This window comes from Plectropomus leopardus, chromosome 3 (assembly GCF_008729295.1).
Source record: "Plectropomus leopardus isolate mb chromosome 3, YSFRI_Pleo_2.0, whole genome shotgun sequence".
Lineage (NCBI taxonomy): Eukaryota > Metazoa > Chordata > Actinopteri > Perciformes > Serranidae > Plectropomus > Plectropomus leopardus.
Window position 1 is genome coordinate 12,999,661 of NC_056465.1, and position 121,008 is coordinate 13,120,668.

The 121,008-nt window shown below is 39.4% G+C and overlaps 1 protein-coding gene across 1 annotated transcript; it reads left to right on the forward strand.

Annotated features, from left to right (window-relative positions):
* The first annotated feature begins 2,681 nt into the window (after nucleotides 1-2,681).
* raver2 (ribonucleoprotein, PTB-binding 2) lies at nucleotides 2,682-111,087 on the forward strand. Its single transcript, XM_042482901.1, has 17 exons — nucleotides 2,682-2,735; nucleotides 12,581-12,862; nucleotides 36,496-36,562; nucleotides 65,736-66,043; nucleotides 67,890-68,054; nucleotides 82,105-82,296; nucleotides 87,783-87,903; nucleotides 92,402-92,484; nucleotides 92,570-92,668; nucleotides 93,454-93,565; nucleotides 97,213-97,562; nucleotides 100,322-100,430; nucleotides 101,760-101,941; nucleotides 102,671-102,778; nucleotides 103,228-103,329; nucleotides 105,180-105,398; nucleotides 110,340-111,087. Exons 1-17 carry the CDS (start codon nucleotides 2,730-2,732, stop codon nucleotides 110,478-110,480), a joined length of 2,646 nt encoding a protein of 881 aa, XP_042338835.1. The 5' UTR covers nucleotides 2,682-2,729; the 3' UTR covers nucleotides 110,481-111,087.
* Nucleotides 111,088-121,008: the final 9,921 nt, after the last annotated feature.

Genomic DNA, 121,008 nt, shown 5'->3' on the forward strand with positions numbered 1-121,008 from the left:
ATTTTTGATGCCTTGGATGTCTTTTTTTGTTTTATTTTTTAGAGTTATTTTTCTTTAGGTCCATATTGGATGAAAGTCAGTACTTGGAAAAAATAATACACACACTTTTTTTTTGTTACATTTTAGAGACTTTTAGTTTTCAAAGTTTTTATCATGTGTCTTCAAAATGTTAAAGAAAACTCATCTCTCCGTGAGCTCATTTAGATTTGAAAAACCACAACGGTACTACATCTTCTCACTGAGTCATGACCAGAACGACACATTGTAGTACTTTGGTTCTGTTGCTACTTAAGACTGTCAGCCATGTTTATTTACGGTTATTTTAGTGTTTCACTTTAGCAAAATATTTACAACTCGTAGCAGCAAGAGTGCAAAATAATCTGACGCCTCTGGTAGAGCAGAGACATTAAAACAAAGTTATATTTCCATTCATGTCAATGTAGCCGTCTGCTGTTCTCATTAGATGAATAGTGGCTTTAATGTTTCTCTCCAGATTTGTATTACAGAAAGGTTAATCATCACAGTTATGCCATTCAGACCATAAACAGTTTTTTTTACCTGCAGTCATTTGTAACAAAAAAAAAATCTAAATTGTCCAGTTTTGACCACTTCACATTGCACACAATTTTGCTTCAGTCCGTCATCGAAGCAGTCTCGTAGCATTTCAGGGCAATTTTTGGATCAAACTTAGTCTTGCAAGTATATTTCGATGTATATGTGTCGGGGCAAATTCCTTTTTTTCAAACTGAGTTGTCAAAAGTGTTTCTTCTCTGGAGAACTTTAAACAGTATTTACCAGCTGTTGTAAACAAATATATGTGTGTATGTGTGTGTGTGTGTGTGTGTGTGTGTGTGCCTGCGTGTGTGTGTGTGCGTGCAGAACACTCTGAATCGCATTGATAAATGTACTGAAGGAACATGTGTACATCACTCCCCCTCATGTATCATATAAAGTTATCAAATTGAGATTTATTGCAATGTGAATGTGATAAAAGTCCATTTTACACTTAAATCATCTGTCTTTGTTTTTTTTCTTTATCCTTACTCAGTTTTAAAGATCCGGTGTCGAGGCTTTGGGGGGATGTTTTGGCAGAAATTAAAGATTATATAAGTAATATGTTTTCTTTAGTGTTTAATCACCTGAAAATAAGAATTTTGTGTTTTTGTTTCCTTAGAATGAGTCGTTATTGTCTACATAGAGATCGCAATGTTGCTACAGTAGCCCAGAATGGACAAACCAAACACTGGCTCTAGATAGGGCCAGTCATGTTTTTTTTTGCGCTGGCCACTACGGTTAAAATCCCCTCCATTATTTGGAAAAACTAATTTTCTTAAAAACATGCAACTGCTTTGTTCAATGATTTTACTCATTTAAACTGCTGTCTCTGTTTGTTTTGGAGAGGAGGAGAGCTCTGCAGCTCCCTGTAAAAACCTGCTGAACAACTGACACTGCAGACATTTGAACTGGAAGAAGTTTCAGCCAGTTGCAATCTGCAATCCTCACCACTAGATGTCACTCTAACACACTGTTGGGTTCATCTAAACTGAGGCAAATACTGTAGTTTGGCTTCTTCAAAAGTGGCTTAACTTATTTAGGCTATCATACTCTTATCAGGCTAAAATAAAAAAAATACTGTTTATCCCCTCCAGCTAATTCTTTTCTTTAAAAGTAGTATGATGATTGATTTCTTAATCCTGGATGAAGATATCTTGACTAACAGTGCACTCTTATTTTGAAATAAAAAACAAAATAAGTAGAGTGTTATTTCCAGACTTTAATTACAGTCAAACAATTAGATGTAACCATTGGATTTGGACAGTCTTCAGTGATATTGGGTGAAGAGACTTGTAAGATGCAATCTTCTTATGAAATGACACCTTTTTGAAATCTCTTTATCGCATGGATCATTTCCAGCAGAATGAGTTCTGCAGTTGATAATTTAATTGGCTTTAGCTTTCAAATGGGAAATTCCCATTTTGGTGGAAAATTAAATGTCATATTCTGGCTTCACTTGATTTTTAACAAAGTTTTAGTTGACTTTGTTTCTTTTTGCTCACAGTATCTCCAAATATATTTTGTAATATGTATGTGTAAATATGTGTATATAGAGTATATATGTAGGTAACTCTTGCTAGCCAGCCAGCAGTCAAAACAACTGCACTTTTGCATGCCTGGGTTTAATGTCTTGCTCTGTCAACAATTCCAGGTGCATTTTTAACCATCTTAAAAGAAATGCACAAAAACAAAAAACAAACCAAGATCCTTTTCACAGCAGACATTCTGACATATATTAGGAGTGTGAGCTAATATACTACAGGCAGGATGAGGACGTGATTTTTTCCCTCTTTTATAGCTTTTACGCTCCGACACAGCAGGGGGCGGTATGCACCCCCACGAGTTTGTTTGCACTCCGCCAATAAACACAAAAGAAGAAGAAGCAGCGGGAGCCGTTACACCTGTGTTTGAATCTGCCAGCGACGAAAAGTCAAAACAAACCGCCATGAAATTGATGTAGCCAACCCAATGCAGGTTCAAAATGATTCACGTTTAGCTACTTTTTTTTAAAAGTGTGAACTTAACAACAGCCCCGGAGACTAGCTTGCTTTTAACACATTAGTTTAGGCCGTCGTTTATGAAGTTGCTACGACTCGCAAACATGTTAGCTAACATTGCCGATTTGCACATCCAGGAGACACGACTATCACCGGCGGCGCGTTTCTGCCCACTTAATGATTGTAAGTACAACATTCACTCTCACTTTAACTTTTTCTACGTCAGCTCATGCCTCCTTCGCTTCCTCTGTGCACAAATTACGCGCTAAAGTGTGCATACTTGCAGAGCAGCCAGTGTCGTGCCAAAAAGTGATCAGTCATAGCATGTAAATACACATAAGTTGATGTGCGCGGTAAGAGCATAGGTATGTCTCTGTGGAACTTTAGTGTTTCTTCAGACCCAATTTTCACGTGTTTGCGATTTATAGTTTGACCAGACATGACATTAACGCGATTATAGACAATATTGTCTTTCCCGTTGTTTGTATGTGTTTACGATGTCTAAAACCTTTTTTTATTAACCTCCTTTTACCTGTTGAAATACCTTTTGAAGAGCCAATACAACACATAAAAACCTGCCAAAAAGTGATTGCAGCTCCTATCTTGTCACTAAAAGGTTGCTGGTACTCAAGCCTGCTTCTCAGTATTTGTGGCATGCTGTCTTTAATACACTGACCATGGAAAAGTACCCCATACAACCCCTTTTTAAAAAAAGAACCATCCCTTTAAATCAGTAGGTAATGTAAAATATAAACGTTTTTGAATTAAAATGTAACAACATGCAGCAGGGGTCACTATTTATATTATATCTGACTACACAGTGAAACATTTCCAACATACATTTAAGCTTAAAATGTTGAATTATGCTGACCTGTAACAAAGTTGACGGAAACCGACACAGATTCAGTCCTACAAGCAGAAGTCTTCTCAGAAGTTGTTGCTGTGATTTAGCTTTTCTTGCAACTTATCTCACTTCATACCAGCATTAAAGTCAAAACAGAATTCGCTTTGTAGTTATTAAGGGCTCAAATGTTGCTAATTGTGTTTTTGTAATGGCAGTAGGGGGTATTTTGTTCTTAGCATAGGAGGTCATGGGACAGGTCATCCACAAACTGCACACAGTAAGCCAGGAGGATTATCTGCAGGGGCTTTTGTGTGTGTTGTTTCAAAACCTGTCCCAGTATTCACACTCACAGACAGCAGAATAATGTTGTAGGATGCCCCTCCAGCCTGTATTCACTCTCTAGTTCAGGCAGGGACATTTAGGACACCTACACTGGAAAAACGCTGCTCTTCAGAGGCTTTTTGGCCTTGTTTGGAAGGGTGTATTTTTAATGACGTAGAACTGGGATATCTGTCTGACCCAGTAGTTGGAGAGACAGTTTTTCAGCACTAAAATCCATTGGAAGTGTATTTGACGATATTGGTTTTTCAGAGCTGATGCCGATTATTAATAGTTAATGAGACCGATAACTAATATTTGGAACAGATATGCATTTACATGCATTCATTTAAAAATGAAAATCTTTCTGTCAGTAATTAGAATTATAACAAATTCCAACACAAAACTTTGTTTAAATGCCTTTAGCAACAGTTTAATCAAAACTGAAACTTTCATCATCAAATAGTAAGTTCCAAGCAACTTTATTTTTTTATTTTTATAAAATCCTGTTGAAATTTAAATAAAAATGTAACAAATATAAATAGCTCCCTGGGGTTTTACAAAAACAAAACTTTCTCCCATACTGACACTTTCTTTGTACCTTTAAAATTAATTAATTTTATCTGGGATCATTAAAATAAAGCGCCGATACGGATAATCAGCAAAACGCCATACATCAGCCCCAATAATCTGCTATGCTGCTAATCTGTCCACCCGTAGTAAAAATAAATGAAATTGTTCTTCAAATAACTTCTGATAACGGTCTCAAAAATTCTGTTTTGATATTATAGAATGTTTTATGTTTATGTTTATGTTTATGTTTTATAATTTATTTCTCATTTATTTCTTTTTTGTATTGAGTCACGAAAAAGTATGATTTTCATAAATCTAAATGTCTTTTGTTGCTACCCCACCGCCATCCGGTTCATTTTATCTCTTGACCCGTACTTCAAGAAATAGGGCATTTCAGTCACAATCTGCTCTTGGCTAAACAAGAGGAGTGTGTTTTCCAACGTGTTTCAAGCTGTTGGCCGTAGGTCATGCCGTTTGTGGGTGAATAGTGGTACATACTGCCTGGAAGACACCATCAGTTATTCATGAGGCCTCTCTGTACATACGGTGTTTCCTCCCAGGGGACCTGGGAGACGACCACAGATGGAGAGACAACATGGTCGCAGTAATATAATAGTGAGGGCAGAAGAGGTCCCCTTTATGAATCACAGTATATATTCACAACCTGTTTTTAAAGATTTACGCTAATAAGCAAGCTTAGGCTGAAGTGCTGAGGAAAGGTAGGGAATTAGTGGTAAAGTATTAATAGAGGGATTAACACATTATTGCTTTGTCTTTTCAGGAAATGTGTCAGCAAAGAGGAAAACATAAAACAACACTAGCCTCGTCATTTTAAAGATCATTACTTTTTTCTGTAGTATTCCAAGCAGTTATTTGCATATGTTTAATTTTGTTGTCCAATTTGAGAAAAAGAACTAATTTTGCTGCAGATTTGTGAGAGATGTGATATTAGGTTTACTCGTGGAAGTGAGGTTGTATGAGGTACTCATTCATGGTCGGTGTATTACATACAGTAGAAGCCGGTCGGCATGCCCTTAGTTTGGAGATGTAGGCTGGAGTCTGACATGCAAGCTAAGCAATGTGCTGCTGTAGACGGGGGCGCATTTTATCCACCTAAAAATAGTCCCACTTAAGAAACATTAAAATATAATTTTAAGTGTACGTTTTGAAATATTTCACCACTTTCCTTTACTTTCAGACAGTGATTTTCAGCGGGGAAATGAAGCCACTCTCTTCAAAGTCAGATTTTTACTGAGAAAATCACTGATTTATAGGGCTGTGACAGTAACTGCATTACCTCAATACTGCGGTTATGTGATGCCTACTGAGGGAATAAGCTCATTACCGTCATTACTGCTTTTTTTTTTTTGGCTGGTGAAACTTGAAGGAAAGCATATGGTGTGTGATATAAAATATAAATATAAAAATCATTGTGTCGTTATCATCATTAACTTTCTTCCGTATGTTCAATGGCATCTGAAGAAACAAAACTTTTTCCACTTTTTTCTCATTCAGCTTGTGCAAGGGGCAGCGACAGTCCATCATGGGTGATTTCTGTCTTGTGTGTCTTATTATTTCTCTTCTGTGGTATCTATAAACAAAGAGTGAAACTCCACACAATGTCCCGCTAACATATTTATTGAATGAATAAAACAATGTTTCGTTACAACAGACCTTCATCAGGTATATCAGTAAACTGCCAAACTGCGGTAATACGTTACTCTAACACCGCAGTGACAAAAAATCCATACAGTCATAGCTCTACTGATTTAACGTTGCTTAACACAGGAGCTGCTGGTCTACTGCTGCCTCAAACAGTTTGTTTGTGCTATTGTGTGACTATGGCGTTAGCTCTGATTCAGCAAAGTCACACAATAACACAAACTAACTGATCGAAGCAGCAGTAGACCGACAGCTCGCTTTTTGTCAGTGGAGTGGTGGCTTTGACGAGAGCATAGATGGGGAACTGAGGCTGTAACTGCTTTCTTGTCTGAAAGGGTGGTCTGATGGAAAGGTAGAGCACTGAAAATACTGTTTGCACTTGTAAACTGTTAGATTTTTTTTAGGTGGTGAGAATACATTTTGCCACTGTCCCCCAGTCCACAGCAGGACATTGCTTAGCTTCTGTGTCAACACAGCTGCTGCTTCTCCAAACTGGGGGCATGCTTACAGACATCCACTGACTACAGATAAATACCCAATACAATCCCACTTTAAAGAATGAAAGCTATTCCTTTAACATAGGGCACACTAACATGCTACAACTTGGTTGACTGCAGTTTTGTTTAATACTCTATTTTATTCAAAATGGTAAAAAGTTGTGGATCTCCTGCTGTCTCTGCGTCAGTATGTCGTTCAGTGTAGTTTATAAGTGTATTATTCTAATATTAAAAGAGACACTTAATTGTAAATGGAAAGGATTTAGTTTGAGAATATTTTCACGCAGAGCACCTGTGAATTTGCAAGGTCAGCCTTCTTACATACTTCTGTGTGGTCTCATCTTTTGAGATATCACATTTATTTGAATTAAGTATAGACTAGAACACGTAATGTGTCTTTGGCTTTTTCAAGATCAAGAGTGCAGCTAAGTAAATTGTTTCTCCTTGAGATGGGAAGTGAAAGTAGAGAGGGCCGTGCTGAGCTCTCAGTTTACTGAACATCAGCAGGGAAGTAGTTCAGCACTGCTGAGAGCTGAGGGAGAGAAGGAGCTCTTCCCACATGTGCCTGTCAGACCTCCTGTCGCCATGTCCCATAAACCTTATCAGTTTGTTGGCATTCATTCATACCTCCCTGACATGGCCCTGTCTTTGTCTCTTTTTTGCTGTCACTCTATCTCCTCAACTCAACCTCTTACTCCTGAGCTGTCTGCTGCTCCCTGCCAGGGAAACGCTGTGAATTAGAGCACCGAGCTCGGTGTCCAAGCGCCCTCAGGTCATTTCAGTCAGTCTTCGCTCTGCCAACTAGTACAGCAGACATGCACTAGCAGCATATTTTGTGCGGTCTAGAGTCCTAGTTTCCCAAATGCATCTTAGCAGTGTGACCATCTTAAGTCTTGCATGCAAGCAATTTAAAATCTCTTTGATGGAGAGTGCTTTCTAACGCGTCATGTAGGGTTTGCTTAAAATATGTGGAAAAGCTGTGCAAAACTTAAACCATACAGCAACACTGAAGGATTTCATGTACAGTACAACTTAACAGTGTTAATACCATGCTAACAAACCTTTAGAGAGATCAAGCCCATAAAGAAAAGTACACACTAGGCTCATACACTCACAAGATGTGAACAAAAGGTAATGTTCTTACACTCATTTCCTTATTATCTTTTAGCAAAAGTAAGACTGGATGCAAAACATCCTCAATACAGCCTCTCCAGGATGAGGTTAATAGGAAGATGAAGGTCTGTATTTTTGACAGTGTTTAATATAGCGCTGTCTGGATTTCTAAATACCAGGGTGTACCGTAATACCATGATACCACCCATGTTTAGTACACACTCGCTTTGGTTGAAAACAAGGAGCATTCACGGTAAAATACATGCAACTTTTCATTATACACTTGCTGGCCACGTAAGAGTAGCTTTCCTGAAGAGGTATGCTTATGACCACTGTAATTAGGACATGAATTGGGCAGGGACTTCTTGTGCATATTGTCCCTGTGGGTTCAGGTCAGCTGTTTTTAGTAGGTCACATGTCCCTGAATCTCTTCTATGCTATAAGAGAAAGGAAGCCCCGCCATCAGACTGCACCTATGATCGTTTATGAGAGCAGAGCTCCAGGAGGCAGAGAGAGCCCACAGTCGATTTATACATCTTGTAGAGTGAGATGTTCATAATCACACTGCATTATCATACAGAATATCCACACACGTGTATATGCTTGCCGTCAACTCCCACGTGCAATGTACCACTTTGCCAGTTAGGGTTCACCCCCCCTCCCCTCCCTTCCTCACGCCTACTAAGCTCATCCCAGGTGCCTGCTTTGCCCGTTCAGCCACTCTGCCCACCCACGCCCTCACACACTCAGTCCCAGCGAGCAGCGGCGAACGTTTTCCCCGCTTTCTTCTTCTCCTCTCTACTCCCACCCACTCCAAAAGGCTGTGAATCACTGGCTGACACGCTGAAGCACCAGCAGGGCTCTTGTGTTTTTAGATGGAGAGGGACTTACATCTCTCTTTCTCTTGGTTTGTGAAGCAAAGCCCATTATTACAGGGTTTGACTTGCACTCAGGTACAACGCTGTGCAGCTGTAGGCTTACATGGGTTAATGCATGTGCGCATATGTGTGTGTTAGAGTGTGTCTGTTAGTGTAATACGGCGTGCGTTTGTGCCAGTGGGACTGAGAGAACAAATTAATTGTTCTCTCATGGAAACGTTGTTTAGCACTTAGTGGAGTGATTCATGCATCTCCAAGATCAGCCTGTGCAAGTGACAGGCAAGTCCTTGCTGTCTTTTCAGAGAACCACTGCTCAATGATTCATGTCCCCCAATCTGTCAGCACTCACCGACTATTGTATGAGCTGCAGTTAGATCAAAAACGGACTTGTCCTGAATGCCTTTCAGATTAAAAAACAAAAAAGTCTTTGTTTAAGCTGATTTGCAATCGGACATAAAAGATATCTTGCATATTTATAGGGTGAATGTGTGTCAGGTGCATTTCTCTCCTTCTGATTGCAGGGGGACGTCGGTTTTTGATTTGTAGTGCATGTCTTTATGTGAGGACGTGATAGAGTCTTTACAGAAACAGCCTGTTGCTGACCAGAAGATGTAGCCTGATGTACCAGGAACAGGATTAAATCCTGATTTTTTTTTGTGTCTGGGTTAAACAAGTAATAGTTTTTTATAACATATCAGACAATGGTGCCCATTTAAACCTCTCAGATCCTAAGAGGATGTCCTCATGTGGCTCTTTGTTTTACCCAGATGGGCGGATTATGATAAAATAGGCCCTTGGGCACGGATATGCAGAGGGCCCCACCACCTCTCCTACAAAGGAGCAGGAAGAACAGACTTCGTGGTGGTTGTTTTGTGTTTCTGAAGCTTTTATGCATTTTTTTGTGTTTCTTAAAATCTCTTTGTGGTCATTTTGTGTCTCAATGTGGTCTTTTTGTGGTCAATTTGTGTCTCTTTTTTCACTTTTTGGTCTTTTTGTTTTTCTTTGTGGTTATGTTATGTCTCTTCGTGGTCAATATGTGTCTCTTAGTGATCATTTTTTGTCTTTTTGTGGTCATTTCGATACTCTTTGTGGTCATTATGAAAGTCTTTGTGGTCATTTTGAGTGCCATTTTGCAGGTGCCTGTGCCCAGTAGGCTTGTAATTAATCCATTCATGGTTTGACCAACAGCACAAAACTGGAAGATACAGAATTCAGTTTGACTCTGGCTTAATAAAGTTTCGAGCCCTCACTAGAGGATGTTTGGCTTGAAAATGACTGGAATGATTGACTGATTATCAGAATAGTTAAAGATATATTTTCTGTTGATTTTCTTGAGCTCAAGAAGAAGTCACTTCTGTTAGCATGGCATCCTGCAATACTCTTTCTCCTTGAAATGATAAAAGCTGATATCATTGCCTTTTGGAGGTTAAGTCATTCGTACTGTGGGTTTCATCATGGCGAGGGAGCGTTTGTCACCCTTTGATTTGCAGGAGGGAATATGTCTGTGACTTGGATTTTTAGAGCTTATGACTTAGAATCAAACTGACACATAAAGATGTGTTGAGTCTTACACGAAAAAAAATGCTGTTCTTCCTCTGTTCCTTCTGTCTAAAATGACTTTGAATGTCCTTGTCGTTGGTCTTTTGCACTCTGGAGTGAGCGTAAGCCTGATTGAAGCGTTCTTACAATCGGTGTGTGTCAGTTACACTGGTTCAGCCACTTGGCAAAGTGAGATCATTTTCACCCACTGACAACTGTGATTGTCTGGACTCCGATCTGCCAAGAAATGCTTCACACAGATGGCGAGAGAGAGAACACGGAGGTTGGATGATGGAGGTTGATTTCTCCGTCTTCTTACAGGCCTCGGCATAATCGCACCCTGAATATTTCCTTTTTGTGGGTTGATGTGTGCTTGCTGACATGTTTGTGGGCCTACACAAGTGTGAATGCATCTTTTGGGTGTGAGTATACAGTGTGTGTGAGTGTGTGTGAGCGACTCATGCAGCCTGCGGAAGCTACATAGGCATTGTGAGGACTCGGCAGGGAGCTCTGTTCCCTTTGTGTTTGCCAGGAGCAGCTTTCCACCCACGGTGGGCAGGCAGGCAGGCTTGGTTGGCTGCTGGTTTGGCATTCACTGGATGACTTGGGTAGAAAGGAGGGAGGGCACGCAGCCATTCATGGCCACATTATGCACATGGGGAACAGGAAAGCTATGATGGTTGAGAGATATTCTCCAGTGAATACCTCTCTCTCTCTCTCTTTCTATCTTTGACCAAAAGAATAAATGTGTTAATTGGGCTTCAGAACAAAAATAAAAACTGAGTTTCTCATGTGCTTCAGTGTGAGCACATATTTACTAAACTGCTGTCTACAGTGTACTAGTTTACAGAGCATAAAACACTTGGCAGACTCAACATATAGGTGATGATATCTTCACTCACAGGATCAGAAGATTACAGTATTAAAGCAGGTAAGGGACTGTACTTTAGTTATCAGAGTAGGGGGTGGCTGGGGTGTGACTTTTTTTTAAATCTCACGACCCTCCCTGGAGCTAAGTCATTTTGGCTGAATGCCGATACTGATATATGCACCTTTGTTTTTTCACCGTATTGCAGAGAACATCAAGTCTCTCCTGCTACTGCTTTAACCTAGGTTGTGTGTAAAACATGCCATATGTATTCTTTTGTAAGACATTTTAAACAAAAAGTTCAGAATTCATCACACTTTAACAGACTCTGATAATGCTCTCCCTCAGACAATCCTAATGATAGTCAAAAAACAGGGAGAATTTGACCTTTTACAACTAATTTAAGCTGCATAATTGAAGGGCCATCTTACCGCCTGTCATACTGGCAGAAATGTTCATGTCTGGCCAAGGCTAATATTTAATTTTAAAGCTGTTATCTGCGGATATAGATAATGTGTTGATATTGTGCATCCCTTTTCCTGGCCTTTGAAAAATTGTTTTTTTTGTAGTTTTTTTTAAAGCATGCCTTTTAACCTTTTAAAACCTGGTGCCACTTTTCTTGTGCTGCTTTCAGATGCCTTTTGCAAGTATTTGAACCTTTGAACCTTGAGCAAATTGGTGTGATTTCTTTCAAAAGATGGGGAAAAAGGCAAGAGTAACTTGACAAGAAATGTCCCACAAATTGCAAGAAATTGGTAGATCAAAATTTTGTTTAACTGTATTTATATATTTATAATTAAAGTTATTTAAAAAAAAACTTATTTCAATCAGTTTTTAAGTTTTGTTTTTTTTTTTTTTAAAAAAAAAAACGTTTCCGTTTTTCATTTTTATTTATTTGCGCATTTTAAACAGGAAATCCGCTTTTTTCCCCTTTGTTTTTGACAGAAATAAAGCCAATTTGTTCAGGTTTCAAAGAGTTAAACTTACTTGCAGGTTTGAAGGTTCTGATATTTAAAACACACGCAAGAAAAAAATAATAATTTGAAGTGTAATGTCACTCTCTATGCCAAATCCAAAAACACAACTCCCTCCTCAGCGTTTAAAAAATAGCCTTTTTAAAGTGTCCCCCCCGTTTTGCACCACCCCGCTCATAAATAACGAACAGTCCCTTAAAAACATCAGGCACTCACTAAAAACTGCCTCCGTGCGCGCTACACTATATGATGGTGTTATTAGCTGATTTATTTGGCTCCTTTACATTCAGCAGACGGTTGGGGTCGCCAGGAGTCCGCGAGGTGAAGTGACCATGGAGAGACCATGCGAGCCGCAAACTGCACATTTAAACTCACAACTACTGGCTACCGCCTCCCACCAGTTTTACCCTAAAATAAGTAAATAACGCACATAATGACATAAAATCATCCATCATGTTTTCAGTTTTACTGTTTTCTTGAAGCAGCTGAATGTCTTATGACCAGCAACAAAAACAAGAATAAATACACAAGTTAAAATGTGATAAATAGGCAAATATATAGATAAAGGAAGTATATAAATAAATGTTTGATTCTAATAATAATGCATAGAAACACATCACTTGTCCAAACTGAAATAGTCTCTTTTTGGCATGACATTCGGGATATGTTTCTCTCGCTCTTTCTCTCTTTAACGCACAGACACACCTCCCACCTGCTCTCTCTCTTTCCTCTCTCTCTCTCTCCCTCACACTTTTCATTCAGCTACCCAAGATGGCGGCAGCCTCATCCATCCAGCCGCCGAGCCTTCACTCTTCTCTAGCCGGGGAGAGCGCACTTTCCCCGGAGATGGACAGTCCCGAGAGCCGACAGCAGGAGGATGAGGAGCCGGCGGCCGCGCAGCCCTCCGACTCGGAGATTAGCCTCCGCGACCTGCCGGACCTGGAGCCGGAGGAGATCGAGAGGAGGCTGGCCAAAACTCGCCAGGAGCTGAGCAACAGGAGGAAAATCCTCATCAAGAACCTGCCGCCCGACACCACCAACCAGGTACGCGTTAGAAAAACTAAAGCAAAAGTAGCGCGGCTCACTTAGTTTCCAGTTTTTACGCACAGTGATGCTTATTGTGCGTCCGTGGCGCTAGTTAATGTAGTTTGCACTGACCATCGCACTTTTAAAATGCACCTTATTGTGCGGTGATAATACAGACCTCGCATCTGATGCTCTATAGTGACCTTAATGTACCCCATGATCTGCTATTATTTAAAACTCATACCACTCAAAAGCCACGTCTTTATAAGGAACTTTTGTTTTAAAGTTTATTTGAGTAGATCCCAAATTTACTATTGCATCTGTCTAACAGGCTGTTGGATTTTTCTCTTGTGTAGTTAAAACAAGTCTGCCTGTCATATGTGTAAGTCTGCATACTGTCCAATGTATGTGAGGAAAGAAATCCCCAACTGATGACAATATTGCAAAACTTGCACTAAATATTGATTTACTTTTATATTTACATTTGTGACGTAGACAGACCTTAAGTCATTTTATAGATGTTTTGCACTCATTTGACTCGACCTATAAATGTCCCTTTGAACTCTGAAACAGTGATGGTTAATGAGTGTTTTTTAAGTTGCTTCTTTGAAAAGCTGTATGGGGCTTTGAAGATTTGCTGCTTTTTCTTGCAACATGAGTAGATACTGTGGATGAAGTCCCCCGCCTCTTTCATTCAGGTTTACCTATCACTGTAATTTTCCACCAATATTAAAAACTAGCCAGTTATATGGGATTGGTCAAGTCAGAAAAGCAGGAATGGTTTTGTTGACGTGGGTGGTGGTGTTCTTGCGAGCAGCTTGGCATTACAGATTGACACCACTACTTTGCTGGATTTTTTTTAAATTTATGAAGCAGTGCATTGATACAAACATAAGTTTTTGCCACTGACAGGTAGCATCTGTTGTGATTCGACTTTTTCCTCGTAACATTTTGCAGCATAAATTTTTACATGTACAATGATAATCAACAGTGCAGTCAGCTCCCCTCTACAGGCGATATTGCACGGTTAAAATCCTCACCTGTGCCACTTGTAATACATAAATACTGTTTTGAGCAATGTAAACAAGAGTTACATCTACTTCAGCTTGCTCTGATTATGTTTTTGAAGACATGATTGATAAAATCCACAATTTCTAACTTAACATATTTACACAGTTTGCTGAGATCAGATTTCGGTAAAGCAGAGGAGTCAGTTTATTGTGTTCGTTTAATTTACATGGAAGAACTTTGCATGCGTGCCTCTCGTCAAAGACCACAGTGACATCACTGTTTATAATTTAAAGACCTTTTTGGCTTCTTCTGCTCCGAAGTGCCATTCATCACTTGTGTCAGCATACAAAGCCTCCATAAGGGGCTGATGGTGTGTTCCTTCAAGCACCAAACATTCTTAGAGAGAGGCACACTGCCAAGGAGAGCCAGCACTCTCCCTGGTGTTTGTGTGTTTGGAGTGTGTGTTTAAGGAGAAAGGGAGAGAGAGGGAGTGTGAAAGAGTGCGGCTGCATGGTGTTTGTGAGAAATGAGAAACAGGGGAGAGAGGGGAAAAGACATTTGGAACAGGTGAAGCTACAGAAGTGGAATTTCTCTCTCTCGCTCTCGCTGTATTTTCCACATTATTCATGTGTCAGAACGAGGGTGATATGTTTAGTGAGCCTGAGCAGAGCAGTCGGGAGAGCAGAGCTGCGTGAAGCGTGCCCTGCTGAACGTGCCACATGAATTTATCTGTTTAAAGGAGTAGTTCTAGACTCTTTCTCTCGGGGTCTAAGTTGCTGACTGGTGGTGATACTGTTGAAGTTCAGGCCGCGTGTCTGCATGTGTGGAGATTTCTCTGCGATCCAGCAGCTTGTCAGAAATGTTAACGAAAACGTCTTAAACCACATAGCAGCATACACTCCCAACACAATCAATTTAATGGTGTGTTTAAAATGCTCAAGTTGCTGCATTCATTTTCTTTGAAAGGCTGTGATGTTCCATCACAGAATCTGTAGCCTGAGTTAATGTCCGTTTATTAGCAATAGTGTTTCACTAATTTGTTGATTAATGGGATTGCAAGCGAAATACAAAAAAAATTATAATAAATTATCTTATCACCCAACAATAAGAAACATTTTCTAATTCCAGCTTCTCAAATTGAGTAATTTGCTGATTTTCTCTGTTTTATGTAATATGAATAATTTGAATGAATATTCTTGGTGTTTAAACTGTTTGTTTGATGAGAAAAAGCTGTGAAAATATCTCCTGGGGCTTCTGGGAAGTTGCTCGGTCCCGTACAGTAATCCAGTCATATTGAGCTGAAGAGCTTGTGTTGACATTACAGTATCTTCCATAAGGTTATAGATTTATGGCGAAGGAAAGACGTCGGCAGTCTTACATGACCTGTCTGATGGACTCAACAACGCCTTGCAGACTCCATCTCCCATTCCACTCATAGCCGTTGCCCCATTAGAGAACACTATATCGTAGATTGGATACACTGTATGTGTGTGAGTGTGAGGAGCCCATGGTGCACTGTGTCAAATATATGGCCCTGCTGACAGTCCGCGTTGCAAAGAGAAGTGGGGGGATGGGAACAACGGAGAGAAGAGTGCAGTGAGAAAGGAGAGATGCGGAGACGGGAGAGTTGGCTGAGAGGAGAGGAAAGGAATTAGGGGTGAAAGAAGAATGTAAAGGAAGGAGAGTAGAAAGAGGTGGTTGAGGGACAAGCAGGTCCTAGCATTTTACTGATTAAAAATCCACTATTAAATCAAATTCCTTTTTGAATCAGTTATTGGGTATAATTAGGTGTGAGTTTAACATTTTAAAGGTATAGATAACTAAAAACTCAAAGATTCAACTCATTTGAAATCAGCTTTTCTTGAGAGAAGCAGTTATTATTATTAAAGGAAGCACAGTTACAATAAAGTTACAAAAAGTAGTTACTTACATAATGATAATAAATACACTACTTATATAATAATATTTAATAAAATATGGTTATCAGGAAGTTAAATAAAGTACATCTATAATGAAATTTTAAAGATTATTGTTATAATTAAACAAATCAGAGCAGGACCCATGGTGCTTTAATTTTGAAGGACCTGGTTTGTTCTTCTGGAAGTGTCGATGTTTTTGTTGTGGAGATCTGGTCAGCAATTGCATGTTTGTGTTAGCAGACAGTTAAAGCGTGAGCAGGCAACAAACAAACCTTTCTGCAGGTCAAATATTACTAATATTTGCCAGTCGCACTGGTGCTCCACGGTCACAAAACGTGACTAAATAGTCATGAACGGAGCTCTGCAAATACAAACACATGCCTCTGCTGCTCACACTACGGCCACTATCAATCACTAGGTTAGACTGTTACTGCAGCACCTTTAAACATGATGATCAATTCACTGTAAGCTGGAAACACACTCACAGCTCTCCAGTTCATACATTAATAGTATTTGCAAGTCTTTGTGGTGCTTCATGGTCGCAAAATGTGACTAAATAGTCACCGTCTGGTGCCCTGCAAAAGCCCTGCTTTGTGTGTGTGTGTCTGTGAGAGGCAGACAGCCATAGAAGAAAGCGAGAGAACCAAAATACTGGTGGCTTATAAAAACAATGTGACAATTAATACTCGATGTTCACAATATAGTAATTTTATATACTGCATATGGAACGAGTAAACCAGCTGTAACCTGTAAATGAGATGAACAGCCGAAAATATGAAACTGTGGTGACCCACATTATAGAGACGTTATAGACATTCACCAGAGACTGCTGCTCTTTTAAGAAGCAGAGTTCAGAGTTGAGAGAAGGGAGTTCTGGGAAATGCAGTTTCAGGGTTGTTATTGACGCGGCTTAGCCTTACAGGCTTGTTTACTGTGAGTTTGTCATGAGCTTGTGTTGTTGCAGTTTTGAAGTGAGAGTAAACGGACTGGACTGGACTCAGTGTCTTCGTTTTGTAATTCCTGCACTCCCACAAAACGTTAATATGTATCTGAAATATTATTTACCTTATTCCTGACGGCGCTACTGTAGAAATGATTATGGGTTCAACTTCCGGTGGAATAGTGGAAGTTACAGCAAGCTAGTTCATCGCATTGACTTCTATGAATGCTAATCTTGGTGGCTAACCACTAACGGCAGTTCTTTAATAAAGTAACAGCAAATGCAGCTTTAGTATATATTTTGATATCGATTCATCCAAATGTGTGGTTAAGGACGAAATTTATTATTATTTTTTTAAAGATTATTTTTTTGGGCTTTTATTGCCTTTAATCAACAGGACAGTGTGAGTGTGAAAGGGATAGAGAGAGAGGGGGAGACATGCAGCAAAGGGCCAAGGCCGGACTCGAATCTGCGGCTGCTGCGGCGAGGACACTGCCTCTGCACATGGGGCGCCGCACTATCCACTGAGCCACCAGCGCCCTAAGGGCGAATTTTAAAATTGAAAATTGAGATTTTCGCCTCCACTATTAGTTCCCAAAAAAGACAGTCTTGTCATTCATTTGGAACTAGTTTCATTTTTGAGGCGTCAGATCTCAAACAAACCACAGTCCTGCAAAGTTTATTTAAAGGCTGTTGCAACTAAAGGACCACTTTGTTTCAACATCTCAAACAGAGGCAGCAGCTGAAGGGGAAATGCGTCTCACTCTGACATGCACGAGACCGCGTTAGCCCACAAACAGCTGGTAAAAAGCAGCCGACATTAGTGGAAGCATTTTCCCCCTGTGTCCTGTAAGGCAGGACAGTGACCCGCAGCATATCTGCAGTGTTTCCCTACAATGTTAACAAGACTAGAGACCCCTCGCCATGCCGAAACGTTAGCAGGGTTTTGAGTAGGACTGCAAAGTACACTGTATCTTTTCCCTCAGGAGGTAGAAACAAACTTGCCAAACCCTCCCGATTTTCTCTCCCAGTTTCCTCCCGACGTTCCATCTCTCCCCGTATTTCTCCCGATTTAGAGCCCGCGACCACGTGCGCAATCTCCACTCTCTTTGTCTCCATCTCTCCGTCATGTCTGCTCCTATATACGAAAGAGGGAAATTTGACGGAACACCCAACAACAGCTGGTTAGAGAGTAAATACTGAAAATGCACAAAAATAGTTATTGTTTTGTTTTTATGAAACGTGTCTGTATACAGAGGTGCACCAGGTGTGTGTGCGCATTTGGATACTAGAGCGCAGCTCGTGTGACATATTCCTGTCCGAACCAAAGTAACTAAGCCCAAGAGATTAGTTTTACTAATTTCAAATACTGACAAAAAGTGGGTCTAATAAAAACATCACACAGCTGATCAAGAGATCCATCAGAGCAGACTGAGAGCAGCGCAGTAACAGACCTCTCGTCCAGCTGCTCTCTGCTGCACTCCTTGTTATCAGGGGTGGATTTAGTGATTTGGGGGCCTGGTGCCCCAGCCCAACTGCCTTGCTTTGATTTCCCTCATTCTCTAACTCTGAGTGATGGTGGGCTGTTGGCAGCTGTAGAAGTCATGCTGCTCTCTAAACCCTCAGTGTAACTAATATAGATGAGTGCAAGTGATGTAGAAACACTGAAAGCTGTTTCTGATACAGTTGCACTGCATATTGCCAAAGATAAAATACCAATGAATTCATGTAAATATGTTTTGTGAAATAACTGCAGCCTTCAGTGTTAAAGACAAGTTTGCAGCTTGCACTTAAACCCCAAAAGGGAAATTCAGTTTACTATATTAACAGAAGCCGTTAATTTTTACTGCTAAAATCAAAAGCAAAACTTGAGAAATTTCTTGTAATTTGAAGGAAAAAAAATTGACTAAAATCATAAATTGCGTTCAGTGTGAAAAAAACAGAGATTTTACTTTTAGGCCATATCGCCCACCCCTAGTTTGGTACTGCAACTACTGGAAACGCTGACTTCCGGCTCAGCACTGGAATTCTCGCCCATATTTCCCAAGTCATCCTGGGGGCTAGGAATAAGGTGACTAGGATTACAGGTGTAGCATACCCTTTACCCTTTACATTAAAATATTGATACTGTGCACTAGGGCTAACCCAGATGCTGTTAAGCCTCAAAGCTTCAGCCACTGCCATGGTCATCAATGTCCAAATTGGTAATCGAAGCTTCGATTTCTGTTTTGTTTTTCCACTACTAAAATGGTGGAAAGGAGGTGGCAACTGTCAGACACAAATGATACCAGTGTTCACAGTGCAATCATCAATCCCCACTTGGAGCATTAAATTGGCAGTCTGCTAAGGAAAATGAACAGGTGAGATGATTTGCAGATGGTTATTGGCTATTGCAAACTTTCTTGAGGCATTTTGTGCCCCTTAATATCATTCTCTGTCCTCCTGCGTTTTTTGTAGGTTTGTAAATGCAGCGCAGACGAACTCTTCATGAGTTTTTCCCCCTTAGCTGCACTTTGTGGAGTTTGAGTCACAGGGTTTATAACTTATAAGTCGATGCCATCAGAGCAGATCAGATAGATGGATGAGAGGAGCAGCTGCTGCAGAGGCAAGTGAAAGCAGATTTTTAGAACGAGGATAATGAACAGTCAAGTTTCACTTTCACTGCACCTGACGTTCTGCTGCTCCGTCTGTGCCCAGAGTACGGTCTGTGGCTAGAGACTGTGGTCCAGTGAATAATTGAACAGTATATATATTCCAACAGTGCTCCTAATGAATAGTCCAGGTCTAAAAATAAAAAAAAAAACAATATATGGGGGCAGATGTTAATATTTTAGGGGGCTTACACAAATAAATTAATGTGTGGGACACCCTGGAAACCCTTCAACACCCTGTAAACTTGGAGAAACTGCTTGCAGTAGTCCACCTTTTCTTCCCTTTCTCTAACACTTTTCTTTCACACACATGCAGCAGCACTACATCCTACATCGGCTTGGGTGTGGATGGTTGATTCGAGTGTAGGGTAGGAATATGATTGAACGCTCTAATCTTTCTCCCCCATTTGTTCAGTAAACAAAGGTCAATGCAGCAGAACCAGAGATGTCATACTCTTCCTTGTCAAAAGCTGATGCACACATCAGCATCACGATGCAAGTCATAGCTGCTACTAAAAACTTAGGCTGCTAGCTTCAAGCAGAGATAAGAAGTGTGCTGCAGAGGTCTGGTAACCTCACTTTCTAACTCCACACCTCCAGAGTTTTCTTTTTCAAACTTATAGACTTTAGCCCCAGACAATCCTGATTCAACTGATACTTTGGGCAGTTTATCAGACTTTGCACAGCTCGGTCTGGAGCCACAGAAGACTTGTAAAACTTTTTCACATATGTAGTAGTACTTCCCAACTAATAAACAGAACTTGATGTGTCGAATCGGTGCACTGTTGGCATTTTACCAAGGGATAATAGACATTCAGCACTGGCTATAAATGAGAAGCTGCCACATGAATGTTTTGTACATTTTGTTTAAGCAAAAAGAGAGAAATGTTTCACAGATTAGAGTCAGAGTGTAGTGGATCAGGGAATTTTTGCCACCTGGAGTATCAATTGAAAATTGAATTTGCTGTCAACTAGACATTTGTTGGTATTATCCCTCACCTATTTCCCGCATGCTAAGTGAAGTTGGGCGTAGCTCTAGTGAGAGCTAAAACCAAGTATTGAGCATGAATTTTGCCCCTACCCCAACTGTGCACCCCAGACTCCACTTGAATTTCAAAAAGAATAAAAATGATATTTAATCAAATCCAAGCATGTAGTGTAAAAACATTTGCAGATTCACCGGAGGGTAAAATAAATGTGGGTTGTGTGTGTGCATGGGGAGGAGGTTAGCCTTCTAAGGACTTCTGTTAAGTTCTTGAATTATTCAGTTTTTCAGAAACACACAAAACTTCTGCAAGATGTGCATGTGAACATATTTCTGTTCTTTGAACACCAGGCTGAGAGTGTGTGTGTATGCGGTTGTGTTTGCATATGTACAGGTAAACACAAATACATGTAAATGTCACAAAGCAGCGTGCGCTTGAGCTGTTCTCTTTCCACCCACTCCCTCCTCTCGCTTAACATGCTGTGATGTGTGTGTGTGTGTGTGTGTGTGTTTGCATGTGTGTGTCAGTAGCAGATGTTCATGAAATCTGCCCCTGCGGACAGTGGGCAGCCTTCATCACCTTCATCATGTAGGAGCCAGCGTATGTAGCTGTTTACTCTGGCATTAGTCACCTCAAAGTTTTGCAGTTGTTTGTACCACAGTTTTCCTGCAGGCATTCAATAAACACCTGTTTGACTAACAACTGTTAGTAAAACCAAAACAAACCATTTTTATTTTTACTTTTATATGGAGACGTGTAGGTGAGCTTAATACAGGTGAGATGATGAATCTTCCGCCGAGCCAGTTGAAATAATTGACAGTAGTGGAGAGGGGGCAGTGTTGTGGGTGATTTGGTTAAAATCAGTGTCAGGATATTAATATGGGCAAGATTTTAGATTGAGTAAATAATATATGCACTTAGTCAGATATAAAATAAACAGACTAACATCCAGTACAATCAGCTGTTCCACTGTTGTGCATTAAATCAAATACACATTATAAAAACTTCAGGTACCAATATTGTTTTTTTTTAAATTTTTTTTTTTTTTTTTACAGTTTTGCTGAAAACAATGAACAATATAGTTAATATAGTCCGGAGTGTAAGAATTAGGGGATTTAGTGGTATCTAGTGATGAGGATTGCAGATTGCAACCAGCTGAAAACATAGAATAATGCAGTTTCACATTACAAATCAGTGATTGGCACATCAGAAATAGCGCCAGCCTAGCACCTGCCAATGTGTGTGGATTTTTTCTCTGACAACTTAATATCTAGACGTTCAGGAGGTTATTATCAGGAGCCAAATTAACCACAGAAGTCTCTTCCTCTCCAAAACAAATGGAGCTGGTGATTTAAACCACTAAATACACAGAATAAAGCTGTATTTAAAAAAAAAGTGTCTTTCCAAAGCTTTCCTCGCAGAGAGGGTGCAAACTATGGTGGCCTACATGAAAATGCAAATTGACCTATCTAGAGCCAATGTTTGCTTTTTCATTTTGGGATACTATAGAAACGTGGCGTTGCAGTTTGGTGATCTCCGTTGACAAAAATGCGTTCCATATGTAGATAGAAACATCTCATTGTAAGGAAACAATAACACTCTGATTCTTATTTTCAGGTGATTATACACTAAAGAAAACATACTTATTATATTACATTGTATTTCTGCCAATACATCCCCCTAAATCCTACACACTGAATATTTAACACGATATGTTCATATCATGATGTGATTCCAAGATCATTTTGACAATTTGATGATAATTTCATATGGGCACCTGAAAGACAGTAATTGTTACTGCATGTATTTGACAAGAAGTTCATTGCTGTGTGTTAGTGTGAGATAGAGCAGGTGGAGGGGCGTTTGACCCTGAGCCTGCTGGTTCCCCTGTTAACTAGAGTTTTGGATCCTTGACGGTTATTCAACAGCAGTTGCTCAGATGACTGGAGTTTGATGCTTTCGATACACAAATCACATGGACCTCATGATTACGCAGATGACACACATTGTAATCATCTTTTGACAATGGGACATTATTGTCAGAAGTGCAGGTTCTGTCAAATTGGAAACACCTGACCTCATCCACCACAGAGTCAACAGCATAAAATCCAGTCAGTTGCAGCTCTGTGGGGGCAAACACCTCAGTAATGAGAGAGGCCAAACCAAAATGACAAGAGGAAGTCATGCCAAGCTCCCAATTTTGTTACCCAAGAACAAAAAAGCAAATGGCAAATCCAGTAAGTGATGACTGGAGTGTAAATACTGCTCATCGCTCGGTCTGATGGATTTCAATTTCTCTTGTGAGATGCTGGTGGCAGAGTCAGAGTTATCAGCGTGAACCCATCCATCCTCTGTCGTGTCAAAGGTTTATTTTCATAAATCACTTCCAGGTTGTTGGGTTTTTTTTCCACCCACGGGAAACAATAGGATCTGTCATTCTGTCAGATAAAAAAGAAAAAAGAGACAACAATGTCAGTATTGTAAACCTTTATAGAATACGAAAAGAGAACTTTTTGCCCAAATGTCTTTTTTAATCGTCCACCTGTCGAAATGCAAAATGCCTCTATTAGTTTGCAGGATCGCCTTTAGCAGAATCAGAGATTGTCCACACATAGCAGAGTATTATTGTAATTACTGCTTTTTGAATTATTTATGTCCGATCTAGCCGTGTAAAATTCAATTTCTAGTGAAAATTGCTTAGTGTGACGTTTTGATGACATGTAATGTGTGCAAACCACCGTGCGAGTATTAAAAAGTAACTGCTAGCAGTTAGCGGATGACTCGAAGAACAGATGCTGAAAATGTTCAGATTTGAGAGCTCCTAGAGAGCAGAGGACAACGTCAGTCACCATACAACAAGCACAGTAAATGCCATGTCATGGCTTTGTAATTGTTTATTAAGTGCTGCCGACGCATTTTCTATGTGTCACTCTAGAGGCCGACGCTGTGATGTTAAACATCACACCCGTCACGCCTCTTTTGCTTCTGTGAGGCCGGCATTCTGTCCAAAATTGGTTCTGTGTAACAATGCAAAGGCAGCATAAAGAAGGGACTTCGTAGTGGCTCTATAGCAAAAAGTAGAAAACGGCAAATATTTTCAATGGATGGTTTAGCATCATTGGGTCACCAACAATGCAGCTTCAATAAGTGGCCACGTATTTACCAAGATGAATGAGAACACAGATAGAGGCTCAGACATTAAGAAAATGGTGACCGTTGGATGTTTTTATTATTTTTTGACAGTTTATTTTGTTTATTTCTGTGATTTCGACACATTTGTTATAATGCATGTCCCTTTGACTTGTCAATAGTGAGTTTATTGCGTCTACGTAGTGACATCGCTGATCACCTTAGAAATATTCTTAACAAAACTATTAGAACGGTAATATTTTCATTATATTTCAAATCTGTGTATATGCCATACCATTTTTTTCAAGCCACAACATTTGACCAAATGTTTAGGTTAAGTCCAGTCATGTGAGGTGTATTTTGTTTAAAGCCAGTGAAGAAACCAAACTGTGTGTAACGCGAGTTCAGAGGAAGACATTAACCTTTCCACATCTCCAGCCTGGTGACGTGCATTGTGCTTTCACTGGCGCCTACGAGTACAAATGACTACAAGAGGCCATTTAGCTTTTATGTCTGAGAGCTTCTCTGCCACTCTCCACATATCTCTGCAGTGGCAGAGCTGCAGTAAAGTATAGTTTTCTGACATTAATGCATAGCCACACTGTGGATAAAGTGCTGAAACATGCTGAAAATAGATGATAATGGAGAGATTTCAGCAGTGTTCAACACACAGGTACAGTAATAATCTTAGGTTGTTTTGTCTTATAATTAGTTTACCTGGAGGCTAGGATTCAGCACATATCAAGTGTGCACTGCTGATAAATGAAACTCAAATACCTCTCTGTCATTGTGTAGAGACTTGCACACATTCTAAAATGTATTATGTGGAAACTCCACACTTTGGCTATTGCAAGCAAACAAATATAACAAATATTCTCGCATGATGTTTTTACTCAATATCAGCAGGACTTTGTTGATATGTGAGGAGTGACTGCCACCTCAGTGGGGGAAATAACCTCCAATCTAAGCCCTGTGGCTTCAGGGCCAGAGCCAAGCAGAGATGGGTGGGTGTGGATCGGGGGAGGGAGGTGGGGGTCACACTGGGTGACATCAGAATCAGTCCTGTCTCAGGGCAAGCCACCTGCTTCCCCCAGCCCGCTGGTTTTGTCCTTTATAAGATTAGATTAACCAGCTTCTCTATAAAATAAGTGAATTTGAGAAATGGACAAATAGAAGCAACAGAAAGGGTTCGACCAGGCAGCAGCCGCTAAGATGCAGTCATTTAATTGCCAGTATTTCTGACAAGATGGAAGTGACATGGAAAACATCCTTCCCACATGAAATACAAAGATGGCATCTTTCCCCCATAACAAATTAAATCTTTATAGGTAATTTCACTTCCTCCAATGGGTGTTTTGAGGATATTGTTCTGTTGAGGTGTTATTAAGGCATAAACTGAAGTCTATTTTGAGACCTGTTTAGTCTGATTGAGTCAATCACACACGATGATAATAACTGCTTATAGCTTTGTGCTACCGCAGCCACCCTCCCACTTGTTTTCAGGAATTTTAGATTTTTTTTATTCTAGTATCTATCTCAGAAAGGTGGTAGCGAATGGTACACTGAGCTCTAGGCTTCAGAATATTTCACAAAAAATTCATGAATAATGGCAGAGATGCTAAGGCTCCATTGGGAAAGCATTTGACAGTCACAGAAAAGTGGAACTGCTGTCATGTATTTTATAGCAGATAAATGTTGTATATGTTGGTTGAGTATTTATATGGCCCAAGCTAGGAGCAGGTTTCTACATACCAGGACCAGTGCTTCTGCCCCGATTTATGCTATCTGAAAGGTGCTTAGATTAGCTGCCGATCACAGTCCTTATGTTATTATCCTTTAAGGAACAGTGAAGATTTAGTGGCATCAAGCGGTGAGGACTGCTGATTACAACCAGCTGAAATTATTCCTGATTAAAATTCCTTCAGCGTTTATTCTTCAAACAAACACACCCAGTAATTAAAACAGGTAAAAACCCTGAAAAGCACTTTTAATGTTACAAATCAGTCTTTGTTGGATGCATTTTGGCATGTCTGAAATGGGTGCTTGCCCTGCAACCGCATTGTATGCTCATCTTTTTTTTCTGATAACTTAAGATCCAGACATTCAGGAGGTTTTTCTACTGGGAGCCAAATTTTCCTCAAAGATCTCTTGCTCACAACAGTCATTTTTAGATGAGTATACACTTAAGAAAATATACTTATTATATTATATTTTATCTCTGCCAAAACATTCCCCTAAATTGTAAACACTAGACCTTTGAATAAGTGCATTTTCAGGTATAGCACAGCCAGGTTAAATCATTCCTAGACTTAGCATCCTTCCCCACTTACTGTACTTGAAAGGTGGACGACATTACGCAGCATTAGTGAGTAAGGAAACATGGGGCATTGCAATGGCAGTTCTTTTCTGTACATGCTAAGCTAATTGCAGGAAATCTTCATGTACAGATGATTCTTGTACAGTCAGGGAGTTCATTCAAATTAGCTGGCATTAATTTATCAAGGTTTCACAACCTTTCCATTTACCCAGTAGAAACAATATAAACAGGAAAGATGTGGCTAAGCCCGTATGTAAATGTGTAACTACTTGTATGGAATGTCGACTTTTTACACACAATGATGCACTGTGGGGGTGTGAATACTGCACAAAAATGTCAACAGGTTTCAAGGTGAGATGCATTGTGCACCATGTGACTGCTGAGGATGAGTATGAGTTTCCCTTTTCCTAGTGTGCTACTTCACCGCATTTCTACTCTGCTGGAAATGAACTAAACTTAGGAATAGAAAAAAAAGATGACTTAAGATGTAGTGATAGAGAACTTTGTGTCACTGTTTTAAGTCAGAAAAAAAGAGTGTAACAGATCTAACTGTTCTCATGTGTATTCTCTGTCCCCTTGTAGGGGGGACATGAAAATGGAACCAGACAGCCAGTGCTTAGTCGAGCAATGCAAAAGAGCAAGGGCAGGAGGAAGCAGGAGTGAGGGAGAGGAGTTTAAGGGAAGGCACAAGGACAGGCAGAGAGAAAGAGACAGAGACGGGAGAGAGCATGGACGAAGCGAAGGATGAAAAGAACAGAAGAGGAGCGGAAAACAAAACAAAGTTGTTAAAAGGAGGAATTCCATGAGTGCCAGTGCAGAGCGAGAGTGTGAAACTAACATATAAGGTGTGAAAAGAATGTGTTTGAGAGCGAAAGAAGGAGAGAAAGGGGTAAAAAAACGATGTGTGCACTTGTGCATATTTATGCTTGTCTGCTCTCAATATGTGAGTGTGCACGTTTTCGAAGAAGCTCTCCTGGCAGGTGTTTGATAGGCCAGTGATCTGTGCTGTGCATGGTTTGAGCCACCTGTCACACACAAATGCGCAAGCACACAAACACGCACACACTCAAAGCTTGGCTCAGAGGGAGTATGTAAAACAGTGTTTTGGGATCTATTAGGGATGCATTGTTGTAATTCCAATGAATAAGTAGCAAATTGTTAAACTATGTGTTATAACTGAATGCGGCTGTTAGACGATTTAGATGTTTTATGTTCGTTTGAAAGCGGGAACATTTTGCACCGCCTGACTGATTCCATTCATGCATTCATTATCAACGTTAGCTGTTTTCCAACAAAGTTGTTGCTTGATTCCTGAGGGGAAACTTGGAAATGGAATCAGAGCGAAAAAATGAAAAGAAGTAGATTTTGTTTGTTTTTGAGTATATAAAAATACAGGACCACATCACTTTAATGAGGCAGTGGAGTGCTAGAAATACTGCTTGATACATGTAAATAATATTTCGTATTTCAGTTATACACAATTGGGCTGTTTAACATGAGGTTGAGTATCAAAATAACAATATAACTTCAATTTAAAAAACAAAACAAAAAAGTACTCAGTTCTGCATTTATGCTGCTTCCAGTTTGCTGAAATACCAGAAATTGCTGGTTGAATTAAAAAAATTAAAGGACATTGTTTACAACATTCTTTTATAGGACAAATTAAATGTTTAACTGAAGACAAAGGGCACCAATAAAAACACGATGGTGACTTTTTTTTAAAGTACAATGTTTTAATGGCGCTCTCTTTCAACCAAGGCTAAAAAAATGAAGTCAATGAGGAAGTTCCAAAAACTGCATTTCATCAAAAGGCCACTTGAGGCTGACCGTCATGCCTTGAGTTTGGCATTTTGGCCATTGCCATGTTGGTTTTTTGGAGCCAGAAATGCTCGTATATTGACGGGAGGGCGGAGCTGTGGAGGACTGAGAAGCTCAGGACACTAACAGCAGACAGACTGTCACTCAAAGCCCTTAATTATGCATAACTTAATAAAACATGAACAACTGTAAAATTACTTTTTTTTTTTTTTACCAGGCTGTAAGCATGTTTATTTTTCTGTGATAAAGTTGTGCATTTGAAAATGGGGTTCTATGGGGATAAGCTGGCTACCAGAGCCAACCTTTAAGTGGCCATTAGAGGAGCTGCACTTTGTAGCACTCAAGTGTTGGCTTCATTTTTCAGTCCCAGAGGGGCCCAACTGCCCAACTTTACTTCAGAATCAAACATAGTTACAGCCTGGTACAAAAAAAACCGTTTTCATCTCTACAGCTAATTAACATTCATTACAACTGTATATTGGCTTAATTTTTATATAACTTCATTGTTTACATTTTATTAAGGCATAAAGTTCTGCATATTTAAGAGCGGGGCTGCTTGAGTGACTGGCTGTCTGCAATGCATTGCTGCAGTCTTTGAGTCAGATCCACACCTGGCTCCTCCACAGCTCCAACCTCTTATCCAAATATGGTCACTTCTGGCTCAACCAGAGATGGCAATGGCCAAATGCCAAAATGGCAGTCCACAAACCGATGGCAGATGTTGCAGTTGCTGTGTCCATTATGTATACAGTCTGTTCTTTCAACTAACTCAAAAACTTTCGTGATCTGGTAATCACGTAAGCTGACATTGAGATTATGATAAAAAGTTGTTTGTTTTTTAAATTATACATTTCACGGCTGAAGGCACAGCACTTAGTGTGGAGCAGTCATTGAAAGTGAAATTCATGTTCTCAAGCTCCCTCCGACAATGCCGATACAAAAGTTTTAGGAAAATGACAACAGAAGTAGTATGAAGGTAAATTACCAGTACAGTGTGAGTTGCATCATAGTGATGATCTCAAAAGTTCAACAGTGGAACAATAACAATGGAGCTATTGTAATGCTAATCATTTGAAACTATGCAGCGGTAGTGTGTGTGTGTGTGTGTGTGTGTGTGTGTGTGTGTGTGTGTGTGTGTGTGTGTGTGTGTGTGTGTGTGTGTGTGCAGAACGTGGGGAAGAGGATGTCCTGCAGTCAATTCATCACCAATCTGGAGGGTCTCAACGATGGAAAAGACTTCCCCAAAGATCTGCTAAAGGTAGGACTGACACACGCACACACTCGTACACACGCAGTGTGTTTTCCCCTAATCCCCCCCATACTTCCGTCTCTCCAACCCCTCTCTCTCTCACACACACACAGACACACACACTCACAGTGCTGAAATGATAGCCTACTGTTTCACTTTCCCCCAGTGGCCCTGTTTTTGTGTTTGTAAGCCACCTCATTTATGACTGCGGGACGAAAGGAGAGTATGTGTGTGTGTCTGTCTGTCTCTCTCTCTCGCTCTCTCTCTCTCTCTCTCTCTCTCTCTCTCTCTCTCTCTCTCTCTCTCTCTCTCTCTCTCTCTCTCTCTCTCTCTCTCTCTCTCTCTCTCTCTCTCTCTGTGTGTGTGTGTAATGGATGAACAGGTGTCAGAGTAAACACATTTCCTGCCCACACTTGGCTCTTTGGCTGGTGGCTTTCTCACCTTACATTACATCACCTTGTACACTTTCCACTGCAAAAAAAAAAATAACTAAAACTAGCCAAGGAAAATTCTTTCTCTGATTTGATCTCTATGGGATGCTTGGAATACTTTGTGCTGCTAAGCATTCAGCATCTTGTGTGAAGACACTAAGGCAGGGTGGTTGCTAAGTGGATGTCCTCTGTTTCAGTAGAATTCTATTTAAATCAACCAAACATCTCCAGAAAACAGCATTGTTCCGTCATCTGACACCTACAGCACCTAGCAAATGTGGAAGTTATAGAATTGCTGCATCTCAGTAGCATTGACTTGAACAAATACTGGGAAATAGAATGAAGCTGTATCTTTGTGTGTTTTTGTTGATAAGATAAAGGACAATACAAAAACAAACACACCTCCCACTCTACATTTTGACTGCATGACTGAAAAAGAATTGATTCCAAGGTAAAGTGTGTAGTGTTTTAGCTAGTAGATGCTTCTTGAGGCTGCATGTGCTTGGAGGTGTTTCATGACTATTTTCTTTTGTAGTTGAATCCTTCATCCAACAGAAAGCTGGAGTGCACTGACATTACATTTATTCATGTGGCAGATGCTTTTGTCCAAAGCGACGAACAAATGAGGCACAAAAGAATAAGTGCTTTTGCTCCATGTTCCACCTGACACTGGTGCCACAAGGCTGCATGTGATAAGTGCATTGCAAATGACAATTGTTTTTGTTTTGAGAGATGTAGAGAGAAAGTAGGATTGAGAGATGTAGAGAAAGACCAGATTATGGGAGTAAATACTCTTCAAGAGGTAGGTCTTCAAGTGATTTTTGAAAACAGAGGGGGATCTGCACTGCTGACAGAATCAAGTTCAGTAACTGAGTAATGCAGTAAATCAGTAATGCAGAGATCACACTATTTTAGTCCTAAATTTTCACATGCCAACAGTTGTTGGGGAACGCCAACAAAAGCCCCAGATCAGAGGCAAATCGGTCACAAATCACTGTATGTATATTTCCAAAGATGCAGATGCCCAAGAGATATATAGCAGGTTTAATATCTTGACCTGTCTATGAGTCCAAGTCCTGTAGTGTGATTAGTTATGACGAGCACTGACAGCTGTGATGATCGAAAGTAAACCCCTCCAAGATGTTGCAATGTTGCGGTCCCAACACTTAAAGCAAATTTTGCCAATCTCCATGAATTCTGAGATTTTTCTTTTGTGTTGTGTTTTTTTTTTTCCTGTGTTTTTTGTGATTGTATGTGTAAAGCACTTTGTAATGTTGGTTTTGATAAGTTTAATAAAAATAAAAGTATAATTATAATTCTGTGCAAGCTTGAAATTTTGACCTATTTTCACAGCTCAATGACAAATTTGACCATTTATAACGGGAGAAATCTCATTTCCTTGTAGAGCTGCATGCAACAAATTGATTTGCTCATCCCCTTCTTGCCCCACTCTCTCTAGCTCTGTTTATCATGAGACTACCGCTGCAGGAGTGTGAGCTCTGCTCCTGGTAGGCTAGAGTCACACGCGCACAGTGACAGGGCTAACTTGTTAGCGTCACACAGTTTAAGTCACCCAGTGGTTATTAACAGGATTAACAACAGAGTCAAGTCTTTTTAGTGTCAGTGTAAGATTGTGGAAGATGTAACAGTTCCGTGTCGGATGTTAACCCCTGCTGCAGGGCTTCCGCCTGAGTAGCAAAATATGACGAGTCATAAGGGTATCATTTTGTGTTTATGTTAACTTGTGCTAACTCGGCAGTGAAAGCAGTAGGAGACGGCCTTTCAGCGATACCTTAAATAATAGCAACAGCTGATTGACTGCAGTGTTGTTGTCCTTCCACAGTAACAAACAGCTTCAAACTTTGAGGGAAACACTGAATACTCATAATAGGCTCTGAATCCAAGACAGCATTGCAAAGTTTTTTACAATTTTTATCTGTCCCCAAAATTTCACTGCAACTTCTACTGTGGTTTTGCATCTCGTCTCATGTTTTTTTTCTTGTTGTTGACATTATGTAGATTGGGATTCTTCCTAGTGAAGTGTCATGTAATATGGGGACTCCTGTTGCCGATCACTCGTGTAATGTTAAAAACACAACTTCAAGGAACCTCAGTATAAAACAAGAAAGTGGTGTTATGTGAGCAGCACAGCAATTTACAACTTTGGAGGTGGTATAATGTGTAACCAGTTGCACCACACATTCATTGAGAATATGTGAGATTTGGGTAGTTTTTGCATTGGTTCCTTTAAAAGCCTCTATGGCCTGTAGTTACTTGTAGAACCCTTTCCCCCCTGATTTTATGTTTCCTTATGAACCTACACTCCAGCTCCATGGAGTGTTACCAGGTGTCAGGCAGGGCTGCTATCACATTCCTTATCAAGTTCGTTCTCTCAGGGCAGTTTGCTTTAGTACCACACCAAATGTGTGCGTGTGTGCGTGTGCACGCGCAGAAATTGGCTTAGGGCTGGTGCTGGGGTTCTGACTGGACCTGCTGGAGAGTTACTTAGAGCGTTCAAACACACAGAGAGACCATTGCAGCTCAGCATGGAAAAGAATGACATGCTTAGTTATACTATAGAGCAGCTTGACATACAGGAACATACAGGCTTGAACAGGAAACAGCTTGTCCTGCTGCTTCTGCCCACATACTGTCCAGGTTCTACATCTAATCACAGTCATGAAGACTTGCAATGGGGGCAGGAGAGGTGTCTTTTTAAATGTGTAATGGTTAAAAGTCTGTCAAGGTTTATGGTTACTATGTCCATCTCTGCAGCAGCAAGGGGGGATAAAATGCAGCTCTATTTGACTCAAAATATAAAATCGGGGTCAGTTTTATAGTGTGAATGTTTGCTCACACTGTCTCTGTACTGAGCCCAGTGGCTGTTTTGAAACACTCGTGATTGTCGCTTAGCTATTACGGCAGTGTTAATTAGGAAGCTGTTGAAATACCATAGTGAGAATCTCAATGAAACAAAGTGGAACATTGTAGAACAGCGTGAAGGGATGTTGTGAAAGTAAAAGATCATTAAAACATGGAATGTAAAAAGGAAATAGTGCGAAACAAACTGGAATATCATAAAAACGTCCAGCATGGTGTGCTCAGCTGGTAAATTGTTTGGCTGAGAAGAGAGGCAAGATTGTTTGGACTCCTAAAAATAGTCTTTAAGTGTCTGGTAATGTGCCAGTGCTGCGAGAGAAACTTTCAGCTCGATTTAAGTACAGAATAGTACAGGGATGAGGGATAAAATGCCACCAGAGAGAGAATGAACAGTGAGTGGCATAATTCAACCTTGTCTGACTGTCACTAAGTACTCTGCAATGTTATTGTTTTGGGGTTAAAAAAAAAAGATGAAAGCAGGGGCTATTTGTACAGCTTTTCTTCATTAGAATTTCTTTCATTTTTATGCCTCCTCGCTGGTGACAGCCATTGCTGGAAGGCATTATGTTTTTGGGTTGTCCATCCATCTGTCCCATTCTCGTGAACGTGATGTCTTAAAAACGCTTTGAGAGAATTTCTTCAATGTGGCACAAACATCCATTTGGACTCAACAGTGAACTGATTAGATTTTGGTGGTCAAAGGTCAAGGTCCCTGTGACCTCATTGGACTCTTTTTGTGAGCAAGAATGCCTTGAGATAATTTTTTTGAATTTGGCACAAATGTCCACTTGGACTCAACAAAGAACTGAGTAGAATGTAGTCTGGACAGACATGGATGTGAATTGTATCTGTAACTTGACAGGTTTGCAGAGGCTCACAGTTTTGCACACCACTTCAATCGATTTCTTATGTAAATTCTCATGCTTTTGCTCATCTTCTTCTCTCATTATTTCTTGCATATAGGAAATCAGGTTTTCTGTCTCTTACCTTTTAATGTCAGAATTCTAGTTAATATAAGATCCTGAGGGGGAAAAGAAAACATGAGATTTGATAAAGTAGAAACACTGTACATTAAGAGAATAGAAATATGTTAGCACTGAAACAGAAGTATGAGCAGGTATAAAAGTAGGTTTGCAATTACAGTTTAAAGCACTTTGCTTTAATCCTCACACATTTTTTACAGGCATGGTGTGATCTAAATAGATTAATCCAATATTATTCCTATTGTATTTGCCTTGTTAAATTGTGTACAGTCCTGCGTTATAATGTGTTGAGTTGACATGGTCGTGTTTGAAAAAACTTTCAAAACTTACTAATAATTCAATAATATTCAAAGTCATTTTTTACTATAATTGAGTGCTATGAATTTCCACTACAAAGGTGGTAATCACTGCCTGTGTAACGTTTTCAAAGTAAAGCAGCTTAATTTATGTGTTTTCTAAAATAAGGCTTCATTTGTTTTGTAGTGTAGAAACCTTCCTTGTTTCATCAAGTGAACTGATCTTTTTAAAAGATCGGAAATTAGTTGAAATGTTTGCAGTGCACGAGCAGCCTGTTCACTTGTTTTTAAGAGAATACGGTATGGACTCACTTACAAACAAGTAATGTTATAAAATGAAGATTTATTTTGCACTGTTTTGGTGTTGGGTGGTTTCTTTTCTCCCCTCAGATGATTGTTGATATGGAGTAAAACCAAATCCAAAACATAAAAACCCTTTTTCCTTCTCTTCTCTTCTCTTCTCTTCTCTTCTCTTCTCTTCTCTTCTCTTCTCTTCTCTTTGCTCTCCCTCCCTCCCCTCTCAGCTCTTTCAGCTCGCTCTGCTCTGATTTTAAGGGCGAGTGAGCTTGACCCTCTGCGTGGGCTGCCTTGCATGGCCCTCACTGGTATGGAACATGCCTGCTCAGTGCGTACATGAGTGGGCCAGGTGGTGGTTAGAGAGACAGGAAAAGAGAAAAAATGTTCATATTGGAAATCCTCATCACTTCAGTTGTTGTATGACCACTTTTATGTTAATGTGATAAATGGAAATGCTAATGTTTTCTGTTCATGAGACATCCCGGATATGTCAAACCTGCTTGTGTGAAAGGTGATCATTGTATCACCACTGGTTGGCACATTACAAAAATGAAGGTTATTTCTTTGTTTTCATCTTTGAATGGAAGCATAAAACATGGCCAGCGTTAAGCTGACAGTAAAGTAAAGCACAGGATTCGGGCAAAATTAGCTGACATTACAGGAAAGCCACATCAGTTTATTATTTTAAAACCTATTTATTTGCTTTAAACCCGCTCTTGAATATGCACCCAATACACATTTATTTACTCAATTTCAAAAGTTTTGATCAAATTGGATTGGATAATAATAAGAGAAAGAGTGAGGCTAAGTGCTAAAGAAGTAGTACGGAAGGGCAGAATGTCACCACATCAGACAGACATGATCATAGTGAACTCAGTGTGTCTGCTTTGGAGATAAGAGTTTGAAAGTCTTGCCGGATGTGCATCATACTGCTTCAGACTGGCCATTACGTCTCGTCTCTGCTGGCACTTAACAATAATTGCTTTATGCTGAAGTGACCTTCAGTGCCACAGAGTTTAGATGGCTGCTCGCAGGTTGCTTTAGCTCTGCGGTTGTTGATTTATTCTTGTTATGTTTTCTTTTGTTGCGCACTGCTCAGTCCTTGCACCTACACTGTGCTCCTGTGGGATCTGGAACTGTTGGACAGGTTTATGACTGTGACTGGATCCATGAGGTTGCTCATATCGCAGGAGCATTTCTTAAAAAAAAAAAAAAATGTTGCCAAGCTGTGAGCAGTTTGTGCTGTCAGTTAGTTAGTACTGTGTGCAGTAGAGTCTCTGCGTGGCTGAGTAACAGTGAAAGCCATCAGGAAGGCACCGAGGCTCACAGTTAGCAGTGGAGTTCATGACACACACAGACAGGGTGTGAGGATCTCTATTGCACCTTTCTCACTTATTAGACGTCACTGGGGACAGCATGAAACATCTCTGCAGAAAAGTGGACTACAGTCTACTTAAAAATATTTTCCAGATTTATTACTTTGATATGCAGCTGTGTGTGTCCCTCATGTGGATTGAAGTGTGGTGTTGCGGGCTGCTGTGATTATGAGCCTGACAGGAGATGAAAAGCTTTTCATCTTAAAAATACACTTTTTAAAAAAGCATAATTACCTGTTAGAGACAAATTACTGCAACAGGGGGAGTCTCCAATCAGAGTTTTTTTGTATAAGAAAAGGGGTTTTCTCAAGGGTCAAAAAGTAAGCTTTCATCAACTTGATAAGCATAAATCATTTTTTATAATATTTACCTAAACTCAGGTTGTTATAATGAATATCTGAATACTGAGATTATTATTGAAAGCAGTTTGTTAGTTACTAATCACTGTCTTGGTGTCAGAATAGCACTGGAATGAAATAGTTGTGTCTGCGGACCATACTTAATCAAACATGTTCGGTAATGGTTATGCATTATTTCTGTAGAGCTACAACATTTAATCTGTTAGTGGCCGACTATCGATTTCTTCTCCAACTAATTTAAAAATGGATTCATCCTTTTAAGTTATTTCTTAAGGAAAAAATGGCAAATTCTCCAATTCCAGCTTTTTAGATGTGAGTATTTTCTAGTTACATGGTTATTAACTGGTTTCCACTTAACTGATTATCTCTCGGTTGCTGACAAAATAAGGCATTTGAGGACTTGAGCGTGAGAAGCACTGATAGACATTTTTTTTAACAATTTCCCTACATTATATAGACCAGTCAACAAATTGATTAATCAAGATATAAATCAACAGATTTATCGGATTAACAGATTGCCTGATTCATCACCAGAAATTTACTGACAGCTTTGATAGCAATTCAGAATAATTACATAAAAATACAGATAGACACGCCACAGGCAGAATGGCAGTGCACGGTAGTACTAGAACCAGTATAATAATGTTAATTTGTTCATTTTATACATAATTATGATTCCATTTGTTCAAGATTATTTTGGACAATGGTGTGTGGTTGCCTGTCATAGAATAGCAATTAATACACACACACACACACACACACACACACACACACACACACACACAGTATGTTGTAGTAGTAGCAGTATTAAGTGTAGTATTTATTTTCATCAATGTATTGGGGTCGGACATTTTTAGCATTAAAATTAATATTGGGATGAATGTGGCCCCCTATTAATTACTTCCTTGGTTCAGACTTTGAACACGTTTTTGAACATTTGGTTGTTCTGGCACGTGAACGATCTCTTGGCTCAAGTCTTGTGTGTTTCTCTTTTTCTGCCTCTTTACAGGAAGTCCATGAGATTCTGAAAGAATATGAACTGAAGTACTGCTTTGTGGACCGCAACAAAGGCACAGGTAAAACTCACTCTTAACACAGACACAGAAACACACACACACACACACACACACACACACACACATGCATGTTCTTGTACTCCTATACTTGTGAGGATCCTCAATGGCATAATGCATTTCTCTGGATAGAGTACTTTCTTAATCCTGGTGGGATGATTCATTGTTACAGCAAAAAAAAAAAAAAATTATAAACAGTACTAACCTTAACCTTTATCCAACAGCACAAATAAATACCCATCCATAATCCTTAATTGTAACCTGAAACCAAGTCATAACCCTTAAACAGCCCTTTAAAGAATAGAGGACAGTCCAAAATGTCCTAAGGCTAAAACTCCAAATGGTCTTCACAATGATACATGTACAAGTGCACATACACACACATTTGGCTCAAATTATCCTGCACTGTAAACCAAACCCTAAATATACAGCAATGTCATATCTGTCATCACAAATTTGTATTTATAGTTGTATGGAAAGTAGTGCAGTAGTGATATCGACTGTGGAGGCATGACTGAAACACTTGTTTTACATACTGTAGAAATAGCAGAGGGGTCACGCTGGTGGATGGGACTTAAACCTGTGACTTGAGTGACGAAGGTCTGTCTCCAAACTTATTCAGGACATATACTGTAATTACGGTTTGTTTCATAGCACAGAGATGACTGAACACATGGGTTTAGGACTACAGAAGGACTTCGGACTGTCTCTTACCTCTAAAAAAAATCAAATTTCAATTTTTAATTAGTAAATCAATAAAATTGAAACTAAATTTCAATGATTAAGTAAAATTTATTGATAAAATATGCTCAGTTGTCAGTTTATTATGTATACCTAGGTAAAACTGTACTTGTCCACATAGTGGTTCTAAGGTTGGAGGGTGTTGAGGCAAATTTATAATGTTGCATAAATAAAATTGACTTGACTTGATTGATTTGATATCTACTCCGACTTTGGCATTTTCTATTTTTTTTGTGAATATTACTGCTAAAATTTCTTGTGCTGTAGCTTGCCTTTCACTGACGGGAAATCAAACTTTTTTTCTTTAACCATATCATTGAGTAGAAGTGAAGAGGGTCAATCAGGCTGGTCAGTTTCTGCAGTAATACTTGCAGTAAAAACGAAATAGCCGACCAGTAGAAGTGATTGCAGAATTGATGGGTGGTTTGAGTGTTAGCAGACTAGCATGCAGAGTTGGTGATTGCTCCGTTTCAAGTGGTTGTAAAATGAAGAGGAAATGGTTTTAAAGCTTTTGATTGGCAGATGAACACATTCAGAAGTACATGCTTCATGCACAGCACTGTCGGTCCTTACAACTTGGTGCAGGCGATGGTAGGAAACATCAGAAAGTTAGTAAATCAGTGGAATCACCTCACACAAGAGGGCTGAATTGCTACTTCTTTTTAATTAAATTTTCATTTTGAACAGCAAAATGTTCAAAATGAAGATTTTAATTAAAAAGAAGTAGTAATTCAGCCTAATTGTGTGCAGTGACTCCACTGATTTACTTTTGATTGGCAGCTTGAGTTGGAACGGATAAAATATATTTGCACAAATGGTAGGTTCATAACTTGTAATGTGTCATGTAAGCATACCTGAATTAACTCTTAAACATGTTTTAGAGACAGTTTATTTATAGTTTTAATCCTTCACCAAAATCCTGTCTGTAAATTAGCTGCATATAAAAGAGTGTGTCTCATTTTAGCAGGTCCTGCTCACTTTCTGAGTCTATTTGGTCCTCATAAGTCTGGAAATGCAAGAGCACACACACATGCATGCACGCACGCACGCACGCACACACACACGCACACACACACACACACACACACACACACACACACACACACACACACACACACACACACACACACACACACACACACACACACACACACACACACATGCAGACAGACAGAGCAGACCCCCTGCCCCTAGAGTGTGTCCCTTTCCAGGGAAATCTTACATAGTGCCTATATTTAGTCCGTGTAGTCAGCCAAGCACCTGAAACATAACACTTTTAGAAAGCAGAGGGGAGCTGTAAACAGCTGAGATATCAAAGCGCCAGCCTGTCCATAAGGTTAATGGGGTTTAGGAGCAAATGAGAGCCTGATGAAACACAGGCCCTCATCGGACCGGCAGCCACGGTGCTCTGCTAATTAGCCCACTGCGGTGGCGTTTGGTGTTGGGCTCTGATGTGCTGAGGTGGGTGGAGTGGGATGAGAATCCAGCGTCAAAAACATCACAGGCTGTTGAAGGAAATGTACAAATTTTTCCAAATTTCCTCATTCCTTCCCTCTATTCCTCTCTCGTTTAATGGTCTTTATCTCTCTCAGAGGGGGAGAGGGGCAACAGGGAGTGACTGAATAACACAGAAGCAGCTATGGAGAGAGCGTTTTCAGATCGTATTCCAAAAGCTTTGCTGTACAAGCTAAAGCGCCAGAAAGACAGGCATTCATTAAAATCTCTTCTCATCTTCCTCTTTTAGTATTGTGCAGTACCTCCAACCTCTGGTGGGAAATGAGGTTGAATAGATATGGGTTATGACAGATGAGGACATCTGGTCTTAGCAGGTGAAACCTCTGGGGAAAAAAGCTTTTTAAAAATTTGAATATGACTCACAAAATACAGCTTCTCTGTGTCCACCTCATGTTAATGCAGACACTGTTAAGATCTAATTTACATGTAGTTCCTCTCTGATGTCAGACAATTATACAAATACTGTATAACATTGGGACGCACATAGGGCTGGGCGATAAATTGATTTATCGATTAATGCGAATTTGTGGGTTTTTAAAATGAAAATCTATATATCTCTTCCTGCATCCCCAGCATAACATAATGATTTGATCCCAAGTCAGTAATGCAACCTGTCAACTGCTGCTGCTGTAATGACATGATCAGCAGTTATTTTGTGCCCATGAACTCCTGTGTTGATACAGAATGAGTGACGGAGTTGGAGGTAACTGAAAGTTTGTTTTGGAACGAGAATTATTTTTCTGAGCTTTCGCACCTCAAATTAAAGCATTAACCAATCATGGTGTGTGAAATGGATGTCACATTTCAACGGCATGACAGTGGTGCACTGGTTGTCTGTATCTCAGCCAGTGTGAATAGTTTTGATGCAAAATCTTCTCAGGACATTATTTCACATTTTCATATCTTTTTTTTCATCATACCCCTGGTATGTAAAGGCCTTTAAAAATGAGAGATATTGTTCTGTCTTTATGACAGATATATAGCTGGAGCCAGCAACCAGTTATCCTAGAAACAGGAAGGATCAGCCTAGCTCTCTCCAGAGGGAACACAATCCTTCTAATATCACCTTTAATGCTCACTAATTAACAAATTATAGCTCATTTCAGAGTTAAACGCATCAGCTTCTGGCTCCAGCCTCATATTTGCAGTACAGACATGAGAATGGTGTTGATGTACTCATCTAATACTCAACAAAAAAACAAATAAGCATGTTTCCCCAAATTGCTGGACTGTTCCTTTAATGTTGCAGCTGTGCGTTATTAGCCAACATTACCCTGTTACTGTACATCAATGGTGACCATCTATGTGCTGCAGAGAAACAACACCTCCTTCAAATAGACGGGAGGAACTTATCAGTGAAGTCACCTGCCAAGAAAATTGGTTGGATTCAAAACCGGCACACTCTGAACTCTCCATGGCACATTGTTGGCCACGCATTGTTGGTAGACAAACTCCCACTGGAACAACAGCTTTACTAAATGAATCTTCTCATCGACACTTTCACCCCTATAAAGTACAAATGGAGTGTGTAAGGTGGGGTGCTGCCTCAGCAGGCGGGATGGACACTGTTCCCTCAGCTGGTGCTGGTGCGTGTGTGTGTGTGTGTGTGCACGTGTGGTGGGAGATCCCCGGCTGCTTCAGTTAGAGGTGTGGAAGATTGATTTCAAGCCTCTGTAGCTTTTCACTTTGTGTGTATGTGCTGAAGGATTGAATATTTTCTTAATCCGGTAACCCCGTGGCTTGTCGCTTCTTCACTTACCCAAACACACACATAAACACACAAACACACACACAGGCCGTTACCCAATTTCAGCATCTAGGATTTACTCCTTATGTGTGCACATGTGTTTTCTTCTTGTGTGTGTGTGTGTGTGTGTGTGTGTGTGTGATAACTAATGTCCAACTGTGTCTCTGTGTGTAAGTAGTGTTAGTCTTGTGCATGTGTTTTTTATGTGTGTCGCGCCAGTGAGCTTGAACTTGCTGATCATCGGATCAGTTTTCATGGCAGCTGGATAACATCATCCTTACCAAGTGTTTACAGCCTGACTCACTCTCTGCTTCCACTCTCCCTCTGTCTCTTCTGTCTCCTTCACCTTTTCTGCCCCTCGAAATCTCACAGCTTTAAAAAAACAACAAGATTTTTATGTTTCTTTGGTCTCTGGTACCCTGCAACCAATGAGATATTCGAATAGAAGCACTCTGTGAATAGTTTTAAGTAAATGAGCTGAAATGTGTTGTTTCATAGATGTGTCTCTGGCACAAATGGGGGAATTAACAATAAAAATAAAATAAATGACAAAAAAACAACCCAAGCCAACAAGCCAAATTGTTATTTTAAATTGTTCTTAATTTTTATATCGGCTGAGAATTTTCAATCCGTGTTTCCCTAATTTCCACCTGAAGAAAGACAGCAAACTGCTGCAATTAATTTTTTGTGAAACAGCAAAAAAAAAAAAAAAATAAAAAAAAAAAATATATATATATATATATAATATATATATATATATATATATATATATATATATATATATATATATATATATATGGGAAATGCAAGTTGAGAGATCATATTATTTAAATTTTTTGTGTGCATGTTAAGTTCTAACATCGTAAATATGAGTCTCTTTACTTTATTCTTTTTGTTACTTTCATGTGTCAGAGGCTGCTCCTTCTATCCCTGCCTTTTTGTTTCATTGATGTTCATTTGAACAAGACCTTTTTTTGTAAGGTGCTCTCTGCTGAGGTATTTTTGAGTTGCACTTAACAGAGATCACTTGTTAATCACAGTGTGTGCACTACCCTGCTGGCATCCTTTTCATAATTTTAAGTTTCTGGTGGTGGCACTCCTTAGGGGATGGCTGTTGTTGTTGCTAATGCTAACCACTTGGTATTTTCTCTGTTTATATCATAAAGGTTTCTGTTGTCGCTGCTGCATCTGTAAAGTAGAAAATGCCTTTTGGGAATCACTGACAGGAGAGGCTCAGAAATCAGGAAGTCTGAGTTGCTTTAGTTTATATGCAGCTGTCAATAATGAGTAGCCAAACAGAACTTGAAAATGTGACGTATTGCTTCTTTAGCACTTATACACAGATGTACACAGTCTCCTCTGCTGGATAGGAAGACTATTGAGACATTTTGGGAATAAAATACCCAAACGACTACTTGCAGAAACAGGGCTGAAATGATTATTCTGTTAGCAATTAAAGATAACATAGCCCATTAGTCAAATGTTGATTCCTAATGGAAAGGGCTATTGTTTTATATCTTTTCTTTCTCCTTATTGAACTGTTTTTGCTGTTGTTTTTCCTGTACGGCAACGCCTACAGCAGAGTGCTCTGTGAAATGGAACATCTTGCTTATCCTGCTCCTTTATTTTTCAGTAAAAAAAAAAGTCACTTTTTATTGACCATTTAATTGACCAGCTTGGAATATAGACAGAAAACATTAAGTTTAATGTTTCATAAAAGAAGGAAATGATAATTACAAAGACTGACTAGAACTAAGAAATGCAATACAATGTCTTTAATATCAGAAGGAGGGGAGAGCAAGAGGCAAGGATGAACAGAAGGAGTTATATCAATTTTAGAATAAGAATTAGCCTGGAATCAGCTTTAGCCCCGTCCAGGTAATCTGTTCATCTATTTTACAGGATGTAGTAGACTTAAATGTAATTTGTTCATCTTAAACAAGGGAGGACATCAACAGGTCAGCGGGTTCACTTACATTTCCCTGCAAGGATGAATTATAAAAATGTTTAATTTTTCATGAGGTGGAATTATTTGCCTGCAAATCATGCTGCATGGTTGATAATCTTTCATCAGATTCAAACTGGGCACACTTGGAGAATTCACACTGCACACTAAATTTGTTAAACAGATTTGTTTCTTGATAGAGAAAATATTGAGTTTTGCTTCAAATTTCATATTGCAATACTTGAAAGAAGATGTGTTTTGACACTGTGAGGCAGAACTGCAGAACACAGCTGTTATCAGTCACATTAGCTTAAAATATGAAATTGCTTTTATGTTGGCTTTATATATCTTTCTGCTGTTGTTAGCCCCAGGGCTGTGTAATAAACTCAATGAAATATTAATCATATAGAGGGAGTAAAAGTTCCCCTTTTGAACTTTGTTTGAAGGATTTTCATACAAAGGTTTAAGTGTCATCAGATTAATTAATCTTCTCTAATGTCTCAAAGTTTATGACATTAATTCTGTATTTGGGAATATGTAGCTCATCATGTAAATTTAGTTTTTGGTTTTTTTTAATAGGTGATTTTTAGATAATTGAATTTTACAAACAGAGTCTAGATTACGCAGAAATATTCAATAAACTATTCATTAAATAAGCTTATTTGGGTCAAAACACTAAAAGGAATAAAATAATAAAATAAGGAATTTAAAAAAAAATGTTAACGTTCAAAACATGCCCCCACCCCCCCAAAAAAAACAAAACAATATGGCAGCAGTCACAATGCTAAACTCGAGGCTTCATAATGGGAGTCCAAAAAATCAGTGGTTGACGTCATGGTACCTACGTCCTTTATTTGATATGGTCTATGGCCTTGAGCAATACAGCTGGACTACAAACAGCTATAGATTTATTATGATGTTATGAAAAATTTGAAATTACGTTACTTAACTCATTAGATCACAAAATATTCCACAAAAGGCCCCCAAATTACTTAAAGAATATGCAACTCACAGGTATACAATTTACTACTTACTTACTGTGTACTACTGTACTGTTACATTTACCTGAAGTAGACATGCTAATGGTTACATTGCAGATTCATATTTCACACACAAAATATAACAATTAAAATATTGTGAATTATTATTCATTTATCCACACAGAATTATATTAGAATTGAAAGTCCCACCTTGAACAGAAATTAAGTAAATGTAAATATATTGTGCAAACAATGCCACTCTTTCATTCTTCACTTCCAATCAAAATCTGAATGCATAACAAAATCTGAATACATAACTAACCCCCAAATCACGAAATCCGCACCAGAGACACGGCTTATTGGGTTTAGAAACATCTGAAATATTTTTTCCCCAGCTATAAATTTCCAAATAGTCATAGTTCCTTGCTTTGACAAAACCAGCGCAGTTACAAAAAAGAGCATCGATTGAATTAGCAGAGGTTTTCTGCTGGCGGTAACATTATTAGTTTCATTATTAGGCAAAGAAAAAAGCAGTGCTGGAGAGAGCCATAGAGCGTTCTTTTCTTGTTGATTCAAAGTTAATCAATATTGAATGTGTCTTGTTTACAACCTGCATTAAATTTGACATTACACGTCCTTTGGTCTCCAACAATACACCCACCAAATTTGAAGCAGACCAGATGAACGGATATGCTCAGGACAGAGAGATTGTTGCTTTATAGGTAGATGAGCTCATATAAATTAGCTGGTATTTAAACATCCCATATAGGTCAGACTCTGCTGTCAAGATCAAAAATGGCATCATGCTCAGAAAACAGAAAACGGCTACGTGGTTGTGTTGTGTGCAAAGAGGTTTTTATAATTGGTGTGAAATACACACAAATCCCCCTGAGCTGAGTGTATCACATATGCAGACACAAAAACGCAGTCAAGCATGCAGAGAACTCAAACATTTTCTGAATGCTAAGATTGTCCCTTGGGAATGCGAGAGGCAGTGTGTTTGTTTTAAAAGGGGGGTGTGTGTGTGTGTGTGTGTGTGGTTGTGTGTACTTGGGGACTCCTTTTAGTGGCAAGTCCTTAATAAGACAGAAAGAATTGTACTTCTGTTTTCACACCTGTTTCATTCTCACTTTATGTGTTTATGCAAGTGAAACTCCAGGGTTTATGATTATTAGATGTATCAGATACAGTCATTACTTCGCAGACACAGCCGTCTAACAGCAGACGCTAGCGTATGGAAAATACTGTCATTCTTCTCAGCTTTTATTTTAATAGCGTTTGACTTATATCAAGCTTTTTTAGGAGGGATGCACGAAATGTTTTTTTGCAACTGATACCAATTACCGATACCTGCCTGCTCCTCGGGCTGATAACCAATATGTTAACTGATAAATCCATTGTTTTTTTAACTTTAAAAAGAAGTATATAACCTGTAGTTTATGCACAGCTTAGGGTGAGAAATACTAAGATTTAGTGAGAAAATATGTATAATTTTGTTTTTCATAGCTCTGACCTACCAAATCTAACTGATATCACTATAATTACCACAACAAAAACAAAGCTCTTAATCTACCATCCCTGCCAACAGGCTGTAAAAAAAGAGGGAGATTTCTTGGGGTACTGACAAAAACCTTAACTTATCTGCCACCAGAAATGCCAGTACAGATATGTTCACACTAGGCTAATTTCAGCCAGTATTAGCCGCGTTGCGTTGGTTGTGTAAGTACAATTAAAGGAGTACTTGTATCATATTTTTGCACTTACAAAATAATGCAACCTATAGCATCATTTCAGTTGTCCTGTCCTGCCCTGCCTCAAACATCATGCCCCTAGTTTGTAATGCAGGCTTTCCGGTATAAATTTATACTCCTCAGGCCTAGTCTGATTAACCCCGTAGAGACTCTAGAAAACTCCCTCCAGGGCCACTGCCACTTCTGTCACAGGCTAAGTAGTGCTGCTCATGACAAGTAAACTGCTCTCATGTGTACAATCATCCCCTTTAAGGAAAACAGTGGTGAGGAGAGGCTTTCTTTAGTTGTCTTTTGTAAAGTTCTCATGCACCAGACCTCCTCTATAGCTTCGTAATGCTGCTAATTAACAGTCATCTTAATGAGACTCACCTTTTGTATTGGTGTTTGTGAAAGTTACTTCAGTGTGGGGAGTCCTTTTCCTTGAGGTGTATGTTAGTGGCTTCTCCAGGGATATAGGTGTTAATTACTCAAAAGATAATTCTTTTTGCAGATGCAATAGTAATTGACCTTGTGTTAATTTACTCATAGTGCACATTTTTTTCCGCTGCTTTTGCTCTAATTGAATTTCCCGGGTGTAACAAAAGAGATCCCCATGATAAACTGTTGCGGTCTTTCTGTCTTTTAATCCTCTGGGGGTGTTTTTCTCATTGTTTGTGTGGTAGCTAGTAAGTAAAACCTCTTCCTGGCTTGTCTCCGACCTCCGCTCTAATTGAAACGTACTGCTCGGAACAGCTTTGGCATGCATCTGCACCTCATGACCATATCAGTTCACTGAGGCGGCCTCCACCGCTGGACTTATTAGGTCATACTGATGGGAGTGTTTATGTGTCTGTGTCTGTCGGTGTGTCCTGCAGTGCACATATCGGTGTTAATGTGCGTGTTTAAGTGTGCCCCACTGTGTGTGTGTGTGTGTGTGTGTCTGTGTCTGTGTGTGTGTGTCTGTGTGTCTGTGTGTACGTACCTCTGTGTCTCCATTTGCGGCTTTGCTTCGGGCTGTTGCTTCAGCTTCTCGGCTAATGATGATTTTTCCTTAAACACTCACCTTCCAAACACACACACACACACACACACACACACACACACACACACACACACACACACACACACACAGACACACACACACCACACACCACACACGCAAACAGAGTACCACTGCTTCTGTTGTACCTCTGTTGTTCCTGAGCTCCTGGTGTGCTTTTCCTTTTTTCCATCAACACACTTTTTATAGCCAACTATCCCCTCAAAATGTATCTAATCCTCTCACCGCCTTTTGATCTATGCCTCCTTCCCACATCTTACTCCCTCTAGCCTCTCACTCCCTCCTCCCCTTGCTTCTTTCCTTATGTCCTTTTCTCACCATTAGTAAATTGGAGGCGCTGTACCAGCAGCTTGTTATCTGGCCCATGGCCCGCATTCAAAAAGTTAAGCATCCATCATTATCTGTCTCCATGCTCACATTACTGTGTGGTTGGATTGCCAGCGCTGGATAAAATCTCATCATCATAGCAGATTAGGTGTTGGCTGCAACATTTGCACATTCACACTCCAGCTCTATTGGTGTTTGATTTAAATTTTGGGCTTCACATCCCAAATGTCTCAACTCACCTGTTGCCAGAGGCCTTTGATAAATGATGCTGTGCGCTTGTCACTAAATCGGCCTGTCCGCTGTCCATGGTGGATTTTAACACAATACCTATCCCTCTTGGTTGTATCAGAACAGACGAGGCAAAATTCATATGCAAATTCACAGCTTAATGAGTTTTAATTATTTATTTCTCATTATCAGATTCCATCCTACATGATCCATTTCCACTGCCAATCATTTCAGCGGCCTTAGGCAGCGATCCCTGTCATCAGTTTTAATCAACTTATTATTATTTATATCCACAACTCATTTGAGATCACAGGCCAGCAGAAAAGAAGTTTAGCTTCACAATAATTCATCTCTCAAAAGCAAATGTCAGAGATCTGAAAAAAAAAAAAAAAGTCAAATGCAGGTCAGTAAGAGAGTTGACTTTTTTGGCGAACTTCACACTTTTTAGGTACTGAATATGGAAGAGGCTTGTTTCGGTTTCAGGTCTCCGCTGCTAAGATTTAACTCAGCTCTCCAAACCTCAGCCAGAGAGGCAGACAGGCAGCTCGACAGGCACACAGATGCGCACATTTACATATGTACCCACAGACGGGCAGATGTCTGCCAGCCTGTTAGGAATCTGCAGGCATCAGTCCATCCATCCATCTAGTCAGCTAGCCAGCCAACCAGCCACTGTGACCCAGCCGCTTCCACACATGACGCCACCAGTCCCAGGCGCAGCACAAGTCCAGCGGTATGTGTACTAATTCGGCAGTGCTGCGGAACCAGGGATCTGGGAATACAATGGCAGGGTTTATCCTGGGAATCCCAGCCTGTCAATGGGGGCCTTTGTGTTCGTCACTGCACTGTCCAGTAATGAAGACAACACATGCTGGCAAAAAGCTCATTGGCCTGTTGCTTTGTGTGTGTATATATGCACTCGTGTAACGGTGTGGATAAAATGCACAAGCTGACAAGTATGGGTTCAGTTGTCCTGCAGCAGACTCACAGAGATGTACCACCATCCATCACTTGTGGTGTTTTCATTGTGACTTTGCCACTAAAACACAAATTTAGCTGCTCTTATTCTTTCTTTCTTTTACTGCTTTCTTCTTTGTTCTTTTTGTTTACATCAATAAGGTATTCTCTCACTTTAATTTTCTTTTTATCCCTTCGAACAACGATAAATGTCTTTGTCTTAGGGTTGCTGTTGGTTGGTGTTTTTTTCTGGTAATGGCCCTGCTGAATGGAGAGTTGATTAGCTTTGCTGTTTGTTTTTTTGTGATGTCTGGAAGGCTGCATTTAGTTTAGAAGCAGTATGTGGAAGTGGACGGTCAGAGAAATTGCTGTGGTTAACTGCCTTAGGGTTTCTGCAAATGTCTGGAAAAACATTGAGCTCATTACATGTAGCATCGCTAAGGTTTGGTGTTGAATGTGAGGTCTGAATGGAAACAGGCTCCACGTGTGTTAGTATTTTCTCAATTGCTCTCACTTCTGCTCACTAATTCCTGAAAATCACTTTTCATTGCACTGTTCGAGCGCCATGCTTCCCTCTACATTGGAGGTTATGCCTGTCAAAGAGGAAATGGTGAGATATCATCTTAGATTTTGGATTCTCTTATATCGTCATTGTTGTCTTTTCCTGTGCAGCATTACAGTAAAGTGATGTCATTTTCTGAATTTTCCAGACTGTTTCAGTCGTTGTATTATTTGCCTTAACCCACTTAGTAAATAAAATGGAAGGGAAACCACCCTGGGAAAAAAAAAATTTAAAAAATCTGTGTCTCTGCAAAACAGCAATCGTAAAGATTCTGCATGGCAAAAGTGAATATTTTTGTAATTGTATTTTTATGAAATGTCTTATTCACCGTTAAACAATCAAGTCTCCCTCCTTGGGTCTGGGAGCGACCCAACACGGGACAGATAGTCAAAAACAAAGAAATCACCAGAAGGAGAGTGGAAAATCGTGATGATGATAATAATAATAATAATAATTTTATAGAAAAACTACAAAATTAAACACATATCTGAGTGATTCTGCCAGACTGACCCTGCTGACCCATTGTTGAAACCTCGACGGTGCCCCGGCTATGCTTTGCTGCAGACTGACTCACCATTTTTATTGTTATTATTGTTGTTATTATCATTATTATTATTTTCTTTTTAAAACGTTTTCTTAATTAATTGTTTCCCCTTTTTTCCCCTTTCCTTCTCTCCAACAAACCAGGCAAATGTTTACGCATGCGCTCACACATTTAAATATACTTATTTTTCTTATATTCCATTTCTGCTAATATATTTCCCTAAATCCCACACACAAGGCCTTTAATTCTTGTGTGAACATCTGTGATTTTGCTTTGTAAAGTTCGTAAAAACCAAATTCTGAAGGGAATATTGAACCTCCAGTCAGTGGAGTAAAACGTGCCTCGTGTGTGTGTGCACGCGTGTGTGTGTGTGCGTGTGTGTGTGTGTGTGTGTGTGTGTGTGTGTGTGTGTGTGTGTGTGTGTGTGTGTGTCTGTGTGTGTGTGTATGTTTGTGTGTGCGTGCACATGTGTGTTTGGGTTTGTTCTCACAGGACGATACAACACATGCAGAACCATTAGAAGACTTAACAGTGCTCTTTTTCCATTTTTCACTTTTTGTTCCCCACCTTCCCGTCTTAAGTGACAGCAGCCGAGTCCGTCTAATTGCTTCCCTGGACAGCAGCTTGTCACTGCTCTCTCTTTCTTTCTCTCTCTCTCTACCTCTCCTCTTCCCTCCCTCCACTCTCTCTTTTTCTCCTCTTTTCTTTTTCTCTCTGTCATCATCTGTCCATCTGTCTCCTTGTGAATCACTAAATGTAAATCAGCACAGGCCATGAAAATGCGATGCGGCTGTTATCTTTGATCACAGTCAACACACACACACGCGCGTCCTGTTACTGTACATCTTTCTGTCAGGGTGAATGATTATGTGAATATGTCATATCATGTTTCATGTTTTTGCATGTGTGTGTATGTGTTCATTATTTTAAATCCTTAAGTTTCATCGGGCCAAGTGCACTGTGGCTAGCTAATGAAGCGATAAGTACCCCCACGCACACACTTTGGCTTGTTAAAAAACCCTCCTCACGTTTGACACCAAGAAGGGAGAAGAAGAAGATAATGATTGTGATGGTTCTCTTCCCTTTACGGGCTCTCTCCAGCGTTATTGTTCCCTCATTACAGGGTGATTGTCAGTGATGGGGCCCATCACGTTTGTTGTCTGGGCCTCGTTGTTCCTGTGTTTCACATTCCACAAGTCCATAACTATATTTTCATTTACCTATATTATAATGTGAGACAGCCCTGTCTTTATAGATCGACAATTGCAGACATTGGTGTAATAGTTGCGTCAACAACTCATGCACAATGACTTCATCTCAGTGAACTGTATTGCACTCAGTTTAATTGGAGGCAGGGGGCATTTTTATGATATTGATTGATTCCTCCACAGTCTAGATATTCTTTTGAAATATTTCCTTTCAGGCAGGTTCCCCAGCCCCTGGGCCATGGACTTAAGTATTATGGGCTATTTTTGCAGTAATTTCTTTCGCTTGACCCCTTGTTACACCCACAACAGGATGATTTTAAACTAAATTATCTCATTAATAACCCAAGGTGATCAGTCTGTCATTTAGCCACTTTATATGCATGTGCTGTATTTGTACTACTGCAGCGTATCCTCACACAACATTTCGTATCCTTCGAATGAGGGCCCTGTGAGTGACATTACATTCTTAATTCTGTGTTATTCTGCATTCAGATGCCTTTTACAGGCTATATGAGCCTTTGAAAATGGAGTAAATTGATTTGATTTCTTTTGAAAACAGAGGAGAAAAAAGACAATGACCAACTTGACAAGAAATGCCCCACAATGTGCTAGAAATCATACCTCAAAATTTGTTTTTAAAAATATCGAGAGTTGAGGTAAATTGAGGTAGGGAGGATTTTTATGACCTGTGAAGACCTCTACGCTCTAGTTTGTAACTGCTAAAAGATGCTAGCCTAGCATACATACAGTAAGGACATTGAATGTCAGATTTTTTTTTCTTGAATCTGTCTTGCATTTGCATAATTTGAGTGCTTTCACAGTAATCTGCAGGAGGCAGTGGCACTTGGAAATAATGACAGTTGACCGAATGAGTGATGATTCACAGTAAGCAAAAAGATAGGGCCTCAGCAGGTGCGTTCACTGGTGGGTGACAGTTGTGGACAGTTCATGGTCCCACTGGCTGGGGCTCACATACAGTAAAGAGTTATGTTTTAAAAAATGTCCATTATTGCCTATTACCTTTTTACTTAAGTTACTCAACTTATATTTCACTGTCTTAGCTTGAGCTTTGCTTGGCGGTCAGCAAGTTCAAGTTCTTTATTCTTATCATGTGTGCAACAATTACAGAGAAGCGGTCATTGGCAATTAATTCTTGGGCCTTAGGCACCCTCTTACATTGCTCATTAAATAGCTTTAAAGGGAAAACCAAGTAAAAGCAAAATCTGAATACAAGAAATAAAGTAGGGCAAAGTCAAGTTTAGGTCTAAAATATAAACGTAGGTAAGGTGATATGAATTTGTGTGGAAAGTATTGCAAATAAATAAACTGAATAAGAATATAAACAGGAATATAATAAATATATATGCATAATGAGTAGTCATAAATTTAAAAAGAGGTGTACATTTGTAAAAGATTAAACAAATTAAGCAATGACTGTACATGAATAATTGTGGCATCTTTTTATCTTCATACAACAACAGCAGCTCTGACTAAGACCTACAAAAGTGCATTTGTTTACTTTGGTAAATTTAAGCAAATACTGAAGTTTCTGCTGTAGAAATCATGTAACCTTAAACCAGCTGCGACAAATAAATCATTCTTTAAGCTCCCCGTTGACAATCAGAAATAATGTTTTTTAGAACAATGCAGGCATCTTTGAAATATGGAAAAATATGCAGACGTCTCATTAAGTCATAATCACTTACTGTGTATTAACCCTCAAGTTTTTCTCTGAAATAAGCAGTTTGAGTCAGAGGTGCTCGTCTTGTCTGCGATGCACACCAATGCACATCATTGACACACACACACACACACACACACACACACACACACACACACACAGACGCATGGTCTCACTCTTTTGGATGATAGCTTCTGTACAGATAAAATCAAGAGTGTACACATCATGTTAGTGTCTGATTCGCCTGGTCACAGTGTTATCAGGGCTCTCAACCTTGCTTTCTATCTTTAAGGAGCTCACAAATGCACACACAAGATAAGAAGAGCTGATGATAACCAGCTGACCATAGAAACACACACACACACACACACACACACACACACACACACACACACACACACAAAAACACACAAACACAGCTGGTCTTCAGTCTTTAGAGTGCACCAAAAGAGGAAGTTGTGTCTCCCTGAGGTATTGTCACAATGCAGTTTTGAATATGCACTTTTGCCTGTATCTTCTTGTTTGTGTCTGTACAGAGACAGAAAGAGTCATGGAGAGTGAGAGACAGAATTTGCTTTAATATAACTGAAATATTCGTTGTATTACATTTGTTTAGATATTTTTATTGTATTACATTAAGGATGAAAATGTCATCATATTGTCCTCAACAAAGCCTTTTTTCATCTTGAATTGATTAACTTTATAAGAAGGGAGCCTTCTGGTTTCATTGGTGTGCATGTGAGTGTTTATTCAGTCGAGACATGTTCACAGGTGCAAGTTATTGCTCTTGTGTTGTGCTTATTGCTGAAGATTATGTTGATTCACATCAGCTGCAAGTCATAAATATTTTCATTATCAATTAATGCCAATTATTTTCTCAATTGATTGGACTGAGTCGTTAGGCCTTAAAAAAGGAAGAAAAATGGATATTATTATGTCTCAAAATTCCTTATTTCATCCCAAATATATCTGTCTTACTATCATATAGTGGAATGTTTTTTTTTTATCTGTAATACCAATACTGAAGGAAAAGTAACAAATGCCCACATTCAACAAGCTCATGCCAGAGAATGTGAGGCTTGTTTGCCTGAAAAGTCAGTGAAAAGATCAGAATAGTTGTTTTTTTTTTTTCTTTGACTTGAACTTTTATTGATTTTCTCTACAAATAGAAAAAGGGAACAGCATATTTAACTCACATACCAGAACAAATACCCACACAGGGTAAGAAAGAAATTACAATAAAAGGAGTAGAAAAAGAGCAAATTAAAAACTGAAATAAAATAAAATAAAGAATAGTTCAAAATTAATTTTCTTCAAATTGATTAAGTGATAAATAAAATTAAATTATTTTTGTAGGTTTAGATCATTTTGAATTTTACAGGTATTAGTGTTTTGCCTGTGTTTTTGAGTCCTCTGCCAGTTTTGTGATTTAAGGTTAGATTTAAAGTCTGTGGTTAACTTATAGTTAAATGCAAAAAAAAGTGTTACTCTGACTGAGTGAGGAGGATGAGGAGGAAGGCAGGGCAGAAAGGACAGAGAGAAAGAAGGGAAGAGAGAGGAAAAAAACCTGCAGGATGGGTGGTGAAAGAATGTTGAGGAACTCCATTGATGGATGGAGGATGAAGGTTAGAGTTGACTTCTAATGACGGATCGTATGACAGATGATTACGATAAAAAAGGAAACGGAGAGAAGGAGGGCTGGACTGAGAGAGAAAAATGAGAGAGATGGAGTGATCTACTAGAAGGATCAATAGATGATGAATTGATGACACAGTGGCTGGAAGGGGCAGAATCACATGCACAATTAAAATGCATTATCACTGTTAACCACTGTCCAAAAGTATTTGGTGATAAACTGCAGTTGCTGTGCTTGTTTTGATCTTTTTTTAGTCAATAATTAATTAATTAATTTTTAAATCAGAATCAGGAGGCACTGTCATTTACACTTTTTCTACTATAAATGCAGATATTCATACGTATTCTACATTAAAAGCACACCGAATTACATTTGTGGATATGTTAAGTGATGCATCCATTTTTAGAGTGAAATGTTTCAAAGAGGGACCGAGCAGCGGAGTGAACAATGCAGCTGTGGGCGGGTGAGTGGGCGGCTGGTTGAAGAGACGTGTTAGATCCACTCAGCAACTGCTTCTTATGCATCTCGTCCCTCCATCCCTTAATTTCTCCATTTCTCTGTCCATCTATACATCAAACACCCACCCACCAACCTCCATATACCTCGATATAATACATAGATACTACGACTACAGCTGATAACAACCAGAACAGCAAACACGAGATCTTGCAGAAACCATTTTGCCATGTTTTTATTTTGTAGCCACTACTAAATATTAATATCCTCCTTTGTAATGCTGGTAATCTGAAAAGTGATTTTTACAAATTTCAGTGTAGTTTTTTCTTCAGACTTGTTGCATCTCTAGTCCCACGGGTGTGTGGTGTTGTTTTTGACAGAAGGTCCCCGCACAGAATCTGATTCAGACCTTCAGGTGTATAGTATGTACATATTCTACATCCACAATTATTCCCTTAAAATATTGCAGGTTAGCCCAACAGATTCTGGCCACATTAACGCATAATACAGCTTTTAGTTGGGTTAGGATCTAAGTATAAATGTATTTTTGAATATACAGTCAATAATAAACCAAGGCTGTGTTATCCATGGATAATAGAGCTTAAAATATGTAAAGATTTTTTAGCACTCACCTGGTTGATGTTTTTTTGAGAATCAACAAGTTGCTGAAGACTTGGAGAGCTTTTTTGGGTAAGTCAGTTCAGAAAGCTCCACTTTATAAACTGTTTAAATGAGCTCTTAAAATCACTGCACAAAAAAAAGTATTTATTTACTTTATAAGTTACTGCACAGTTTACCTCCTCACAAAACAAGTTATTACATTACTTAAAATTAGACAACAAAGTCATCAACATTGGGGGATTGTTAAATGAAACAGTGCAAAACAAAATGTGCTAAAACTGCATTTTCAAAACCAGTAATGAAATACAACATGATTTTGCCTTAATATTGCATTAGCTACAAAAATCATGATTATGAGTCATAAGAAAAAAAAATTATATTCTTACAAAATGAATTTAGAAATTCTTGCAGCACAATTGTGTACACTGTGTAAAATAAGTATAAACTGCTCTTCAGTGAGTGTGATATTAAAGAATTTTGCATTTTTTTTGAGGAATTGGCAGCTGACTGTAAGCAGTCTCTGCAGTTTGTTGTACAAGCAGCCTGGACTTGATCAAGACCGAAGATTGTAATAGGCAGGTCCAGACAAGTCTGTATCAAAACGCCCTCGACACTCAGACAAGTTGAGTTCATAGAAAATTGGTTGACCAAGACTAGACTGATATTCCAGTGTTTGTCAAAATAAAATGTTGCAATGATATTGTCTCAAAGTTCTGCATGCAGGGCTTTTTTAAATGCACAATGCATATTTTACAATACTTTAAATCTATTGAACCCACAAATATTCAAGCCCTGGTGTCCCCTCTAAGGCTTTAGTGGAAGTGGCAGCAGCACTGTGGGGAGGACTGATGGATGTAAACGGCGAGAGCTACGAGAAAAAAGCAAACAGAATCGAGAGGAGGTGATGATGATAGAGAGGAGAGTGTGGGAGGGCCGACGTGTTGGAAGACAAAGGGCTCTGAGGATGAGAGGACGGTTGGAGAGAGAGAGAGAGGAGAGGATGAGAGAGGAGGATGCAGCTCGTCTGAAGTGTTTACTCATGTAGATGCTGTAGCACAGCAGCAGGGAGGAATATAAAGCCACAGGGACGCAATGGACGATGAAGGTTTATTGGTGCTGCATAACTAAGAGGCACAATCATGGCTGCGTCAGAGCTGTTTTAGTGTTTGAGCCACTCATCGTTCCTCCAGCCTAGTCTTGTTTTTATCTTTCATTTGTTAGGTCCTCATTTTTGTAATGTGTACCTTTTAAGACAATGCAAATGATTGGGCAGCCCACATATCAAAGCGGTGCTCCTTCATCTCAAAGATGATGTTTGCTGTGATCTGAGGATTTATACACTTCGCAGTTCGCAGTCAAGAGCATCCCTTGAGGGCTACATTGTTAAGATGATTTAAAGAAGACTCAGTGCTCTTACTGGTGTGTATAATCTGTGTGTGAGATTGATAACGAAAGAGCGACAGATCAGTAGAGAGCTCATCCTTCTTGGCCCATCAGCCACAGCTCACAAACACAAACACAAACACACACACACACACACACACACACACACACACACACACTCACACTCACTCAGATAATATTACCTTTAGTTCAGGTTGGAATTGCAATGATGATGTAATTTCTAAACACCGTTCTTAGCTCCCTGGTTTCCTCTTATCTGCCTTTCATCTCTAAAGCAAATTGAAATCTTCAACATCATTACTCAAGCAACATCTCACCTTTAGCACAGAGGAAGGATGGGTGAGATGGAAAAAAATATAATTTTCTCACTTGATGGCCTGTAAGGTATGAAGGCATCATAAAAAGATAATAGATGACTTTTAGCATGTTTTGGGGGGAAATTTCTCTGAGTTGTTTGCAATGTTGCCCTTGGATCATAATTTTGAATTTTACAGACAAAATTAACCCGTTTTATCAAAGATTTGAGATAAAAAACAAACAAAAAAATCAGCTACAGGTCAGGGTTATATTATAAAAACAACGAATTGCTGATCAAATCAAATTCATTTTGATCTTTGGCCTCCAGAATTTAAGAACCTGGGTCTAGGTGTTTTACTGAATATTAGAAGAAATGTTTCAACAAATTGAAGATACTTTTTAAAATGAGTCCACAGTCATAGTGGCTCTGTGAGGCTCCGCAGTGTTCATGTCAGTATGCTATTATGATGATAATTAGCAGCTTTAATGTTTGTGTTTTATAGTTTGTGTCATGTTCTCATCATATGGGATGGATGTTGATGGGAAAGATTCTTGAATGGATCGGTCTGAAACTGTGAGAGGGACATGTCATAATAGTGCTGCTCCATTATGACAAAAATCATAACCATTATTATTTTGGCCAATATTGAGATCACAGTTATTAAACATGATTACTCATTGTCTTTTGAAACATCATGTACCTTTTAGCCTAAACAGAAAAACTTTTTAACAGTGGACTTTCTTGAACTGTAACCCTTTAAAAAATGGACATCCCACTGCCAGCCACCAAAGATCGTTGTTTGCATAATCCTGTCTAAATCAATCAAATAATCACCATTATATCTAGAACATGTCTTTTTTGCAGCAGAAAGCTAAGGCTTCTTTCTTCCATGTCATCATGTTACTTTCTTACCTTGCCTTAAGTGCATGACAAACACAGTATTTTACCATAATTATGCCAGTATTTCTCCGTGATGGCCGCAGGAAATAGCAGTTTTCATAATCCTGGTTTTATCAATCTAAAATGAAAATTAGAAAACCCATAACAGCTATGATACTCATTCTTTGAAGCAGAAAGCTCAGGCTTATGTCCTCCATGTCATCACATTGTGTAGTTGTCATGACATCATTGTGCTATGTTACATGTGCTGCAAAATCAAACAAAAACTCACATCAGAGAAATGAATGTGGGATCTATCACAGTGCCTTTGTAGTCAGCTCATTTAAAAAGAACAACTAAATAATGTCATATTTCAATACTTGGGGTTTTTTTTTGTAAAATTTGATTATAAGAAAAACATGTCTAATTTTTTTTTGTTTTGGACAATTTCAATGTTTTTATCAATTATTTTGGTTTATTGACTCTCATTACCTTTATGCTGAGGTTGTTCTAAGGACATGAAGCATTTGAGGATACTCCAAGAAATACCAGTGTATACACTGGTGGACCATTTCTGTTGCGGAGTTCAAAGAGTTGAATATAAATAAACTGTAGTGTGCTCATTGGCTTCATTGGCTTTAATTGTTACTGGAACAGTTTAGGCATTTAGCAGGACTGCAGCTTGTGCTTGTTGATATGGGCAGGCACAATGGCCTGGTCAAAGGCACTCTTGAAGGCACATTGTAGCACTTTGACTTTATGCTTTCATTGATATTAAACGATGTAGGCTACAGTATGTTAGTGTGTCAGTCTGGTGGAGCAGTAGGCCAAAAAATACAATTTTTCTAGTCGTCAGCCTGAAATTTAAGGAGGTTTGCCAAGCATTTTTAAAGTCATCAAGAGAGCAATCACATGTGGATTAAACTTAGATGCTGGAGCATTTTTCCCCTTCGTCAGCTCACCAAGTTGTTTATTTCTGAGAGACTCCTCTCTCCACCTGAGACTTTCATCTAGGCCTTGGGGCCGAGATGAAACAGCAGGACCACCTTCCACACAGCACGACGACCAGCCCCTCGAGTTTCAGGGGGTCTGCCGCGGTGTTCGAAACTCCCCTGTTTTTAATTAGATCCTTCAACAGGGAACGTGGCAGCAGAAATGCAGCCTTCGAGGTGATTTCAACGGAAGATTTTTTTTTCTTTTCCTGTACCCCTACACACTCCTCACAGAAACATGCAGAATAATCGACATGTTCAGAAGCAACAACCCATAATTAAGACTTGCATGCTTTTGTGATATTTTTTCTTCAAGATTTTTCTGTTTCCTTTTTTCTTTTCTTTTTACAAAGTTCACATTGAAGCCGACTCATGATTGCCAAACTGTGAATTATAAGATTATTTTGTAAGCTATTAAAGCATCTTAGAGCTCTCCCTTTCACTGCTGTAGAAAGTATTGAGCAGGATTTGACGTCAGCCCCCGCTTGTCGGGCTGCACTGTGTCATTAGAGGCAATAGAAAGAGAGGGAGCTTTAGCATAAAGCCCAAACCATATTCTCTCCATCTCCTCGTAATGCCTAATGTTAGGTAGCGTACTTAGCGGGTTAAAACCAGATTAGGCTCTCAGCTTAGTGTATGGGATCCATTACAAAGTGTGTGAGTGTGTGTGTGAGTGTGTAAGAGTATTAGATGGGGTTTGAGGTAATTGATTTGGGTGGAGGCGGTATCTGAAGACAGACAGAGGCACGTAGAAATGGAGATGGAGAAACTGAGAGCAAAGCAGTGAGAGAGACCAAAGGACAGACGGGCATGAAGCCAATAGATGTGAAGAAATACAGTAGTCAGAGAGCAGTAAGGTGGGAAGAGAAGGCACAAAAAGACAAAAACAGGGAGATCGATGGAGATACAGATGCAAGAGAGGGAGAGAGACAAGTACAGGCAGGACGACAGATAAAGATTCAGAGAGGTGGGAATGGATTTTCTGTGTGTTAGCCTGATCCTGACCTTGCATTTGATCTGCCACAGATGTTCTTTGTGAAAACTAAGACGCCTGTGGAGCAGAAGTCCCAATTCTTGCTCATTTTTAACATTTTTTGGCTATTGTTTTCCATCCAGGACTCCAGCGCTTACCTGATCTGCACAAGCACTGAGTGATAGATGCCTGCACATTTAAAGTAGCATTTTATACTGTGGCTTTGTGTTGTTTCTATTGTATTTTTAAGTGGACTTTGCGCCCCTATCACAATGAAGGATTTGGTGGCATAGACACCTACTGTAGCTCTGGTGTAAGACTGAAGAGGTAGTGTTTGTGTGTAGGTCAGTTGCACACAGACACATCTGTAACACAGCTGTCTGGTGTTACTGAGGTTTTTAAACCACCAGATCTCCTTTCTGCTCAGCATGTGTTTTACTGTTGAATACATTTGGATTTGATGGCCTGCACCAGAGCTGAAATGAAACGTGCATACCCTGCCAACACTGAGGCGATGTCCAGATTGTCCGTAACTGCCTCCTGCGGTTAAGGCTTAAATTATAATTTGATTTGTTGAAAATTAACTGGCAATTTTGATTAACAATAGACGTCTGTCATCAGGAGAAAATGCCAAATGTTCTCTATTTTCAGCTTCTCAAATATGATCTCTTGCTTTCCTCTGTTTTATATTATAAGTTAAATATCTTTGGATTTTTGATCAAACAAGCAATGTGAAGATGTCATCTTACAATTAACTGATTAATCAAAAAATAACAGGCACATAATTTGTGTCCTTACATGCATAGTTATATCTATGAGAAAAGTTACCAAAATGTATTAAATATGATTTTTTTTTGTGCCACTTGCCAGTGTGGAGTGTGTGCGAGACCAGTGTTTGACACCTCTGTATCAAACTGTGAAACCTGCCTAGTAATTAAGAAACTGCTTTGTGCCAACAGTCTTAGTCTTTAAGTAAAATGATGCCAAAAATCTGTCTTCAGATAGCTCTTTTAGGCTTGAAAAATGGCTTAAAAAGTTAGCAGCTCGCTCCTGTTGAGAACGGTTGCTGTGGCGTTGGCGTGGATTCCTAACAGTTACAATGAATTTCAGAACTAAATACAATGTGTTGCATTATTGCCTCTTCATAGCTCCGAAGCTCTGTCTGAGATGGTAAATTTAGCTATTGTGAAGCGAGGATTGTTTGGCACAAATCATACGTACACAAAGATGTTGAAAAAAATGGATAGTAATAGAGTGGTTTGAGAGGTAAAACTTTTTTGCCATACCTTCAGGTTATGAAGAAGCTGAACCTGCTCATCTAAAACTGAAGCTGCATAGATGGAACTTGTGTAATCATAGTTTGTGATTGAAGCACCATTTTTTAGCACCAAAAATCACTCATCACTCTGATGTTTCCTGCCTGTGTTGCTCCTTCTGATGAGTGGCAGAGACACCAGCTGCCAGTGTTTTCATTTGAATAATTTAACAAACAATCACTAAGTGTTTTGTGGGCCTGGAACCTAAACTCCAGTGTTCAACTCTCCATTGGCTGTGGAGCCTGACTTTTTTATACACTCAGAATCAGACATGGAACTTGACATTTATGTGATGTTGCTTTTGTTGCTGAATTGTTCTGAAGGTGTTGGTGTCTGGTGGCACAGTAGCCAACAAGTACAAATCATCACTTCGCACTTAAATTATCTTGTCTGGTGGTTGTTGTCCACATGTGACTGAAAAACATGTACATGTTGACACAGCAGGCTTGAACACAAACACATACACAGATATTAATGCAGAATGAGGATGACTTGTCAATGACATGTTTGAAGTTTGGAATAGCTAAAATATGCTTAATTTTGCCCACTTTTAGTATATAACTAAAAAGATTTGGGTATATTTTCACATTAATTGGCAGCACAGACTGTACAAAGTAATGGATGCAGCTGCTGTGATGTGACGCATTAGTTTCGTGACTCACGTTTTGAAACCTCTAACTTGGCATCTCAGCTGTTGCCATCTTGAGTTTTGTTGGAGTCAGAAGTTACCATATTTAATGGAGAGGCTAGCACTGTGGAGGAGCTAGGATTGGATCTGATTCATAGACTGAAGCAAAGCCTCACAGACAGCCTGTCAAGTGGTCAGGCCCTTAATTATGAGTAAATCTAAGCCTTAATGAAATGTTAACTGGTGTGTTACAGAGGGCTTTACCCAACTCAGAAATATTAATACGAATATTTGACGATTTGTTTTGTTTTCCGCACAAAGTTTGAAAGTTTGAACAGGTTTCGCGAGAATGTTAAGTGTGACAGCGGCATTCACGTTATATATAGTAAACAAGCTAACAGCGCTAATGACAGATTGCAAATGGGCAACAAGATTTTTTGCTGACACTACAGCTCACAGCAAGCTAATAGGATGCAAATTCACCGCTTCTTCACCATATGGCGCAGTCTCTCTTTCCCTCCATGCCACTGCCTGCATGTCTGCAGCTGCAAAGAGATGCGTGAAAGTCAAGAGCACTCGCTCTGCAGCCAAATCTGGGGACCAAAACATCCCCAGAAGTAGGCTCTATTCCACACACACAAAAAAGAGACTGCTCAACTTGAAGCAAACTCAGTTGATTGGGTCTCTGAATGATGATTCGAATCTCAGATTTTCAAGGGGCAGCCCTAGAGTTATGTACAAATTCACCCTTTGCACATTTGTCATGAATGTAGAAATTGGCCAAAGAGAAAGAAATTTTTTGTACCATGCTGTAAACATCGCTAATCCTGCTGTAAAGTTGTGCATTTTAATATGGGGGTCTTTGGGGACTGGCTGACTTCTGGCAAAAACATAGTTTACACTGGCCAGTCCTACTGCTATCATCAGACAGTAGATGCAGGGAGGAAGCTGTTACTGCAGCTCCCAACTGCTGAACAGTGAAACACATCTAACCAACATGAAATAATCTCTGTCATAGATGTAAAATACACTCAGTAATTTTCCCAACAGTAGCCACTTTATACATGGCAGGCCCTGTTTTAAGAACCATGTGTGCAGGACTTCAGGGTCAGAATCACAGCAGGTGAGGTTGAAGCTTTGATAGCAGACATCGGGTTGTGTTCTCAACAGGTGCATGACCGCAGGGGCAGCATTGTCCAGAGGCACAGTGACATTTTCCAACAAGTCAGAAGCTCAAAGTGCATGTCCTGCACCTGTCTGTATTTGTATAAGGTGCCCTTTGATGGATCTCCCCCCCCAAAAAAAAATCACATCACGCTTTTATACATGCTCTGACCAACCAAATCCTGAGCTTGGGTTAAACCGCCACAATCTTCTTTTCAGCATGGAAAGTTACACCTTGTTCCTTTCTACTGCACTATGCATTGTTATTGTATCTATTATAAGTACTAAGATGTGGTGTGATTCAGTTAAACACTGCTAGTTTTGAGACAAAGTTTTTACAAAGCATTTTAACTTCATCACCATGGTTACATTGGAACAGAAGTTGTTTTACAGTATCGACTAGCATTGTTATTTGTATGCTTGTTTGGCTTGGCCTTACTCACGGCCTTTTGTCTTCTTTGTACGGGGTAGTATGGTTAGATGTTTCCAATTCAAATGAATTCTGTAAGTGCCTTGACACTAAGGATTAGGGTGAGGCTGCCCGAAGGAGCTGTAGTTATTTTCTAACTGCTAATTTTCAGCCCGCTGATTGTAAAAGTCAAACTGGAGAGCTGTGCAATGCAAGTTCAATTTTATACTGCAGGCCTCTTGAGCAGGTCTAGTGGGTCAGCAGAAACTCTGGGCTTTGCTCAGTACAGCAAAATAAGTTGTTTAGGGAGATGATGGAGAGTCTCATTCACCTCTTTATCCATATTTTCCCGGCTGTGAAGTTAATCTTTGGTCAGACACCATGGCTGTCTTCAAAGAATGGAACAAAGCATTTTATTCTCAGAAGTTATTTGACTCAGCATTGTGTACATTATGTATCATGTCATGGGTGAATTGCTTCAGCTTGTATAGATCAGTGTTATCTCCCAGTTTTCTGTTATTGTTGAGGTTTGTGGTGGTTTAGTTTTGGCTATTCTACTGAGTTTTACCTTTTAATCCCTCAGAGCCAGCAACAACCATGGCCAGAGGCATTATGTTTTCAGGCTTTCAGCCTATTCATGTGTCCGTCCCATTCTCATGAATGCAGTACCTCCTTGAGGGAATTCCTTCAAATGTCCACTTTGACTCAACAATGAAATTATTTTATTTTGTGGTCAGAGGTAAAGGTCTCTGTCACCTGGCCTGTCTCATCCTCATGAATATATCATCTCAAGAACACCTTGAGAGAATTTCTTCAAATTTGGCACAAATGTCCACTTAGACTCAGTGTTGAACAAAGGTCAAAGTCATTGTGACCTCAAAAAACAATATTCAAGAACACATACACTAATTATGACAAATTTACACACAAATATCTAATGGGATAAAATGATTAAGTGATGACATTTTATATCCAAAGAGTCAAAGGTCAACTGCCACATCATAATGTTCTGCTAAAACGCTTTTCTGACCAGTACCTCAGTCATCACTCAGGAACAGAAGGGGAAACATTGGGTCAGATACTGAGTTGGTGAGACTAATGGGTGCCCACCTTGAAACTGTGCTGATTGTTTAGATATTCTGTGCCGTCAAAAAGAAGATGAATGTGCTGCATCAGTGTTTTACAATATCCAGCAATATCCATAGTGGAAGCACTGTCAACTGTCATGGCTACACACGAGTCTGGACAGACATGGATGTGAACTATATAGGACTGTACCCAACTCAGAATGATGTCAGTCGAATCATATTCGGCAGTTAAGTATGACTATGCGTTTTTTTTCCATATAAAAATGGGGCTAAAAGCAGGACATTGTGTGTGACTGCAGCATTCATTTAATGCAGTAAACAAGCTAATAGCACTAACGACGGATCACAAATGGGAAACATCATTTTTGCCAAAAGTAGATATCAAACAAAAGCCAGAGACTTTAACATATTAAGTTGCTGTAACCTGTAAATTTGCCACTTCTCCACCTCAGGGTGCAGTTTCTTTCTCCCTTTGTGCAGCTGCCTGCATGTCTGCAGCTGCTTGTACCAAAGAGTAGCGTGAAAGTCAAGAGCACTCACTCCACAGCAAAATCTGGTGACCAGTACATCCCAGGAAGTAGGCTTTACTCCACTCGAAAAAAAAACTGCTCAACTTAAAGCAATCTTTGTCAACTGAGGGGTCCCCAACTGATGATTGAAATCTCAGACTTTCAAGGAGTAGACCTAGAACTGTAATTGCAACTTGACTGGTTCGTAGAAGCATACAACCAGGAGGCAGTAATTCTGGCTTTTAAAGCTTATGTTTTTGGCCTTTATTTGACAGAGGACAGTCTAGATATGGTCGGGGGAGAGAGGGGTATGACATTTAATAGAGGTTGGAAATGAACCAGGGCAGTTAAATAGCATGTGCTGTAACTACTTGGCCACTGAGGTGCTCTTTGAGTGTTTATATTGTTTTCAAATCCTTTCAGCCTGTTGTTTTTTATATTTTATGCACACACAGTGTTTCTCTCATTTTTAGCACTCAACATGTGTAACAAAAAACTCTCTTAAGACACCTTTTCATTGTAAATTACACTCACACATTTCAGATCAATTTATTACTCATTTCACAGCCCATGAATCTGTCCGAGGCTGTATTCACGTGAGGATTTTTTTTTTGCGTGTTTATGCGTGAGGTTTCATCAGTGGGCCTTTAGACATTGTATTTTTTATTTTGTACTCATTGAGCCTTTACTGTTAATAAGGAAGGAAGTCTGTCAGCAAGTCATACCAAGGCTTTGCTGTCTGGATGTTAATTTATGAATAAATATCAAAGCCTCATCAATAGACTCGCAGGACGTACTGTACAGTCGGCTTTTCTCACTTTGTCGTTAAAAACTGACAGCCTCCATACAAGTGATAACATTTGTGGTTTTAGACTAAAATGAAAGGGACTCTGATTTTTTTTTCAGTTTTAGGAAGGGGAGGCCGATCAACTTCTGAAAGGAAAAAAAAAAAGAACAAACAGTGATGGCCGTGGCAGTGATTGGAAGAAAATACTGTGTGATGACAATGTGACATTAGAAAATACCATATTTGGCATGGAAAATAGGCTAACGTTTGCCCTAAGGTATCACAATTAAATTGCCAATAGGATGTAGCTGTAGCACTCATTAGTATTATTGTTTCCCTGACACATATATCAAATGAGAAAAGGTGTGTATGTGTGTGTGTCACAGTGGATTCCCCCCTACATAGTGGCTCCCTATTGGCTTTCTAGCTAATGTGTTGTCTTTCTCTCTGTGTATCTGTCTGTCTGTCTTTATGAATGTCTGTTTGTGATTTTGGTTGTTTGTGCCCAATGTTTTACTTTTTTTGTCACTTTGCCACATTCGGCCTGTCATTTATTTTCTTTGCTTTTCGTGTGAGTTGTTTTATGCATGTTTTTTTCTTCTGTCTGCGCATCTTCATCCTGCATTCTCCACAAACTGCTTTCTGCCTGTTGTTTTAAATGTGTGCTTTAAATGTATGTATGTGTTTGTCTGCTCGTCTCTCACACGTCCCTGTCTATTTATGTCTGTACGTCTCTTTCTGTGTGTTGTCTTGTCTTGTCGTCGCTGTCTCCATAATGTCCCCTCCTCCAGCCTTTGTGACTTTGCTGAACGGGGACCAGGCTCAGGATGCCATCCGCTCCCTCCATCACAGCACTGTCCGGGGACGCCTGATCAACGTCACGCTGCAGCCCACAGACTCCCTGCTCTGCCTCACCAACCTGCCCCACACCTTCACTGCCCAGCAGTTTGAGGAACTGGTGCGCGCCTACGGGAACATCGAGCGCTCCTTCCTGGTTTACAGCGAGCTGACGGGACACTCCAAAGGCTATGGGTTTGTTGAATATATGAAGAAGGATTCAGCATCACGGGCCCGTTCTGAGCTGCTGGGCCGACCTCTGGTATGTTAAAGCGGTTGTTAAAATGATCCTGTCCTGGTTGATTTCTTGTTGTTCTTGCTAAATTTATGTTGCCTTATGTCAGAGAGAATTGTCATCTCGTTACACTGCATTTCCATCTGCGGTCTTACAATGTGTTGAAACCAACTGATTTCTGTGGCAGAGGGATATTCAGTTTTTCCTAGTCAATTACCAGACACGCATATATGTGATTTTAAGTCCACTGTTGGTCTACATCATAACCACGCCGGCGTATGCCTGTGGTGCGACAAGTAGGTGAAGTCTGAACACCATTTAACAGGTATGGGAACTGACAGATTAGTCTGATCTACCCTTAAAATGAAGCAGCTAGAGCGGCAAAAGCACTGTGTACGTCACCACTACCACATGGCCCATACAAACACAAACGAGTCAAGATTGATAAGACAGAGAGCTGATGAATGTCATTCAGGGTTAGATAATATCATGAAATAGAGCAGACACACAAATTTTTCATCATGCTAGCATACCTGTTTTGCCAGCGTTTTAAGAGTGGAGTGAAGTAAAACAATCTACAAGGTCAGGCAATTTTGAGAAGACATGTTGATTTAAACAGCCTCGATGGCAATGACTGTCTTGTCTATATTTCCCGCAATTGTTGTTATTACTCCTTATTGGTTCCAGCACACTGCAGCTTAACAACAGCGTTATTCCCGCCCATGGCACTGTTTCACCATCTCTGAGAAGAAAATCCCCCCCTCTCTCCTTCTCTGTGCCGCTGTAAGCACGTCTGCAGCTCCGTGTTATCAAAGAGTAGCGTGAAAGTCAAGAGCACTCGCTCCGCAGCAAGATCCAGGGACCAAAACGTCCCCAGAAGTACACCACTGTTTGACTGGAAGCAATCTCAGTCAACTGAGGGGTCTCGGAATGATGTTTTGAATCTCCGACTTTTTAGGGGCAGCCTTAGAAACTGCCGTTTAATGTCATGAGCCAGACCAGAATCAGTCAACTCAAACCCAGGCAAACATTTATCTTCAAAACAGAAGGATGTTGGAACAAAAGGAACTGCCCAAGGGCTCTGGTTTCCATGAACCTATTTGGATGAGTACAAAAAGATGCATTTTAGCTTTCTTAGCTCAACATGAATGATCTTGATTTGAGTTAAATTTTGATTTTACCTGATTTAATAACATTTTACCTCACAAATAGCCTGATTGTAACAAAGTATTTGATGGTACTGGATTGGACTACTTGCCAACACAAAGCAAGTTACATATTTATATAGTTTTATTTTATTTAGCTCCAATCAAACTGCAACCAGATGGCCTGTTTTGATATAAACATTAAAGTGAGCTGAAAGATAAGTGATACATTTGATTCTTTGGTCACATCTTACATCGAGCTGTTTACTTGTAGGGAAACTTGAAATCATCACAAACTGATCACACAGTGAAAAAAAGTAATCGGTACAAATTGGGGTTTTGCCAATTTATGTCCTTAGTATAAAGTATGAAATTGCAGTGTGAACACAAACATTATCTGTGGAAAGAAACACTGAACCACAAATAACCCCTTGTCTCATTTAAGTGCAGTTGACCATGAATTCCACTGCAGATTGTTTGACCCCACATTTGGGATCAGCTCAATCAGTGAAACAAAACTGTAGATGGATACGTGTAGCTCAAGGGCTGACGAGCTTTTATATCAGTACTTTAGAGCCACAAGGATGAATATATAATGGCAAGTAAAGTTATACTTAACAAACATTTGTTTATAGTAAATTCAGAATTGAGAAGGTATGTATGCATTGTAGGAGTGTGAAGTGACTTCAGGGTCTATAAAACCTAATTCTGGGCTCCTGATTGTGCAGGAGGATCGCTCATTGATGGTGCAGTGGATGGACGTCAACCAGCTGAGCCAAGAGGAGAACCTACACTCCAAGTGTCTGTGTATAAACCGGCTGCCACTGGACCTCTGTGACTCTGAAGAACTGACGCAGCTCTTCTCTGAAACATACAAGCCTGTCTTCTGCCAGGTGAGTGTGTTTATTTCAATGCGTCTTTGCATCACAAGTATATTGTACAAAAAGTTTTCAGTTCTTATCATTTCATAGTATGCTGAAAGTAGAGACACCCAAATATGACAGGCAATTTAGCAAGTATAATAACAGCCTAACAAGAATGTGACAGGGCCTTTAGTTTTCACATCTCGTACGATCAGATGTGCAAAATTATGTCTCCAAGAGGTTACGGCTCATTGAACATGTCTGTGATCTGACACTGAGGTTTAAGATTAATGTTTTCAAGTTCTGTTTTCCATTTTCTCAGAGCCTCATTGTATAGCAGAAGCTCTAAAAGAAAATGTTATTCATTGATAAAGTCACACAAACTCCTGCGAAGGATCTTCATTAAATATATAGGATTCTCACCTTGAAATAGCTCCCACCTTCCACCTACATAGTTTCATCAATTAGACACCACCATGTACATCCATACTGCAGTACACTTCCACTACACAATACTCTTTTTTTCTTATGTATATGGTTTGTGCAGCTATATTCAACACACTTCCAGGGTTTTTACAGCATTTTTATTTTTATGCATTTGGTCAGAGGATCATGTTTTTGGGATGTCCATCCATCCATCCTATTCAGGAAGGCATGAAGGGAAATTCTACAAATTTGGCACAAACATCCACTTGAAATCACAGATGAATTGATTAAAATTTGGTGGTCAAAGGCCACTGTGACCTTCTCTGTCACATTCTTGTGAATGCAATGTCTTCAGAACACCTTAAGGGAATTACTTTAAATATGGCACAAACATCCACTTGGAGTCAAAATTGAACTGATTAGATATTTGTGGTCAGGGGTCAAAGTCCCTGTGACTTTGCGTCTGACTCATTCTCATGAGTGCAGTATCTCAAGAAAGCCTTAAGGGAGTTTCCTCTAATTTGGCAGAAATGTCCACTTGGACTTAAGAATGACCTGAGAGACACTATGTCAAAAACTGATTTGGTAAAACTTATCTTGGGTGCCCAAGTTGAAATTGTGATAATTCTACAAATTTTCTGTTCTCCAAACTTGAAGGTGTGTGTGAAGCATCCATGTTTTCACACACATGGATGTGAACTGTAACTGCAATTTGAAAGGTGCACGGAGGCATAAAGCCTTATGGTGGTATATATAGAAGCGTAATGCTCACATATTTCTGTTTATATAATAATTTCTCTATTTCGCTTTGGATATGTAAGACCAACTGTAATGTAACCTGATTTCCCTCAGTGGATCAAAATAAACTATTTCTGATTATGACCACTATGTGTGAGGTGCTGATATAAAATTCAGAGTTCTGAGTCCCTATTGGGCAATCTTGCAGTATTACCAAGCAACTGTTTCCATGGTGAGGTGTGGCTGCTGTGACACTGGCCCCGCCCTTCAACCCTCTTGCCCCCCCCCACTCCTCTCAGTTTCAGTTCAGCAGTGTTATATACTACCCTGCCCCATCACATACACACCACCCCCACATTCCCATTTAGATATCACTCAATGGGTATCTGTCATCTGCTGCATTTCCAGTTTTAGCTCCACCCCTCTGCCCCACTCCCACATAGAAATCAATACACCCACATCATCCTAGTCCCATGATGCTTTGTGGGTGTTTAGCTCATGTTGCTTCACTGTTGCAGAGCCAGCAGGCTTTGACCTATGGTTAAGCATTTTTTTTATTTACAGTACAGTATGTGCTTATGATTGTATGTGTATATGTGCTGCTGTACTTCAGCATGTATGAACTAGAAATACGGAAGGCACAAAGCTTCCGAAACCCTTTTACACTCTTGAACAGGATGCAGACTCAACACATACAGGGACATGAGAACCTACCAAGGTTGGATTCAGAGAGAAGTCACAGTATTATTTTATTAACCCGACTGTGCAGGACAGTGCAGAAAAGCTACTTTAACCATAACTTCTGCTTTTTCAATCATCAGTAAGGAGAGAGCATATGCCACCCCTCTCAGCGCTTTTGTTGAAATCTGGATTTTTTAGAAAGACACTGGTGTCAGTTACTACTTTGCCTACTTTGCTATCTGTCCCAGTGTGTATGATATGTGAGAAATTTTCGCAACAAAGACATAAAGCACACCTGTAAGAGCAAATTTGGCGGACACTGAATATTGCTGGTAAGTGTTGTACTATTGCAACACATTCTCACTCAACTTGTCAACTGCAGATCTTTGTGGCCCTAAACATTAAACTATGACTGAATCCTATTGCGACTATTTTGGATGTTCAGGGACAGCATGTCAATTTGCACTTGTTACACGTGTTGTGTCTTTTTAAAATGAATGTCTGTTTTCACAGGAAATGTGCAGTTCCTCATTTCAGTTCCCGCTCTTAAATGCATGCAATCTGTTTTAAAAAATAACTTTCCTTAAAAACAGATCATACCATCATGGTACTGTGTGATGAAGCCATCATGGTTTGGCTTAAAATAAAAAGGTTTTTTTTACTAATGTAATGTAACATCACATATGTCACATGACATTTGTCGCTAGCATAGCATGCTGTGCATACTAGCACCCTACGCTGTTATTAAAAGAACTCAGTGTCAGGGCATCAGTGGCTGAGTGGATAAAGCAGGTGCCCCGTGAATAAAGGCAGAGTCCTTGCTGCAGCGGCCTCAGGTTCGACTCCTGCTCGAGGCCCTTTGCTGCATGTCGTCCCCGCTCTCTCTCCCCCTTTCAAGCTATTAATCTGTCCTATCTAATAAAGGCAAAAATACCAAAAAATGATCTTTAAAAAAAAAGGGTAAAAGTCCTGAGTTTGTTTGACCCCACATCCTGTCCTTCCTGCCTTACATTGACGTTCTTGCTCTTTAACAATGGCAGTTGCTCTAAGCGTTAAAAAATGCTGCTTCCCAGTTCATCTCATAGCGCTGCTAAAGGGGTTCATCAGCATCTGACACCAAGGGCCACTGACCAAGCATCAGTATTTATGAGCTTGGAGTGAGACCAGTTTGGCTTTTGTCACAGTATGTGTTGGTTGTTAGCTGACATAGCATTACATTAGCTATGTAGCTAAGGTTATTGTACCTTATACCTTTGTAAGATATGATGTTTGTTTCTTTGTTTGTTGGACATTCATTTGTCTTTTATCATTCCCTAATGTCTTACTGTCGTCAGCTACAGTCTGTCTTACATAAACCGCCTTCTTCCTCTGTGCTCATAGTCAGAACTCTTGTTACTTTTCCTCTGTGCAGAGTGCACTTTACCTGTGGCCTTGGCCCTGAGCGCTATAATTGTGCTACCCACGAAAGGGCCCTCCAGGCAGCACTTTAGCTTAAGTCAGCTAGGAGAGATAGAGGGAGGAGAGGGTAAAGAATGTCAACCATATTAGAGGGAAGGACAGCAGGATGGAGACAGTGTGGAGGGGATGGGAAGGAGGGAGGCTGGTGTTGAGAATGCCAGACCTATTAGAGAGAGGATGGATTGAGGGAGGGAGAGGGCTGACAGTGTCAAGCCTAATATAGGGAACGGAGGGAGACAGAGAAAGGAGGAGAGCTGAAGTGAAATGGTGAAGAGAGGTAGACTGTCAGTCACAGTGAGAAGATTGTTGGTATATTTGTAAATGTAATAATGATTGCTGAGAGTAAATCAAAAATTTGCATTCACTATGAGACAAAAAAGACCAAATTTGGTTGGTAGAATAATACATGTAAAAGGATAAAGATTAGGATGACTGAGCAGAGTTAGGGAGGATGAACGGATGTTACAGAAATGGAGTATAGATGGGAACAGGTTGACTCTTTACAGGCCACAGGGCCAACTATTAGCAGACTGAGCAGAGACGGTTACTCTTGTCTGGCTACATAAATTTGTCCATGTTATGTCTTTGTACAGTGACATAAAGTACACTTACAGTTACAGTTTAAATTGATTGTATTCTGAATACAGTTATTTCTATAAGCATAGTTTACTTTAAGGGATTACTTTGTTTGTTTTATTTGCTCTATACCTTTTTCCAACTGCATTCAAGCACGTGTCAGTTTGATTGTGTTGTTTTTCGTTCCAGCTGGCTACCAGATGCCACAGTGCCGCTGTTTGCAGCTCAACTTTTCTTGGATGCTTTTCTATTTATTGCTGTTGCTTGCTGTGAAATTGCAGTAATGGACAAAATATGGCTGATTTGTGAAGTTAAAATGAGGAATTATCTTCACAACACCTTCTCATTTTACTACAGTAACCTAAATAAAGTGGCAGCTGGCTGGAGGGAGATCTTAAAAATGGCCATCGCTAAGAACAACCTGCTTGCTGATGGCTGTGTTGTTTGTTATTTCCAGTAAATATCACAATATAAAGCGTGCATGTTCTGATTTTAAATACAATTACAAATAGAAAGTTAGCAGGTACTCGCCCATCTTTTCAGTCGTTACGTCTACAGCCGAGCGCACAGCTGATAACCTACTTGGATGATGCATGATATAAAAGTAGTGTATATTTAAGGGGTTCAGTGTGGACAGAGAGCAATGCTAGCTTGCTATAGGGCCCGCTGTAAAATTAGTATGAGGCATGCATTCCCCATAAACAGATTGTTAAAGTCAAGTGTGTGTAGAGTGTGTGCAGTGCACCTGCCAATGGCAGAGGAGATACACAGCCAGAACACTGTCAGGAACGTGTTTTTGGTATGGAATCGTAAGGCCCAGAGAAATGAGAGTGTTTATAATATGTAACTCTGTTTGAGTAATCTAAAAGAATTCATTATAAATTACTTTTTAGGGCTTGTATTCAGTAAACTGTGGAGGAATACACCTCCCAACATTATATATACCGTGGATAACACCCATCATATGTTTGTTTTCTGTTTCATTTTCCTGCATGTTCTTTAACAACAGCTGAAATAATTTTGCACTGTGTACAAAAGGTCACATATTGCACTGACCACATGCCACATAAACTATTCTGTAGGTGTTACGTGGATGCCCATAAAGTATGAGGGAAATGAGTTAAAGTATAGAGCTGAAATGTTTATCTGTTCTTACAAGTAATACTTATTTAACTGAAAACAATGTGCAGTTCTCAATATACAATCTGATCTTTTACATTTTCTCATTTTAACATGTGGTGCTGTTTAGGACTTTTATGTTGTTTCATGAGATGCTTGTTTGGAAAAACAATAAATGAAAGAATAGGAAGCAGAACAGTAAAAATTAAATAAATAAATAGATAATTATATATTTATATGTATAAAACAGCATCTGAAGATGTCAGCTAAAAAAAAATTATAGAAACTCCTGTAAATATAGCAGGACTATGGGGAAAAAAAGAATCATGCAACAGAAAAGGACGAATATAAGGATTGTTTAAAAAATGGATAAACCACCCAACAAATTTGCACTTTTAAGAAATGCAGCAAAGAGGCTTTACAGGGAACAACTTATAATCAGATTTATTTTGCAGTTACATTGTTTTATTTATAAGCAGCAGGGGAAAAAAATCTAATTTTGAATATGAAAACAAACATGTTCCTCATAATCATCAGCACTCATTGTTTTGCAGCTAATTAAATTCTTTCCAAGTACAATCTTAAGATGCTTGACACAGTTATTGCCCTCCTTTGGTAAAACTCACAGTGTTTTCAAAGTTTTGCTCAAAGAAAGAAAAAAATCGAAGAACGGTGTTGTGTTTAATGACATCTTCTGCTTCATGAATTGGGAATGAAGAACCTCCACAAATGTTTAGTAAGTGAATTTCCGCTTTAGTTTAATAAATGTTTTTCTTTTGAGATCATACAGTTGAAAACTAAGAATTTCTTGTTATTTTATTTTGTCTGTTATTTTATTAGTGTTCCTCTTTTAAATGATCTTTTTTAGTAACAGTCACACCCTATTAGTCTCTCCCTCACTTTCATGTAAACACACATGCACACACATACTCTGCTCCACTCCTCCAGTTATCTTGATAAACATCTTTACAGTAAAACTTGTCACTGTGACAGGTCATGTACCTTTCCTCACAGACAGCTGTGACAGGACTGTCATGACCTCATCACTTGGTTCGGACAGCTGATGTGGCCGTTTAAACTCTGTCATACACACAGACACACACGCATCCACTCACACATAGTCTCAGCCCTGCTGATGGCTCAGTCAGCATCTCTTGGCTGGGGACCATAACACAAGAAAACCTCCTTCTTGAGGTCAAGAGCTGTCACACACACTGATAGCAAGGTTAGCATCTTTGGTTTTTGCACACTTATACACACACACACACACACACACACACGCAAACACAGACTTACTGAACTGTATATTATGTATTTGGAAAAAGACCAATATCTGCAAAGTTAACATTGTTTTTCTAAACAGTCATAACAAGCAGGATTTCACACAGTACCTTTAGTCTTTGATTAAACATCCCTCAGGCCTTTGTTTCTTCAGTGAACGGTCTTCATTTGTAAGTTGTATTTCTGCTGTAAAGCCAGTTATATTTGCTGTAGGTAATCGCTAATGTCGGCAAAGGAGCATCTCCTCATTCAGTATGGTGTAGTGATGCAGCAAGTTATGGGCCGAACATTGGTATCAGACGATATTTGCTGTGTTGACAGACAATGGCCGATCTGCAAAAAAGGCGACATTCACCAATAGCAGTGGGCTATTCAGTAAAAATGACTATTGGATAAAGTCAAGTTATTAAGTCATCATGATGTGTTCTATTTGTTCAATTTTTTTCACAGTGAAAACAGTAAAATAGATATTTGAGAGAGAATTCTGCTATATATAGTAAAAAGGCTTTAGGCGCTTTAAAAAAAAAAAAAGATATTTTACTGGGCTGTACCTGACTCAGAATTATGTCAGTTGAATCCGATTTGGCAGAATTTTTTTTCCATGTAAAGTCTTAAATTTTGAAGGGGATAGTGGGGGACTCCATGTTACATCTTCATTCATGTTATATAGTGAACAGTCTGACAGCGACAGACAGGCAACGTGCAACAACAAGTTTTGCTGACACTAGATATTAAACAAAAGCAGGAGACTGCATTGTATTAAGTTGCTGTGACTTGTAAATTTACCACTTCGAACCAGAAGAGAGAAAATAATATTATCTCAGAGCCTCACAGTACAGCCTCTTCCTACTCTGTGCTGTTGAAGTCTCTACCAGAGAGTAGCGTAAAAGTCAAGAGCACCCACTATGCACCAAGTCTAGGGACCAAAACGTCCCCAGAAGTACACTGCATAGCACCCTGACTAGCGATAAAACAACAACAAAAAATAAACTCCTCTACTTGTAGTAATTTCAGTTGACTGAAATGTCTCTGACTGACGATTTGAATCTTCAACTCTCAGGGGTCAGCACTCAAGTTTTTTATATTAAAGTTTATTCCATAAATTTGTATTATGAAGTTTGTGCTCATTCAAAGGTCGTTTTTTCTTAACCCAGATCTAAATAAAAATGACTACTTGCATGGTTTTGCTTAAAGCCCATCACTGCAAATGTCCCACAATTTCATGCAACGTGATTGGCCCATGACTGCAGCAGATACAACGCTGTGCTGTGTAGAAGCTGAGCACAGTGTATTTGATGGAGTTGTTTTTACAGTTATTTAATCAATATTTGAAGAATTTGAACACTTTGAAAATGTGTTCAAATTCTTATTTGAATGGAGAGGAGTGGTGGTGGCATTTTATGCAATTGAATACCTCTGTTCACATAAGAGGTATAAAAAAGCACAAAAAGGGTAGCAAATGAAGTACTCTATTGTTATCACTATCACTTTAAGGTTATTGGTACTGTAATTTTTTAATGATACTCAGCCCTAACTGGAAACGACAATCAGCATGTCCTGTGAGTTGTTCCTCAGATTGCTTTTAACAGCATACCTCCAGAAAACTTTGCACATTAGGTTTTCATGAAAAGTCTTTCTATGGCATGCTGTCATAATGCATAGTCCAAAATTTGGTTGTCAACCACTGTTAATTATGCTGTAATTGAAGTTACCTCTTGAGTGCCACTGCACTTTGGCTTGACTCATATGGCAGAGGTGTTCTATTATGTTGTCAAAATCAGGGTTGGCAAGTATAATTCAGTACAAGTGGAGAGAGCATGATGTAACAAAATACATTAATTTCCAGCACATCAAAGAACTCTGCTATTATATATTCCAACATTATGCAACAAACGGCATTTTGTACTTTGTATGTACATTTTTTTATCATGTAAAACACACATAGCTTACATTCATCATTCCTTATTACATCGCTGTAGAAAATATCAAAAAATGATATATCTAAGGCTGACCCGAATTCTTCGAAGCTCTGAAACTTCGATCATTGCCATGGTAATTGATGTCAAATTCAGTATCCAAGAAATTCTTCGTTGTTTCATACTATTACCCAAAAAAATCCTAAATAGAACATAAATTCAGAAATGCTAATCAAACATGATTCATTATGCATCAACATTAATTATTAGTAACAAGCTTACAAACTTAGTGATAGGCTTAATGCTGTGACTGACTGTTTGGCCACAGTGCCAGGCTTACAGATACATTACCAAGATGAAAAAGTTTCAAATCTACAACCATCTGGCCAAATCACATGAAAACTCTAAGTAACAGCTCAGCCATCTTGCGGCTGAAAAAAGGCTAATTGTGATTTGTGATAATGGGCTTTATAAAAAAAACTGATTTGAGTTGCAAAGTATTCTTTTTCCTAGATATTATGGATGATGTTACTGTGACCTGCATGCTAACAAAGTGGCTGATGTCAGGGTATTTTAGACTGAACGAGTAAAAAGTGATGTTTAAAACATGTCCTCTTATCTCTCATCACCCCCACTTCGAGCTGCGATTATTGGGCAAACTTTTCTTCAAGAACATTTAATGCCCCAAAACTGCTATTTGGGACAGCCCTAGAAATCTAGACATATTTTTACACAAGGACGAATACTGCTCCACTTTAGATGTTAGCCACATGGATCATGACAGAAAAACCTGCCAATATTTGCACATTATATCTCGGACCTAATGGTGCAGTGGTTTAGTTCAGTCCATTATTCCAACTTGACTACCTGTTGGCCAAAGCATGAAAAACATACTCTGTTAATTAGACTGGTGTAGGGTAATTACACTTTCCAGGAGAGGAATTTCCTCTGGGCCAATCTGTTTTCGATTTACAAGAAGGATAATTTACTCGATGAAGGATGAAGTACCAAATTAATGCATTAAATTACTCTTTAATTTTTCTAAATCATACCTCGAGGACAAGGCAGAGCAATCGCCAGGCATTACAATAAAAAGTAATGTAAAGCATCAGCGACTGTTTTCTGCCAGACTAAGACAGCAAAACTGCATTTTATTTGTATTTTTAGTGGATACACAATGACAGGAACACAAAAAAGACAACCTAACAACAGCTGGTGTATACAAATACACACATGCCTATTTTAAATTTACATAATTGCACAGATTTAAACAATGATTGAATATTATCAATAGTATGAGTGAAGTTGGAGAAAGATTTTAGGAGACAGAGGCTCACTCAGTCTTCACATCATTACTCACGCATGCACACAACACATATAGTTGATGGTAGCTGGAATACCATTTGCACACAATCCAATTTGAATCCAATTTGATATATAATGTATGTTTGGCAGTTTTTCCCACCTCCACTCCGTCTTATTCGTTGCATGGGCACACAAAAATAATGATTAGCAAGTTTTTTAAATTTGTTTTCCCTCCTGTCTTTTCTGGCTCATATCATCACTCGTCAGTCACTGAATCAATCACTGATGTTTTTCTCCTTCTCTCCTCTTTCCTCCTCTGTTTTTCTCGCCTTCTCCTCCTCACTCCCACTCTCTCTCCTTCGTCTGTCCATCCATCCGTCTATACATCTTTAAAGTGGTAGAGTGGTTCAGGTCATTTCCATACAGTTTGCTTAATGTGTGCTGATGATAATAGCCTATCGACCTACTCCTCCACACATACATCCATTTTCTTCCCTCATTCCTTCCATCCATCCATCCATCCTCTGTTCAGACCGGAGGGAACAGTAGACGAATGAAAGGAGGGAGGAAGTGGAGGGCCACTTGATTGAGCACTGATGGTAACAGGCTTCAGCGCTCAGGCTGAGAAAATACAAATACATTTGTCTCCTACTGATTTCTAATCTATCCATTTTTTTACATCAAAAATAATCTGATGTGATTGTATTGCACAGAAGTGTGATTATATAATATGTTTTTATGTTTAATTGCAATCACACATCCTCTAAAACTTAGTGCTTGGGCAAGCGTTCTTGTTAATGCTGTCAATACAGCTGATTGTAAATTAGGCAAAAAATACCAAAAATTCAATAGTATTTTCCTCTCTAAGGTGAAAATTATGTGGTTTTCTTTGTGGTCTGTGATAAGAAACTGAATGTCTTTGAACTTCAGGCTATTGTTTAGATAAAACATGCAAATTTAAGAGAAAACATTCTGATATTTTATACACTGATAATCACCAGATGAACCAGTAAGAGTAAAAACTCTTGTCAGCCCTAGTGCACCTTTAAAGCACACATGTTAAATACAGTGGAGAATGGACTTCTGTACAGGCCCTGAATAACCTCACATAAAGACAACCAGATACTACCTGATTGTAAAAAATAGAAATATTAATAAAGCTTGTTTTACACCTAAAAAATGGACACTCCAATTACTTTTTAAATTTTTTTAAAAATGTTTTTTGCCATAACCATACTTGTGACAATACTGAGCGGGACATTTTGCAGTTGCAATATAGACTTTTAGAAACAAGAACAAAATGTACATTTATATTTTTATTTTAGTGTTTAGATATATTTATTTTATATTAGTACTTGTTTTTAAATTTTATTGATATATTCTATACTTTCGTACTTCTTTTAAGACTTTTGAATGGGAGCATCTGTAACTAAAGGCAATTTCCCCTCAGGGATCAATGAAGTAATTCTGATTCTGATTCTGATTGTCAGTGCTTCTCGTGGAACTGTTATTTGATATTAATTATGTGCCGATACCGATCCAACCTAATCCAATACTTGTATTTACCTGGATAATACAGCTGCACAATGCACACTTCAAGTACTTTGAAGTTATTAAAATCAATCCAGTGTATATGCTTGACAGTTTAATATCTCTGCGATTCAGATTCAGATTCAGACAACTTTATTAATCCCAAAGAGGGCAATTAATGCAATACAAGAAATATTGCTGCATCGTAATAGTTTCTTAAGGGTTTTTTATTTTATTTTCAGAAAATTAACAAAGTAAACAAGCTAAATATAGTTTTATAGGCTATTTTCACAATTTCACCCAATGCAGCATTTGTTTTTTTAATAAAACAACTAAATAAACAAACTTATATTGCTCTCAATTCTATTGCCTCAGAAATATCTATCACAAAGTGTGCTCTCTAATTACAAGACCTGTTTGACAGCGGATGTAAACAATAATTCGAACTCGATGCTTGCTCAAAGAAACCTGTCCTGATCAATTAAAAAATGCATTGATCAGGCTGATACCAATCCTTTCAATCCGATTGGGAAATTCTTAACAGTAACACTTTCTCAACAACCACAAATATATCTGACATTTCTTGTTATGACCACCATGATCAAAGACACCGATGCATCTGCAACAATCTGCTATCGACCAATATACTGTATGAACCTGGCCAAGTTACCAATCTAGCTATCCTATGAATACTCAGCGTCCTTCAGAGTCTATTCATTTATCACTTCAAATGGAATTTACAAAGAAACATATTAGGGCTGCAAAGCATATGAAAAATTCATATTGCAATTATTTTGGTAAAGGTACACTTAGTATGTGCACCATATACTAAAATAATTTTAAACAGTGAACTAATCCCAAATAAATCAAGTAATTCCCTTGTATGTTTTCAGTATTTTTATGAAATTCAGCCACTACCAGCAGTGGGCCAAGTTGTGTGTTTTAACCACGAGCCATTAGCTTTTTAGCCATTGTCATTATCCAATATCATCCATTAGCTTTAAGCTATTAGCCTGCCTGCATTATTTAGCTGCTCCTCACACACTGGAAATGACTGAACCTTCCAGACAGATAAGTCTATCATCTTCGGAAGTAATGTTACTGGTCAGCAGTGCTGGCTGGCCTGGACAGATCCATTTATTGACCAGTAATATAATTTTTAAAAAAGTGATAACATTGTTCCATTGTTAACTGTTGTTGTCATGCGCTGCATGTGGTCATTAAATTGGTAGCAGGATTTTATTATTTGGTTTAGATCGATCCACATTTTGGTCGCTCTTAGATAAATACTCTAACTGTGTGTGTGTGTGTGTGTGTGTGTGTGTGTGTGTGTGTGTGTGTGTGTGTGAGAGTGTGTGTGTGTGTGTGTGTGTGCGTGTGCGTGTGCGTGCGCGTGCGTGCGTGTGTGTGCGCATGTGCATGTGCGGATGGTTGCTCCCTCTGGAGCAGTGCAGGAAGAGCAAGAAGAGGATGTATCTGTTGCATCATGTCATCTTTTTATCTATCCTTTTTGACAAAAGGAGCTGAGACAAGCTCTTTTACCTCCACCACAACACACAGTTATCTGTCAGTTACTGTCTGCCACAAGGACACACACACACAAAAAATACAAACACTCTTTGAAGCGGAGGTGTGTACATTTTTAACTTCAGTCACTCTCTGCTCGCTCCCATTGGTTTGTTACATGAATCTGATTATTACAATCATTGGCCTGCGTGTAAATTAGCAGTGAGCTAGCAGCAATGGACTTTTTGCTGGCTTTGCAGACTCACAGTATATCACCATGTTAATTACATAGATGGACTGCTTTGGAGAAGACTGTATTTTGGCCATTGAATCCAAATATAAAATACCCTACCAGTCAACTTTGTGGTCAAATGGTATTACTATTCCTAGATAGTGCCGTGAACTTGATGCAGATATAGAAAAGAGGCTGTTTGCAGGGACCTCCTTTGGTTCCCCTGATGATTTATTAAAAGATAGAATAAATGAAAGTAATGTTTCCAGGCATTTTCGCCCTCTCTGGTGAGAGAAAAAAGAAGAGCTTCTATTAAGTAGAACGAAGCTCATATTAGATGATTAGAATTATCAGTGAGTACATTTCTCTTGCATATTGAAGAGAAAATGTACTCTAAAACATAGTCACTCCATTAAAACAGCTCTTGCAGATAATGCAATTTCTGAAAGCAGAAAATGGGCAGTAGGTTTAAGTGTCAGTTAATCAGAAGTCAGGTCTCTTTTTTTTAAGATTCAGCTATCATACAAGTAAAAATCCACCAGTGATGAGGCAGAGACACAGTGACATCATTGTTTTGCATTTGGGAAATTCTTATTTCTTCAGCAACAGATAGCACCATTCACTGACATTGCTGTGTCCATCCACAGTGATCACGAGTTTCGTTGCTAAACACGAACATCTCCAGTGAGGCTGTTCAGATCAGCCTGACCTTGTGGTGTGAACACAACAATCTCTCTCTGAACGTGGAGAAGACGAAGGAGATTGTTGTGTTCACACCACAAGGTCAGGCGGCTCACCTCGCTCCTGTAGTCCGTCTCGTCGTCATTGCTGATGAGACCCACCACAGTTGTGTCATCGGCGAACTTGACGAGGAGGTTGGAGCTGTGCGACGGTGTGCAGTCGTGGGTCAGCAGAGTGAAGAGGAGGGGGCTCAGCACACATCCTTGGGGGGCCCCCGTGTTCAGTGTGGTGGTGCTGGATGTGTTTCTGCCGACCCGAACTGGCTGAGGTCTCCCAGTCAAATCTCACAGAGATAAAGGAAATTAAGCTATGAAACAGCGGATGTTTAATTACAGTTCTCTTGGAGCAAAGCTGCTGCAGAAGCATTAATAACTTTATGAAATGGTCAATAAGTGAAGGTTTTCTTGGCCTGAAGCACAAAATGTCCACGATACTTTGTGTGAATACTGTGCGCATACCATGTGTGAAAGCTTGAGTCAATACCAATTACTTCATTGTGTGCTGAGATTCCTAACTTTGAAAACCATCTTCCCAGCCCTGATTCAATGCTATCTTTTTATTTATCCTTCAGCTTGCTCAGGATGAGGGCAGCCCAGTCCGAGGCTTCGGCGTGGTGGAGTATGAGAGTGCAGAGCAGGCGGAGGCTGTGCTGATAGAGATGGACCGAACACTGGTGGGAGGACAGGAGGTCCGTCTCTCACTCTGTACCCCCGGCACCTCAGGGAGAAGCACCCTGGCTGCACTTATCGCCGCCCAGGGTATGGTGAGTATGATGCACACTAAAGTGCGGCCTCCGCTGCATATTTGTTTCTGAATACAAGCTCCAGAGTAGTAATAGTAGGCCCAAGAGTGGTAACCAAGCCCAACCAGGACCCAACATGTCTTCTGTTTTTTATGTCTGGACCACGCAAAGCTCAAGCACTTTCCAATGACAAATTTTATTTGACATTCTCAATACTTAGCTTGGCTACATGAATATTTAATGCCTGAAATAGCTCATGTGTTGCTTTCATGCATTGTCACGTAAAATTACAGCCGCGGCTCTGGAACCAGCCAGGGGAGACATTTCGTCCGATACTAAAATGGTGTGACACTAAACGTGCTGCTTGTATAGATCTTCCGTGCTGTCAGGTTAAAGATGTGTGTGTGGCATCCATGCTTTCACAGACACTGGATGTAAACTGTAACTGTGACTTGACTGGTGCTGGGAGGCAAGACAACCACAAGGTGGTAATTCTAGTTTATTTTTACACTATATTTTATTGATATTATATATTTTAGAACTTGAAGCAACATGTCCAATAGACCAAATCTGACCTGAACATCATTTGTAAATATGTGTCCTAACCCAGCCCAGCTCATTGTATCTCATCAGACTCAGGTTGGGTATCCAAACTCCAATGCACAGAACATATTTTTTTGAATCTGGAAAAAAAATGATCATCTCCATTAAAGCATTACCTCAAATCCTTACAGTGTATCAACAAAACATCAGGCTTATATGTAAACACACATTTGTATACATCATATATCTGATATACATACATACACACATTCTCTGACTGAAATAGTCCCTGTGGCTGTGGTATCCCTCCTCCACTGTACTGTGGTATCAGAGAGGCACTGACATGATAATTATAGTTCTATAGACTGATTGGGCTCCTCCACCGTCTCCTGCTGCCTAAAATACACCAAGCCCACGACACAGTATGACACCCATACATACGAACACGCACACATGCATTCAGAGAGAAGCAGCAGACTCACACAAGAAGTGAATATGAGTGAGAGCTAAAATCAGTTGTGGAAAAGCAACAGTATGTGTTACTCTTCATGAGTGCATGGATTTATATATAAATGTGTACTTACAGGTGCAGAATTTAGATACGACAGTGGGTGAGTAAAATTACAGGCTGAGTCTCAATGCTTTAGCAATCAAAATCAGTTGCGTCAATACTGACAAGCTTTTGCCTATATGTGTGACTGAGAGAGGCGGACAATTCTTGTCCAAAATGTTTGCTTTTGTGGAAATTGTACTTAAAAAGTGTAATCGTCTAACGTTCAAGGATGAGACTTAAATGTCTTGATGCATTCACACACTCTTCATCCTGTCTCTGCCTCTCTGTGACTCATAGTCTATGTAAAGGAGAATAGTGATCATTGAGAGGGAAACTAGCAGTTAACTGAATGCATACTATCTTTACTAGCTGATCATAGTATTGACGGATTGTCCATCTGTCTGTCCCATTCTCATAAACACAATATCTCAAGAGTGTCTCGAAGGAATATTTTCAAATTTAGTAAAAACATCCACTTGAATGCAAGGATGAACTTAGCAGATTTCAGAGGTCAAAGGTCACTGACTTTGTCCGTTTTGATTATGTGAACGTGAAATCGCAGGGACATCTTGAGGGAATTTCTTCAAATTTGGCACAAACTTCCACTTGGACTGGATAATAAGCTGATTAGTATTTAGTGCTCAAAGGTGCTCAAAGTTCAGTGTGACCTCACAAAACATCTTTTTGGCCATAACTCAAGTATTTCTACGCCAATTCTGACAATATTTCACACAAATGTCTAAAGGTCAATTTCACTGCAACATCATTAAGTTCAACTTGACAGCCATGTGGAGGCAATAATTCTAGTTATTGATGAATTTTATGTTTAATGACATATTAACTGAAACTATGTAAAATCTTGGCCTATCTACAAGTCTTTATTCAAAAGTAGACAATGTGAAAGCAGGGTCTTTTGTTTGTTTACAGTGAATTACTCTAAATATTACAGTAAATACATACATTAGTGTAGATTTAGGAGGTTTTCTTGTTTGTTTTTAATATGTCTTTAAATAGAGTCCAGTGAACTCCAATAATACAAAGTTAATAATGGCACTCATTCACAGTGTCAGTGGCAATTTGGTTGTGTTTTGCACATTGAACTGCCTAAAGGCACAAATTATAACCATACTTCTCCCATCACATGGAAAGAATTGTATTTTCACATGAACTGCAGGTTTATGGTTCATTATGAGTTACCCATAGGCCATGGAAAACCATTATAGCTTGCTGCTTTACTTTAACCTGATGATAAATATTTTAGATTACACTAATTGAGCTTATAGAGGGCGACAATTTAAAGTCAGAGTTTGTAGCTTTTGAAGACCTGAACGGCAACACTGCTTAGCTAATTTTGACACAATATTCCTGAGCCAACACTTACATTAGCCCAGGGAAGGTGCTATAAGTAACTCAGTCTAACATTGAGTAGAAATGTGAGGACTTTTGATTTTTATGAAATATATCTGACTGCTGTATTCTTTGTGGTTTTATTCCTGGCTGTTGCAGAGATAGAAATATCAGGCACAGGCAAAAGAGGTTGTGGCCTTGAGATGGTGGAAAATGCAGAGCAGTAACGGTCACAGAGCCTGAATTGCAACAACGAGAATGAAAAAGACATTGAGAGAAAATGTGTCTTTGAATAAATTAGCTGAGGAAGATAAGGCAGCAGACGTGAAGGAAAAAGGGGGGATTGGTTTAGACCAGAAAAGGAAAGTAGGAGGAGGAAGAAGTAGAGACAGGAAACGTTTGAGGACTACAAGGTTAGTTCATTGCCCCGAGGCTTTTTTTAAGATTATTACCATGAATGTGAGCAGCTGGTAAAAAGAAACATCAGACCTTCAGAAAGAGATTGGGACCTACTCCTGGCTACAGTTCCCCTCTGAGGCGATTCTCTCATTTCTTCAGCATCTGAATGTGAGTGTGAACGCCGAGGACCAGATGGCCTCCTCCTCCTCCCTCCTCCTTTTTTCTCCCTCCATCCCTCTCTTACGCGACACTTCTCGCCTTCCCTTCTTCGCGGCTCCCTTACCTCCCTGGCGTGTGTGTGTGTGTGTGTGTGTGGGTGTGTGGGTGTGTGGCTGGATTTTGTGCCAGTAGCCAAACAGACTGATGCATGCTGACATTTTCTCCAGCAGAAAGAAAAGAAATGAGAGAGCTCTCCTCCTCCTCCGTGTCTCTCTTCCCTTGAAAGACGCTGTCAGCTACGACTGGCCTTGTTCAGCACCAACACACACACACACACACACACACACACACACACACACACAGACCCACTGCTGTTTTTCTGCAACACACAAATACAGCACATATACACATACTGTATGTGTGCACCAGAGTCTTCCTCTGTTGCTGACAGGCTGGAGTCAGACCCACTCCATCCCCGTCAGTAATGCTCTCTCTTCAGGATGTGACAGGGAGGAAACAAGGTTGACTTGAGCTGAAGTCATGCAGTAGCTCAGGGGCAGACGAGGAGGAAATATCACCATCCTGCTAATGTTGTTTTAAATAGCCGTGTCTTTGGGCCAGACAGCGAGCAGTGCCGCCACACTGTCAGTGCTGAGGAGGATCTACAAGGGCCACTCCATTCGATTTGACGCAGTCTAATTCAATAGGATTTCATTTTAGTCCGTTGGATTAAATTTTGTGGCGTAATGAGTGATTAAATTATTTGGGGGATGTGCCTCACAGTGTGTCTTTCGATTAAATGCAAGTCTGCGGAGAGCCATTGAATTCCAGGAAAATCAGCTCATATCAAATGAAATGTAATCTTTTCTATTAACAAGAACGACACAGAATTATATACAAAATGGAGCTACAACAACACTGTAAGACACATTGAATACAAAACACAAAGTGACTAAAACCAAACAAAAGGGCTGAAACAAGTAGGTGAATAGTTAATAGAGGTAGAGCTACGTGCTGAAAATATCAGTCAGTAACTCAGGTAGCAGTCACCGTCTTGATAGATGAATGGTTAAGACCGGATTAAGATGCAAATGCCTGCTTCACTTTCAGCAGGGGCCCTTTGTTGGATGTCACAGCCTTCTCTCCACTCACTTCCCTCAAAAACCAACTTTACCAATTCTGTAGTCTTTTGGGTACTTTTAAGAAGAAAAAGAAGTTGACACATGACATATCATACACAAGCCATGAGAGACGCGATCAATGATTAATATGATGCTCCTTTATCACACAGATCAGATTTAAATGTTATATTTGACTTAGAAGAAAGACACTTGTGAGCTGTATGAGCTGCATTAGTCTGTGTCCCTTTTCAAATGTGGAATCTGTAGCATTTCTTGGTTCATCTGTTTCATGTCATTTGTTTTTCACACATAGATCCTTGTTATGTAGCTTTCAAGCTCTCTGCCACATGATCAAGGCAAAGTATTTAAAGGTCCTGGAAATCTGTTTTCTATATGAGCTTGTTATCATGAAGCATGACATCCTGTGCAAACACAAGATTATGCAAAAGTTCAAACTGTTCTAAAATTTCACATGAAAAATTTTCTTGTTGTTTTATTTTATTTTTTAACTGAGGGCTTTTCACTGGTTTGAATATTTCTTGCATATTTCTATGCAATAATTGGGATTCAGCAATAATTGAACCAAAATCTGATGACAGCCGCTGGGTTGTTTGCTCATGTTGGCAGGTCACTGTCAGTTAAACCTGATTAACTCAATGAAGTCTTTTTCCTCGACTTAATGATGCTCTCATTGTTGATCATTTGCTGACAAATATTTCACTTTATTTGAAATAGGATTTGAAGAATGTTTTGGTGGCTTTAGAATCAGATTTGATGAACAGAAGAAAAAAAAGTAAGGCAGTCTTGTTTGTGCATTTCCTCTGTGTATATCTTTTTTCACACCTCAGATTGCAAGATTGCAGCAGATTGCCATAATTTTTGCAGAAAAATATCTCAAGGTTTTTTCTAAACATGGCGTCAACATGTAAAATTGGCAGATAACTTACGAATATGTCTGAAATGTCTGAAGGGTGTCCTCTACTTTTCCTCAAGTTTCTACTTAAACTTTTTTCATCCGAACTCTTCCTTCTGCCTGTTTTTCACATCTCTTTTTCCTGTTTCCATCTCTCCTCCTGCTCCTTTTGTGTTTCTCAACCAGCTCCGTCCCTTTCTCTTTTTTTCTTTTGTCTCCCAGATCAACTCCCCTCTGCTGACATTGCAGACATACCCGCTGATGTAAACTAGTGTAATGATTACTACAGCCATCAGGGACTCCTAATGACAAGATCAAAACACATACTGTACACCCCCCCCCCCCCCCCACCCCCCCCCCCCCACCCCCACACCCCCCCCCACCCCCAGACACACACACACACACACACACACAGCCTCACTTTTCTTTTTCTAACTTGTGTATGTGTGTGTGTGCTTTTTTTGTTCTCTAGATTCTGAGTAATAGGAAAGGTCTGCTGCCAGAACCCAACATAGCCCAGCTGTTGACCAGTATGACCAACCCTGCTGCCCTGCAGATCCTCATGAGGCCGTACCACACTGGGAAAAGAGGAGGTATGTGCTGCTGCATTGAGCAGAGATCAACTTTTTTTGTTTGTTTGTTTTTTGTTTTGTTTACTGACCTCACTTTCACAGTCTTATTTTTCCATAAACCCTCTTAATTGTATCATGACTGCTTTTAGTCCACTGAATTATACATAATGACCTTCATCAACTTGGGCTATTACTGTGCAACGACCTTGTGCTAGCTTGATACTTTGTCATGAGCTGGATGGGAGTGCACTAGAAAAGAGTGAGAGGAGTGTTGATGGAGATCAACTGGTGGTGTCATATATTCCTTTTGAAGTAAAAGGTTGGGTCAGGAGAACAGAGAACCACCCGCACAATGAGCTGACAGAAGCGAAAGGATGGGTGTGTCCTCTGCCTCTCTGTGATATAGTCCTGCACATCTCTCTCCACACTCACAACATGATGATGATAAAACACAGTGCTACATAAACACTTAAGCAAGGACCTATGATAAATAATTGGTTATTTCAAAAAACCTTATGTATGTTAACCCTATGTAAAAAATGTTGGGTCAAGGTTTTCTTTTGCCTTCTTTTATTTGCGTGTGGGGGGATAAAATTGGTCTTAAATTTTTTTCCTGAGAGGCATGAAAAATTCTTAGAAAGCATTCAGTTTAATTTGCCTTAAGCTGTAGGAACCATGCTATGAGATGACATCCATTTAGGAAGTCTGATGTGATCGAAATCTCTAGGAACAAGCTAGTGAGTGGACCTCGATGTTAAGACATAACGCAGCACGGACAATCTGCACCTTTGTGAGTGGAGATAACTCTCCATATCAGCACATGACGGTCTTTTGTAATTGTTATTCAAAAAGTGAGCACATTAACAACACAGTGTTAGAAGAACAAAGCATATTTACGGTCGACCAGTGAACAAAAACACAAACCATCAGTAAGTGTTTCTGCTAAGAACTCAATGGCTGAAAAAAACATCTTATCTTATTAAACAAGTTGTTTTGACCTCACTCCCTCTTGATTTTAGCTTTGTTTACATTTCTCATTTCATTTTCTCTTTGTCATGCACTGAGCCTAACTGTTTATCAGACTGAATTCATTTACTGATGGGCTTTGCCATTTCCAACGCTGATTACAAAATGGCACTCAAATTAACACGTACTGACCAGAAAGAGACCCAAATAGAACACACAGATGCAAATGAACTATAAAGAGACACAAATGAACTACAAAAACAGGCAAAACAATGCAAAATGATTTGAAAGAGACATGAAACTACTACAAAGACACAAAACAACCTCAGTGAGATACAGAATTAATGACATTGTCTCATAAACCACCCATGTTTGTAGTTAGTGCAGTTGCCTTGTTAAACTACATGTAAAAAGCCTAACTTTAAAAGAAATAGTTCATCAAATTTGCATTCATGCTGCACATTTTCAATAATCTTTGAGGTTTTAGGGCAAATCAGTGTCATGAATTCATTCTTTTGAGTAGTCTTTCTCCTCCAGGGGGGTCTCAGAAGATAATCAAAGGTCCACTGTAAGAGTCTGTCCCTCTGTTAGGCCCTCTCATATACTGTAATCACCTCGTGACTGCTTCATTATTTGATGAATGGCTAATCAGGTATTAAAATGAAATCGTGTGACATTACTGGAACAAATGAGAACAGGAAGGAGAGAAGATGGTGGAGGTGGGGGAAGCTCTCTTAAAGAAGAACATGCACAATTAAAGGCTAAAATTAGGGCTTTGATTAAATGTTAAACTTTCTCTACCTTGTCTGGAAGCTACCATTAGCATTGACGCTTACATTTATTATGAGGTCTTGTGATACAGATAAGTAACACACACGTACAAAAAAGCTAAAGAGGGAATGTGTAGGTGCAGTGTGGCAGTCGCCTGGAGGTGAGAGAAGCCTCACTAATATGAATCCTGAACTGAACTTTAAGTGTGTGAATGTGGGCAAGCCCTCCTAAATTTTGGAAATGTAACTGTAACTTAAAAACAACAAGCCATACTGAATAGGATAGATAAATGTCAGTCTTCTGGTTGTTGCCATGGTGATTTGGTAAGTTAGAGGATTGATTACACTGAAAAAATAGTGTGTAAATGTTCATTTCATTCAACATTGTGCAATTCAAATTATTCAGCATTACAAATAAAACCACACAGGGTGCTGAAACTGTTTCATCAAACTAAAATTTAGCAGTACACTGCCTTTCCTGAGACTTCATCAGAATGACAGCAGAAAGAAGTGGTTGTTTGTTCATAAGTTTCTTTTTGGAAGAGAAGGGATTTACATGCACAAACTTGCACAGATGTAACCATATTATTTGATTCCTCAGCAACCAGGTTGTCTTTATTGCAGGTATGCCGCAAGATAGAAACACAATAAATTTGACAGCCGTTAGCCTTAAGGTTTTTACTGGAAGCATAACAGTGACAACAGCAGGGGTCATCAAATTCAATTATAGTGACTACATACCAGAAAATGATGAGATAACATAAGAAAGTGTTAAATTTAAAAAAAAAAACTGTTGTAAGAAAATTAGTTTCTCAAAAGTGTAGACAACTAACTGTATAAGGAATTACATTGTCTCTCATGTACAGTAGCAGACAATTGCAAAAGCAATGCAACGGCTCGAAACATTCCATTAGAAACATGCTGCAGAAAGCTAAAACAAATAAAATGACTATAAACATGATGCAAATACGGAAGCTATGCAAAGTCAAACACACAAACCCTGAAAAACAAATACAACAGAAAAATGCTGCATATCCCATCCAAGTGGATCAATGACCCAAAACACTGGGGATATTTGTTATCTGCACCTCTGTACATGTTAAATCGAATCACCAGGTATCATTAGGCCAAGTGTTGTCTGTAAAATATTCAACCTGTCAACAATCAACAGTTTGATCGAGGCTGACATTAAGTTGCAGATGATAGTCTGATGCTGTTGTTTTGTATGAATGTAGCGTTAATACAGCAGCCTCCCACTCAAGCTTAAGTCAGCTGTGCATCAGTAGTAAAGTGTCATCAACATAATTTAGCCATTTAACCCACTGACACTGAATATTCACAAATCTTGATGTGTCTTATATCTCGGTGTGATAGCCTCAGTTAACCTACTACACCGCAGCTTTTCAGCATTTTCTTGTTTCTCTTCTTATGTGACAGCATGTTTCTCTCCCCAAAAAGAGGGTGCAGCATTGTTGATGGCACAATGCCAGTGTGGGCTCATATTCACAAACATTCTGAGAATATACTCAGAGGTCTCTTAAGTTAGCATAACATTTTAGCAGGAAGTCCTAGCTTATGAATGATTTAGGAAAATTCTCAGGGAAACTGTGCAAGGAAGGGACAGAATCTTTCATCTTAGTGAGGATGTGTTGTTGACCCCGGTGCTAGTTATGACACATTCTTTTAACAGATGTGATTGGTTGTCACATTCAGAATGAATAAAATGAACTGCATCACAATATGAATGTGCTTGTTATGTGATCACGCAGCTGCATTGTAACTTTTTCCAGTTGCAAATATTTTATTTAGTGTTATGATCCCTTTTTTTCTGGCGTGATATTGTTATTGCATTGGGTGGGAAATTTGTACGAAACTCCAGTAAGACTGACCACAAGCATCATTCCTGCACCATCTGATCTTGTACTGTCATCCAGTGTTTGGAGAATATTTTTTCTACCTTTTTGTCTTTTCATCATTTTCTCCTCTGCTTAAGAGACTCTTAAATGTCTTGAAAGTCCTCCTCCCTACTTTTGACAGTTTTTCACCATAGAAGCTATCTTAAAGGCTAAGATGCTTTGTGTATAACTTTTATCTTTACCAAGACCAACTCTTATCTTAATTTTAGTAGAATTTCGTCACTAGGAGAAACTCTTTGCACTAGGAAGCTTTGTGAATACGGCCCCTGGTCTATGCTTCATTGTATTTCACAGTTATTTAGAGATTAACATTACAGGGAACATGTTTTAATTTTATTCGTACTATTTCAAATCTCTCTCTTCAATTTATGCATTTTTACAGATGCAGAAAAAAACTTCCCAATTTGTGAAAAACAACCAGTGAGATGCTGAAGCGGCAGGCAGTTTCTATTGTTTTTAGGGAAACTGTCAGTATACTTACTAATGACAGACTGTTTGAAGTTTGCATTTTTTTCTGCTTTTCTTCCCTGTATTGATTATTTCATTGTTGTTTGTCTGAGCTTCTTTTCAACTGCGTCGTCAACATCAAAATAGAGTTCAAACTTGGAAAAAGTTACGAGGGAGGCAATTTGCTTTGTGCTAACACAAAATCTCACAAGTACGTTACTCGTGCTCATTATGAAAACAGAAGGCCATGTGGTTGTTTGATGTGCTGTAAATGACTGATAGATTGGTTGTCTGACTAATGATTCTGCCTGTTGAGATGATGATTGATTAATGCATTAGTGGAAATGAAAATGCAAAGCAGAAAATCGCAAAGAGCAGCTGTGATTGATGTTTTCATTCGTTGTTTATCGGTGTTTTTAGGAAAGTACGGACGTCACACCAGCCTGCCGTTCCTCAGACCTCCTCTCACCACAGCTCTGCTTACACTGGGAAAAGCACACCAGGTCACAATAACATCTGCATGGGATTTTTTTTGTGTATTTGTTAATGTGTTTGTTACAATAATGTCTGCTTTTCTGTACCTTCCAGAGCGCTATGCTTGGTAATGGACTGGTCCTCCAGAACCTCTTGCATATGCAGCTCGCACAGCAACAGCTTCTTCACATCAAAGACAAACGCATCAGCAGCGTAAGACACCTGTTCACCGGTGTGTTTTTGTGTGTGTTTGTGTGAGTGTTTGACAGTTCGCACAGGTTAGTGGTGAGGGCTGAACATATTTGTTGGCATGTGCATATGTGCTTCTACATTTCCCTCCTCAACACTTAATGCATAATGAAACTAAACAACCACCAAAACCCATACAACCTAATTGCATCTTGTCTGTTTAAAAGGAAGACCTCAAGGTGTTGAAGTTTCCCTCCACGTTTTTGATTTGCATATTTTGAAAATGTCTCTGTTGTTTTCTTTAATTGCTGGAGGGAAAGTTAAAAGTCAAGGTGACCGATGTTCCGAGCATTTGATGTTGTTTTAGAAACCGAATGTTGACAATTCAGAATTCAGTGGAGAATGCTGTTTATATTTTTCTTTCTTTTTTTTTTTGACCCTCCGTCACCCCTGCTTTTCATTAAGTGCTTGGATTTTTCTTTTATACTGTTTTCCTCATCATTATCTCTTACTTTCCGAATAATATTTACAGTTGTAAGGGTGCAGAGGAGAATGGAAAAAAGGAGAAAAGATGATGATATATACTTTTTACATTTAATGTACACTCCACTGAAGTGTAATTGTGTAATTTACATCGTATGCATGATACTTGAACACTCACTGTGGTGCCTTCCTCTTCCTAGCTCTTATCTCTGCTTCCTCTACCTTCTCCCTTCTTATTGCTTTTGATAACTTACCTACTTTTGCTTCTCCTTTTACTTTATAAAATCTCCAATTTCATATCTCCTCCTCTCCTCTCTCCATCACAGGTCTCCAGTCTGCTTGGAGACCCGTCCAGGCTGCTGATGCAGAAAGCTTTGTCTTTGCGGCCTCCAGGCCTTGTGCCGCTGGGGAAAGGCCTCCTGGGAGACTCCCCTACAGGTGAGCCGGCCTGAGTATTAGTACGCCCTTGTCAAATGACTTACAGTGTCATTACTGCAGACTGTTGGGACCTCATTGAGACCTGCAGTACATCTTTTACCAGGGTTTTTTTTAATGCTGTATTTATCAAATTTGTGTGTTTTCTTCTTTCAATTTTTCTGTCATCTCCTATTGTAAGAGCATGTGAAAACGTTTAGTTTAGTTTAGTTTAGTTTAGTTTAGTTTAGTTTAGTTTAGTTTAGTTTTGATGAGTTAGTTCTGCAGTAACAGCACCCTGTTTTGTGCTGTAAAACAAAGTAGTGCATCTGACTTCTTGTAATGGGAGCAGGTGGCACATAAAGTAATGTCAGATGAACTGATTCGATTTTGTCAGTCAAAGGTCAAGGTCACTGTGAATTTGCGTCTGTCTCATTCTCGTGAATGTGATATATCAAAAATACCTCAAGGGAATTTCTTCAAATTTGGCACAAATAACCACTTTGACTCCACAATGTACAAATAAGATTTTGGTGGTCAAAGATCACTGTGACCTCACAAAACATTATTTGGGCTGGTACTCAAGAGTTAAGATAATTATGACAACATTTCACACAAATTTCTAGTAAAATAAATTGATGAAGTGATGACATTTTATATCCAAAAGGTCAAAGGTCAGCTTTACTGTGACATCATAACAACAGCACTTATGGTCATTGCTCAACGTCGTACCTCAGGAACAGAAGGGGAGACATTTGGTTAAAGACTGATCTATTAACAGCGACCTTGAGTGTCTTGAAACTGTGCTGATTGTATGGATCGTGTGTTGCCGGGGGGAAGATGTGTGTGAAGGATCCATGCTTTAGAATATGTAGCTTCTTTGCAGCACATCCATATTTAAAGCATTGAGAAACTCAGTAAGGAGTCCTAAAACCCAGAAATGAATTAGCATTTTAGAATCTCTGGTTCCCTTGTTTTAAAGTCAATGGGTTTGTTTGAATGTGTCTTTGGGTAGAAGCCTGAAATAAGATCTTTGGTTAACACTAGCTTAAGAGACTTTCACGTTTTGTTCTACAACATAAAATACATCAGTAAGTAACCCACTCTGGAACTTCAAAGCTTTTATGTGTCTTTTAAAGGCGGTCGCTAACAAGTGGCTAAATGAGAATGCCATCACATTGAGCCGCGCTGAACTCGGCTTTGCAGCATCATAGCAGTGGCAACGTGACTGTAGTGTAGTTTGTTTACAGCTTAAAACATGCTTTTTACTTTACATTTAGGCTTCAAAAATCCTGGAAGTGGTGTTCATTTGTGAAGATTATCTTGCTGAACAAAATGTGTGTGTATCAGATGTTTGTTTACCATAGAGCTTATTTTCTGCAATAATCCAAAATCAAATAGAAAAAAATCCCACAGGCTTTTTGACAAGGGAACCTATGTGAGGCTTAACCTCCTGGTTGGCCTACAGAAAAACGTCAGCCCTTGGGCACTCTATTGCCAACTGTCATGGCTACATATGAGTGTGGACAGACATGGACTAAAACTGTAACTGCAACTTGACCGGCATACAACTGCGAGGCAGTAATTTTATGTATTTTCTTTAACAGGATTTGATATTCTAAGGGATTTTTTTTACTTGCTTTCTGTATACTACCCTAAAACTGAGCAGGGTAAACACTGGTTTTGCCAACATGGACATAGCACATAAAAGAGGACTACGTTATACAGTGAGATGACAGTGGTGAAGCGATTCATCCCCGCACCTCCACCAAAAACAGAACTTTTACCTCCTACATTTATACTCCTGGTGAATTCCTGTCAGCTGTCTTGTTAAATGTGCTTTAACTGGAAGCCAATATCCTGTTAAGGCTGTTAAGATAAGCCAGCTGCACAACTTCATATCCCAAAACAAACCCTAGTTTTGATTTAAAAAACAAGCTTACATAAACCCAGGCTGAGACAAACTGTTTCAAGGAGTAGAGCGGCTACATATGCCTACGTATCCCAAAGAGTGTTTGCATCTTGTCATACAAAGGACCCCTTTTTCTTACTGAGTGTGAATTTCGTATTAAATGTTTTACAGCTGGTATTTTTGAACAATGTAAGCACAGAAGAAGAGAGGGTTATACATGCAAACCAATATATAAATGACCTTCAATCATAACATGTTAATGTCAGGTATCAGTGTTACCCCTCTGCAGATTCCTGAATGCCTCACAGTTGCACGTTACTGTAAAACGCATCCTCGGTAAAACTGCAGTTCATTTACAATTCAAATCTCCAGCTGAGAAAAGCTGTTGTTTTAAATGGAAATGATATATCACAGACACAAGCAATTGTGTGTGTGTGTGTATTGGTGTTCCTCTTTAATTGTGTGTGTGTGTGTGTGTGTGTGTGTGTGTGTGTGTGTAATGTGAGGCTTTTATCAGTGCATGCGTCTGCTGGGATTGTTAGCTTAAGGCTTGTTAGAGCTGATTTTCTTATTGTGCGGTGGAGGCCATTTGTCACAGCAATATTGGATTTATAATAAGTGTGATTGTGTGTGTGCGTTCACCTTTAGTGTGTGTGCATCTTTAAATTATGCGTGCCTTTATCTTTGTGTATGTTTGTTTTGTGCTTGTGTGTACATATTTGTGTTTATTAAACCCTGGAGTGAGTGAAATATTGGGAGTGCGGAGCAAAGTGCTGGGCTGTAAATAAACATGATAAGTGATGATGTACGAGCGGGAAACCCATTCTCAAATATTACAACTGGCTCTGCAGAGACGCTCAGGCTGAGCTCTCGGTTTGCAGCCTGTCTGAGTGATTTGTCTCTGTCTCCTCTGGACAGAGACGCTGATGGTCATCAGTAGAAAGCATTTCATGCGTTTATCTGGCATCTCTCCGCTCCTTGCTTTCATTTCCCATCACTTAATTTCCCTGACTTTACATTGCTCTTCTGTACTGTGTGTTATGTATTTCTTATGTTTTGCTTTTCCTAATATATTTGTTTCTGCTTTCTGTTATTTTCTATGCATGTATGTTGTATTTTATGTCTGTCCTTTGTTTTCCTTAACCATAACCTTTGCCTTAACTTTTTTCCTTTTGCTTTCATTTTTTTCAGTATTTTCCTTTTGCTTTCAATCTATTTTGCTTTTCTGTCTTTCCCTTTTCATCTCCTTTATTCCCCTTTCCTTTCCATTACTTTCCATCTTTTACTGTCTTTTCCTTTTTGTATAATTTCTTCTCCCTAACTTTCATTTCCTTTGCGTCTTTCTCTTTTCCTTTCCATGGTTTTCCTTATTTTCCCTTCCTTCTCTTTTCCTCCTTTCCTTTTTTCCTTTCTTAAACTTTATTGCTTCTTGTTTTACTTTATTTTTCCTTTCATTTCATCCCTTTCTTTTTTTGTCATGCCCTGTCTTGTGCTTCCTTCTTCTTTCCTTTCATTTGTTTTCCATCTTTCTGCTTTCCTGTGTTAAACTTTGTTTCCTTCCTTATTCCTTTCATTTTTGTTTCTTTTCTTCTCCTTTGCTTCTCATTATTTTCTATATTTCCCTTTCCTTTCTTTCCCATGTCTTTTTCTTTCTATAACTTTGTTACCTCTTGTTTTGTATTTCTTTCTCCTCCTTTGCTCTTCCTTTCCTGTCTCTTCTCTGTCTTTTCTTTTCCTCCTCTTCCCTCATCTTTTACAGAGTTGGGCCAGGAATCAGTGCCATCGTCTACCCACAATTCCACGGTAGTGGTATCGGCAGCCGGTGTGATGCCATACCTCCAGGGTCGAGCTGGAGGGGGAGAGCAAAACAGCACCCATTCTATCTCCACAAACCCTTCTGCTTCCTCCTCTTCCTCTTCCTCCTCCACCTCCTGTGACAGGCAGCCAGCTCCTCCTGGGACCATGGTGAGCTCCCATCCGCAGGGACAGAGCTATTCTTTGGGTATAAGTAACTCAGGCCTCGGCCCGCCTCCACCTAAACCCCCTGGAGGAGTTTATACGTCAACAGGCCAGCACAACAGCTCAGATGGCTGCCCCCTGGCGAGCATGGTGAGCAGAAATCCACACACACCAATTACTGTACACACCACCGAGCCATCTAACCCCACTGTCCCTCAACTTCTGCATCTTGCATTATTGTCCTTTACTGTAATTAAAATGATAACATTCCCTTAACAGTTTTTAAAAATATTTTCAGCTGACTTGTTTTAAAAAGAGAAACCCGCAGAAGAGTCTCAAATATGGTCATGATGGATAACTTACATATGTGATATTGTGCTAAGGACTGAGGCTACACGTCCACAGCAAATAAATAGCTGGTGAAGAGTTTAGCATTGTTTAGCTGCTAAGCTTACATACATGCCTATTTTTTCAAACAGAACATTTTAACTTTAAACTTTACAACAGCTTTTTGATTGACAAATAATCAATGTGTTTGTTAAACTTAGCACTCCCTCTGGTGACACTGGCTGTCGTTGCTGAGAACAGACATTCCCCTGAATCTAATAAAAAGCATGACAGAGATGGTAATGATAGCCCTAAAAAAACATCTAGGATGATCATCCTTTATGCTGGTTGGGAATGGGCCTTTTTAAATTTTCTTTATCTATAATATACCAATTTTTACTAATGTATTTAGTTAATGATGTGCTCCTCTGTTTTCGAAGCAACTATTAGGTTGCCTACTTTTGTAGGTAGGCTAGTTAGCAAGTTAGTGCTTACATTAAAGGAGACAATCACACTGGTTAATCCATGCCTTACACTTTTGCTTTTATGGTTTTAGGTTTAAAAATCAAAAACAAAAAAGAAAAGACACCAACCTTTAGACTCTTTAAATGCTGAGTGTCAGTCTGACTACAGCCCCATGAACACCTACATGTAGAGCCTTTTTACGCCTGGTATTAACATGCATCTTTGGTGATCTAATCCCAGTTGAACAGCTTTATGTGTGTCTGTTCACACCTGGCATAATAATGCGTCTTCACATGGGTCTCGAGTGACCACTTTTTTATGAGATCTTACTTTCACGCTTTATGTGCAAATAAAAATTTCCGTTTGCCGACAAAAGAAATGTGTTGTTTTTAACCGGCAGGAGATTTGTTGTGCTATACGCACACCTGCAGCCTTTAGTATTTATAATGAGTAAAATCTTAAATTGTAGGGCTGCATGTGGCATATTGACAGCCCCCTTCTTGCCCTGCTTTGTGTTTTTTCTTTCTCTCTTTCTCTGTCTCTGTTTATGATGAGACACATGACAATAGGAGACCACTGCTGTGATAGTGTTAGCTTTGTGCTATGGGCCAGTTGGTGAAGTTTACCCTACCACACAGACAGGAACAAGGCTGTTCTGTTAGCATCACGCGGCTAATTGTTGTTAACGGGCTTAACAACAGAATTGAGCAGTTAGGGTGTTGGTGCTAGTTTGTTGGGACTGTATAATAGCTGCTGCTGCTTCTGTGTTAGCTTTTGCTAACTGGGCAGACGTGAAATTGACCGTTCCTGCGAGAAGAGTGTCTCCGGAGACGGTCCTTCAGGTCTGCATTTGTGCAACTACACGAACAAAAGTTTGTTTGCCTGGTGGAGTCTTAGATAAACAAGGAAACATTAGCTTAAACTCTGCATATACGGCTCAAATCACCCCTAAATGTGGTCTAATACTGTTTTCACACCCAATGTGATGACAGTTATTGCACTGTGTTACTCGTGCGTATACAGCTGCTCGAGTATTTTTGGAGCATTTTGCAACTAGCAAAAATTTGCCCTCAATGGCTGTAGTTGTGCTAGCTAGGAGAGGCAGCTAACGGCTAACATGGTTTGCAGTGAAGCACAACAGATATGCTCACTGCTCTCTCCTTATACCCATCTGGTATTTTTTCCTGATTTAGCCGTATCTGATCTCAACCTTAATATGTGTAGCGCTTTCCTAGTCTTCCAACCACTCAAAGCGCTTTCACACCACATGTTACATTCACCCGTTCACACACACACACACATTCACACACTGGTGGCTGAGGCTACCGCACATGATTCCACCTGCTGTTTAGCAACCATTCACATGCACTTTCACACCGATGGAGCAGCATCAGGAACAATTTGGGGTTCAGTATCTTGCCCAAGGATACCTCAACATGTTGACTGGAGGAGTTGCCAACCTTCACATTAGAGGATGACCCACTCTACCTCTAAGTGAGCATATCAGTAAACAGTTTCAGGTTTCAGTCCCTCAAAAGCTCTTCCCATAATGCATCTCTGTCTCACCCTTATTTCCTGTTACAGTATAAGGCCTCTCTCTCTGTTCTGTCAGCCTGTCTGCCTGTTTGTTTACAAGTACTCCTTTTTGCACACACCGTCTACCTTGGTGCTCCTCTACATCTCTTCGACTCTGGCCTGGTTTCAATAAAATGCTGCGATGCAAACATCATCTGTAATAAGTCAGTGTACAGAGATAATCACAGTGCCAACATTCATAGGGGAACTGATTCCAGTCCCAGTGCTGTCTTCTCTAAATTGTCTTTATTGGAGGGAAAGTGTAATTAAACAGAGAATACAATCCTCTCAGGTTTCCTCAGCCTCTTCAGCACTTCATCAGAATGTCTGAAACATTAAAAACCTTCCGTCCAGGTTGGTATGTTGCTGTGGTTGAAAGTTAAGAGTGAGGATAGAAAGGATGCAAAGTGGTGGATCAGAGGCTGAAGAACAGACTGACCTGTTGTTGAATTTTCTTACTAACTTATGGGTTTAAGTTTGTTTTCTTTGACCTTCTAATGGCATTGTGAATGATAACCTTAAAATCTGTTTATATCTATTAGGTAACTGGTGGTCAGGGCTCTCTGTTGGGCGATCCTCCTAAAGAAGTCAGACTGCCCTCCAATCCTTACCTGAACCTGGCCAGTGTAATGCCAGGGGTGGTTCTGCAAGGTGAGCACACAATTACAACAAATGATCTTATCTTATTGTATGTGCAATGAGCTGTATTAATGTAGCCCCTTTAGGACGCTTGGCCATTTTGCAAAAGCATATCAATTCTTCCGTCTTGTGGATCTATACATTTATAAAGCATGAAGCTGCTTACTTAGTTCAGGTTGATTTGACATGTCAACCACAGCAGAGTATGCATGCAGCAACAACATTCAAATGAATACCACGTTGTGCCTGAGGTCAATATGAAGCAGCAGAGCAACTGTGTAGGTATTTTTACATTTTACATAAAAAATAAATTAATCAAATCAATTCATCCTATAGTTAAAACGCTTCAGTTAATTAATTCAGTACAAATTAATAGAGTCCACACTTCCAAATCCGGCATAACACAGTGAAGCAGCAGCAACCACATGCTTCAGAGATGAAGTCTGAGTAGCGGGGAAAAAAAACCCTCTCTGCCCTTCCTCGGAATGCGTGGCGTACGTGCCCCGTATATTTCAGCTGTAACTGTTATTGATCTTAACAGATTCAGCTGCCTTCCTCCATGAAGGTACAAACTACAAACTTCTTAGAGCCAAGTTTCAAAGACACAAACCGATGGATTTCTGTTGGAATACTCCTTTAAGATACATTGCAATGTTAATATGTACATACAGGATTCCTGTGGATCCTTAAAAAATCTTGAAAAGTATTAAATTGATTAATCAAAAATTAAGGCCTTAATTGGTATTAAAATGTCTTAAATCAAATTTTCAAAGTCTTAAAACTGCTTATACATTGGGGCAATAATTATTAATCTTTTTTTCCTTATATGTCATTGTGAAATCTCAAAAATAATTGGTTGAATGTATTTATTTTTAATAATTTACCAATTTTAATGTCCCACAGATCAAGATTAAGGATCCAACAACACTCATATACATTTAAAACATCTAATCAAAAGAAAAATTTACACACTTTTTAGAAGGCAAACCGAATGGATACTGTAATAACATAATATGTTCATTTTTTTCTTTGTGCTCCATTCTAGAAAGGTTTTTTTTCAGCATTTGATCATCTAACTTTTTTACTTGATCCAAAAAAATATTGTGTCAAGTTGACATAAATATTTGGGCAAAATTGTATCTAATAAGTAATTGCTGTTGGTTTATGTTTTTTTTTTCTTTTTTCTTCAGTTTTGGTTATTGTAAAATTATTCTTAAATTTTACTTGGCAATAAAAAGTCTTTAACAGTCTGAAATCTACCTTGCTTTGAGCTGTTGGAACCCTGCATGTAAGTTTGATAACCCACAACATTGTCTAATTGTTGCCTCTGCTGTTGCTCAGGGTCAGTGGGTAGTAAACCCCAAGGAGGACAGCCCGGCTCTGGGGTGTATGGCAGCACGGTTGCTCCGGTTGTCTCCCAGGGTTCCGGATCCTTCCCCCACAGCGCAGCAGCTACAACCACAGCCCCATACAGCACTGATACCTCCACCGACTACAGCCAGTACAACCAGGCCTACACACAGGTACAGATACAGATCCACTAAATGGAGATACAAAAAAAATGAAATATGGTGGATATATGAATGTGGGTCTGCCTGTTCACAATTGTGTTACTCTGCCTGAAATGTGAGAGAGAGGGATGGTGGCTGAATAGATGATCGATGGAGGGATACATAATGAGTGTATGGATGAGAGCAGCAGTGACAGAGTGAGCTGTAACTAGGAGAGGTGGAAGAGATGAGAATGGGTAAGAATATTTGGACAGACAGTACGAGAGAGGATTTGGCACAGAGCGCTGTGTCTTTCCATCTGTCCCTGCTCCCTTCGTCTATCTTAACACTCCACTCTGAACAAGTCATGGAGCCTCCCTACTGGCTGTTTGTCTGCATCTTTTTTTTTTTTTTTTTTTTCCGTCTATGCTCTTGTCATAGTTTTGCCTCCTCCAGCACCAAGTGACATATCTGATATTTGCAGCGCCATGCAAACCCAATTTTAAATGTTAATTACAATCTACTCATCCAAACAAATGAATCATGATTAGATAACCAATAAAACCGTCGGTTTAATTTGTCTGGAAAGACAAAACAAAGGAGAGGAACGGGGAGAGCCGTTGGCAGGAACAATAGTAAGTGAATGACAAAGAAAGAGGAAGAGACAGAAATAAAGAAGGATGCAAAGAAATCAGCAAATTACCATGCAAACATTTATCCATTTGCACCTAATGATTGCTGGTGTGTGTGTGTGTGTCATAGGAGGCCATGCAGCAGTGGTACCAGCACTACCAGGCACAAGCTCACACCTACAGCACCGCTGCTCCACAGGACAGCACGGCCGCAGACTATAGCAAGGAGCACACACAGGTAACACACATACACACACACACACACACACACACACACACACACACACGGTAATCAGCTTCAAGGCTTAATGTCGCTCCAGTTTTCGGGCATTTACGGCCATTGTTCTTCTCCTTTGAGTAGCTGCTAACTGCTTTTTAAACTTAATGGGTGTGGGTCCTACATAACACACGTTGTTTAAAGGCTGTGACACACCATGCCAACATCCAAGAGTTAGCAGCAACAAAAGGCCCCTGCTGTGTCCCCTAATGTCACTGTGTCTTGGCCAAAAAGTTTGAACACACATTAACACACTAAACCAACCGCTAACAAGCATGTATTTTATGCATCACTTTATGCATAACAGGCAGTGTTAAAGGGGCTGCATAATAGATTTTACCCAGAAGATAAAATAAAAAAATTGAACATTGAGCCCTACAGAATTTGTTAATGATTCTTTTTGTTTCCAGGCTCCCCCTGTGTCGACCTACGGGGATTACAGTTCCTACATGCAGGCGGTCACTCAGTATTATTCCCAACCTGCAACAGCCAACCAGGCCTATGCCAGCAAGGTACACACACACACACACACACACACACACACACACACACACACACACACACATGTTCTCTGCCTGTGCTTGTACTGGGACAAGGACAGTAGTCCAATTAAATCGCCTAAATTAAATTGTGCATGTAAACGTACTGACTGTCCATCAGTAGAGACGCCTGACTTTAGAAATTAGAGTCCAGATGTGGGTATTGTACCAAGCAGGATTACTGTTAGCCATGTAACTTTAAAATAAAAGCATGCAACAACCTCTCTGTACTTTTGTTAGGAAACAGAAATACTTAGTACCTCTGACTAATTGTGTTCAGGGGGATTTCAATAAAAGAAGAGACACAATGGTAACACAAAAATACATTCCTTTAATGGCCCCAAATTGCCTCTAGTTTCAGTTAACTAAACAAAAAAATGGCAAAAAAGCAGCTCTTTAAGATCTAACTTCAATATCCGTGTCAAACAGCGTCCTGTCCTTGCAGACGCAGTGTAAATGATCCGTGCTGCGGCCCCTCAGAGCAGCATGCTGGTATTTACATGCAGTTTGTCTGTGACCTCTCTCTTAGACACCGATACCCTGTTAGAGGGAACACATCACTCTGCGCCCAGCAGCTGATATCAGACAACTCCACACACCCTGAGCAGCCAGGTCCAGGCTTATCTGCTGCCGCTGCCGGGAGCCGTATGAGTGTGTGTGTGTGCGCGTGAGTGTATGAAGTGTTTGCTTGAAGATGCAGCCAGAGTTACATTCTGGTCTACTGAGCTCACTGTTGGTGGAGAAACCGATACGTTGGAGAAAATGATCCGCTAGGTTTCTGACATTAAGTTTCCTCCTGGTATTAAACTGAACTGAACACAAGTTGACATGATGTTTTAGCATTCAGCTTTGACTGCTTGTCCTTAAGAAAAAGAACAAGTCCACATGACAGTGAGTGATCCTGGTTGAGTGGGTCATCTGTTGAAATCAGCATGTCTAAAAATAGTCACTAAGGGGCAGAAAGATTAACATGAATGAATGATTTAAACTGAGGATGCACCATGTAGGTATTGGCGGATATCTGCCTTGTTGACTACCTTCAGCTTATCGTCAATTAAGACGTACTGATGGCAGTGGCGTCTTATCTTATTGTCCCAGGGACAGCAGAAAACATAATTGTAGGGACATACAGTAGATCTTTCCCAGGATCCTGTTGGGACAAACAGACGCAGTAAGCTCACCATCAACACGTCATGGACGCAACAAATCTGTGTTGAAATCAGCAGGAGGAGAGCATTGTATTAAGTTACATTATGATGTGTTCAAGCTATATTTAGCAGAAGTGAGTTTTTAGTGAAGTTAAGTTATAACATTCACAAGATGTGCTCAGTGTTATCTTGTAAAATTAAGGTGAGAAACTTGAATAAATGCATTTGTTTTGTTTGTTTGTTTGATAGAGACATTTGTTGATATTTTCACAGCATTATAAAAAAGACGTTAGAGAGGGAAGTATGATATATGTAGTAAAAAGGCTTTTGAAGCTTCTCTTTTTTTTAGTAAAACATTTTTGATGTGAAAGAAGGTTATTTTAAGTATTATATTATGAGCGTTTCTGATGAAATTTGTGCTTATTCAAAGGTAATGTAATGAAGAACTCAGTTAAGTTAAAACAGTTCAGTTTTTAATATTTCTTTATTGATTAGATTTTTTTGTTACCCTAGCACAAAAAGGAGGATATTCAACAACAAAAACAAACATCAGTATTGACTTTTTTAAACATTGGTACCATTCCCAGAGTTTCACAATCTGCAAAATGGACTCTAAAATGTAACTACATTAATAACTTTACTGTTATTCAAAATGTGTGTATGTCTCTCTTCTAGGAGGTGGATGTGTGTAAGCCTCTCGGAGTCTCTCTGCACGCAGTCAGTAACGGCGCTGCCCCTCCACCGGCCGTCCTACCAGCTGCTGCCGTGCTTCCAGCCTACAGTACCCTGCCTTTAATGCCCGGCTTCCTCGGGGCGCCACACCCGGCGGCAGCCACGCCAAGCCCCGTCACGCACGCACACACTGCCGCTACTGACTGGAGCACCTACTACTATGTGAGTAAACGCAAGCTTCGGTGCAGAATGTGACACTTTTAGTACATCTGTGAGCAGTGGTGGAAAGTAACTAAGTACATATACTTGAGTATTGTGAGGTATTGTACTGAACTACAATTTTTAAGGTACTTGAGTATTTTTAGCTAGTTTTTACTTCTACCCCTTTTCATTTCAGTGATAAATATTGTACTTTTTACTCCACTACATTTCTTTGTCAGTTGAAGTTACTAGTTTCTTTATAGATTGAAATTCATCATAGAAAAATACAAATCAGCTGATGATAAATTCTGATATATTTTTATATCTTAAGGTATAGTATATAGTATATCAAGTAAAATCAGCTACAACTTTACCAGCTGCCACATTTAAGGGATGTGCACATGAATGCATCACTGTCTAAGGTCCAGCAATATAATATGCATAATTCTAAAAGTCAAAATTCCTTATAATGAGTACTTTTACTTTTGGCACTTAATGTATATTTACCAACTTACTTGTAACTTTTACTTGTAACAGAGCATTTTTATATTGTTGTTTCGCTACTTTTACTCAAGCGTGTGATTTGAATACTGCAGGATGTAAAACTTTTAGTATATCTGTGAGTGAAAGCTTTTTGGCTTTTTAATTGTGTTTTCCCCCCAAATTTCTTTCATTTTCAGCTGACAAATCAGAGTGAGCCTGTTCAGCTCAGAGGACAAAATCCAAACATTTCATATTGCAGCTAACTACTACAGCCTTTCCCTTCTGACCTCCGTTATTAGTGGGCGGTATTAGTTGTTGACATTTGGGAGCTGAAGTATCACTGTTCAGCTTGTTGAATTTAAAATAATAATTCCAAATAACCCCTGCTAGACAGATTTATGTATAACAAGCTGATCCTTTAACAAAGGCCACAGCAGTTTGATAAATACCAGCACAGACTATTATACACTACAGAATTACAGATGTATAAGATGATGAGTGGTCAGTGGTGGTCATAACTGTTGTTTGCATGAAAAGACTAGTTCTTGAAACTCTTTATTTTACTCTAGCTGCTTCACAATAAAAGCAAAGAAAGTCTGTGAAAGGATTTTCTTTTTTTTATTGGCGCAAATAAACAAAACAGAAAGTGTAAGCAGTGGATATACAGGTACAACAATGATATGAAAATCATCAAAGGACATACAAAGAAAACAAGGTGATGCACCAATTTTAATATGATACACATGTATTTCATTCAATTCAATTTGATTATTGGACCCAAAGGGCGATTTGTATTGCAGGAAGTGTTGAAAAGCATAATAAAAACACATAAAGCACAAACAATATGACACAGAATAATTCAGTGAGCATCAATCAGGTCATGACAGGAACAATAATGCAGCATCAGGACCGGCACCATAAGGCCGATGCTACAATATAGCACACAAGTACAATATGTACTGCTACTGCCACTCTCAGAACATAACAAGCAACAGGGAAGAGGGTGATACCAAAACACCAAGTAAAATAAAATAGGTAAAAAATTCATAATATCTTGCAAATGTATTCAGTTTGGGAAAATTTGTCCAATATGGCATCCATATTTATGTGTGTGATTGTGTTGGGGGAAAACCAATGAAAAAAATAGAATAAAATGAAAGAATAAAATAACAATAATGTTAATAATAATTTTAACAATAATAATCATTAAAATAACTATAATACTAGTAGTACATGTAGTTATCATAAAATAATAGTAATACATATTTAAAAAGATAAAATAAAATAAAACAGCTGGATGGTAATCGTATGGAAAGACTGAAAAAAATTGACATGTGAAATGTTAAGATTTTTACTTAAAGCAGCATCAAGAAGTTATCACTGAATTACAATCTGCTGTAAATGTTTTACTACTGTAAACTGTGAAATAGCGACCAGGGTCAAGCTTTCCCTCGGCTGCAGATAAAAGCAGGCCCTCATTTAAAGATACAAAACAGTGACAATATATTTATCATAGTTGCCTAAGACATCCTGCGTACATCCAAAAATTCAAAACTTATGCTGTAATAAATTCAGAATAATGTACATCTCTGCAGCAGCTCTAACGCTATCAGTACAACAGGCTCATGTCACCACACAAAGTGCCACACAAAACTCAGTGCACGTTTTATTTTTCTCAACTAATTGCTTGTTTGTTTTGTGGTAAACTTCCAGATAATGTAACCTATTCATATGTCTAAAAATTACTTACTCATTGGCTGAACAGCTCAAAACCCTGCAAATACATACTGCTTTGTTTTCAGGGGTCACACCAAGCCACAGATTTAATGAACCACTGCTGCAGTCAATTGAGAAAGAAGATCAGTGTGTTCTGTTACAGCCTTGGTGTAGCACGTTTGCAACAGTACAGCCTTAATTTGGTCCTCATAGTTTAAAGCTGCAAAAGCTTTTGAAAGAAGAAGAGGAAGAAAGGAGTCAGAGGGAGACATAGAGCATGATGACGCGAGCAGACAGGATCCAGACGCCCGAGCTAAGCCTCGTCTCTGCAAAGACTTCTATTTGTTTGTACAGACATCCTCTCTCTCTGTGGAGAGAGCCACCTTTAGACTGTTGGACCTAAAACACACAAACACAGGATGTTTGCATTGTGTCAAATTCTATAACTAGTCAGTTTTTTCTTTTCCTTTAGTGTGTCGTTCACTGTGATGAAAACACAGACATTCAAACTAAATGCATCATTTAATATTTACAGTAAGCACTCAGTAGTGATAAACAGATGATTGACTGAAGAAGCTCATATAAGCACAAAGGAAGCAAAAGAAGACCAATTCAGAAAATTTAAGTATTTAAGTCAAATTTAAGTAAATACAGTATAGGCCATTTACTTTTCAGCAATAAATGAAATTAAAATCCATTAAAGTTCCATTTGTGGCATTTGTCTTTCTGACACACGGAAGTATGAGGATTTTTTTCTACCTCTTTATTCAAAAAACTTAAAACACAAATATTAAAACAATAGCAACGTGAAAGGGTTGAGATGCCTCCAAACCTAAGACAGGAAATTACAAATAAATAGAAATAATAAAAATGATGATTTACTGAGTTAAACAATTACATTAAAATGGGGAACTTTAAAAAAAAAACAACTATATTTTGCAAAAAAAAGGGGAGACCAATGTGTGACAAAATATACAAAAAATGGTGAAGGGGGACAGTAGTTTTACAATAATCAGCCATCAAGAATTAAGCAAATTAGAAAAGCAGCACAAAAAGACAACAAAACAAAAAAAATAAATAAAGCAAAAGAAAACAAACAAACAAGAAAGAAATAAGGAGCAGATGAAAAGGACAAAAGAAGAAAGGAAGAAAGAAAGCCTGTAGATTTGGTGGCCTTTAAAGAGGTAATTAGATGAGCGGGAGATGTATGTCTTTGTGAATGGGTAGGTATGTATGCATGTAGTTGTGTGAAAGGTGAATGTTGCAGAGGATGGGTGGGTTCAGGATGGCAGCAGTCCCCAGACCATTAGGAGGGAACCTCCCAGTTTTGGGTGTGTGCATGTTGGAGACCCCTAGCGGAGGGAGCCCCCCTCCCATTAGCCACACATTATATAAACTTAATAGCCACACTTAATATAAGACCAAAAAAAGAATTCACCAGCTCAGCTTTTATGTTTTGCGTGTTTGTTTGTTTTTCCACCCAAAAATACTGTGATATACCCTTGATGAAATGGCATGAAGGTATGTTAAAATAAATACAGCCCAAGTTTAATACATCGTGCCAGGAATGACAGAAGTTAACACTTAATTTTTTTCTTTGACCTTTTCAGTTCCACCTTTTCACTTTTTGGATCCTTTATTGCCCATTCAATTTATTTTCAGTTCGAACTACTCTTTTTCTATCTTGATTTTATTTGTTTTTTTTTTCCACTTGGCCTCTGACATTGTGTAGACAGATATGTTTGAAAGGGAAGAGGGGTTGACGACAGTCGGAACCACTGCTCCTGCCTTACAGTATAAGTAGCCTATTGACAACTTTGGGACAGTGTAACCCCTAATCACATGGGACTGTCCAATATCAAGCGGGCAGGTCATTTTTTCTTTTTCAGTGCCTTGGTGCCGGCAATAGCTGAGGCCAAAGGCATAATGTTTTCGGGTTGTCCAGCCGTACTTTTATACATCCATCCCTATGTAGGGCTGTCCAGCCCATTCTTGTGAGCGGGATATCTCAAGAACGCCTTGAGGGAATTTGTTCAAATTTGACACAAACATTCACTTGGATTCAGTGATGAGCTAATTAGATTTTGGTGGCCTGGTCTGTCTCTTTCTTTCAAATGCAATATCTCAAGAAAGCCTTGAACGATTTCTTTCAAATTTGACACAAACGTTTGAGTGGACTCAAAGATGAGCTGACTAGATTTTGGTGGTCAAAGGTGAAGGTCACTGTGACATTGTCAGTCTCATTCTTGCGAACGCAATATCTGAAGATGGCCTTAAGGGAGATCCCTCAAATTTGGCACAAACTTCCATTTGGACTCAAAGGTCAAAGGTCAAGGTCACGGTGACCTCATAAAACATGTTTTTGGCCATAATTCCTCACCTTGAAATTTTGCTGGTTGTATAGATCCTCTGTGCTGTCGGGGGGAAGATGTGTGAGAAGCATCCATGTTTTCAAGACATAGATGTAAACTAAGTGCAACGTGACTGGTGCTCGGAGGCATACAACGGCGTGGCAGTATATTTAGTTTCACATTGCTGATGGTGGCCTTCAACCCACCTCTGTGGGAAGGCCCATCTGGCATTTGCCTACATTGCCAGATTGCCAGTCGGCGCCTGGTTTCCTGCATTACAGTCTAAAAACACATCTGACATCCATCATTAAGTGCAACTAAAGCTCATCTAGTTCTTTTAAAATTTGTGAATATTTCAGTGCTATAATAAACCCTTTAACTCTTCCCTCTCTTCTCTTTTCTGTCTCATCAGAACCAGACGAGGGGCCACAAGAGAGAGTACCCTCAGCTGGCGGTGCAGGAGGTGACATCATCAGATGGCGCCTACATCGGGCAGCACTCCCAAGGCCTGGGAGGGCAGTACGCTGACTACTTTAAGAGGAAGAGGCTCTAGTATGACCCAAACCACCTTAAAGCCTAAAGCTTATGGAGGGAGGCGCACACACACACACAGCGTTTGCTGGATGTCACAGCTCCCTCTAGTGGCCTTTCTGTGGCTGCCATTTTGCATCCCCACAGTAGGTATTGAGTTTATTAGAATTTTGGGGTTGCAGATGGCTCAAGTGAAAGCAAGCCATAGTGCTCTTTGATCCTGGCACTTACTTACACACCCACATACACACAGACACAAACACGGTGTTGCTTTTGTCCTGTTCAAGCCTTAAACTCTTTAACTCTTAAACTGTTGTTTCTCAGTCAGTGTGTCAGCTGTACTCAACTAATATTATCTTGTACATTTTTTCTAATATAACACAAACTAAAGTAAACGGTATCTGTATGTATAAGCTGCTTTTGTATCTGCAGCCAGGCGATCTGTCTGCTGAAACTGTCTTAGGACTGGTCTTACAGTCAAGGCGTCTCCCTCTGTCTCCTTTCAAACTTGCGCTTTGATTAGTCAGTCAAACTGACATCTGTCTGTTCCCGCTTCAGAGTCTTTTCTCTTTTCCTCGTATTGCCCAGGTTTCCTCTTTTATATCTCCCAATGCGGAGTGTGTGTGTGTGTGTGTGTGTGTGTGTGTGTGTGTGTGTGTGTGTGTGTGTGTGTGTGTGTGTGTGTGTGTGAATGCGTGTTGATATGCTGTTTCTGTAGGAAGTGTCAGCCATTTCAATCCCAAAGGTTTGGGAGCACATCAGGAAAAAAAAGGGCCTGAACCAGTCGAAGCTCTTAAATGTGGTGACTTTAACAATAGCTTCCCTCAATGAATGGACCTTTCTTTATAAAGACTGGACAGAAAATAACAGCCTGGTGTAAATACAGTGTGTAATACAGAATATATAAAGCCATGCATAACAGACAATATCACATTTAGTGGACGTTTCCCAGCTCTCTTGCGAGCATATTGTACTACATGAATGAAAGGAAAACATTTACTGCGTGTCTGACTTTTTTCTCAATCTATACTGTTATATATTTGTAATATAATATAATAATATTCCAAGGCAATTTATTAATATTGAATCAGATTGTGTTGACTTAAATGTAGTTATCTGGTTTGGTTTTTAACGTTTAAACCAAATATTAAGGCACAGTCCTTTTTCTACTTTCTTCTATTGTCGTAACACATTAGGGTTTTTTTGGAAAGATGTGTTTGGACTGTAACAGCAGCTGTTTGTCCATTTCCAGCCCCCGTTAGAACATAAAGGATCCAGACTGTAAGTGTGTCTCGAATTCATACTACTTACCAGCTCAAAGCAGCTTTTGAGTACTGCAAAAGTGACCAAAGATACCAAAACAACAATTTGTTTTAATAGTTGCTGTTGATGGACACTCTCCCACATTGCAATGCACAAATAAATTCAAGAAGCCTCCCACACACGGAAGAAATATTAAAACTAACAGTCGACTGTGGTGAATCAGCTCCAGATACAAAGCAAAACATTTCTGGAAAAAACATTCAGCTTTCTCTTTGAAGTTTAATTGGCAGTGATTTTCCAAAGTTTCAGTTTGATTCATTTCTATGATGTACATATTTAATAATTTCCTGTTACTATCAAACGGTTAAGTATGCTTTTATGCCTCCACACAGGCGACAGCTGTAGCCGAAGGCATTATGCTTTTTTAGGTTGTCTATCTGTCCCATTCTCATGACTGCTATATCTTAAGTAGGCCTTGAGAGTTTGTTGTGGTTTTTTTTGTTCAAATTTGGCACAAACGTCCGCTTGGACTTTCCTGGCCTAATGGCTTCAGTGTCATATCTCAGGAACAGAAGTGGAGACGTGGTTAGCGACTTTGAGTGTCCATCTTGAAACTGCTGATTGTATAGATCTTCTGTGCTGCCAGGAGGAAGATACGTATGTGTGAAGCATCCATTTTTTCACGCGCAGCAATTTAACGGGTGTGTGGAGGCATACAACTGCACAGCATTGATCTAGTTTCTTTGTACACTTATTGCAAAATAAAAAATTGCTACAAAGGTTTTTATATGCTGTATAGAGGTGGTATGTTGTATGAAATTTGGACACAGTCTTTTGAGGGACAGTATGGTATAAAAAATTTAGTATTTTTTCGATTTTGTGCTCATGCCACTATAACATGCCGCTGTGCATGTTTTTGTTTGTTTATATTAGCTCTAGTAGAATGTCTTAATTCTGAGCTTTTAAGGGAAACGGAAAAAAGTAAACTTTTAAAGTAGGGCTGTCAAACAATATTTAAAAAAAAAAAATCACGATTAATTAATTAACCACAGTATTTTAATACAATTTTTTCATTTCCATTATTTTTCAAAACAATTATGAAGTCCGAATTGACAAGATAAAGCAATTCGTATTAGATTGTCTTGATTAGGAATCAAATGACAGCAAAAACTGTATGGGACGAGCAAAAAGGGGAGACTCATAGGGACCCATATAACCCATTTTCATTCAAATATCTGGAGGACAGCTGTTAAGGGGCCCCTGTGAAATTTTTCCATTGCCAAAATTTAGCATAACTTTGGAGCATTATTTAATCCCCTTACTAAGGAGCATAATGGATGGTATGAATTTCTAATGATACCTGTATCATCACTTTAGCTAAAGCTCAGCCCGGTACAGCCTTTCAACATGATTTATTTTTGAAAAAGCATTATGTACAGACTTTAATTGCGTTAACTCTGACAGCCCTATTTTAAAGTTAGAGAACTGATTTCTTTCCAGCTGTTTCTGCAAAGTAATAGAGAAATGATTTTTCATTCTTTATGAGGAAAAGACACATTTGTTTTGTTAGAGCAAAGGCTGTGAACTGAATAATACTTTGAAGGGTTGATGTTTGTAACTGAGGAGAGGGCTTGATGTTTGTGTTACGGCTTGGACTTTAGGTTTGTTATGTGCTCAAACTGGCAATAACTAAGGCTCCTACTACTACTGTAGAAAGTTGAATGTCAAATGTTTTATTTTGTAGTGTAAATTATTTGCCATTAACACAGCATCATATATACTCCTACGTAACGCCACACACGCGTGGTAAAAAGCTCTTTATGTGTCTTTGTATTCTGCTCGTAACTATCTGATTATATATCACTGAGTAGAATATTACTTGCGTTGCCGTGGCAACCACGCTCACACACTGTGAAACCCAATAGCAGATGAGATCAGATAATGCAAATGCATCGGTTTAGTCCAGATATGTGTGTTTGAGTTTGTCATCAGTGGGACAACGGCTGGCTGTAAACATGTTTACATGTGCAGACCCAATAATAATGGAGGAGTTGAGGCTCAGTGGTCGTGTGCAGATACGCTTATTAAGCGCTAATAAAATGGCTTAACATTAAACTTAAGGGTAATACATATCTCTATTCTTTGAACCTCTTTCTGACTCTCTTGATCTCTTCATCCAATTAGGTGTTTTCTAGCTCGACTTAACCGTGATGTGATTCATGGGCTCTCGCCTTCACTGCTTAGAGATTAATATTTAATGTGAAACTTTGACACATTTCGAAGCATGCATCCATGAAGTCATTTATTGAGGATATGGGGGATAGAAAGGGAAAAAAGGAGAGGAGAACTAGAGTACAAAAAAGTGAGAAAATGTGTTCTATACACATAGATATTTAGAATTAATTGATTTTCTCACTTTCTTTTTACATTCATTGTCCGCCTTTTTTTCCCCATTTAGGAGGTCTTAACTGGGGATAGGAACAAGTTACAATTAACCCATAGACCAGTGATACTGAACTTATGGCCCATGACTGACTTCTGATGGCTCTAGTAGTTTATTTAGAAAACTTTTTTTTTTGTATATTTGCGGGCCTACACACTAGTGTAATAATCAGATCAACTTATATTTAACCATTTTGCCTCACTGAAAAGTATACCTTTTCTCTTTAAAATTGTTGTCAACCACAGTCTTTGCAAGGGATTTTCATTAAAAATGGACCTCAAAATGTTGCACTAATATTTAGTATATTGAATGAACACACTGACTGTCTTCACTTTTCAGAAAGACCAAAAACGATATAATTTAAGTCATGAATTCATAATAGAACCCAATTAAATTCCCGCTGTTTGAATTCATTTATCACCATCATATTGCATATCCAGCAATTCAAAGACAAAATATTAGTGATGAAAAACTGATAAAGCTGTGCCCCTTTAAGATGCTGTTACCTTAGAGAAACATTGTGTGCAATCGCCGATCTTCCCAGGGGCGGATTATGAGACAGCGGGCCCCGATGCAAAAGGCCCCACCACCTCATCCACATAGCAGCAAGACACAAAAAAATTGTGGTGGTTTTACCACTTTCATGCTTTTATTGTGCATCTCTTCGTAGTTGTTTAGCATCTTTTTGTGGTTTTGTGTCTCTTTGCTGTAATTTTGTATGGAGACATTTGTGTCTGTTTGAGGTTGTTTTGCCCATTTTTATAGTAATATACAGTAGTGTCTTAGTGCATTTCGTAGTGCTCTTTTTGTGTCTCTTCGTGGTCATTTTGAGTCTCTTCCTGGTTGGTACGTGTTCATTTGAGTCACATGTTGCACTTGGAGGTCGGGGGGCCCCTGGGCGTGTGCCTGGTCGCCCCGCTCAGTAATCTATACCTGCATCTTCCACCCTGTCTTCCCCTTTCTCTGTCACTCTCTCTCAAACACAGGCCTTGGCCCTCAGCCCTCGTCTTTGTCCTCAGTCTTGACAATCGAGCCACTGTGATGCGTAAAGTTGGAGGTTTGCATGTTGGTTTTTGGGAGGTTAATGCATGTTTTTGGGGGTTTGGCAGTTTGGATTAGGTCAGGTGGGTGTGGGTGACCTGCACATCACTAGAAAGTATCATGAGAAGGTAGTCGTTGTTTCTGCTCTTTATCAACATTTAAATTGTATGTTGTTGTTGTTGTTTTTTTCTTGAAAATAACAAGTGAAACATATTTATGGGAAAGGAAAGAGATCCAGTAAGTCAGCCTGCTAACACTGAGCTGAGTTTTAAAGAGTCTCGCTTGCCCCTTAGACTCTGCGTCTGTGGTTATTACGTTCACACGACACCTCTGTCTGTCTGTGGCTGTTCTGTGTTTTCCTTCCTTTGAATCACTATTTTCCCTCATATTCCACTCTTTCATCAGCCTGACCCTACACCCCCAAATACACTGAGGTCACTGAAGACACACATGTAATGGCAACATGTCCCTCTGGACTGGTTGGCTGTCTGACTCCGAGCCTCAGTATGGTTTGCTTTGTGGTGTGAGTGAATGTAAAGTAAGCAGCTGGACTCCAGGTGATCGCTGTCACCTCCACAGGAGAGGAATGTCTGTCTGTGCCAGTGTGTGTTCAGACCAGAGACAGGGCCTCTGTGTTTGTGGATGTGAACAGCTGAGGCAGCAGAAGCGCTGTGTGCTTGTCTGTTTACCTGCCTGTCTGTCTGTCTTCCTGACTGTTTTCTAGTCTGACTGTCTGCCACAGTGGATTCAGGTGCTACAGTTAGTCATGCCTGAATTATTTTAGTGGTGTCAGCTTTACCTCTGCATTATGTCTCACTTGCTCTATAGTCATGTCTGTATATACACTATTCTGTGTGTGTGTGTGTGTGTGTGTGTGTGTGTGTGTGTGTGTGTGTGTGTGAGAGAGAGAGAGAGTGTGTGTGTGAGTGAGCATGTGTCCGGGTTTCAAAATTGTCAAGGACAAAACAAATCTGAACTCTAATTTTCTAAGTCCAGATGTAAGAAAGTGAAAGGACATGTTATCTGTAAACATGAGGACAGAATGAGGAGTGTAACTGACACTTTAAAAATCAGGCTGAAAGCAGAAGTAACTGTTGGACTTTACCAAGAAGTGAAATATCATTCTGTAAGAGCTCGTCCTCCACTTGCTTTACGTTGTCCAAACTCATTTTAAGGGACAGAAAACTCAAAACTTGTAACTCAGTAGTTGTGAATTTGGTTGTTGGTCTTAGAAAGCCATCAGTTAACTTTTTATATTTTTTGCGGTTGACAGTAAATGTCAACACCGGCTCTGGATTGGGCATTTCACATTGGCCACTGTGAATAGCAGCCCGTCAGCGACAAGAGCATCAGAAAAACACTGATTTATTTTTGTGAAGCTGCTAATTCTGTGTTCTGTTTAAATCACTGAGTCCATTTGTTTTCAGAGAGGAGACCTCTGGGTAAATTCCCACTTTTGTTGAAAACCTCCTGAACGTCTAGATCGTAAATTGTCAGAGAAAACAGGTTGGCACAGGTTAGCAGGCTAGCGGCCCCTTTTTAACATGCCGAACAGTGTCAGAGAAACACTGATTTGAAACGATTGAAATGACAAAATGCTGTATTTAGTGTTTTTACTAGTTTTCATTACCCGGCCTCTTTGTAAATGACAAAAACCTCATGAACGTCTCAATCCAAAATAGGCAAGCACACATCAGCAGGTGGCTAGCGGTCCATCTCTGTCACTCCAAATTGCACTGGAGAAATTGGAGAAACACTGAGTCTGTAACTGGGTCTGTTTGTTTTGGAGAGGAAGAGACCTCTGTGGATAATTTGGCTGCTGGTACAAACCTCCTGAGCAATGAATTGTGATGAAATTCTAACCAGACGTGTCAGCTGGTTGCAGTCTGCAATACTCACCACCAGGGGTCACTCAATCCTCCTAAATCTTGCACTGGACTTTTAATGTGTTATTGACAGGTCAGTTCATGTTATTACACAAATATATTATGCTGAGTTTTGACCATCATACTTTGTTGCAATTGTGAGAAAAAGAATATTAGCTCACTGCGTGAATTTTTTTTTTTGCAAAAACTGTGCCTCCTGAAGCCTGTTAGCCGGAAACGATTGTTGAGGACATCTTCATAGTCTTTCTGTAACTGACTGCCAAACTGTTTGTGACTTGACTACAGACAGAATATCCCAAATATGTGCTCCGAACATGGTTTCCACTTTGAAAATGAGACCCTGTCTGCTTTCGCGTGTTGACTTGCAGATTTATTAAAAACCTCTATTTGTCAGTAGTTTTGCAGATAACTGGTATTTACTTCGGCTGGTGCTCCTGGAACCAGTAATTGCGTGTGTGTGTGTATGTGTGTAGGTGTGTAGGTTTGTAGGTGTGTGTAGGTGTAGCTCTGTAAAAATGTGCTCTTGGCAGGTAATGGGGGTAAAGAGAGACAGGCTGAAAGAAAGAGGAATGGAAAAACAACCCCAGCTGCCTTCAGCCTGCAGGGATTTCTTCCTTTACTTGTGTGTGTGTGTGTGTGTGTGCGCGCCTTTCTCCTCTTCTGTCTGCTCAGTGAAGAGTGTTGGTTATGTCTGCCAGACTCCTGCGTGTTGCACGTACCTGTAGAGCTGTCACACACACTGGCATTGTCTCCTCTCTGCTCTGATTATCTGTATTAGTTTGGCTCTCACACAGCTTCTTTTTGTGTGATCCAATTCTATATGAATGTTTTATTGTCTTTATGTTTTTGTGCTTATTGTCATCTCCCCTCTGGTGTAAATCATCCACCACTTTCTTTATCCACAGAGAAAACGATCAAAGTTTGCATTTTTACCACGGGCATACTGACAACGCCCCCCCCCCCCCCCGGTGAGCAGATATGTGACAGCAGTCTAATTGTAGACGCTCAAGTGCAGACACACAAGGTCACAGCTGGCATCGAGCCGCCAGACCTGTCAATCATAGGATGTGCAAGACGTGAGTGCCGAATATTTCCACTAAATCAACACCAATCACATTTAAAGGATGCGGCTGATGATATTGGGTTTTTGTTATTGTTGACAAATGTTAGTGTGTCTCTGACTGTTTTCAGCACATTTGCTCCCACTGAAGACACAAATTACAAATATGTAGTCTTTAATTATTTTTTGTTTTGTACAACGATTAATGCATACAGATTTGTTGGTTGTTGTTTTTTTACAGGACTTTATGGTGCTTTGTTTTTTTCGGGACTGTTTTCAGATGCAGATTAACATACCTTAGGTGCTCTTGTGAGTATCATCATAGATTGCTGCAGGAATGACTCCTAAAATGTGGAAATTAGTCAGCATTTTTGCACTTCTGGTTCCCTTGTTTTGAAATCAACCTTTTCTTTAAAATAGGTTTCTGGTTAGATGTCTGACATAAGGTCTGTGTTTAACACAAGCTTAAGAGATTTTTTGCATTTTTGTTCTACAACATAAAATATGTCAGTAATGAATCCACAGTGAACTTTGAAGCTTTTATGTGTCTAAAAAAAAACCCAAGTAAGCTAAAGCTAAATGAGACCGTGGAGTGGCATCACGCAACATTAAGCCATGTGACCAAAGTGTAGTTCGTTCATTCATTTTTATTCCTGCAATTATATTAACGTTTCAAAAAGTGTTAAAAGCGGTATGTTAATTTGTGACGATTATCTTGCTGAACAAAAATGTAAGTATCATTAATATTTGCTTGTCACAGAGAAATTGATTTTTTGGAAGTGCCTGACAAAGACTACATTTTTTGGGAGCTTTTAATACAATGTGTGGATCTTTTTTTAAATTCTTTCCTTGGTTTGATTTTTTTGATCCAGCGCTTGTAAAAGTCGTCGGGGTGTGCGCGCCCTCCACCTTGCTTTGCCTGCAGAAAGCAGTCATCCCTGCACCTCTCTATGAAGGTATGTGTAACACTGCTCAACAGCACAACCCATTCCTGTGTCTTTTAACATTTTGTACCACAGTGCAGCTCTATAGCACAGAGGAATAATATTAATGGAACTTTTGATACAGACACAGGACTTGTTTGTAGGATCAGTTCAGTTTTTGACAGTAAGAAAAAAATATACGTAGAATATTCCCAAACTCTGCAAAGTGTATTTCAAAACTGAAAACTGAGTTGGCAAGAGAAATGTGATCTTTTTTGTTTTGTTTTGTTTTGACTCAGCTTTTGCAGGAACAGAACAGGTGTTATAAAATGTGTCTGCAGATGTATAAATTTGAGACATTGATCCGAAACGGATAAATAGAAAAGGAGCCCCTGCAGGAGCTAAATAATAAAAGCTAGGAATGAATTCCACAGTTGAACTCTCTACACAGAGTGGCATTTAGATAAAAGTCACACAGTTGAGCTTCAGTGTTCATTCTTGACCTTAAAAATAGCAGTCTGGCTGTCCTCTGTTGATGATGCTGGTGGATTTGGTCTTTATTCTGGTGTTCATTCAGTCTCACGTCCTCGCTGTTGTTGCACGTTATGTTGTGCGGTCTTCCTCTCTCCGGTTTCGTTTTAAGGATTTCCGAGCAGAAATATCAAGGTGTTCATATAGATATCTAATAATGAGATATTTTCCGTGAATCTGGCTCATGCTTGGCATTATATCAGAGTGAAGTTGGGGCCCGAGATTAACACTGGTCTGTTGGGTTGATGGGTTTATATGTTGGCTGCCTAAAGCACCGTTCATTCTGGTCTTCAGTCTTTAAGGAAAATGCAAAAACAGGCTGCTTTAGCTCCCAGGTTGGGTACACAGCTGATGTCATGTGAGAAGAAAGTCTTGATGCTGTTTCTTGTTTCATTCTGGCTACAATTTTTGTCTTTCTCATGGCTAATCTGCAGTCAGACTGCAGAGTGTACATGCTTAGTTTGGTCTCACAGGTCGCTCTGTACCTGAACATGGTCTTCAAGTCCCATCAGCTTTTCTTAATGCACATTTGCATTTCGGTCTAAAACTTCAACTAAAGCCTTTAGTGTCCATTGTTTCTTTTTCAACAAAGGATGCTTCTTTAGATATAAATATATATAAAAAATTGATATATCTTTAATTTAACTGATGTTGCAATATATCTTTAAAACTGCCTCCCACAGTATGATAGTATATAACTTTTTTTTTTCTCAATCTAATGCTTGTGTAGAATATCCTCCCCTCTCTTTACTGGGGAGTTTTGAGGAAAGGTTGAATCTATTATTTCTTTGTGCCTCTCTGTGCCACCAACTAGACGTGACATCCTCATTTTGAATATACACAAAGGGGCCTGGTTTCCCAAAATTAACACAGCACAGCAAGTAACGCTGGTGTTCTTAACCTGCTGATGAGCCAGCCAGTTCAGGAACAATTCTGTTTCTGTGTAAAGGCAGCCTCAAGCTTCTGTTTTTTTCGCCTTTAGCTGTTAATAGAAATATGATATCAACACGAAAATTCAGTCGGTTTTATTTTTTAAAGAGTTTTGGTTTATATCAGAACAGAAAATCTTATTTGTAGTCTTGAGTAGTTTAGTTGTGATTTTGTTTTTAGCTGAATCAATTCAGGTTAAAATCCAGATTTTTTTCTATTCTTGTGTAAACGGAGCCTCCTCTCAGCTTCAGTGCGTTGCCATTGTACCAGTATGTATTCTGCATATTACACAGGGTCAGTGGTGGGGCTGGACTTTGCAATAGTGAATGACTGTGTGCGTGTGCGTTATGTGTGCGTGTGTGTGGGTGGATCACAAAGCTTTGCAATACTGAAGTATTTCTGATTTTCTGACATATTAATGGCTGTAGATAAATCTAGATTTGCTGTGCTTCTTGCTTTGTAAACAGTTTTTT

What these genes read in the sequence shown, in the direction of transcription:
- raver2 (XM_042482901.1), top strand. An exon ending in CCACACTGGGAAAAGAGGAG is followed by an intron (nt 87,904 to 92,401) that starts GTATGTGCTGCT and finishes CGGTGTTTTTAG; the next exon opens with GAAAGTACGGACGTCACACC. An exon ending in ACAACCAGGCCTACACACAG is followed by an intron (nt 101,942 to 102,670) that starts GTACAGATACAG and finishes TGTGTGTCATAG; the next exon opens with GAGGCCATGCAGCAGTGGTA.